Raw genomic sequence first — 135,493 nt, forward strand, 5'->3', positions numbered from 1 at the left:
AAAGAGGCATATACACAATCAAAGACACTACATCACATGAATATAACATCATGGTATGGTTCAATAAATGTTGTTTTTAAAATACTTGGTATTGACTATACAAATGCCATAAATGCTCCATTTTGTGAATCCTTATACAAATTTAAGAAATATATACAAACCAAGCTATCAATATTGTTTATTAGCTGTTGGAAAAAACAAATAGATAAATTTTCAGACAGTAAACTGAAAACCTACCTTTTATATAAAACAAATTTTGGTTTTGAAAAATATCTAACATTGATCAAGAATTTTGAACTTAGAAGAAGTTTTACTAAATTACGTGTATCTTCTCATAGATTACAAATAGAATTAGGTAGATATCAGGGTATTCCCCGAATTAACAGAATATGTAATAAATGTTCTTCCAATACTGTCGAAGATGAGGCTCATTTTCTATTTGATTGTAACAAATTTGAGGATGATAGAAATTGTATGTTAGCTAGTATTGCACAATATAATTCTTATTTCAATCATATGAACAGTCAAAGCAAAATTATCTGGTTATTTAGTGTAGAAAATGTTGAGTTACTTAAAATAATATGTAATTTTATCTACAAACATCTTCCTTAGTGAAGATTAGTTATAGGAGATCTATGTGTGTATATACATTTGATTGGACATAGAAAATTATATTCATCTGAATATCACAAACATACTAGCCAATTAAAAAAAAAAAAATTGTTAAGATATATTATTTATTCAAATGTTCTCTTATATCCTTGAGGCATCGTCCCCTGGTATCAACTGCATTCAAGTTACCTATGATGCTTCCTTGTTTGCTTTTGATACAGGTAGGAAAGAGACATTTACACACATTTTACATGCCTATGGCCCATAAGGTATCGCCCCCTGGTGTCAGCTGCCTTTAGGAAACCATAATGCTTTCCTATTTGCTGCTGACACAGGATGAGTCATGGACATGTTTAATTTCTACTTTCTTTTTGGCTAATTATTATATATTTAATTGATCCAACTTTTTGTGTACTATACATATGTGGATATCTATTTTTCTTTTTTTCTTTTTGGGCTACTTGTTTGTTATCTATATCAACCACACTTGCAATAAAATGCATTAGTATTAAAAAAAACATACTATAGATTCTTTATCTACGTATTCTTTAAGAACTTAAATAGTTCTTGTTTAACTTTTTTTTTTTTTTTTATCTCATTGTTTGTATTGTTTTATGAAAAAAATTATTGATGTTGTAATGTTTATGCCCTTTGGGGCCCATAATTGGAAAAATAAAATATCTTATCTTATCTTATCTTATCTAAGTGGTGTGGGTTTTAATTATGGCTTTGGGAATTGTACAACATCTTTTTATTTTAGCAATTATATTATAAGTGCTACTCCCTCTCTTTCTATTTACATGAAAGAGAACCCTGACCACCATATTTTTAAAAGCTTTTTAACTTCTTCACATGGCTCAGAAAATATTGATGCAAATGAAAATGTGTCTTTAGTTTAATTTTTCAACATATACCCTTTTTAAAATCCTACAGCTTCTCCAATGCTGTACCCAAATTTTCCATATTCTATAATTTCACATAAGATGCATGATTGATTCATGATTGGTGTTTCACTTGGTGTCATCCAAATTTTCACTAGGTTCAACTTCTGTTATACTATCAGAATTGAGTGTAACCAAATGAAACATCAATCATGCATCTTGTGTGAAATTATAGAATATGGAAAATTTGGGTACAGCATTGGAGAGCTGTAGGATTTTAAAAAGGGTATTTGTCCAGTGATTATCAGAATAACCATAAATGGCATGCATGTTTCAGTTACATGTCCTGTCTCCACTGATCTGGATATTTTTTATATTTTATAAGTTAGTTTTATCATGAGGTCATTGAATAAAAAAAATATGTTGTGCATCAATGTTTTTTTTATTACTTGTAAAGTATATATATTGCTTTTCAGAAATAAAAAACCTAAAAAAAATCAAATTGATAGTAAAGTGTCACTGGCTGCACTATTTTCAAAAATTAAATAAAAAAACCTAAATCATTAAAAATTGCGCCCTCAAATGCCCTAGATTAAAACAAAACTAGCAATTTCGTTCAGAAAAATTCAACATCCATAATATAACTTATTGTACAAGTTATATATATGGAAAAAAAAACTACTATAACTTATTATACAAGTTACGGAAAAAAATCAACCAAGGCAGAACTGCCTCAACGGCCGAAACGTCTTGTTTACACAAATTACAATTTTCTAGGTCCATACCACAAGTTATCATATACTAAGATCTCCAAGTCATCTACTGGATTGGTCATGGACAGATTTACTTTCATATTTCATTTACTGTTATCTGTTATTGTCCCTTTTCAATTCCTTGTTATCTGTTTTTCACCAAATCAATTCACTGTTTTGCTGTTATGGGGACCCCCCTTGCCCCCCCCCCCCCCTCATTCTACATGGCATATAATGCATCAGAACTTTTAAAAGTGTTTTCGGAAAACGTGCTGTAATCGTTATTTTGTAGTAACAATTAAACAACGTTTTACATTGCAGATTTTCACTAAAAGATTTATATAACTTTTTAATTTATACTGAACTCTTCTTTTGTAATCTAATCCTGGTATTGTAATTATATAGGGGCAAACTTCCTAACCGAAGCCAGGCGGCTCCATCTTGGGCTGTGGGTAACTAAAGTAAAGTTACCTACGGCCCTTTCAACCACAGTGATATGGTCCTTTAGTGCCTTTAGTCCCTGTGTTAGTGCTATAATACTATTCTAATCCGACTCAGTTGAATTTCCCTGCCTCTTTTGAGAATCAAAAAACGTGTAGGGCTTGTAGGACACGTAAGTTACATTTGGTAAAGATCGGTAAATGGTTCGAATTATTATACTTCTTCGATCTTCTTGTATACCGTGTATACAGAAATAGAGCTGGAAACCAAACTTTTAGGACTGAATATGCACGTATATATATTAATGATCATTATTAAAATTATTGTGATCAATTAGCATGGATTATGACTTTGCAGGTTCATATCAATCATTTATATTCAACGTTTTTTTATATCGTTGAATGTAAATGGTATGAACCTGCAGAGTCTTTAAAATATTATAGGACTAGGATTACGACGACAACTTCCAATGATTAGTTTTTCTTACAATTTAAGAATCCTTACTGTCATGACTGTAAGGTTGATGTACCGTTTATTGTCTCAAAATTTACAAAACGACACGTCACTGACTTTCATACAGCCCTATTTTTGTTGAATTAATATTTTATAATGCACAGGCCGACAGAAGGGGGCAATTCGGGGGCGTAGCTATAGGTTTTCAGTCGACTGTAAGCACCAATCGAACCAGTCTACACCAATCGGCAGGGGTTCTGGGGTCGGCCACTCAATGCCCCCATCAGGTCCAGGGCAGAGCTCTGGTAGGGGGTTCACGGGGGGAGGCATTGCCCCCCCAACGGAAAACGGTTTTCAGCGTTTTAGCTTCAAAATTTTATGTACTAAAATATTTAATTTACTGGTTATTCAATCATGAAAATTATAATAAACATAATGAAAAGTTCGAAGAATTATGAATAATTTACCGTAACATGAATCTAACATCTGACTGGTGAATTCAATAACGCAGTACAATCGAAAATAAAAAAAATAAATATTTCACAATATGCATTGCCCAGCATAGATCAGCGTACAGGCAGCGTATCCCTTTAAATAGCAGTACACCCTGTTTGGTATTTTCATATTATTCCTGATTTTTAAACATCCAGTGTCAAATATTTATGCTAATTCAGGACACAAAAAATCAAATTTACAATCATGAAATGCAACAGGAAGCTAGGTCCTACATGTAATAGGTGCAGAACAGAACAGATCAGTAAAGAGTTTTGACAACTTCACTGGCGTTCATCTATTTCAATAAAAAATTATTTGTGAAAAAATTATGTGTAGGCACGTGCTTTAAAAAGTGCCTAACGGCAAACAATTTATGCCCTTTTCTTCACCAAGAACGCTCAAATTTCTACATATATATATAGACATTGAATCTTATGTACAGTAGTTGTCGTTTGTTTATGTAATATATACGTGTTTCTCGGTTTTTTTTTTATAGATTAGACCGTTGGTTTCCCCGTTTGAATGGTTTTACACTAGTAATTTTGGGCCGGGCCCTGTATAGCTTGTTGTTCGGTGTGAGCCAAGGCTCCGTGTTGAAGGCCGTACATTGACCTATAATGTTTTACCTATTTTTAAATTGTTATTTGGATGGAGAGTTGACAGTCTCATTGGCACTCACACCACATCTTCCTATATCTATTGACATCTTACAAGTTTATTTTGAGACTTAACCATTTATTCATTTTATTATTGACACTTTACACGTCTTTTGATATAGGGGAGCATGTTTAGATATTACGAAAACGTTCACAGCACAGTCACTATATCAACAGATGAACCATTCACTGAAAAAGTAAAATCTCCAGAAAGTCATCTATTAAAAATGAACAAATGAAATATAAATGATACAAGCATCCATTTCTAAACAAAATGAATAGAAAGCATGGGCTATTAATGTCAAATTGTTCTAAATATTTGAAGAAACAGAACACTAATACATTTGTTATTCATTTTTTAAGAATGTAATATTGGTACTAATCATTACAAAATCGTTTCAGTGGAGGTCGGTTCGACATTTGAACCTATTTGCAAACCATTTCCCGATTTCATTGTTTTAAAAATCACGCTTAAAAAAAGACAAATTAACTTTTATTCTTATTCGGATCCATATTAAAAAGAAGTAATGTATAAAGACCTCAGAGAAATCAACAAAATAAAAATAAAATAAAATTCCGCGAAAGTCTTTTAATGTTTTAATGTTTTTGATGCATTTAAGACATTTCAAAACATGACATCATACAAATGAAAACGCTACAGTTGAACGTTTTCTGATACGTGAACCATCGAAATTCGTATAATATGGGTTTGAGAAATTAAAGAATTAAACAGATTTTTTTCTAGCGGTTATTCACGAAACAATCAATGTAAGCTACAGATTTTATGAATGGTTGTGCTTTTTTGAACCGGCAGTGGCTATTTGACCGACACCGGCTAAATAGCAAATTTGCTATTTGACCGGCACCGGCAAAATAGCAAATTTGCTATTTAGCCGGCACTAAAACTGTTCATTGATGTGATTAGAAGAGAATAAAAAAGCTTAATAATAATTTAAAATAATTTAATCACAATATCAAGCATAAACAATACAGTACAATCAAAAATAAAATATTGAAGATGATCATAAATGAATAATTCATAACTGTATAATATTAATTAAAAGCATGAAAACACATTTGTATATACATTACTAAATATATTTTTTTCTAAAATATTTATTAAAAAGATGCACATCTGTGTAAAATCTATGGTTTAAATATCCTGCTTTGCTTTAAAAATAGTATTATGTAAATCTACGTACATCACAGCATAAAAAAAGAAAGTTGTTTGCTACGAATTTCAAAACGACACATGATTTCACATTTGCAATTGTTACAAAAAACAATTCTTTGCCTCCGGAAGTTGTTTTAGTCTAGCACAAGATAAATGTGAGCGTATATAAAGAGAAGAAAAAGACCCCTATCTACATTATACAACACATGCACACATGATGCAGATTCAAAGGAAGCCAGTGTAATGTGTAGTTCCTGTTTGGAGTGGCAACATTTATCTTGTGCTAGACTAAAACAACTTCCGTAGGCTAAGAATTGGTTTTGTAACAATTGCAAATGTGAAATCACGTGTCTTTTTGAAATTCGTAGCAAACAAATTTTAATATTGTCTTTTTTATGATGTGATGTACCTGAGACTACTATAAGTGTTATAGTAGTCTCAGGATTTACATTGTTTTACATAAAACTATTTTTATAGCGTGTCAGGATATTTAAACCATAGATTTTACACAGATTTTGACATCTTTTTACTAAATATTTCAGAAAAAATATATTTAGTAAATTATACAAATGTGTTTTCATGCTTTGAATTAATATTATAAAGTTATAAATTATTTATTTATGAACATCTTCAATATCTTATTTTTGATTGTATTGTATGTTTGATGTTTGATATTGAGATAAAATGATTTTAAATTATTGTTAAGCTTTTTTTATTCTCTACTAATCACATCAATGAACAGTTTTATTCAGTGCCGGCTAAATAGCAAATTTGCTATTTTGCCGGTGCCGGTCAAATAGCAAATTTGCTATTTAGCCGGTTCCGGTCAAATAGTCACTGCCAAAAAAGAACAATCACACACACAGCATTCTTACCATCGCTTCAGATTTTTGATGATCGTATTTTTCCTATTAGAATCGAAATAATTCTTGGAAGCCTGGGCCATGTGTAAATTTCCAACAGTATGGTTTTCATGAATTCTTTCTTAATTAGGCAATAATAGCCTACCTCCTTTAAAGTTAAAGGTTGCTCCCTAAGTATTATTTGGATATTAGGCTTTTATTACCGTGCCACATAACGGGTCATTCGGTGGCAAAGGATTGTACTAAGAGAAGGAGCCCTGAGTTTAGGAGCATTTTACAGAATATAAGTATTTACATTACATTGCTTATCAATTCACGACTTGTTGTACATACACTGGTTATTATGGTGGAAGATACTGTTTATTCATATTTACTGAGGATTTGTTGTGTGTTTTAATAATATACAGATACTGTTATCGGTCTCATCCGAGTGCTCCTAAACAGGAGGGAATTATGAAAGAAGAAGAAGTACCAATTAAATAATGCCTGAGCTTATGACACGTTTCCCTCCCTCCTCCATATGATACCTGGCGCGTTTTCAAAAGTAGGTCTCTCAGAATAACTCTCTGTTATGTTTATATATATATATATATTTATATATATATATGACAAGGGCCATGATTGGTATAATAAAATAATGTCTATACCTACAACTTGAGGATACTCTTATTTTGACAGTTTAAAAAAAAAGTGTCCAGAGCAGTGTCCTGTCCGGCAATCTGGCATAAATGCAACAGAAGATTTTAAAGGTTCATGTGGACCCTTTGGCTAAGAGGACGACCATTTAATAATTTTTTTTCGCGGGGGGGGGGGGGGGGGGGGGGCAGGAGCATTTTGCAGTGGCATATCTAGAAATTTTCATAAGTGGGGGCCCACTGACTGTCACTGACCTAAGAGGGGGTCCCGCTCCAGTTACACTTCAGTGATTCCCTATATAAGCAACCAAATTTATTCCAAAAAGAGGGGGTCTGTGCCCCCTGCCCCCCTAAATCCGCCTGTTTTGAAATAATAACCCAGCCTTGATAATCACAAAAATAATATGAAGTAAATGGTTTGTTCTGTGGTAGATTAAAATAAATGACCTGACTTGCAGTGTATTGAAAATAAATAACTCAGCAGGCATAATCGAAAGTATGAGGTGGCACCAGATTCTTCATAAATTCTTCTTTTTTCCCCAAAAAATCAGGAAACACTTCCCAACTTTTTTTCAATAATAAAAGTATAAATTTATTATTCAAATATACTTAATATGTCTGAAAAATGATTTCATTTAGCTTGAGCTGGGACTACTATAACAGACTTGAGGTATATTGTCCGTAACTACATTGAGGTAAATGCCTCATGTAGGAAATTTCAAAACCGAGCTCTTGTCTCAATATCAAATTGTGTTCAGGGTGAGTACCTTGACGTTAAGCACGTTATTGCGTCAATGCCGTGAAATGGGACAGAGCAATTTGATAAATAGCTCTTCTATGAAAACTAACTAGTTCAGCTTTATGAAATTTATATCCATAGATTAGGCAGGTATTACTGTTTCCAAAAATATCAAAAATATTCTTTAACTTTTCATAATAGTTTCAAATAATGATACAAATATTACAAAAACGTTAAAAATATGCGTGTCAGACGTAACAAATTATTTGCAAAATAATTTTTGCGGGAATTTTTGTGGTCTAATAAAAAGTTTAAAATCAGCGAAAATTCGCATGAATGATAAACGTCTAATATAATTTATGACGCCATTGCTGTTTTTTGTGTTGATCGAACGGTAAAAATTTATTTTAAAAAAAATGAATAATCCTCGCCATGGTCAGGTTTCTGAAAATGGTAAGTTATCAAAATTTATCGCTTTTTAAAATATCAGATGATATAAAATTTTGTTTTTATAAATTATTCCTACAAATGTGCTTAGATAGACCATTTCAAATCCGGAATTTTACAGCACTCGCACCACAAATAAAAACGCATTGGCCTCGTGGAAAATGTCATGCAAGATTGTCCAATGTCGAATTTCGCCGCTTTTTACAAAAACACTGTCAGTTTCAAAGTCATTTTATTAAATATTCAATTTGTAGCATATAAAACAGTGCTTTTTCGTAATTGTGCTTTCACCCCACAATACGATAACATACTTTTTGATAAGCTGTTAAGTCGAAATGACTTTGTTTTTTAACAAATCAAATGTCTTGCAAGTTTGTCCACTGAGCAATTTTCTTACGTTTTGAACCTTTTCGATTTGGGACGCTATACATATATGTGTTTTCAAACTATTTCTAACAGTTTGTCCTTTGTTTTGGTGTTAAACACCACATCATGTATAAGGGACATTTGTTGTATTTTATTGAACTGTCATCAAAAGTAGGAGAAGCCGGACATCAGACGACCTTAAGTTAAAATAGTTGCAATAACTGTCGATTAGGATCAGAGTCGAACAAATCTCGCCACGAGCATATCTTAAAATCACCATGCTTTTTATCACTTTATATGAACTCATTTAGGCCAATCATCCTCCTAGGCCATTTGAAAGCAGTTTGTATTATCATATGACATATGAACGATATTTCATTGTTTTTAAATAACAAGTACGGTTTGATTTTATGTTTTAAGATCAGAGGACAAAACAAAATAACCAAATTACAAATTTCGAAAATAGATAGAATCATAGAAACCACGATAAGAACTGCAATATATAAAAGTAGTTATAATCAAATAGAAAATGAATAATTATCTAAAATGAAATAACAACATATGGTAATTTGTCAATAAATAGGTAAAATATTAATTACAGAACAAAAGAATTTCATACCCGAGACAGAGAGAATTAAATATTGTAAAGAGATAAAGAAACTAAAAAGAAATCAGCAAAAAAATAAAAGTTACAATAAATATAAAGAAAAATACAACACAAGCCGAATCAGAAGTCTGAAAAGTTCATTTGCTTGTGTATCTACCAGTAACAAATATTTCATACATATTCAAGACTTTGAAGTATCCATATCGATCAAAAATGATTACAACAAAACGAACAAAGTATACTCGATTACCGACGTAAAACGTCAACTTTTGACGTTACCAATTGGGACGCAATATCATGCGTAACTTCCTTGCAAGAAGCAAGTTCTGTTTTCCCTGAGACTTACATTTGTAGCCCTGATTTTTTGGGAACAATATTTCTTATTTATTTGTCTTTTGTTCATTGATTGCCCTTCAATTTTGTTAGTGTTGCATTCCTTTTGTAATCTAGTAATTTTGTTCTGAACTTGATCATGAGTTTAAAAAAAAAACAGCAGCCACAGACTTAACTATGTGAATTTCATTTTTGCTTCATCATGCACATTGTTCTTTTGATGTTGTCTCTAGAAACTTGAGTCTTACACTGAATTTATATATTTTGCTTTGAGAACAACATATTGTCAAAAAATTATTAAAACAAAACTTGCATTTTCAGATTAAGAAAGGGTCTTCGGAACACCCAGTGGCTCCAAAACCTTTAAAAAATAAATAATTGACAAACGGTTCAAGTTGAGTTTCCCTTGATATGGTCCACTCAGGTATACAATTTAAATTTTGAACTATTGTCCATGTTAATCAATACAGCTCACTTCAATTGGTTCATTTTTTTCATTCCTCCAGAAGGTGCCAAAATAACCTAAGTTGTGAAACAGGTTTGAGAACTTCCTCACAGGTAATAATTGAAGTGAGCTGTATTGATTGACATGGACAATAGATGGACAATAATAAGTGATTTAAATTGTATACCTGAGTGGACCTTATCAAGGAAAACTCAACTGTTTGTCAATTTTATCATCTTCTGCAGGGATTAAAAAAATATGCACAGCAAAATCCAGTTAAGTTATGAATTTCTAAATCACACAATGCATTTGAATTCTATTTATCTAGGGCATGCTATGCCTTAAAACTTTTCCAGATTCAAGGATTTGTCTGTACTTAGAGCAAATTTTGGGGTGAAAATACGGCCATTTAAGGTTCATGTGGACCCTATGGCTAAAATGGCCGTATTTTCACCTCAAATTTTTCTCTGAGTACCGGCAAACCTGTGCACATGGAAAAGTTTTAAGGCATAGCATGCCCTAGATAAATAGAATTCAAATGCATTGTATGATTTAGAAAATTCGTAACTTAACTGGATTTTGCCGTACACTTTTTTTCGTCTCTGCAGAAGATGATAAAATTAACAAACAGTTGAGTTTACCTTGATATGGTCCACTCAGGTACACAGTTTAAATAACCAATTATTGTCAGGTATCTATTGTCCATCTAATGTCCATGTCAATTAAAAATGCTCACTTTAATTTTTACCTGTGGGGAAGTTCTCAAACCAGTTTCCCAACTTAGTTTATTTTGGCACCTTCTGTAGGAATGAAAAAAAGTGCACAGCAAAATCCTGGTAAGTTTTTATTTTTCTAAAACATAAAACATACTTAAAATTCATTTATCTAGGGCATGCTATGCCTGAATTTTTTTTACAGATGTGCTGATTTGTCTGTACTCAGAGTAAATTTTGAGGTGATGATACTGCCATTTTAGCCATAGGGTCCACATGAACCTTAAGCCTAAGGGTCCACATGAACTTAAGTTTTAATCATTAATTTTAGCATTTTATCCCAAATATACAAAGAAAAAGTCCCATAAAATCTAACTTGAGGAAAACTATAAAAACATGATTTTGAAATTCCTATGGAGATTTGCTTTGAAAAGGGAGATAACTCTGCAAAAAAAAGAAATATCAAGATTTTTTTTTTCACAGATGATTTCTTTATGATTTGTTCCATCTCTATATTAAAAATAAGTTCCACACTTTACCTGGTGAAACAAGTACCAGGTTGGTGGTTAGGAAACTTCCTTACCTGGTGAAATAAGTTCTGGGTTTGTGAGATTTGTTCCTCACTTGGTGAAATAAGTTCCTTGTCTGTGAAATATGTTCCACTGGTAAAACAACTTATCTTATATACTGAGCATTCCTCATCAGTGAGTTTAAAGTTATCATTTATGTGAATTATAAAAATAAGTTTCATATGAATTATCATGATAATAAAATAAGTAAAAAGTGTGAATAATCAATTTCGAATCCTGTGAAGTAAAGCAAATGATTAATTATCATGATTATATACTAGTACTCTGTAAAAATATCAAAACGACAATTTTGATCCAGAAAAGAGTAGAATAAGAAAAATCATTCAGAAAAAAACAAAGTAAAAAGATAAATATATGCGCTTATTTGAAAAGGACAAAGTGACTGATCAATTATATCAAAAGACATAATGTATTACTAGAACACAGGGTCATGACAGTTAACAGAAACCAATGAAGAATACCGCATTAAACATTAGTACAAATTATGGTACATTACCATCTCTCTAATTTTTTATCTTCATCCATTAGTTACAGATTTGCCTTGACTTCAAATGTATTCCATGCAAGCACTCTCAGTACAGCATTTAGCTTGCATAATGATCTAAGCGTAACACGAAAATGTTTTGCTGTGCAATATGATGCAAGGTACGTACTTAAAATAGGTTTGAACGTAACTAATTCATTGATTTCTATGAAATATGTACATGTACATGTTTGTTGAAAACAAATATCAGAGGAACTTATTTAACTTTTTTTAAAACTCTTAATATTAATTGGAACAATATTCATGGAGCTATGAATTTTGTGCTGGAACTTATTTCACAATTGATCATAAAATTAGTTCTGGAACAAATATTACAGTGCTGGAACATATTTTCTGTGAAATAAATTTTGATAGAACATATTTTCGATGAAATTTGTTGTTGCAGAACAAATGTCATGCTGGAACAATTTTTTGTTACACATGTCTAAGTAAAGAATCTCATATTGAATAACTCTAATTATGCATATATTCTTCTTTTTGTTGTTCAAAGTTTCTATAAGGTGGTACCTAACACTACAGGGAGATAACTCTGTAAAGTCAGCTAAATGGTTTGATTACATAGTGTTGTAAAAAGAATATTAAGCTTCTCAATGATCAAAATTGGCGTTTGTCAAACTGCTATATAACCAGTGTATTTTTTCTAACAAAACGATTGGTTCAAAATTTTCCAAATTTTTATATTTTTGTTAAAGGGTCATAGTTAATACTTTGACCAAATTTTATGATAATTAAATGAGCCAAATTAATTTTAGTGAAAGTGTTGGGTACCACCTTAAACAAGGTAGATGCTGAACAAATATAATTTACAGATATATACAATACCAAATATTCACATATAGTTTTCAAATGGTTACATAGCCTTAAATTTTCAATTTCTGTAATGAAAAATGAGCAAAAAATTTAAATAAAACCCACATAACTGTAGTTTTGTACATTTCATGAGCTGAATATCATATAATACAGTTGTATACGAACTTATAACCCCATCAAAGTATCATATTTTACATGAAATTCAAGAAAATCAACCAAAAACTGACAAAATTAAAAACCAATTGTTCAAAGAACAATTGAAGGTCTTTCAACCAATAAGGATCTATTTAGATATGAAAATATTAAAATTCAGATGAAAATGTCAGTTCCTATGGTTTAATGATGTATAAATATGAATTTTAAGCAAAGGTCAAAATCTAGAACGTCTAATTGACCTATGACCTTGACCTCAATTTCAAGGTCATAGACTAAACATCTCAAATAAAAAGACACTAGTTCCTTAATATGTATGGTTCATGAGTAAAATCACTTTACGCATAATTCTTAATATAAGAGGGGCGAAAACTCCCTTTTATTGTTTACGTACCCTTGGAACCAAAATCTATAAGTTACGACATGTCGCAACTAACAATTTAGTAAAAAAAAAAATTGTCGATATCTTATAAGGTTAATGAAAAAAGGTGAAAATAAGCCAAAATCAAAAATTTAGAATTTGACCTTGACCTTTGACCTTGACCTAATTTTCATTTTTTTGGATCAAGGATCTTAAATCAAAAGACCCTAGGTCTCTATCACTTATAGTTTACCAGTTAGAAATGCATATCACTTAATTTAAATGAAAAAGGGGAATAACTCTCATATGGAGTCTCCATAAAGCTTCGGTACAAATGAATATCCCAATCCTTATTATGTAACGAGCAATTTGGTAAAATAAATTTGTCGTAATCTTTTACGGTTGCGGAGGAGTAGTGGCCACAAGAAAAACACTGTTTGGGGAGATAACTCGTTCAACGTAAAGTATTTTGTTACGCAGTTGTAAATTTTTAAAGCATATAAACTATACGACATCATATTCCAAATATGTAAGCGACATCTTTTGAAACATCATTACTACGCAAGAAAAAAATTTAGGCGGAAGAAAAAAAATAAAAAAAATAATAATAATTAAAAACCAATTGTTCAGAGAACAATTGTAGGTCTTTCCACTATTAAAGATCTATTTTGATATTGAAATATGAAAAATCAGTTTAAAATGTTAGTTCCTATGGCTTTATGATGTATTTATATGAATTTAAAGTAAAGGTCAAAATCTAGAACGTCATCTTAACCTATGACCTTGACCTCAATTTCAAGTTCAAAAACCAAGGACCTTAAATCAAAAGCCCCTAGGTCTTTAATATGTTTGGTTTATTAGTAATATCACTTTACGCATATTTCTAAATGTCAGATGGGCAAAAACTCCCATTTATTGTCTGCGCACCCTTTCAACCAAAATATACAAGTAAGGACATGTTGCAACTAACAATTTATGAAAAATTATTTGTCGATATGTCATAAGGTATTTGAAAATAAATGAAAATAAGCAAAAATAAAAAAAAATAAAAAAAAAGAATATGACCTTGACCTTTGACCTTGACCTCATTTTTATTTTTTTGGACCAAGGACCTCGAATCTAAAGACCCTATGTCTTTATCACTTATGGTTTACCATTTAGAAATGCATATCACTTAATTAAATGGAAAAGGGGGAATAACTCTCATATGGAGTCTCCGTAAAGCTTCGGTCCAAATGAATATCCTAATCCTGAAGTTGTAACGAGCAATTTGGTAAACTAAATTTGTCGTTATCTTTAACGGTTGCGAAGGAGTAGTGGCCACAAGAAAAACAGTTTTTGGGGAGATAACTCTTACAACGTAAAGTATTTTGTTACGCAGTTGTAAATTTTAAAGCGTATAAACTATACGATACCATATTCCAAATATCTAAGCGACATCTTTTGAAACATCAATACTATGCAAGAAAAAAAATTAGGCGGAAGAAAAAAAAAAAAAATAATAATAATAATTAAAAACCAATTGTTCAAAGAACAATTGAAGGTCTTTCCACAAGTAAAGATCTATTTTAAAATCAAAATATTAAAAATCAATCTAAAATGTCAGTTACTATGACTTTATAATGTATAAATATGAATTTAAAGCAAAGGTCAAAATCTAGAACGTCCTATTAACCTTTGACCTTGACCTCAATTTCAAGGTCATCCACCAAGGACCTCAAATAAAATGACCCTAGGTCTGTTATATGTATGGTTAATGAGTTATATCACTTTAGGCATGATTTTAAATATAAGATGGGCAAAAACTCTCATTTATTGTTTACGCACCCTTCCAACCAAAATTTATAAGTTACCACATGTCGCAACTCACAATTTAGTAAACATAATTTGTCAATATCTTTCACGGTTGTTGAAAATAAGAGAAAATAAGCCAAAATAAAAATTTAGAATATGACCTTGACCTTTGACCTTGACCTTATTTTCATTTTTTTGAACCAAGGAACTTTAATCCAAAGACCCTAGGGCTATATCACTGATAGTTTACCAATTAGAAACGCATATCACTTATATCAAATGCATAAGGGGAAATAACTCTCATATGGAGTCTCCGGATAACTTCAGTCCAAATGAATATCCTAATCCTGAAGAAGTAACGAGCAATTTGGTAAAATAAATTTGTCGTAATCTTTTACGGTTGCGAAGGAGTAGTGGCCACAAGAAAAACAGTGTTTAGGGAGATAACTCTTACAACGTAAAGCATTTTGTTACGCAGTTGTGAATTTTTAAAGCGTATAAACTATACGACATCATATTCCAAATATCTGAGCGACATCTTTTGAAACATCAATACTACGCAAGAAAAAAATTTAGGCGGAAGAAAAAAAAAAAAAAAAATAATAATCAGAACAAATTCAATAGGTCTTTCCACGGAAAGGTGGAAAGACCTAATAATAATAATCAGAACAAATTCAATAGGTCTTTCCACGGAAAGGTGGAAAGACCTAATTAAAAACCAATTGTTCAAAGAACAATTGAAGGTCTTTCAACCAATAAGGATCTATTTTGATATGAAAATATTAAGATTCAGTTGAAAATGTCAGTTGCTATGGCTTTATGATATAAAAATATGAATTTCGAGCAAAGGTCAAAATCTAGAACGTCCAATTAACCTATGACCTTGACCTCAATTTCAAGGTCATAAACCAAGGATCCCAAATCAAAAGACCCTAGGTCTGTATTATGTATGGTTCATGAGTAATATCACTTTATGCATCATTCTAGATATATGAGGGGCAAAAACTCTCATTTATTGTCTACGCACCCTTCCAATCAAAATTCATAAGTTACGACATGTCGCAACTAACAATTTAGTAAAAAAAATTGTCGAAATCTTATAAAGTTAATGAAAATAAGTGAAAATAAGCCAAAATCAAAATTTAGAATTTGACCTTGACCTTTGACCTTGACCTAATTTTCATTGTTTTTTACTAAGGACCTCAAATCTAAAGACCCTTGGTCTCTATCACTTATGGTTTACCATTTAGAAATGCATATCACTTAATTTAAATGAAAAAGGGGAATAACTCTTATATGGAGTCTCCGTAAAGCTTCGGTCCAAATGAATATCCTAATCCTTAAGATGTAACGAGCAATTTGGTAAAATAAATTTGTAGTAATCTTTTACGGTTGCGAAGGAGTAGTGGCCACAAGAAAAACAGTGTTTGGGGAGATAACTCTTACAACGTAAAGTATTTTGTTATGCAGTTGTAAATTTTTAAAGCGTATAAACTATACAACATCATATTTCAAATATGTAAGCGACATCTTTTGAAATATCATTACTACGCAAGAAAAAAATTTAGGCGGAAGAAAAAAAAAAAAAAAAAATAATAATCAGAACAAATACAATAGGTCTTTCACCTGAAAGGTTGAAAGACCTAATAATAATAATAATAATTAAAAACCAATTGTTCAGAGAACAATTGTAGGTCTTTCCACTAGTAAAGATCTATTTTGATATTGAAATACGAAAAATCAGTTTAAAATGTTAGTTCCTATGGTTTTTGGATGTATTTATATGAATTTAAAGCAAAGGTCAAAATCTAGAACGTCATATTAACCTATGACCTTGACCTCAATTTCAAGTTCACAAACCAAGGACCTTAAATCAAAAGACCCTAGGTCTTTAATATGTTTGGTTTATTAGTAATATCACTTTATGCGTAATTCTAAATGTAAGATGGGCAAAAACTCCCATTTATTGTCTGCGCACCCTTTCAACCAAAATATACAAGTAAGGACATGTCGCGACTAACAATTTCTGAAAAATTATTTGTCGATATGTCATAAGCTATTTGAAAATAAATGAAAAGAAGCCAAAATCAAAATTTAGAATATGACCTTGACCTTTGACCTTGACCTCATTTTATTTTTTTGGACCAAGGACCTCAAATCTAAAGACCCTATGTCTTTATCACTTATGGTTTACCATTTAGAAATGCATATCACTTAATTAAATGGAAAAGGGGGAATAACTCTCATATGGAGACTCCTTAAAGCTTTGGTCCAAATGAATATCCTGATCCTGAAGATGTAACGAGCAATTTGGTAAAATAAATTTGTCGTAATCTTTAATGGTTGCGAAGGAGTAGTGGCCACAAGAAAAACAGTGTTTGGGGATATAACTCTTACAACGCAAAGTATTTTGTTACGCAGTTGTAAATTTTTAAAGCGTATAAACTATACGATATCATATTCCAAATATCTAAGCGACATCTTTTGAAACATCAATACTACGCAAGAAAAAAATTAGGCGGAAGAAAAAAAAATAAAAAATAAATAATTAAAAACCAATTGTTCAAAGAACAATTGAAGGTCTTTCCACAAGTAAAGATCTATTTTAAAATCAAAATATTAAAAATCAATCTAAAATGTCAGTTCCTATGACTTTATAATGTATAAAAATGAATTTAAAGCAAAGGTCAAAATCTAGAACGTCATATTAACCTTTGACCTTGACCTCAATTTCAAGGTCACCAACCAAGGACTTCATACAAAAAGACCCTAGGTCTGTAATATGTATGGTTAATGAGTTATCTCACTATAGGCATGATTTTAAATATAAGATTGGCGAAAACTCTCATTTATTGTTTACGCACCCTTCCAACCAAAATTTATAAGTTACAACATGTCGCAACTCACAATTTAGTAAAAAGAAAATGTCAATATATTTCACGGTTGTTGAAAATAGAGAAAATAAGCCAAAATCAAAATTTAGAATATGACCTTGACCTTTGACCTTGACCTTATTTTCATTTTTTTGGACCAAGGAACTTAAATCCAAAGACCCTAGGCCTATATCACTGATGGTTTACCAGTTAGAAACGCATATCACTTTTATCAAATGCATAAGGGGAAATAACTCTCATATGGAGTCTCCGGATAGCTTCAGTCCAAATGAATATCCTAATCCTGAAGAAGTAACGAGGAATTTGGTAAAATAAATTTGTCTTAATCTTTTATGGTTGCGAAGGAGTAGTGGCCACAAGAATAACAGTGTTTGGGGAGATAACTCTTACAACGTAAAGTATTTTGTTACGCAGTTGTAAATTTTGAAAGCGTATAAACTATACGACATCATATTCCAAATATCTAAGCGACATCTTTTGAAACATCAATACTACGCAAGAAAAAAATTTAGGCGGAAGAAAAAAAAAAAAAAAAAAAAAAATAATCAGAACAAATTCAATAGGTCTTTCCACGGAAAAGTGGAAAGACCTAATTAAAAACCAATTGTTCAAAGAACAATTGAAGGTCTTTCAACCAATAAGGATCTATTTTGATATGAAAATATTAAGATTCAGTTGAAAATGTCAGTTGCTATGGCTTTATGATATAAAAATATGAATTTCGAGCAAAGGTCAAAATCTAGAACGTCCAATTAACCTATGACCTTGACCTCAATTTCAAGGTCATAAACCAAGGATCCCAAATCAAAAGACCCTAGGTCTGTATTATGTATGGTTCATGAGTAATATCACTTTATGCATCATTCTAGATTTATGAGGGGCAAAAACTCTCATTTATTGTCTGCGCACCCTTCCAATCAAAATTCATAAGTTACGACATGTCGCAACTAACAATTTAGTAAAAAAAATTGTCGAAATCTTATAAAGTTAATGAAAATAAGTGAAAATAAGCCAAAATCAAAATTTAGAATTTGACCTTGACCTTTGACCTTGACCTAATTTTCATTGTTTTTTACTAAGGACCTCAAATCTAAAGACCCTTGGTCTCTATCACTTATGGTTTACCATTTAGAAATGCATATCACTTAATTTAAATGAAAAAGGGGAATAACTCTCATATGGAGTCTCCGTAAAGCTTCGGTCCAAATGAATATCCTAATCCTTAAGATGTAACGAGCAATTTGGTAAAATAAATTTGTAGTAATCTTTTACTGTTGCGAAGGAGTAGTGGCCACAAGAAAAACAGTGTTTGGGGAGATAACTCTTACAACGTAAAGTATTTTGTTATGCAGTTGTAAATTTTTAAAGCGTATAAACTATACAACATCATATTTCAAATATGTAAGCGACATCTTTTGAAACATCATTACTACGCAAGAAAAAAATTTAGGCGGAAGAAAAAAAAAAAAAAAAAAAATAATAATCAGAACAAATACAATAGGTCTTTCACCTGAAAGGTTGAAAGACCTAATAATAATCAGAACAAATTCAATAGGTCTTTCCACGGAAAGGTGGAAAGACCTAATAATCAGAACAAATACAATAGGTCTTTCACCTGAAAGGTTGAAAGACCTAATAAAGACTAAGTTTTATAGAGTTATCTTCCTTTCCAATGTTAATTTCCTTAAGAAATTGAAAATTCTTCTTTTTGTTGTTTAAAATCGCAGGGTTGTATTAAGAGAGTTTACCTCAAAATAGATTTTATGGGACTCTTTTCTGTGTATATTTGGGGCATAATACTATAGATAAGAACTAAAACACTTTCTGTTGCAATTAGTTTGAGGTTCAAACTTAGTTTGACTGGACTATTATTTATTGTACTGCATATAGGCATATAAAAATGAACAAAAACAGACCCATTATCATTTATCCACTACTGAGGCCTACCGGTATATACAGTTTAGGCCTTGGGGAGATGGTGTATTCAAATTAACATGGCCAAGTAAAAATGCATATACATCTTATTTCTATATATCAAATAGTTATTAAAGCGTTTTTATTTATAGCTTACACTGTAGAGTGGGTTTTGCTCATTGTTAAAGGCTATACTCTGGTTTGGTGGAGAGTTGTTTGTGGCGGATCCAGAAATTTTCATAAGTAAGGGCCCATTTGATTGACTGCCTAGTAGGGGACCCTCTCCAGTCATGCGTCAGTGATTTCCTATATAATCAACCAAATTTTCCCCTGAAAAGGTGGGGGGCTTGAAGAACCCTCTTAATACAACCTGATTGTCTAATTGGCAATTATATTACTTTTGTCCTTTGAAAAATTCTCTGTAGATTGAAACTTCATATTCCTTCATTGATCTTTTATCAACATATACATGATATATATACAAATATTTTTTAATATTTTTACTTTTAGGGATGCCTAAAAAAAACCACCTGCAGGAGTCTCTTGATAAAGCTATTGGTGCAGTGAATTCTAATAAATTAAAAATTTCAAAAGTAGCTACAGAATATGGGGTTTCATGGACAAGTATATCCCACCATGTCAAGGGAAAATATGACCACCATTTGAATGGGTCATTAAAAAAGGTCACAGATCTGAGGTAGAGACATCCTTATTATAAGGAGTTTTTGCCCTTTATAGTCAATTTTCACCAGCCCAGTAGTCAACACTTCGGTGTTGACATGAATATCAATAATGTGGTCATTTTTATAAATTTCCTGTATACAAAACTTTGAATTTTTCGAAAAACTAAGGACTTTCTTATCCCAGGCATAGATTTCCTTAGACGTATTTGGCACAATTTTTTTTGGAATTTTGGATCCTCACTGCTCTTCAACTTTGTACTTGTTTGGCTATATAAATATTTTGATATGAGCATCACTGATGAGTCTTATGAAGACGAAACGCGCGTCTGGCGTACTAAATTATAATCCTGGTACCTTCGATAACTATTTGACAACTTTCTTAAAGGAGTAGGTCTGGTAAGGACCGATTTTGGCCTCAAATTTCAGGTTCATTTAAAGAAATATTTAAGACACTTTTAAGCACTTAAGTGTCTATTTCAATTGATTCAGTTTATGTGTATGATTTTAGCTGATTATGTCATTTAATATGCTCCGATTCTTAAATATGAAAAAATGTATCGAATATGCAAAAAATCGTCACTTTTCAGATGGTTTTTGTCAAAAATGAAAGTGGCTGCATCCGTGTTCATCCTCAACCTTTATATATGTTATGAATTATCATTAAATACAACTTACTTTTCAATATAATGAATGAACATGAATACGGCCACTTTCTTTCAAGACGGAAACCGTCTAAAATTTAACTAAAATGCTAAAATTGTGAAGATTTCAGCAATTAACATGACTAAATGATGTTAGTAACTGATATATGTGCATTGTATTATCAAAAACAGCCGATATTTGTGTAGCAGAAGCATATAGTTAAAAGATTACATTTCACAATTTTGTAAAATTGCTATATTTTGGGGCCAAAAAGGGGTCTGACTGAACCTACTGTATTATAATAAACCAATAAAACTCGATACTTTGGGTTGTGTTACTTTTATGCTCAAAATCTATATTGAAGGCGCCCATATAAAGGTACAAAGTAACGTCATAAAACAAGACGTAAATTTTTACAGGAAACATAACGTTAACGTTTGCATTATATTCTCAGCACCTACTCCTTTTGTTAATTTTTGTAAATTTTTACAAAATGTTTTCCTCTGTAACTACTGAGCCAAGTTCATTTTAGATAGAGATAATTGTAAGCAGCAAGAATGTTCAGTAAAGTAAGTTCTACAAACACATCACCATCAACAAAACACAATTTTGTCATGAATTCATCTGTGTCCTTTGTTAAATATGCACATAGACCAAGCTCAGCCACACAGCCTCTAGTTAAAAGTTGTATACAGACAATGTCAAATCCACCAGAAAATAAGTTTATCTCAGTTGGCAAAAATAAATGAATTCCACAATGTAGGTAATCATAAGGCCTTCAACAATGAGCAAAACACATGCTTTATATTCAAATATAAAAGGGCAAAATTTGACAAAGTTTTAAATAGTTTTAAGTTTCAAACTAAAAAAAACCCAGTCTAATTTTTAACAAAACATTAAGAAAAGAAACATGACAGTTTTATGCCCCAGACTAGTAAAATTTTATTGGACTGGAAACTATTTGTTTACTTTTTTGTTTAGACACATTAGAAAATTGTTGGAATATTAGTCTGTTAACTAGTTGATGGAAAAGATTTTGGTGCAGACTGGTGTTGCTAGATCTGAAAGACTAGTAAGGGCCATTGGAGCCCTGGCTCATACTTAAAGAACATACCTATTCTTGTTTAATGTATTTTTATGTTAAGGCTCTGGAGGAAGCATTGTTGCACATGGCAGCCTTATAGGTGTCTCAATTGCAATCATACCACATCTTCTTATATCTAATAATTCATCAGAATCTTGGCTTATAGATGAATATCTTAATAAAAATGATTGAATAAGAAAAACATTATATTATAGGGCATGTGCCACCAGAACTGGTAGGTCAGACAAGATAAGGGGAACCCTGCTTTCTGTTAATAAAATTGTACCTTTCTCCAAAACAGTTCTGTTGTATGCACAAGATTTTTCTCTTTTTATAATGCAACAAATGTTAAAATAGAAAAGGGATATATTTTTTTTTTTTAATTTCATGTTGAAAACTGTTTTATATTTTATATTTGTAAACTTTAATATTCAGATAAAACTTAACTCGATGGGTCCTAATTTTAATGAGACAATACATTGTTCATTATTATATGATCCACCAACCAACAAAGCTACCATGGCTTAAAATGGTGAACATGTCATGCAATAAAGAATGTCAATAGATGGTTTGACTTCACTGACTAGATTATTTTATATAAAAAGTTGTTGATTTAGAATTTAGAATTTGTTTCATTATTTAGGCTTCAACTTTCTCATTAGGTAGAGATGGAAAATGCTATAAAAATCAAGATAATTTTAATTAAATTAGATTTAGCTACAGCTCATGAGTTCTGTCCTAATTGGCAATTAAAGAACTTGAAATAAAGATAAAAAATTCAATTCTTTTTCTATCTATTGCATAACAAGAAATCAAGAACTGAAAGTTTAGATTTTTTTTTACCCTCAACAAGCAAATACATTTAAAACCAAATTGATTAAGTTTACAACTAATTATTTGATATTATTCATTATTTCTAACATATAGTGGCAAAGTCTCATTTATTAGTACTGATAGAATTTTATTAGATGGCAAGATGGATTATCTTATTTTCCTAATTTTATTTGTAGAATTCTACAACTAATGATAAGCCACAACAATCAATAATTTTTTTCACGCTCATGGATTCACTGTGCTGTATTAAGGAAGCTGAGCTAAGATGTATCCGAGTAATTAGCAGGAGAAAAGAACTACACAAGGTACAAACTATTTATAATGTATTGATGTTGTTAATTTCAAAAGATGTAATGTCAACATAGCTCTTTATGGAATGAATTTCTATAATTGTTGTGGAATAACTGATTATTTTTACAAGATAATATTTACGTTGTTATTGATTGTGTAAAGGTGTGATGCTTTGTCTGTTGTATTGGGAAACTAGCTATTTATGTAGGTAAATGTTAAAATGGGGACAGGGTTATAATTATTCTCCTAGATTGAATCACTTATTTAGAGATAATAATTAAAATGTTAATATTGTCTCTTGTGTAATAAAAATGAAGAAGTCATTAAAATTTTAGAAAGATGTTATCAAAAACAGTTAATGTATAATTTATAAGATATATTATGTTATTTTTCTTCTTTTAAACCAAAGTGATTCCGAATATGTTTTTAAGTGTACACCATTTATGATAAAATACCAATTGTTTAAAGACTTCTAACTTCTGAGGGAACTTGCAGGCAGTTTTCACTATTCTATGATAAACTTGTCTATCCACCTCCTAAAGTTCATCCAAAAAATAAATTTTATTTGAAATTATTTTAAGGCATTGCCTCTTTTTAATTTTTTGAGCTTATGATTGCTTAGTTGAAAGAATGTAGAAACCAGGAATTATTGAATCTTGAATAATTTTGAAATCTTGAAAATTGATCAAAAATGTATGATGAAGATTAACCCAATTAAGAATGCATGGCTAGGGGGTAAGTTACAATATGAAGCTCATACTGATATATTATAGTGTAAGTACTTACAAAAATTTTACATCTAAGATTAATCGTAAGAATACTGAAATATTCATAGCTTGAGACATATCTTACCATAGTCGAAAATTGTTTTTGTGAAACTGACTCATAAACCTTAGCAATGAGTGCATAGCTCACCCTCCTTTAAGTTGAGTTAGTTTTCATCAAACATGCCTTCACACATGTTTCTCTGTTCTCGTTTTTATATAGATGAGACTGTTGGTTTTCCTGTTTGAATGGTTTTACACAAGTAATTTTTTTGGGCCCTTTCTAGCTTGCTGTTCGGTGTGAGCCAAGGCTCCATGTGGAAGGCTGTACCTTGACCCATAAAGGTTTACTTTTATAAATTGTTACTTGGATGGAGAGTTTCTCATTGGCACTCATACCACATCTTCCTATATCTACTTATCAATTTTCCAGAGTTTTGAATTATTCCAGTTTCAATTAATTCTTTTTCTGCAACAGAATTTTCATGCAGCTGTGAAAAGTAAATTTTGTATCAACAGAAAATGTTTATTTGATAATAGAAAATTAGGATGATGACTTGTGTTTCAATTAAAATACTTTCAGGACTTATTTGATTTGTGTGAAAAATAGGCCCACTCAACTCCTACTTGATATCATGTTTTGACAAGATTATTATAGTATATACATTATTAACTTTTAAGTTATAAGCAAGTGCTGTGTTTTAGTAAAGAAATAATCTTACCATACAAATCAAGTATTTCTTTTTTGTCCCTTATTTGATTCTGTATGAAAAATTAAGAATTATCAGTTAAAGAAAGTATAATAATAAATGTTACCTTTTATTTTTAATTTGACTGATACATGTACAAGATTCAGGTTTTAAATAGTTGGATTGAAAGACTATAAAAAAGAAGATGTGGTATGATTGCCAATGAGACAACTATCCACAAAAGATCAAAATGACACAAACATTAACAACTATAGGTAACCGTACGGCCTTCAACAATGAGCAAAGCCCATACCGCATAGTCAGCTATAAAGGGCCCCAATAAGACAATGTAAAACATTGAATTCAAACGAGAAAACTGTGTTGGTTATAAAACGACAGGCTTTTCTTTCTTTGTTATTGTATTACATTAATCTTGACATCAATCGCTTTAAGAATTGAATTTGCCTCATAGTTTGATTTTTTTTATAGCAACTTTCAATACCCATATAAAACACTCCAACTCTAAGCTGAATATCCTGTATTATAAAGGGTAGATATACAAAAATGTTATTACTAGAAGACATTGTCACATTGTTGATTTACATAGATTTTTTTCTTTCATAATGTCGCTGATTCTGTTCATTTCTCAGTTTTACATAAAGAACAAAATTGATTGAAATTCTACGGGGAAATTGTGAGACATTTATGAGAACTTAGAAGAAAAGACATGATCTATATTATCTATAAGCCGATGATAGATTAGAATTTATACCTTTGCAGATGAATGGAGTATGTTTGTTTTAATAACATTTTCCCAGAGGATTGTGTATGATGTTTTGTTTTTTCAATGATATTTCAGCCTTCAGTTCTTGGTGTTTTTATTTATCATGGCAAGACTATTATCTCTATTCTTTTCAACATAGAAGCTTAACCATATTGACAGTGGTTTTAATTTGTTGCATTTATGTATTGGCAAACATTTCATCAGGTCTCCTGTTCATCTGCTATAATAATAGACCCGATTTCTTTTGTAAAAATCCTCTATCATTTGGTCTTCTGGTGGAGAGTTGTCTCATTGGCAATTATACCACAACTTCTTCTATATTTGAGTCATTGTTCTAAGCATGTACATAATTGATTAAGTCTTATAATGTCTTGCCTTTATGTCAAAAATGTTTATCTCAAATTATATGAATTCCTATGGGTACTAGCTGCTCATCTACTTTTTGAGATATTTCTTATGCCCCACCTACGATAGTAGAGGGGCATTATGTTTTCTGGTCTGTGAGTCCGTTCGTTGGTTGTACCGTCCATCCATTCGTCAGTCTTTCCCGCTTCTGGTTTGGTTCAAGTAGTTTTTGATGAAGTTGAAGTGCAATCAACTTGAAACTTAGTACACTTGTTGCTTATGATATAATCTTTCTAATTTTAAAGCCAAATTAGACTTTTGACTAAAATTGAACTGAACATAGAAAATGAAAGAGGAAGTTTCAGGTTAAAGTTTTTGGTCAAGGTAGTTTTTGATGAAGTCCAATCAACTTGAAACTTAGTACACATGTTCCCTATGGTAAATCCATAATACCAAATTAGATTTTATATCTAATTTCACAGTCCATTGAACATGGAAAAAAGTGTGAGTTGGGCATCCTTGTATTTTGAACACATTCTTGTTTAAAATATTTTTTTATAATTTTCATCAAGACAGAGGATCCTCGAAATGGCACACAATAAGAGTTACACATCAAAATGATAGACAAGGAAAAATAACTGATTGAAACAAAGAGAAATATAGATTCTTACATTGATACCAGTGGATTATCGGATTTATCCAATCGAGATAGTTAAATTATCAATTTTAAAGTCCGAGCCGCCTCAGCGAGGACTTTAAAATTTATAATTTAACTATCGAGATTGGATAAATCCGAAAATCCACGAGTAACTATGTAAGAATCTGTTTCTCTAATGATTAAAAAGATATTTTCTTTTTTTGTTAACTGAAAATCCCCTTCGAGTGCCTTTCACATTGCACGAAGTTGTCAATTTCATTAACACCTGTTATCAAATTTTGATTCATCCAGTTAGCTAAAAAGGTCATGACCCTTAAAATCATCCAATGATCTTTTGAGATCACCAGCAACCACACGTTGATTAATTTTTTTTATACAATGGGTTCGGAAAGGGATAAATTTCCATAGAATTAGAGGAACATAAATATCTGAATGGCATACTTATATCAGATGAGAAATTCAGGCCCTCAGTAGCCTCTAGTCTCTTGCAAAAAAACTGTACATACAATAAACATGGTCAATAAAATGCCAATATATATAAAAACTGTTTTATTTTCTATTTAGAATACATAAAAAAAATGAATTCAGTTGCTATGTGATATCTGTTACTTTTTTTTTCTGTAATATTCTGATAAAAAATATTTACTGTATGCTCTCAATACATAACTTAATAAATGTTTAAATCATAGTTTTCAATAGGAATTTCAATTTCTCAAAATCTAACTGGAAAGACAGCATCATTTGTTTGTTGTATAATTTGATTTAATACATTTCATTATCAAGTGAAATTCAATCTACTGGTGTGTGCCATACTTGCAGATATGACAAATTCTGTGTGTCTATGGGAACAGTTCAAGATACTTAATTTTATGAAATTTGATACAAATTCCTTTCCTGGAAATGAGTATTCATATTCTTTTTTAATAATTTAAAAAAAGTTCTACTCCATTTTCATGGTCCCACACCGAAGTTGTTGGTGCCATATAGTTTTACCCTTGTCCGTCATTCCGTCATTCTGCAACAAACCATTATACAGAGTTTATTTATAAATGCCTTCAGATATTGCGCTGATTTTTGGTATGTGAGTTAACCATAATGAGTTACAGATCAAGTTAAAGTTTTGTCCGCTCCGCTAATGTTGCCAAAATTACAGGCTTTGGACTTTAATAAATTGTTGAAAATCACAGTTATACAGACTTTTTTCTATGCTGCCTTCAGATTTTGAGCTGATTTTTGATATGTGAGACTTCCATCATGTGTTATTGAAATTGCAGATTTTTTTAACTTTTTGGGGCGGGGCCATTTGTGTCGCTTTGACACATCTAGTTATAAACTTGTAACTTAGAAAACATTATTATCATCGAAAAAATTAGTAGAAAACCTGGGATATACAATGTAGAGTATTCATTCATGACATAAAATCAATATATACACAACAAAATGCACACAAAAGCAAAGGAACAGGGTTATTATTGCTTTTCTTCATCTAAAAGTTGCAATAAGGCATTCAACACTGAGCAAAAAGATCTTTAGCACTTGTAAACTTTCTAAGACCTCTTTACAGCCTGAGAGACAAACTCTGTTAAAATATGTTCATATTTAAAGAAAATAGTAGGGGAAATACTAGAAATATCAAACAAGTCCCCGAAATCATAAAGTACACCCCTTATGAATATAAGAAGGTATGGTATGATTGCCAATGAGACAGCTCTCCACCAGAGACCAAATGACATAGAAGATAGAAGCTGAAGGTCATTGCACCGTTTCAACAATGAGCGAAGCTCAATCTATATAGTAAGCTAGGCCCTAAAATACATATTTAAAAAAAATCAAAAGAGAAAACTAACAGCCTGATTTATGTACAAAACAATAAACGATAAACTAATATTATATACAGTAACAAACGACAACCAATGAATTGATGGCCCCTCACCTGGGGCAGGCATATATAGCATGTTGTGTGGTTTCCATTTTAATCCAAATTCATTAAAAAAGAGAAGTGTCAATATCTTCTGAAATGCTTTTTTTTTTTATGTATATATATTTCACATTTTTCTATATGACTTTGAAGAAAAACTTGAATCCAGATAACAAAGACAGATGTATTCATTTCAAATAGCACTGTGTCACATTTGATGACCTGCTTGTGGGAATAAGGAGGACTCAAATATATTAAAAGTGATAATCATTTTACATTAACATGAATGACATCAACATGACGTCAAAAGGGTGAAATTCGTAGACCCAAATTGGATGTATTATCAGTTTATTATATTTGTATCATTTCCATTTTCACATAGCTAATGATACCAGTGATAATTAGAGCTTAAATAGGACATTGTTCTGGGTTATCATGAAAACCTGTATAGGTCAAATTACCTGCCTCGTGTTCAAAATCTGTTTAAAGGGTATATATTTTAGTTTAGAAATAAAGATTTTATTTTAATCTTAAAGTTTTTGTTTATAGAACTGTGAAATTTGAAGTACTACACCTTTTGAATATAGTTTTTTTTCTACCAAAAGTTGTTAGTTTTCTCCAGGGACTACAGCTTCTGCCACAAAACAAAACCCCCAAAAACTGAACACAATGAAATAGCTCAATAGTGTTGAAAGTGGAATTAAACACCAATCAGTCAATAAAATAGCTGTTAGCTTTTAATAATATACTGGAGAAACTTCACCACTATCCACATTTTTTGAGAATAAATAATGTTTTTTATTGCCTTTGAAGAGAGATAACATACCTACTAGCCACATATTTTAAGTGGGAAACAAGCCAAAACATTTTTCAAGAGTTTCAGAGATAAAATAAGTACATATGTATACATTGTATTTTGATTTAAGGTAAAAGTTTTTTACAGGTAGTTCTAAGTTCCATCTTCAATGATGATTGCATCCTAATTCGGGTACCCATTATAGGTCCATAGTATATACGTTGTGGTTAGACATTCTCTGATGTCTAAATAAGATTTATATCAATTGTTAACAAGAAACACTATTTTTTTTTATAATATCCAAATTTTGTAAAGAGCAAGCTATATAGTGACATTGTCTGTTACACTTTTATCTCTGTGCAACTTAAGTTCAATTGATGAACTCTGAAATTTTCCTATAAAGATTCTTGAAACGAATATCAACTTTTTAACTAAAAAGGCTTACATTGTCTAAAATGAGATTCAGTATCAGCTATATATATCAGCTGAAGCCGCCTCCGAGTGTGGATTTATTTTGCTGTAGTGAAGACCCATTGTTGGCCTCCAGCTGCCTTTTGGTCCAGTGGGTGTCTCTTTGACACATTCCTCATTTCCATTCTAAATTTGATAATCTGTAAAACAACCTTCTCCTCGGAAATTATGCCCCTTTAAAACTTAAATTAACGAATAAAACTCCTATAATATTACTTTTAGGATTTTTCTGACATTTTTATCTAAGGTTTAATATCAGTATAAATGTGCTTGTATTGTAAGCTAAAAATGGACCCTGGATGACAAAATGTACAAATAATGTGTCCTAAACCTTACTCTATCACACACATGTGTTAAACTTTTCAATGTTGACATACGGAATTGAATCATACTGCACTGTTGTTTGAACCAATAACAAAAACCCGCAACAGCTCAATTTATAAAGTTATTTGTAATAGACTACATTTTAACTGTGGATGAACTGTGCAAATTATACCAAATTATAATGAACTGAATAATTTGTCAGGATATAAATTCAATTTTACGTAAATTATGGCTGTTATCTTTAAGTTGCACAGCAACGTGTCTGATGCAATTATCAGGTTGATCCTGTTAGAAAATTTTAAGTCAACAAGTCATACAGAAATCCTGTAACCTTGTTGTTGATTGAAAAATAATTTAGCAAATAAATAACTGAATGCAGTGTAATGGTTTTATCTTTTTCTCCATGTGAACTATTGCCATCACTTAGAGTCTGTCTTTGACTTTTGTCATCATACCGGTAAATTTTTTTTCTCAAAAATCTTCTTGTGAAGCCTTATCTGATATGACTAATGCATCTTATTGTTGTGTCATGTGTACTTTTGTTTGTCTTTATTCATTTTTAGCCATGGTGTTGTCAGTTTATTTTTGATTTATAAGTTTGACTGTCCCTCTGGTATCTTATCTTTCGTCCCTCTTTTGACCAATTTTGACTATTAAAAACTATTATCTAGTATAGAGATTTTTTATTTTTTTCTGATGTCAGTCTTTCAACATGTCTTCCACAATGAAAAATAGAAGGTAGGGCAAAAAAGTCTAGCATAATGAAATCAAAAATACATTGTGAAAGTCTGATAGGGTAAAAAAGATCAAATGTTCAAAGTTGTTCACATTCCTAGCTATTCTACAAAAATTATGGAACGACTCCTTATTTGATTAATCTCCCTTAAAATGATTTTTATTAATTACCGATCTGTATTTTTATACATATACTATCTTGAAAATCATATGTAAGCAGCAGAAATTGTTAAATCCAAAACACAATTGGCAATGCAAATTCTACAAAATTGCCAATATGAATGAAACCATTTTAATATTGAATTCCTCTGTAAGATGTAATATTTTGAATGATTTTAGAAATTTTGTCTTTTTAATATATACCTCGACTTATTATACCTATGTTTTGAAGATGGTGTCATATAGTTCACACTACAGTACTCATTTCCATCTGTCTTCCTAATTATGCTTTGGGTTTCATTAAAAAGGGTAAATATACTTTGCCTTTACTTTATACAGGGGCAAATGAATCCTTATTGAGCTTTGCTCTCTTTACTTGTTTATTTAGTATTGGCAGCGACCTGTTATAGATGGCACATTTGAACTCCTCAATGTTCTTGCAAAGACCTATGGTTCCCCAAAATAATGGTATCATTTAATAGTATTCTATTGAAATTTATTCAAAAGGAACCAATTTACACAATTGTGAAATAAACAAAAATTATACTTTGCCATTACTTTGTACAGGGGCAAATGAATCCTTATTGAGCTTTTCTCTCTTTACTTGTTTATTTAGTATTGGCAGCGACCTGTTATAGATGGCACATTTGAACTCCTCAATGTTCTTCCCAAGACCTATGGTACCACAAAATAATAGTATCATTTAATAGCATTCTATATTGAAATTTATTCAGATGGCACCATAGGTCCTGAGGAGAAGAGCTTAATTTACCCAGTTGTGAAATAAACAAAAAATATTTTATCACTTGCAAGCCAGAAAATTGGTTATCAGTTACATGTGAATGTTTCTTGGGAATTTGTAATTTATAAACAAAAAAAGTTAAAGTTGATTTGAACCAATCAAAGATATTAACGCACAATTAAACTGTCAATTTCTCTGTTACATACCAGTCCTCTAGCAGATTATAATTTCTTTTTAGGATAGTATAAAAATTTGAATTTAGTAGAAATATTAAATTGTTATAATAATGATCTATGGGAATTACATGTTATTATTAATTTCTTTCCTCATTAAATCTCTTGTACATCAGATGAAATTTAATGTTTCTGCATTTTACCGGAAACAATTCTTAATCATTGTGTGCTAAAAAAATTGATAGCTGACTTTAACAAAACAAAAATGATGAACCACATAATGGAAAAAATAGAGCTTATAATTGGTGTCCTGATCTTGCATAAATCTTTTGACTAAGCACATGGCCATTTTAGCCGCTTCAGCAGGACATAATCTGCTAGAAGATAAAATAATTGTTTAATATAGATCCTTTTGTCAACTATATGTAGTTTATAGTAATGTTAAGCTTACTATGAGCTTAAGGGAACAAAATGAAGAATAAATTTACTGGTAAGTGAATAAGAAAGTTGTAATTTACGTAGAGAAATCGTCTCAGACATCATAATTATATTAAGACATTGATACAGTCCAACTTCAAAAGGTCTTTCAAAGAACTGTTTGAACAAGTAGACAATTTTTCTTTTCACTAAAAAAAGATAAATAATTCACAGTATCCTAACATAGATTGGCATTTAAGGTAGCACAATACAAAGATTTTTTTACTTCCAATCACTAACCTTTGAAATGCTGTAACTTTCTTATGAATGCATAGAAAATAATAACAGAGGTATATATAGAAAGATAAAAGATTAATCTTTTAAATGAATGCAATATTTTTATTATGCAATCATTATGTAATTAATTATTACGTAATTAGTGGCAAAATCTAGGTAAGTTCACTTGAATGAATTTAGCTCTATCATCTCTTTTTCTATACAGAAAATTTTAACGATAATCAACACATCATGGGCTTCAAAAGGGTGTCTCAGATTGTCTCTATGGTATTCCATTCTCTCATAAATCTCTAATTAGTGTAAACATCCTAACCACATAAAAGAAGATAATGTTTAATTAGGTGTAAAATTTGTTCTATACATTCTATCTGAAATCTGAGACACCCTTTTGTAGATAATGGCCATAGGAACAACATGCTATAAAATCAACCCTCTAGGGATACCTATGCAGAAGCTAATTTCATTTGAAAGTGGAAATTTGGTGAAAAATATTTTAGACACAGTTCACATTATAATTGGTTACATAATTGTTTTCATAATACTAACATTGCATTAATTTGAAAGAATAATCTGTTAGCTATCCAAAACTACCTCTTTTATAAATTTTCAAGCATTATTAAGAAAGTTACAGCATTTTAAAACTTGGGAGTTGGAGTTATAAAATCTTTGTATTGTGCTACCTTAATCAAATAGTTTCTATAGTTACAAGTTGACAAAAAGTCATGGTATGTGTCACAGGTGTTTAGATATTGTTCACACTTTGGAAGTGAAACAGTGTCTCACTCTTTTTGACATTTTGATCAGGTAGGGTTTTTTGTCACTTAATTATCTTGATACTAAATTATTAATTAGTAGTATTACAGCAGTCTAGTTAAACAGTAAAGGTAATATCAATTGTTATGGTTATCTCTGTTTTGAATGTATGATAAAGGACAATTATAGCTTTTTAATTAAATTTTTGAGTTGAAAAAAAAAGAAGAAAAGATGTTAGCAATGCTTAAGTATAGCAGTTAGTATACTTTTATTTTGTAAATGCTATGAAGTTGACGGAAATCTGATTCTTTAATTGTGTTTATCTCATCTATTTCACTGTAATTTTTCTGTGAAAGGTTTCCTTTTATGTTTTTTATTTTAAATTCTTTTAGATGTGTTTTAATTGTTAATCTACAGATTAAGATTAATCATTTAAAAAGGGAGGGTTGAGATATGTAAAACCTAGTTTAACCATGCCATATATTTTTATTCAAGAACCTCCTCAGCAGTTTTTCTATTCCTTTCTTAATGTTTTTAATTATTTAGAGAATTGTGGGTTAAATGCAGATCTTTTAATTGTTTCTGTTGAATTTATTTACAATTTTTGTAGTCTCAGTACAATAAAGAGTTTGGTAAAGTGTTTATGGGTAGATTTTTTTTTGGTTACTTATGCCTGTCAGTTGATCTTTCAATGATGATTTCCCCACATCTCCTTTTTTAGCTCACCTGGCCCGAAGGGCCAAGTGAGCTTTTCCCATCACTTTGCGTCCGGCGTCCGTCGTCGTCCGTCGTCTGTCATCCGTCGTCCGTCGTCCGTCGTCGTTGTTAACTTTTACAAAAATCTTCTCCTCTGAAACTACTGGGCCAAATTGAACCAAACTTGGCCACAATCATCATTGGGGTATCTAGTTTAAAAAATGTGTGGCGTGACCCGGTCAACCAACCAAGATGGCCGCCACGGCTAAAAATAGAACATAGGGGTAAAATGCAGTTTTTGGCTTATAACTCAAAAACCAAAGCATTAAGAGGAAATCTGACATGGGGTAAAATTGTTGATCAGGTCAAGATCTATCTGCCCTGAAATTTTCAGATAAATCAGTCAACCCGTTGTTGGGTTGCTGCCCCTGAATTGGTAATTTTGTGGAAAATTTGCTGTTTTTGGTTATTATCTTGAATATTATTATAGATAGAGATAAACTGTTAACAGCAATAATGTTCAGCAAAGTAGGATTTACAAATAAGTCAACATGACCGAAATGGTCAGTTGACCCCTTTAGGAGTTATTGCCCTTTATAGTCAATTTTTAACCATTTTTCGTAAATCTTAGTTATCTTTTACAAAAATCTTCTCCTCTGAAACTACTAAGCCAAATTGAACCAAACTTGGCCACAATCATCATTGGGGTATCTAGTTTAAAAAATGTGTGGCGTGACCCGGTCAACCAACAAAGATGGCCGCCACGGCTAAAATTAGAACATAGGGGTAAAATGCAGTTTTTGGCTTATAACTCAAAAACCAAAGCATTTAGAGGAAATCTGACAAGGGGTAAAAATGTTTATCAGTTCAAGATCTATCTGCCCTGAAATTTTCAGATGAATCAATCAACCCGTTGTTGGGTTGCTGCCCCTGAATTGATAATTTTGTGGAAATTTTGCTGTTTTTGGTTATTATCTTGAATATTATTATAGATAGAGATAAACTGTAAACAGCAATAATGTTAAGCAAAGTAGGATTTACAAATAAGTCAACATGACCGACATGGTCAGTTGACCCCTTTAGGAGTTATTGCCCTTTATAGTCAATTTTTAACCATTTTTCGTAAATCTTAGTTATCTTTTACAAAAATCTTCTCCTCTGAAACTACTAGGCCAAATTAATCCAAACTTGACAACAATCATCTTTGGGGTATCTTGTTTTAAAAATGTGTCCGGTGACCCGACCATCAAATGAAGATGGCCGCCACAGCTAAAATAGAACATAGGGGTAAAAGGCAGTTTTTGGCTTATACATCAAAAACCAAAGCATTTAGAGCAAATCTGACAGGTGGTAAAACTGTTTATCAGATCAAGATCTATCTGCCCTTTAATTTTCAGATAAATCTGACAACCCATTGTTGGGTTGCTGCCCCTGAATTGGTAATTTTAGGGAAATTTTGCTGTTTTTGGTTATTATCTTGAATATTATTATAGATACAGATAAACTGTAAACAGCAATTATGTTCAGCAAAGTAAGATTTACAAATAAGTCAACATGACCGAAATGGTCAATTGACCCCCTAAGGAGTTATTGTCCTTTAAAGTCAATTTTTAACAATTTTCATAAAATTTGTAAATTTTTATTAACATTTTCCACTGAAACTACTGGGCCAAGTTCATTATAGATAGAGATAAATGTAAGCAGCAAGACTGTTTAGTAAAGTAAGATTTACAAACACATCACCATCACCAAAACACAATTTTGTCATGAATCCATCTGCTTCCTTTGTTTGATATTCACATAGACCAAGGTGAGCGACACAGGCTCTTTGGAGCCTCTAGTTTATCCTTTCTATTTGTTGGACAATTAACATGCAGTTCTCTATAAATACACTTCACTATTTCTGACTAAGTTCTCTATTGTCATGAAAAGATATCTTAAGGCTTTCTTCCCACACCTCATAAATTTCTTACATTCTAAATTTGAAAGGTTTAATGATGTCTGCATGATTTTCATATTACCAGTATATATTTTGCCATTTTTGCCTTTATAATGTTTTGGTTTATAGCAATTACTTGTTTATACAAATTAGTGAAGATCTTTTAATTATTCGCTGTAGTTGCAAATTGATTATATTTACATAATTTAAATCAAAGTCAATTGAGCTTGATTTTATTGAGAAGTGAAACTGACTAAAACCATCCTATAAATCATTCAGGAATGACAATCTGAAGTCTGTAGGATAAAAATGGTTGTCGCAAATCTCTAAAATTTTGAAGGCTTGCTTAAAATATCTAAATATTTTTATGCCCCACCTAGTGGCATTATGTTTTTCGGTCGGTGCATCTGTTCGTTCGTCCCTCTATTTGTCTGTCTGTCCCTCTTCAAGTTACAGTTTTTGATGAAGTTGAAGTCCAATAAATTTGAAACTTAGTACACATGTTCCCTATGATCTGATCTTCCTAATTGAAATGTCAAATCCAAGTTTTTACCCCAATTTATATTTCCACTGAACAAAGAAAATGATAGTGTAAATGGGGCATCTGTGTACTATGAACACATCCTTGTTTAATTTCATTTAATGAGTTATTTTGGAACTGATATGCTATCACTACTATAGAATACCCTTGTTTTGTCCCCCCACTAAAACCAATTATTGGAATGAGACCAGTTTATATCAACCTTAATTAAAATAACACCTTTTTGTTAAAACTTTGCTAAATGGTAAACAAAAGAAGAATTTTTATATGCATCAATATTATACTCTTGTTTACATCGCTGTATTATGATTGATTATGGGGTAGGATTTAAGAAAAAATAATAATCACTATCTATTGATTACAAAAATATGAAAGAACCAGGCACAATAAACTGTTTATCCGCCTTTATGATGTGCCATATATAAATCTATGTTAGTTTAGTATGTCTATAATGATGATGTGGATACTTTTTATATGTGATCGTTAAGTAGTCCACTCTTTTGATCTTAAAGGTTTAATGGCATTACTTGATGATTCTATTGATTTTAAGAGAAAGGTAGGTTTCACATTGTCAAATTTCATTAATTGTTGTTTTTTCTAAAGATAATTTAACCTGCTTTTAGCAGTGAGTATGACATTTTAAAACAATTTGAAATGAATTTAAAGTTTCTGCATTTTTTTTTCTTTACTCCCTAAAATTAGAATTTTACTGAAGATAAGTTGCAGATACTTTATATTACAAAATTCTGTCTGTCATAGTCTTTGACCTCATGTTTTTGGTTAAGCAACTGCTTGAGAAAAAAAAAGTTTTTTTGTAATATGATAATAAAATTGAGAATGAAAATGGGGAATGTGTCAAAGAGACAACAACCCGACCAAATAAAAAAAACAACAGCAGAAGGTCACCAACAGGTCTTCAATGTAGCGAGAAATTCCCGCACCCGGAGGCGTCCTTCAGCTGGCCCCTAAACAAATATATACTAGTTCAGTGATAATGAACGCCATACTAATTTCCAAATTGTACACAAGAAACTAAAATTAAATTAATACAAGACTAACAAAGGCCAGAGGCTACTGACTTGGGACAGGCGCAAAAATGTGGCGGGGTTAAACATGTTTGTGAGATCTCAACCCTCCGCCTGTACCTCTAACCAATGTAGAAAAGTAAATGCATAACAATAATACGCACATTAAAATTCAGTTCAAGAGAATAAACTCACTTATTAGTAATAGGATATCTATATTTTATGTATGGATCCTTTAAAGGCTGAAATTTCTATCAGACTGGATTCACCTGACCTTGACCTCATTTTATTGATCCATTATCAAGGTTAAGTTTTGAAGTCAAGTCTGTATCCCAGATACTACAAGTAATAGGTCAACCATATTTAGTGTGATGAAAAATTGTATGGTGTACCGGTACATGTCTAATGGGCAAGTTTTATACATACCGGTACCTTTTATAACTAATTATATGGTATGGGTCTTGCTCTATGTTGAAATCTGTACAGTGGCCTATAGTTGCTAACATCATTTGGACTTTGATAGTTTTCTCATACAACATTTCTTTATTTATGTAAAGAAGTAAAAAAAAATATACATGCCATTAAAAGAACTATTTGATCACATAAAGTTAATTGTGAAATTTTGTAAAGGGAGCAATTCAAACTTTTTTTCTCTTATAAAGTAAACATAGCTATAGCCTAATGGATTTTAAGAGACCATAAAAATGGCTTAACACTTTTAGGAGCAGGAACAGAACCAAAGAACAATAGTATAATAATATTTTTCTCAACTTTATTTTGTACTTCAGAATTTTTTTTTATCAACATTATTTTGCGTTTCAGAAATTATCTTTACAGAAAGTGTTGTTTTATTTACTTTAGGATACCTGGAGGGTTGAATAAGCCATCAGTAAATACTGTTTAAGTGTAAGATTGGAAATCAATGGTGTGTAAGTGGAATCATTTTAAAGTATTCAATAAGATATTGAACATTTTAAGTTTATCAGCAAAAAGTTTGCTAGCTCCTGTCTTCTAAATGCACGATTTAAAAGTATTCATTGATTTAAAGGTGTGGCATGTCTAGCATGTTCTTATTCAAATGAACAAAGACCTGAACATCATTATACTTTAAGAACATTTAAAACATCTAATGTCTACCTCTTTTACTAATGTCTTTCAAGGTCACAATTTTTTTGAACAAGGTAGTTTTTATTTGTCCATCACAAAATTTTGACAGGATGTATTATGGTATACAAATGTCCGGTGTCTGTCTGTCCGTCTCTCTGTTGTCTGTCCATCTGTTCGTCCCACTTCAAGTTAAAGTTTTTGGTCAAGGTAGTTTTTGATGAAGCTGAGGTCCAATCAACTTTAAACTTAGTACACATGTTCCTTACGATATGATCGTTCCAATTTTTCAGCCAAATTAGACTTTTGACCCCAATTTCACGGTCCACTGAACATACAATGAAAGTGCCAGTTTCAGGTTAAAGTTTTTGGTCAAGGTAGTTTTTGATGAAGCTATAGTCCAATCAACTTGAAACTAAGTAAAAATGTTCCTTACCAAATTAGACTTTTGACCCCAATTTAACGGTCCATTGAACATAGAAAATGAAAGTGAGAGTTTCTAGTTAAAGTTTTTGGTCCAGGTAGTTTTTGATGCAGCTCAAGTCAAATCAACTTGAATCTTAGTACACATGTTCCCTATGGTATGAACTTTCTTATTTTAATGCCAAATTATATTTTTGTACATTTTCACGGTCCATTGAACAGGGAAAATGTTAATGCAAGTGGGGCATCCGTGTACTTTTGGACACATTCTTGTAATAGATACATCTTTACTGGAATTATAGTTCTAAATAAATCATCAAAGTAATATTGCTTTAGACTTGATTGACAGTAGCTTACTTTAGTACATAAACCAATGGAAAATACAGCCTCAATCTTCATGCAGCCTCTAGTTTATAATTTAATCCCTATTGCTATTGACTTGCACGATTGACCACTTAAGCCACTGTAGTCATTCTTGACCATACCATTCAATCTGACAGACTTTGCTATTAAGAGAATTTTAGATATATAATGGTAACCTAGCATGACAAATTGAAAATGAACACAATTAATTTAGAATGTCTAGAATAGCCATACAATTTCAATACAAAGCTCAGTAGCTTTTCATTTGTAGAGTTTTAATGAAACTAACAGTTAAACTTAACAAATTGATTTCTCAAAATAAAAGTGAAAATTTTTATTGTTAAATATTATGCTTGGATTTAAGTGTATAGATCAATTATTTCATACTAAATTTCTGGAACAGAGATAGACAATTGCCATACTATTGAATTAAAAATTGAGAGGGACATTTGATTAAATAATTATCTGTGGTAAGTTGATCTGTTATTGAAACCTTTCATGGAATTTTCTCCAGAAAATGTGAACCCATATATTGCTTTAATTTAATACAAGATGAGTTAAATATGTCAATGTTGGCATCTAGAAATTTCCTTGGTTAGGTCATAATGTACATTTTCTTAGCTTATAATGTTTGAATTAATATAAAATGTGACCAGTATGTTAGATGTTATACTTATGAAGCTTATTATTAAAGATGTATGAAAATTATTAATTTCTGTACAAGATGTTATATACACACTTGTGCATTTTAAATTTAATACATTTATTATAGTGTCTGCATGTACTAGCTGAAATCCTTGTGTTAAGCTTTCAGTTTAGAAACTATAAAAGAAGCTTCTGTGTTTTATAATTTATAGAATATTGAGAGTTAATTTAAGTGAAATTTAGCCCTGGCATCCTTAAACAAATTGCAGCAGAATCAAATTTGGATTCATTTGGAAGCTATTCGTGTCCTTTTTCAAATATCAAAAGTCCAAAGAAATTAGAGTTGCCAAAGACACATTTTATGCTATTTTATTGAAAAATTGCCAAAGACTGTATAATGAAATTATAAATAAAATCTTCAAATGATTTGATTTCAAAAAGTTATAACCTCTTAAATCATGCAATATCAGCGAATTAAACCAAATTAAGCCATTTTTGGGATAAAAATTTGTGATTTTGTCATAAGTTTAATTAATACGTACTGTGGATTCATTCATTTCGTGGGTACCAATTTTCAAGGATTAAGGTAAACTTACATGTTTAAAGATATATAATTTCATGTTTTTTCCAAAGTTTTCATTCAAGCCTATTGAAAATGTGTTAATCGTTGTTTCATGGTTCGTCTGTACTCAGGAAGTTGAGGAAAATTGGTATACAGTGAATAATAATAAAACCACAGTAATCCAAGAAATAAAAAAAAAAAAATCTGTGATAGTCGCAATGGTGATGCAGCCTATGATTATAGAAATTTAAAGACTTTCTTTGTCATGCTGCTGTAGTTGTTATTTTAAGGGATATAAAAATGTTTCAGTCAATAATACAAAAATAAAAAATAGGGACATGTGGTATGATTGCCATTGAGTCAACTATCTTATCAAAGACAAAGATAAGCTATAAATTTTAATAGCAGTTGAGACTGTATTTAAAAAATTTGGTTGACATAAGTCGTAACAGAAATTCATCAAGTTAAACATTTAAAGCTGATACATATTTGATATTCTGATAGAAATAAACAGAAAAAAGCCCAGTTATTTCAGAGAATTCTTCATTTTGGATTTGTAATAGTCCCACCTTGAAAAGAAATGGTCTCTCAAAACATGTTCAACTGTGCCAAGAACAGTCCTTGTCTGTTGTGATTTTTATCTGCTTTGGTTCTTTGTCATAATGTTTCATAAGAGCATCAGGTTCATTCTTGTACTTTTGCTGGATTAGATGGGATCAACATCCAAAATGACATATTAAAATCATACAGACTCTTTTCAAAGCTAAACTAATGTAAAGAGACAACGATGACATTAACATAATTGTTTCACAAGGTTTAATTGTAGTATTCCAGAAAGCTGTTTATCTACAAGTGAAAACCAAAAATGAAAGTAAAAGACAATGACCAGCTTTGAAATTGGAGGGCAATTACATGTAATGAGTTCACTAATTTAATGACTGATAATGGTCATATGAAGATATAATTACTAAATATGTGATAATATATGTACATTTAATGATTTTAGATGATTGTCCAGCTTTTTTGTATATAATTAAGTCTTGGTATAATAAAAAAAAAAGAGATTTTTATTGTTCAAAAGATTTGGTATGAGTTATTTTAGGAAGTTAAATAGTACAGTATGAAACTATGGAGATATGTTCTGTATTAAATGGATTAATTAGTCTTAATAACATTAACAGGAATAGCCAATATATAATGTATTATGTTCCTCCAATGTGGATCAGTATTCAATTAAATTGATTTATACTGAAAACATAATGGATCACACTGTGGACCTTTCTGAGATGAAAAAGCAATATTAACATGACTCTATCAAAACATATTGACCAATTTATATTGACAAATGAAGATGTAATCCGATTGGCCAGATTATACAAAGGACAGTAGTGACCATTACTTGTTGGTCATTTGAGATTACATGGACTAATCAAGCTTTCTATTGATTTACTTCCTTATTGTGAATTGTCCAGTAGATTGATATAGTCGGACATCAAATAGCCTTATATAAGTCAAATAGGATTACTGAGATAGAGGGTTTGAAAGTTTTCATGATTTAATTATGTTTTACAATTGAGGCTGTTGCAATGTTGGATTTGATCTATCTTGGTCATTGTGAGATGATGGCAACCTGTCAATTAAGTTTTTAACAAGACTTACAAAGATTTTAGTACATTTTTGAACTTCCCAAGTTTTAACCTTTAAAAACATGTTGAAAGAAAACCATGCTGTTTAACATTTGAACAAAAATTCAAAGGGTAAAAAAATACAGTACAGTAAATCAGATTTAAATGTATACTGCTGAAACTCTTGATTCTGTTTTATGTTTGTATGTTGCTGAAACTCTTGATTCAGTTTATGCTTGTATGTCTTATAATGTACAAAAATGTATGTTGATGTATGTTGCTGAAACTCTTGTTTCTGTTTTATTTAAGTGGTGATTACAGACAGCTTTACTCTTCTTAATCTAGCTTTACTTCTCTTTGGTAACATAAATCAACAGAAGTAAGAAAGTTGCCTTTGTATTCTGTGGGGACAGTTAATAGATCATTTATTACACTCTCTTCCTCACAAAGTAGACTCCAAGTCCCTCACCAATTTCTTGATCTTAAGATTCTCACACTGTCTTTGAAATTGTTTCGTTTAATAACTATATTTATTTCCTCAAAGTGCAAAAACATGTTTGCATCCAAAAAAACTTCTGACTTGTCACGGAAGTATTGGATTGGTGTTAATTTTAGGTTACCAATTACAATTATGTTGTCAGTTTGTCTGAATATTTCATTTGAAAGTGAAACAATCCATTGAAAATTGCCAATCTTGGGCTATTGTGAAAATCATTGTCTAACAGTTTGTGTCTCGCAAGCACCAGTAAGCAAATAACAATTTATCATAGTTTTATAAAAATTAAATCAACATTTTAACTGGTTTCCTTGTTACTTAATAGAATGGGTCTTTTATACCTACAATTGATATTGCATCTTGATGATCAAATATATTTAGTCTGGGTTTACAATAAAATTTAGAATGTCAAGAGTTGAAATTAGATATTTTATAAACTGTTTTTTATTTTGTAGAACTTAGAAGTAATGCAGAATGGTATCAGAATGGATTGCATGCCTTGATAAAAGGTAGATCTTTAAATGTTATAATGTCGTTTCAGCAACTATGATTAAATGTTTTCCACTGATGGAAATAAAGATTGTTTGAAATTGTGTGTAAAATAGATTTACATTGCTAGATATGGCAATCTGATTGAAAAACATATCCTGTATCTAACTTTGCTTACAATGATCAGACAAGACTTTGTTTTACTTTTAAAGACCTTTGGGGATCCTATGATTTTGTTGGAATGATACGCATCTTGAAATATTTGGAGGCATACATTTTTTATTGGCTTATGTAATAATGACTAAAAGAGAGTAAATTCATTGTTAGATCATTGTTAATACTGTACACACTGTATTTAAATAAAATTGCAGATAGTTATGGAAGTTTGCACTATATGAATTTGTTTTGTGTATTTACCTGATATAAGATATACCTGAATAGCAATGACATATTTGATTTTTTTTTTTTTAAAAGCTGAAGTTTCATATATTTGCACAGGTAATTGCATGCTCCTATTTTTGTCTCCAAATGATCTGAAGAAAACAAATTAATTGATTTGGTTTCATGTTTTATAAATGTGGTATACAGGTAGTTTTATATCCCAAAGGAGCTGTTCACAAGTCAAAAGAGATGCTGACATTTAACTGAATTTTTATTGAATAAAAAAAAAGAAGCTTGAGTAAAATGTGTGTGATTTGAATCCCTTAACTGTATAAAAAGTAGCAGTATGAATAAGAGATCGAGGTCAGCTATAACAAATATTGACAATTTTACTTCATAAATATTCTTGTGTAGAAATTCCAATAGGGAACGCATTTAACATCAATGGAGTAATTAAATGTTTTTAAGACATTCAGGCCACTGGTCTTCTTCAGTTTTATTATTATCGTTCTAATCTTGGTAGACAAGTCACTTTCTATATAAATTCATAGATATTGGTAAGAAATACAAGATCAAAAATTTTGACAAGAATTATTATACATATTATTTATTTACAGACCATTAGATAGAACTGGTGAAGATGTAGACATTATTTTCTCCAAGCTGAAAAGTATTCCAGCATTTGAAAAATTCCAGTCATCCCTGCTTCAAGAAATATGTTGCTATGGTTACTACGAGGACCTTGACAAAGGAGTTACATGTGGGTTATTACTTATAAGCACCTGTTTATGTGCTACACTTAGCGGCATAAGGTTTATTTTGTCTATGTGTCAGTTTGTCAGTCTAACCCGTTTCCGGGATAAGTTTTTGGTGAAGGTAGTTTTTGATGAAGTCCAATCAACTTGAAACTTTGTATACATGTTCTTTATGATATGATCATTCTATTTTAATGTCAAGTTATAGTTTTGTTCCCGATTGCACAATCCACTGAACATAGAAAATGATAGTGCCACTTCAATTTGTTGTACATCTTGGATTTAGAAAAAAATTATAAATAAGATTAAGTTAAGCCTCTCAATTAGCAAATTGGTAATCTATATGTTCCAATTTGAAACATTTTATTTAAACGGTATATAAACAATCTTGAACATCAATTTTAAAATTGATTAATCCATCTGTTTGGTTTGCAACAATATTACCTTAAAAATTTTGAATTTAAATAATTTTAGATCACCATCAATAACTTTCTGCATTTATTATGTCAGACCTTTATTTACTCACACTAGAAAATTCCCTCAGATCTTTCATTTTTAATAGTTTATTGCTTGATACAATTTAAATGACAGCTCCTTTTGTCTCCATTCTCCATGCCTTCTCTTAAGCCACTGATCTGAAAGAACCAAACTTGCTTGAATCTTTCTAAAGCTATTAACATGACTATTAATTCTTGAATGTAATGAAGATTGAGAGATCAAAATGTTTTGTTCCCTTTAAAAGATGTGAAATACATACATGAAAGTTACCTTATGAAAAAAGCTATTAATTTTATTTACTATGGATTCATTAATATTCGTTGGATACCAATTTTCGTGGATTTCATAGGTACAAGAGAACCACGAATTTAAATATTCAACGAATTACAAATATTATGAAGGAATGTATGCAGACTTTGTCAAAACCATGAAATAATATATCCACGAATATACAGGTTTTCCTCAAACCAAGTAAATTGATACCCACAAAAAAATAAATGAATCCACAGTATGGACTAAATTGAAGCTGAAGTCTTTAGAACAATTGAGAAATGAGACCACATGGAATGTTTTGGAGATAAGAGTTCATAAACTCATGGCTCAAAGTCATGCCCTTTATTCATTAGCATTTTTTCTTTGTCCGTTCATGTATAAGGTATATGGACCAGCTGAAGTTCAGTAGATATAAGATAGTGATACAAGTATTGTATTTCTTCCATTTATGTTTTGGTCTTCAGCCTTTCAATATATATCATTTATGCAAATTTTTTGTCTGAATGAAAAAAAAAAAGCTCACAATAATGTTCCACAATAAGAAAACATGTCTGGTTTAAAGATTTAATTGGAAGTTTAAATGAGAAGACGGTTTAAAATTAATCTTTTGTTTCCATTTAATCCAATATTATTATCTATTTATCTTAGATTTCTGAGTTTACTGTTGTCACTTTGTAATGATAATAACAAATGAATGCATCAAGTTCAAATTTTATTGCTGTCTGAAGTTGATGAATCAGTAAATCATAATAAAATACAATGACATCTAAAACATCCTTTAGGAAATCAATGGAAATCAAATATATCTGGTGGCGTAATTTCAGCCAAGCTATATATACCCACTGGAAAATATAAGATAAAAAAGATATTAAATTGTGAGCCTGACGTCACATGTACAACATCAAAATTTGAATACATCAATTGTAGTCCAAATATATGTTTTGTGTTATTCTATTGGGAACAATTATAGCAAGTCCAGATATAGTGTTATGTTTTTTGTTGGTGTGAAAAGGTTTCTTAGATGGCAATTTTAACAATTACCTTAGATAAAGAGCATTTTTTCACTGGGAATAATAACACTTTTTTCTGAAAGTATTGAATATTGTATTTGATTACCTGTAATTGATATGTGTTCCTTATAAAAATAAGAACATGGGGAATGATTTCCAACAAAAATTATCTATAAAAAGACCCTGACAAAATTGCTAGTGTTGATAATAAATCTGATTTTACAAGAACATAAATGAATGTTTGAAAATAATGAGATAGTTCTATTTAATTTCAGTGTTTAGACAAGGAGATATAGGAACAAACTGGTACATGGTGTTGTCTGGAAGTGTTGAAGTTCTCTTTTCCTCTTCTGGTCATCCAAGGGTAGGTAATCTGTTACATCTCGTTTGCCATGGGAGATAACTCCCTAACCACAACATATTGATCAACAATATTCAGAAGAAGGAACACATGTATAACATGCAATATGTATAAAACATGATAAGTACTGTTTTGATTTAATTTTCATTCTTGCTATACAAAAGTTGATACATTAAATCTGAAGGTTTAATAAAGCATTTATTTAAGTTCATAAGAATTTGCAGAAATTAAATCATCATTCAGATGTGACGCAAGCAATATCTTAGTTTCCATCTAATTCAAAATGAAATCAGAATTAAAACTAATACATTTTTATGGCAGCCCCATTTATGGGCATTATGTTTTCTGGTCTGTGCGTCCTTCTGTTGTTCGTCTGTTCAGTTGGTTCGTTTGTTTCTGTCCCGCTTCTGGTTAAAGTTTTAGGTCTAGGCATTTTTTATGAAGTTGAAGTCCAACCAACTTGAAACTTCATACAAATGTTCCCTATGATATAATCTTTCTGATTTTAATTCCAAATTAGAAAATTCCCCCCATTTTTACAGTCAACTGAACATTGAAAATGATATTGGGATTTGGCATCTGTGTACTAGGGACACATTCTTGTTACATGATGTGTTTGTTTTTGAAATAAGGAAAAGTGAAAAAAAGTTGCAAAAACGCTTTGTTTCAAAGGCTCTTTATGTTCAATTTTATAACTGTTTAGCTCAGCAAAAACATGGATTTAATGATTATTACAGCGTCCATGATTTTATTATAGTTAAAATATTTTGAGATAACCCTTTTAATATATCATTATTGTCATCATTTATTAAATGCAAATAGATCAAAGGAGTGAAATCCATTGAAAAATTCAATTAAAAAAACATGAACTATTCTTGACAGGACAAATTTGGAAATGATATATAATTATAATTTCCATTATAGAAATTTATTTGAATGGAAATTTACCCTATTTCTATTTACGTGTATCAACTCTTTCTTTTTTTAAAGTTCATTCCACAAATAGTTCTTTTATAGCACGTTAATAGTCTGGTAAATATAGTTAAATAGTGATAAATTTTAGTGATGAGCAGAAATAGAAATATCTATTAGATGCTTAGAATGTATTTAGGTATATTGATCCAGTAAGCATATCAATAACAATGGACAAACTTTTGAAGTGCTCACTGAAATAAGTTAGTGTTGATATACTGTTGAGAAGAATCCACTAAAATCCCTTTTCAATCTCTACATGTATATCCAGTCATAATTTATTGCAATATTTGTCTAAGATTTATATATTTATTCTATTAAAAATCATAAATACCAGTGCTGAAAATATATTAGATTTATTAATGCTTTCAAATTCTGTCTGTGTAAAACTGCTGTTTTATTTAAAATCAATGAGATTATCTATAGAGATATGATATTAAACTGTCAGTGTTTGTTGTTTAAATGCTTGAGAAAAAAAATTGATGGCAAGTAAATCATTTCCTATGAGAAAATCACACAAGGTGTTACATCTTCATTGCTTTTATTTTATGCCTTGACCATAACGAAGGAACCATTTAGTTTACCTTTGTACATCCATCTGTGGCTCCCAAATTTGTTCTTGCCTCAACCAAATTGAAACTTAAACATAGTACTTATTACCAAAACACTCAAAACAGGTACGAATTTAGGAAGTGTCACCTTTACTGTTCTTGAGTTATGTCCCTTTATGACATTATATGCAACATAGAAGGGGCATTATGTGTGTCCCATGGACACATTATTTATTTGGTATTGCTCATCATTTGATTAATTAGCAAACAGTCTATCTGAGATTGTAATAGGGAAAAATAATTATGATCCTTCTGTAACTGTAAGATGACCACTACATAGTTCCATGTTGTTCTTGTCAGAATAAGTCATTGTAAATCATATCCCCTCCATTGGAACTAATATGGAACATAAACATCCTATATAATTCTTAATAAAGAAAAAAGAGTTATGTACTATCATCAAGGCCATTGTTATAAAAAATGAATATTTGTAACCAATATTGAAAAATATCAATTGTACAAATTCCAGCATGGTTATTGGTATCAATAATAGATAGTTGTTGGGTTCTATTCAAGCAGTAATAGAACATAATGAGAAAAAAAGCAGGTTTAATTATTTACCAATTCAATGTCCATTTTCAATATTTTATCCTACAATCAGCCAACTATTATACAAATAACAGGTACCGGTACACAAAATTGTTTGCTAACTTATATTTTTGCATTTAAAAAAAATATCCTATTATCCACCTCCATGTTAAGCATGCAGTAATATGGATATTTCTTTCTGGGTAATAGTTCATTTTGGGGTCCTCTGCAAGGTCCAGGTATCAACTATGCTTATGATTTTTTAAAGAAGTACAACAATTATTTGGTTTCAAGTGCTCAAGTACCGACTGTTAATTGCAGGATAAAAACAATATACATGTACATTGTTGGAAATATAAAATGTATTTATACATGCTACAAAACAGGAGAAAAGCTTGGTGAGCTTCCTTTTCATCCTTTTTCTAAAGCTTATACAAATGAATTTTATATTTTCTGACGATGTACATATACATATATCATGCAAAGAAAATTCCTTAGGTGAGCAATGCCTTCTCCTTGAAGCCTCTAGTTTAATCAAGGTTTTGTGAAAACCAGAAAATATGCACAAAAACCTAATCTAAAACAAAAAGAAATAGTAATGAAAATATTTATGTTTTTGAACAGGATGAGGTAACATTATGCACTTTTGGTGTAGGTATATCATTTGGAGAGTCTATTCTGACAAACCAACCAAGACAGGCAACAGTTGTCACTAAAGAATTTACAGAACTTGTTAGAATTGAGCAGAAGGATTTTAGGATACTCTGGGAGGTAATTGAAATCCATAAACCAGATTTGAGTACAACATATATATATATGTAAATGCATTCCTTGAAATGTATTAAATGATTAATAAATTCATTGAATAGATAATAGATATTGTTCAATATTTTTTACATTCATTGAATGTTAGATAAATTTATAATATATGTAATAAATGTTGTTGCATAATTTATAAATTTGACATTGAATGTTTAATGAAGAAAAAGGGATTCATTGCAGTTGCACCAACTTTTAATAATGCAGCATTTCATTTGTGTCAAAAAGCAAAAAGCAATCACCTGTCCATAAATCAATCATACAAAACTGAGGGTGACTCAAGGTATAAATTTGTAAAATGTTCTCTTTTCCTCGGTGACGAAATGGACATAATTCATTCAAAGACAAATTAAGGAGGAAATATGTCTGTATTTGTTAGGCATCACATTTACAATATCTTATGTATTGAAAAACATAGAAAAGTGGTATGGATGTACCTTAAAAAGTTTCAAGGCCAGAATTATAACAGATATTGACAGCAAAACAATTATAAAAACGTTGAATGATAGCCAGTTTCTATTTAGATTAGCAAAAAATACAATCACAGCATTTAAAAAAACTAATTAGTGTTTTATGTTTACTTTTTGGTTTATTGATGAATATGATTTAGTATCGCTATGTTATATTATGTTATCAAAACTATGTTGTAACTTTTTAATTAAAAGCCTATTTACATTATAGATCTATTATTTATATTATGTACCTGTACTATTGTCTCAAATTATTATTTTGGCTCAAATTGATATAGCATTTGTAACAAAAATGAAAGATTGTTTTGGCGGAAATGAAATGCTAATTGGGGCAAAAGTAAGGACTGATTTTTAGATATTAACATTTGATTCTATGATATCACAGTAAAGTGTAAGAGTTTTTGGAAGGCCTTATTAATTTTATGATATAATTTTGATTATGGTTAATGTATTTTTTCAGAGAAATAAAACATTATTAGAAGGTGTGATCACACCACTAAGTTCACTTACAAGGACAAGTAAGTATAGTCATTAAACTATAAAAATGTATTTGAAATCAGTACAATCTTAGCCATCATGTATTAGTTTTTGTTTTTCTGCAACAAAATTGTGGAAGCCACCTTACATAGAACTTCTAATTAAATAGTACTAATTTTCAACGAATGAAAAAAATAAGAGAATGGAGAACATTTATTTTATGAAAGTATTTGCTCTAAGCTGTCTCCACACTATTATTTCAAATTTCAATCATACAGTACAATCCATTTATAGTCAGTGGCTTTGTTAATTATGTTTATAATACAAAACGAGGAAGGTCAAGTGGATTTATATAGTTTGAAATTGTAAAGGAAAAGATCAACTAGTATCATAGTATACAAGACTACCATGTTTAATGGCTGTTAGATTTAAATTTAGGACCAGAACTTATCTTTGAGAAAAAGCTGTTAGATGTATTTCATTATATCCAAAAAGCTTTTTATACCCCTTGCTTTCAAAAAAGGGGGGTATACTGTTTTACCTCAGTCTGTCCGTCCGTCCGTCAGTCAGTCCGTCCCATGAAACTTTCGTCACATTTTTCTCAGGAACTACAATACAAGGATTTCTGAAATTTGGTTTCAGGGTTTATCTAAGTCAGCTATACCGTGTGATGCGTTTTCAGATTGATCACTTGACAACTTTCTGTTTACCGAACACTTGTATGATTTTACACATGATAGCCAAGTTGAAAATTTTCGTCACATTTTTCTCAGGAACTACAATACAAGGATTTCTGAAATTTGGTTTCAGGATTTATATAAGTCAGCTAAACCGTGTGATGCGTTTTCAGATTGATCACTTGACAACTTCCTGTTTACCGAACACTTGCATATTTTTACACTATTAATATTATCCACTTGCGGCGGGGGTATCATCAGTGAGCAGTAGCTTGCAGTTTCACTTGTTTTTTCATTTTGTACATAGTTTAAGCAATATTTAATGCTATAAAGATCAACTTGTCTTTATCAAAATCTAACCTTTACAACCCCTTTGTGAATGATCATTGCCAGGCAAACGGAATTGGTGCAAACAACAAGAACATGTTTAAAAAAATGTCATTTATTACATAAAAAATTAATATATATACGTTAAAATATAGATATTTTACAAAAATTAACTTTACATGGGAGAATTAGCCTAAATGTCGACTTACCAATTGCCCAACCAAACATATTTTTAATGCAAACTATGAAATATTACACCAATTAGCCCAAACATGCATCTCCCTTCACAAGCTAGAACAGTATTGTCATTTTTTGTTGGATTATTGCCAGGTATGTTTCAACATCTTATGTTTTACAGATCCTCACAAACATCAGTATGAATTGTCACCACAGATACCAAGGTCAAGGAAAGGTAGTAGTTCAAACTTGGAGGATAAACACAGCAGTCCAGCCTCACCCATCACTACTGTGAGTAGTAGTTTCTGGGATATTTTGTTGTTGACCATAACTGTTAGCAGATGTTATATTGATTTTAGGATACTTTGAAATGATGATTTTGCTGTTCTTGTTTTTACTGAGGATAGGAGTGGCAGAATTATTTTATTACAGCTTTGTTTAAAGAGTAAAGCAGATATGCAGTATTTATAACATTATTAGGTAAAGATTGCATGAAATGCAATCAAAACCTAATATGGGACTGACTTTAAAATATCTTAACCTTCCAAGGCTTATCACTACCTTTTTGATACAAAATATAGTGCGTTGATAATAATATTCTATACATCCTATCCATGAACATTTTCATACATTTATCGATGTAATATATGCTCAGATATAACTTTTGCAAGGTGCATGAATCTAATATTTGTTCTAAAAATATAAATGATGTAATTGTTAAAGTCATCTTTAAAAATTGGAGTAATCTACCTTTGTCTAGAATTGTTGTTTAAAAATCAACTGCAACCAATGCAGTATTTAATTTTACTCCCCACTGATAAATTGAAGCAATCTTTACCATTCAGTTGTTTCAAACACTTCATTGTTGTACTATTTGTATAAGACTTGTCTCATCTACATTTATCCTCTTGCATTGACTGGAGTGACTTACACATTCTTTCATAGGAACCTCTTGACAAAATGGGCACATACTTGGTAAGAATGTCTTTCGATAGGTCTCATGAATCTTATGATTTCAGGGAATGCTGAATTTGACAATTCATTGACATTTGATATTTTATATGATTACGGAATGAAGATCAGAAAACAAAGTTGATTGCCTTAAAATAGAGTTTGATACGATGAACAATAAAAAGATCCAGCTTTAATTTGAAATATATTACTTAACAAACTGGAATTAGATAATAGAATTGAGAATGGAAATGGGGAATGTGTCAAAGAGACAACAACCCTACCATAGAAAAAATAACAGCAGAAGGTCACCAACAGATCTTCAATGTAGCGAGAAATTCTCACACCCGGCCACGTCCTTCAGCTGGCCCCTAAACAAATATAAATGCATAAATAATTCTATGATGGTACATTATAATGTATTAGTTGCTGATTTGATTTCTAGACTTGCAGATGCAGCAGAAAAATAAATTCTAATATTAGAAACACATCTGAATTTTATTTTTGTTTGGTTAAAATAGTTTATTTAGCCCTCAATTCTCTCAAATTTTGCACAGCTAGATACACAGACAATTAAATTATGTCAGCTGGTCTTGTCTTGTTTTGATTGTAAACATAATATAATGAAGAACCAAGGAAATTGAATTGGAAGGGGAAAAAATATAAAAATCAAATTAAAAACTATTTTCTTAAAATCATTATTTTATGTTTAGTTTCAAATCGAATAATAGAAGCAAATTATTAAAATGTGACTGGATGATCTTGGGTAGACAATAATTTATATTTGAGCTAAAAAAAAATCCACAACTTTAAAGATGAATAGGAGTTGCTTCCCTTAAAAATTAAAATCTTTGCCAACATCTTGTAACCACTTTGCTTCATTTTTTCATTTCAAATTTCCTCAAAACTTATTTGGAAGCTTTTTCTTACCAATATTTCAGTTGAGTGAAAAAAGTATATTAGTTGAATAATTGAGCAAAGTATTAAAAGAAAATATTTCTTGGAGTTAACATTGTAGCCCTGTAAAATGTTTTAAGAACACTGATGTTCATATTTCTGGATGTATGTTTATGAAATCAAAGCTTTTCTACAGAGTTTAATAAAATGATGTGGAGAAATAAATCTTAGCTATTTGAAAAATAAATGTTGAATTCATATGGCGCTTTTTCAGGGTTTTTTTGTTCCCAGCACACAATGCAAAACAACAACTGTTTACAGTACAATGTATAAATACATCCCTGGGATGTAAATTATAAGGAAAATTAAGTGCTCCAAGCCTACATTTATTGTAGGATTATTATGAAAATTGTATTGAATTTTTATAATATCAGCAATGTCAGGGACCAGTTTGAAAATCTTCAGTGTCCATTAATTTTAATAGGACTTTACATGTCCATGGAAAATATATTTTTTTTAGAAAATTGCTTTCTTAGTGATGTCAAGACAAGTGTATAATTCTGGCCAAATATTTATGAAATTTTATATCGTAGAATCAAATCAACAATGTCTCTGATGAATTGAAAATCAGTGTGGATAGTTCATAGTGTGTCTGTTAAGTAGCACAAGGTAGCAGAACTAAGAAGACATTTTTCATCAATAACGACTTTCTTTAGTCGCTTGCCATTTAACAGGGCCATTAAAAGTATTGTTCATGTGCAAAATTACATTAAATTTCAAAAAAGGATTTCCTTTACTTCCAGTTTTGACATCGGTACAAGGAAGCAGTCGTAACGACATGAAGAAAATAATTTTTAACTTTCTTTTTTCTTTTGAAGTAAATGCATTTCACGTTTTAGGACTTAACTAATGTTCTGATGAAATATTGGTGACTATTTTATGTAATAAAGCTGAAAAAAAGATGTTATTTGTAAGATATTTGATTCTATGGGATATTTAATAAAAAAAATCTTTATAAAGTAAGAGAGTGCTGGTAGAAACTTGTAAATGGGATGCTAAGAGCTACTGTTAGTGATGAATTGTTCAAAAATCTAAAATTGTTTTTTTCTGGAAAGTGATTGCTACATTTATTTGATCAAAACTTTTGTTTCAAACACCCTTGTAGGGATTAAACTATTGCATTATTATTTTAGAACTAGTTCTCAATTTTTCATTTTATTTTATAGATGCCATCACAGAAACTTTCCAGAGCAGCCAACATTTTACGTGCGATGATACTCTCAAGAGCTCCTCACATGATACGTGACAGGAAATACCATTTACGAACATATCGCAGATGCATGGTGGGTACAGAAATGGTTGATTGGTTGTTACAGCAAAGTACTCTGGTGTATTCTCGTAACCAAGCAGTTGGGATATGGCAAGCCCTACTTGAAGAAGGATTAGTTGTACATGGTGAGTTAGAGTTGTGTCCCTTTTATTAGCTCACCTGGCCCAAAGGGCCAAGTGAGCTTTTCTCATCACTTGGCGTCCGGCGTCCGGCGTCGTCGTCCGTCGTCATCGTCCTGCGTCCGGCGTTAACTTTTACAAAAATCTTCTCCTCTGAAACTACTAGGCCAAATTTAACCAAACTTGGCCACAATCATCATTGGGGTATCTAGTTTAAAAATTGTGTCCGGTGACCCCGCCAACTAACCAAGATGGCCGCCATGGCTATAAATAGAACATAGGGGTAAAATGCAGTTTTTGGCTTATAACTCAAAAACCAAAGCATTTAGGGCAAATCTGACATGGGGGTAATATTGTTAATCAGGTTAAGATCTATCTGCTCTGAAATTTTCAGATGAATCTGACATTCCGTTGTTTGGTTGCTGCCCCTGAATTGGTAATTTTAAGGAAATTTTGTTGTTTTTGGTTATTATCTTGAATATTATTTTAGATAGAGATAAACTGTAAAAAGCAATAATGTTCAGCAAAGTAAGATCTACAAATAAGTCAACATGACCAAAATGATCAGTTGACCACTTTAGGAGTTATTGCCCTTTATAGTCAATTTTTAACCATTTTTCGTAAATCTTAGTAATCTTTTAGAAAAATCTTCTCCTCTGAAACTGCTTGGCCAAATTATTTGAAACTTGGCCACAATCATCATTGGGGTATCTAGTTTAAAAATTGTGTCCGGTGACCCCGCCAACTAACCAAGATGACCGCCATGGCTATAAATAGAACACAGGGGTAAAATGCAGTTTTTGGCTTATAACTCAAAAACCAAAGCATTTAGAGCAAATCTGACATTGGGTAAAATTGTTAATCAGGTGAAGATCTATCTGCCCTGAAATTTTCAGATGAATTGGACAACCTATTTTTGGGTTGCAGCCCCTGAATTGGTAATTTTAAGGAAATTTTGCTGTTTTTGGTTATTATATTGAATATTATTATAGATATAGGTAAACTGTAAACAGCAATAATGTTCAGCAAGGTCAGATTTACAAATAAGTCAACATGACCAAAATGGTCAGTTGACCTCTTTAGGAGTTATTGCCCTTTAAAGTCAATTTTTAACCATTTTTCGTAAATTTTATATATCTTTTACTAAAATCTTCTTCTCTGAAACTGCTGTGCCAAATTGATCCAAACTTGACCACAATCATCTTTGGGGTTTTTTGTTTAAAAAATGTGTCCGGTGACCTGGCCATCAAACCAAGATGGCCGCCACGGCTAAAAATAGAACATAGGGGTAAAATGCAGTTTTTGGCTTATAACTCAAAAACCAAATAATTGAGAGAAAATCTGACATGAAGTAAAATTGTTAATCAGGTCAAGATCTATCTGCCCTGAAATTTTCAGATGAATTGGACAACCTGTTTTTGAGTTGCGGCCCCTGAATTGGTAATTTTAAGGACATTTTGCTGTTTTTGGTTATTATATTGAATATTATTATAGATATAGGTAAACTATAAACAGCAATAATTTTCAGCAAAGTAAGATCTACAAATATGTCAACATGAAAGAAATGGTCAATGACCCCTGTAGGAGTTATTGACTTTTGTAGTCAATTTTCAATCTGCTTCCTTTGTTTAATATTCACATAGACCAAGGTGAGCGACACAGGCTCTTTAGAGCCTCTAGTTAAAATGATCTGAATACATATGCAAGCATTATTTTTAAAAGAATTTCTACCCTACATATATAATTAAAAGTTCAGTGTGTTAAAATACAAGAATTTGACCTATGTGTACTATCTAACTTTAATAATTTATTTATATTAATAAAATTAATAAAAGCATGTTACACAGACATTTGAGATTTGAAGCTTTGTTAGTGGCCTAATTATGATGATGTATTGATGTGATTAAATGACATCCTTTTATCTTGCACCATTGTTGTTGTTAACTTATAATCAATAGTAAGACATAGATAAAACAAATAGATTGATTTACCCATTTTTGTGCCTAAATTTTGTAGTGAAAATAACGAAAAAGCATTTAAAGAGTTAAAACATTAACCACATAATTCAGTTTTGCACAATCGTGTAATAAATATTCGACTCTGACCTTTTTTTGTCAGATAAAGTATTAAAATGCAGCTCTTTCTATTTTTAAATACAAATATTTATTTGTTGTTCTAAATAAGTAGAAACAATAATACTTCTTTGTAAACAGTGAAACAGATTGAGCTTCTAAATCTTAAACTTTATCAGATTATATTCTAAAAGATGAGATAATATGCTCAAAAATAATTTAAACGAACTTTCTTTTCAAAACTGCATTATTTCTGAATAAACGTGCAATTAATTTTGATATGGTTTACATTATGACATATAAATAATATACAGTCACTTATGTTATTAACCGGATGTTTTGTAACTTCTCAAGATTAATACAAACATGTTTTACATGAAATATTACAAAGTAACATATGTTTTATTTCAATTACTTCATTTTCCAATTTGTTATATATATCCTGGATATGGTTATTATTTTAATCTCTTTTTTTCTGTAAATACAAATGACAACTTAATTAAAAATGGGAGATATTTTTAATAAATACTTATTCAGAATACAGGATGTTTGGTAAAAGAACAGCAACTCAATTTCCCTATACATCTACAAAAAGATTACATTGTATTCCTTGTGAGATGCACTTCTGTCAATATAGACAATATTTCTCATAGGAACTCCTCTTACACCTTAGACTAAAGCTTCGTAATAAAATGATATTCTGGAATAGAAAGTTCACATGCACCCTAATATTTATTAAATAAATGGCCATGCAAAGAGGAGTTGCACAAACGACATTTTTTTGTTTAAAAGATGAAGTGTCTAAATTAGTTATTTTTCATGACGATGAATCATAAGTTTGTGTAAAGTTTAAACCTTAAGACCTCTCAAAATTTGTGAATATTCATAAAGGAGTTGATAGATTCCATACATTTTATTTCAATGTTACTAATTATTGATTGATTGGTATTTAACACAACTTTCAGTACTATTGCGCTATTTGTGGCAGTCAGTTTTAGTGGCACTGTAAGCTTGAGTGCCCAGAGGTAGGAAAAATTACAATCTAAGTCAATTGAGATTAAAGTCAATTGCACCTGAAAATTACCAGTTTCAAACTGACAACATCAGTGTTGACAGGCTAGTGAGACAGAAGTTATACATTGTACTACTTATACTGATCAGCCATCCAGGCCTGTATCTAATGAAAAATTATGTAGTTTCAAAATGATTTTAATAAATCTGTTACATATCAAAGTTCAATATTGACTTGTTACAAATATTAAACCCATACAAAATGTCACATTAGACATTTACTAGTTCTTAATTCTGGATAAGGGATATAGGTAATTACCACATTCAATTATATCTTGTACCCCACTGTATGTACCACACTGAAAGGAGTGTGATACGAAAAACTGCCTTAATTTAATTGGCTTATCCAGCATCATGATAGGATATTATAACATTCCCATTTACAAGTCATAAGGTCTTTGATAGTATTCGAAAGTCAAGACGATGTACATTTAGTCCATGCCAATGTACATACCGGTATGTGATTTCTTAAATAAAATTCAAAACACTCATACTTTTTATCTGGAAATCTTTTTGTCAAATCTCATTGCATTTGAAGTGTATAAAAAGTTTAACAATGCACTTTTTTCTTCCAAAAATATATTTTTGTGAATAAAACAGAAAAAATAATTATAAGAACTTAAATGAAGATTCATGTAGGCTATGGTTATCATATTTGAAGTTTGATTACTAAAATTGCTGCAATTAGTTCTAATTTTGATTATTTCATGTCTTAATTTATACAGAATGTTTAATAAGTGATAAAAAGTCTATATAACTCATGTGATCATTATTTTTATGAAGAACCTTTATGACTGCTCCTAATAATTGTAAATATTTTATGAGCCATATATTAATAAGTAACATTTGATCTTTAAAAATTCTCATAATAAAAGTGAAATTTTCTTCTGTGGGACCGTCTTGTATTTTTATTCAGTATACTAGACCTTAAATTAAAAGAAAATACATGCGTTTAGAATATTGAATGTGATTTCTGGTCAGATTATATATAGACTATAGTAGTTACCAGCTTGCTCAATATGACTCCTTCTTGTCTTCAAATTTAGCTTTTGAATTATTAAAGGACAAGGTACGATAAGGCCTGTTTTTGGCCCCCCTATTTTCTCATTGATATGGGGGGGGGGGGGGGGGGGGGTAAAAGGGCACCAAAAACACCAAAAGAAGGAAAAATCAAGATTTTTGGTCATTGTTTCTTAAAATTTTATAGGGTGCGCCTACATGACCCAGAGATTAAATTACAGCAATTTAAACAGAAAAAATATTGCTTATGACATTGAAATAAAAAAAATTCTTGGACATGTTGGCGCAGGCATTTAAAAACTAAAAAATCGTTGTACGAAACACCAGCATAGCGAATAAAAATTACAATATCTTAATAAAATAACAGAAATTTTAACCCCCTCACCTCACCCAGTTGCTAAAATTAGTGGTTTTGAACACACTTCAAGCATTAGGGAATACTTTAGCATAATAAGTAGCTTTCCAAAACAGAATTTGAAAAATGAGAAAATAGGGAGGCCAAAAACGGGCCTTATCGTACCTTGTCTTTTGATAGTATTACAGGCATGTAGATATGTTATAAAAACATCTCTTCAATGAATTCTGATAGAGATATTCTTACCGCATAACAAATGAAGAGTACCCGAGTATACATTTCCAGACAATGAAAGGTTAAACTCCTGCTCCAAAGGAGAGAATATAAATGTTCATGTCTGTCTGTCTGTCAGTCACATGAAATTTCATTGCCTTTTTCTCAGTAACAATATAAGAGATTTACTCGAAATTTGGAAGCAAACTTCAAGTTACCTTGCTTTGTTGTATGAAGTATTTTTAAATTCATTGGCTCTTGGAACTTCTGTTTAACCAAATTCTTATATATTCTTACTCTTATTGGCCACGTTTGAAGCTTTTGTTGTATTATTTTTGAGGAACTACAAAATCACCCCAAATATTGTAAATGGAATTAAGTGGCAAAATATATTGAAAATGTAAGTCACAAACAATCAGCTGTATTAAGTAACATCTTTCTAAAGCGATTATAGTTTTATAGAAATGTACTAAGCAGTCTAATAAATAACATTAGTACAATGGTTGACTGATCAACTGTGGCAAATAAACTGTAATAGTATCTCCTTCTTCACAGGAGATAAACACATTGTAAAGAAATTCTTTCATACATCTCATATGTGCCCTGCCCTACTACCGTGTTTAAAAAATAATAACAAATAAATGAGATGAAATGTCAGTACTGTTTTCTTTTCAGAATTGTGACATACTTATGAAAATCACCAAATGAAAAGAAAATCTCTCTCATCCTATTGAGAAAGTTGATAAAAGTATCTCACTTGAATATATTAAGTCCGAATCTATAAAAATTTACGTTGACATAAATTTTTCAATTTATTTTATGTAAATTATATGGTGAACTGTTTGTATTGATACATTTATTTGGATTTTAATCTTTTATCTTCATTTTAAATCTGGAGGCATTATTATTTTTCAAAACATTGTGAGGTAAGTAAAAAAATAGGCATAGTATCTTATTCACACATAGATACAGAAAAACAAGCCACTCCTGCTCACAATTAGTTATAGAAAAATAATAGTCTTAAATCTCCAAAACAGGGTACAAATAAGTTAAAGTTGGCATACAGGTGAGGGACAATGAGGATGAGGCTACTTTTCTATTATTTTTTTAAAACACCTGTGCCACTGAGTGATAAAAAAATGGTTTAAAATTTAAGAAAGTTGTCACTTAAATGAGTGGCATAACTTTACATATCCAAACTACTAAAGTTAAGATAAAATTGAGAAAGGAAATGGGGAATGTGTCAAAATGACAACAACCCGACCATAGAGCAGACAACAGCCAAAGGCCACCAATGGGTCTTCAACGTAGCGAGAAACTCCCGCACCCGTAAGCGTACTTCCTAAATTTGCTGCTGAAACAATCCTTTTTACCGTTATTGATCTGTGTCTTAAAAGGCTTTTGTGCATGCTTCGTCGTTGTACTGCCTGATAAACACATGAACAACAAAAATAAAAACATTGTGAAGTTGATCGGGTAAACACTTGCCCAATTGTACCTTATATTGTGGGCATCTTCTATTTTTGTCTGATTCTTAACACCAGCTACAGCACTTATATATTATATATCACTTAAAAGATCATGACCCAATTTTACATAACTTCCTTGAAAATACTTCCAAAAGATTATTTAACCTAGATATCATGGTTTAGTGATGACTGAAAAAAAAAATGCATTCAAGAAGTTCTACATAAAATGCAGGAAAAAACGATTTTTATAGCCTTTCTTATCAAATCATTTTGTTGCTATAGCACAATGTATTCTTATTTTCATATCAATTAAAAATCACCATGATTAAAATATTTACTTTGTTCAAAATATTTTTCCAGGGAGAGATTTTTTTTTTAGGGGGGGGGGATATAAGAAATGTGAAGGAAAATAAACTTCTTGATGACATTCAGTAAAATTTCTTATAGATGCAGTGAAAACTTGATATAATACAAATGGATTTGCTTTATACAGATAAACACATGAACAAATTCAGTATGAATTTCTACTTAAAAGGACATCATATGCCTTGTCATGGACTAACCCAAATGGTGTATAATGTAAAAAAGAGAATGTCAGGGACAAGTTTTTACAAGTGAATAACACAGTTAAAAAGTTTTATTTCTAAAAAACTACAGCATTGATGGTAGATTTCTTTAATTTTTTCAGTATGTCATGAGCACCAATTCAAGGATAAATATTTATTTTACCGTTTCCGCCAAGACGACCAGGGAGTTGGTACTGTACCATCTCATAACGACAAGAAAGAAGCTGAAGAAGAATTGCAGGATATCTTGTTGACATTGGCTCAGATTGGACCTGACGCTATGATGCGAATGATTTTACGAAAACTGTAAGTACATTTAATGTTAAAAAACAAGAAAAAAGACACGCTTTCAAGATGTCATATCATGAGTTTCATAACTTTTCAGGACCTTGTTGATCTAGATAATCTAAAGTGATCAAAAGCAATTCACTTAGGTTGTGAGTTTAAAATCCTGCTCATTGAAGTTCCATTGGACTCTTGACTAGGATAAGCAGGTTTTTTACTGTAGATGGTACATGTTTATATGCAGGTCAACCACCTTCCACAGCCATTTAAAACTCAGCATCATGATTAGCAAAATGTGGCCCTAAACCCCAACAATCAATCAATACGTCAATGTTGATCTTATACAAATGAAGTCTGCAGGATCTATCATTCAGATTGATTAACTTTCATTTCATTTTATTTTATTTTAAATGCATCACAAAAGTTACCTCTATTGTGTTAATATACATATCTTTCAAGCTCTGTAAGACTTTGAAGCAGAAATTAAGTTCAAATTTTATGATATAATAAAATTGCATGTCTTAAGAACATAATAGTGGGTAATATTAAAACCATTTATATGCTATTGAGATGAAAAGGAAGAAAGTAATTCTGAAATGAAAAAAAACAGAAGTTTTTATTTCCTTTTTGAACTTACTTGCAAACAAAAAACAAAATGTGATCTATTTTGTATTTGGATATTTATTTCATACACCTGGTCTAAGGTTGAGAATTAATTTCCATATATATCGGTTTTAAGTTTGCAGCAAGTATTTAAAGTACATTTCTTAATGAGGAATTAGTTTAAAATGTCATGTTCTTCTATTTGTCAATTTTCGTGGGGACAATTTTCACCAGAAGAAGATAAACTTTCTTTTTTATGTAACATCTATCACATTTTACGGAAAACAAGTCTGTGTTATGCATGTTAATGAACTATTTTCTGTAACATTCCCATGAATTGTGAAAGGTATACTGTCTTTCAAATTAAATTATCTTATTTGCTTAAGGATTAATGTTCTACAAATAAGTTCTGAATTGGAACCAAAGAAAAACATACATAATATATTTGGTTTAACTGTCTGACATTTTCAGTTGTTTTCAACAAATAGTGGTATCAGTCATATATAGAAAAAATGAGGTAATTAAATAATCAAGGTCAGTCCAGTAGCCTTGATGTTTTTGAGGAGGTTCATTGGTGGTCCAGTAATGACTTAGTCAAACTACAATCAGAATCTATACTTCAAAAGTCTTTAAAAGATTTTTGTTGAGTCTGCGACTTTTGATGCAGAAAGCTCAACATAGGGATAGTGATCCTGCGGCGGAGGCATTAGCTTATCTCTTGAAAGCTTTATATTTTAGAAGGTGGAAGACCTGGATGCTTCATACTTTGTATATAGATGTCTCATGTTACGAAGTTTTTGTAAGTTACATGTCCAATGTCCTTGACCTCATTTTCATAGTTCAGTGACTACTTGAAAAAAAATAAGATTTTTGGTTATGTTAAATTCTCTCTTTTATAAATAATAGGATAACTATATTTGGTATGTGCATACCTTGTAAGGTCCTCATGTCCGTCAGACAGGTTTCACATGACCTTGACCTCATTTCATGGATCAGTGAACAAGGTTAAGTTTTGGTGGTCAAGTCCATATCTCAAATACTATAAGAAATAGGTCTACTATTTTCAGTGTATTGAAGGACCGTAAGGTGTACATGGCCAACTGGCAGGTGTCATCTGACCGTGACCTCATTTTCATGGTTCAGTGGTTATAGTTGATTCATTGTGTTTTGGTCTGTTTTTCTTATACCGTATGCAATAGGTTTACTATATTTGGTGTATGGAGTGATTGTAAGGTGTACATGTCTGACTGGTAGTTGTCACCTGACCTCATTTTCATGGTTCAGTGATAAAAAAAAAGTTAAGTTTTTAGTTTTGGTCTTTTTTTCTAATTCTATATGCAATAGGTCAACTATATTTTGTGTATGGAAATATTTTATGATCTTTATGTCAGTCGTGCAGCTTTTATTTGACATTGACCTCATTTTCACGGTTCAGTGCTCAGTGTTAAGTTTTTGTATTTGGTCTGGGTTTTTTTAAACTATAAGCAATAGGTCAACTTTATTTATTGTATGGAAGAATTGTTAGCTGTACATGTCTACCTGACTTGGTTCATCTGACCTTAACCTCATTTTCATGGTTCATTGGTCAATGTTTAGTTTTCTTAGTTAATGTTGAGTTGATGTGACAGCTGTAGTAAAACTTTATATTTATGACTATCAACATAATATCAATGATTAGTAAATAAGGTGAGACATTTCAGTGTGTATACTCTTGATTTTTTTTTGGGAGGTTTTTTCTTACCTAAACCCACCCCCAACCCCACTGCCTATGGTGGGATCTCTGTGTCATGTATTACTAACTGCTTAAAAAATTTTGATTCAATTTGAAGCCATAATTGTACATGTGTCATTGTAGTTTTGAACAAACTTTTTGACTCACTGGTAAAAGTAAATGGGTCTTAAAGATGAAAAATAAAAAAATTAAAGCATATTTCTAAGGATGGTATTGTAAATGTGTCCTTATGATAAGAAATGATAAAATTAGAGCAAAGTTTTAGAAAAAAATAAAGTTTTAGCAAATATTTAGAACTTATAGTGTTGTTTTGAAGGGGCATTTAAGATGTTGTAGCAGAAGTCTCCTCATGATAAGTACATATAATGGAAATGAAGTTTGGTTAAATTTTAAGATCTTGTTGTAAAAAAGAGAATATGCTATATCTATGTCCATATTTGCAATGAGTTAAATTCACAAATATGTTGAAGTCACAACCACTATCCAGCTTTTATTGTATACATTATATAGTAAGTCGGAGTCCTAGAGAATACTTTACAGAAGTGAAGTATCAAAATCCAGTGAGAATGAGGATTTTAAAGATGAATAAGATATATCAAATGGAAAATATGCCTATTATTAGAAATGAGTTAAAAGCCAAGCAGATATTTGTGATGCTTTATTTTATGTAACTTTGGTCATAAAGCAAGTTTTGAATAATTAAAGTATAAGCAATATAATTTGTATGTAAGTGAAACATGATTGTTAAACAGATGTGCTCCTTGAAGTATTTGAAGACTTGGCACAATGCAGAACTACTTATTATAAACAATAATTGAAAGTTATTGGTAAATTACAGATGTATACTTAGCTTTGGTGTTATGATATATCATTAATGTCACATTTTATAAATAAACAAATCAAAAAAGTGGTTTGTATATAGTATTTGATTAGTTTTATTCTCTACTTTTCTATTCTGATTTTTATACTTCAAGGAAGCTGTCTTGTTTCTTAAATTACTAGAATGATAGTTTACTATAGAAAACTTTATTATATAATGAAATTCTTACTAATCGAAATATCAATCCTTTTTGTGACTAACACTAAGGTTTGCTCTTTCCAGCCATGTTGGCTTCCTCCACTTATAACAACTAAATGTGGTGCTTAAAAGTGGTGTTAAAACACCAAAAATCAAATTAAAATCAAATCAAGCCATGTTAATCAACAAGGCATTAGTTCATCATTAAATCAGTTCAAAGGAAGTTGTGAGCGGTAGGTCTGTATTAGGTCTGCAATTGTATTAGCATTGGAACATTTCCATGGAGATTATTTGGTCATGGTATACCAGTTTTGAAACTTTTGCATAATTTACATCTTTATGTTTGTGTATAGGCTGATGATAAACCAATGGTATTTGGTATACATTTTTTCTGAGTATTGGTATTATCATTTCCACAGGTTATTTGGCCCTGCACCACTGAGTCATGGGTCATTGAAGTTTTTTAAAGTTTACATATTAAAGTGTTACCTTTTTAATTTCAACATTTGTATTGTACTTTCGAAATTATATAACATGCGTCTAGCATACCAAATTTTGAGCCTCAGGTATCTATGATTAGTTTATGTACATAAAGGTGAGGCATATCCCAGTGTCAACAGTTGATTTCCTTAACTTTTGTGAAACATATAATATGAATAAAACTACTTTTTGTCCAACTGTCTATCAGGACATGCAAACATTTTCTTGTTTTATTATAAATTAGGATTCACTCCTTAGACTTTGTTGACATAGATAATTTATTGACACACACCACTACTTCTCTCTTACAAGTAAAGGTACAAGATTTAATAAATAGCACAAAGACAATCATGTCACTCTTTAAAGGCTTTGAGAATGTTTTGTTTTCTCTAATTTGTTGTGATAAAAACATTTTTTTCAGAATCTGGGTCACTATGACCTAAATTTCATGCTCTTATGCCTTTAGATTTACTATTTCTAAGATTTTATGTTACTTAATGTTCTTGATAAATTATATTGCAGCTCTACATTCCTCTTAAGTTTTAAGTTCACCATTTTCATAAACCTATGGTTCTGTGTCACTTTTAGTATGACTTTGACAGTTTGAAAGAGGATCTCAACTTCCACCTCATTATAGAGAGGTTTATACAGAAAATCTGTCCTTTATATTCATCATCACAATTTTCTTTTTGTGACTTATTTTGATTTAACAATCCAAATTTTTAGCCTGCCTAGTTACAGTTTCATTTATGATTTGTTTTGTTCTGGAATTGTTGTTGGTTTTTTTTGGGGGGGTCTGTGTTTTCCAAAATCGACTAACAAATGATATATAATATTTTTTCTTCCTCCTGCTCAATATTATGTGAAAGATGTGTTTTTGTAGAACTTTTTAAATGATATCATTATGATATGAACTTACCAATAATTTATGTTACCCTTGTCATGACATCGGTAACATCTGATTCATATAAAGTTTACATGAATATACACGTATATATGTTTTATTTTCTAAAAAGTATATATTGATTGTGGAAGGTATATTTATTTTGTTGGTTTTAACTCAGATATAATCTTTTATTCAACTTAGAATTACAAAGGAAATATGTCATGCATTGCATTTAAATTATAGCGAAATATTGTTATTTGTTATGATAACATTTATTTATTTACATATATATATAGTTCAAGATTTTTCAAGATCTTTCAAACATCAATAATCAGCCCAGTCTCTCTCCCTCTCTTGTCGCTGAATTAAATAATGCACTTCAATTCATTTCTTTCAGTAAACAAAGGAATTGAGTTTAGAGGTGGTGTAAGATTAACTATTTTGCAGTGCCAACTTATTTTTTACATGTTTTATAGAATTTTTTTTTTTTTTTCATTTAGAGGCCCCTTCACCCACAATCTAAATCCTACCCGTATTTAATCCCGCCACATTCTGTATGTGTCAGTAGTTGTGTCATATATTGCTGTATTTCATATTTGGCCAAACCATGTCTGTGCATTTACTCATGCATGAACCATTCAAATTTTAATATGTTGTTACTGAAGACCAAATTGAGGTAAATTTTCATTTCACTGGTTCTTGAAACATTGAAAAATTGTGTGTCCAGTTGTGTCTGTGCTGTAACTAATATGAACAGTTTAACCAAAGCTTTTTAAATGTAAAATATACTGTTCCTGATGACTAAATGGAGGTCAAGTTTGATATTGACCATTTTCACTTTCTTTGTTCAGGAGTCGTGGTCCTTGTGATACAGAAAAATTCCAGGAAACAAATGATTAAATAATCTGGTTTGCTGTTGCTCTGGCAGCCTCTTGTTATCTAGTTATTTGTGGAATTTGAAATGAACCTGATTGAAATGTAACCCTTAGCTATGAGGGGTATAATCTGCATTATTTTGATGACAAACAGTAGCCAATCAAATAATATTCAATGTATTAATATTAAGAAAATGTGAACTGAATCTATAGTTTCAAAAATATAAAAAGTAACTATTATGCCTAAAAATGATGTGCTTTGTCCCCAGTTATTGGTCAAAGTTGAGCAGTAGATAATAAATCCTTTAATGTAAAAAAATAGATTTAATTTAAACTATTATTTTTTTTATTGACCAATTAGCCAGAGGGGGAATTGCACACCCAACTTCAATAATTGATATTGACCTTTATATAGCATTAAGTGAGAGACAGATAATCTCTCTATAAATCAGTGAACTGGTATGAAGGAATTTATAGCATGTCATGATTTAGCCCTATATAAATAAATGATATTTTTAAAAAGCTCTCATAATAACAATAAAGCCAATTTACTTGATAGTTTGATATTAGATTTATACCCTTATATATTCTGTCATTTAATTTATGTTGAAGCAATATTGAGATTGTAACTAAAATTTTCTTTGTGATTTGTTAGGACAATAATTCGTCCATAAAACTGGGAATAAATACTTGTGTGTCTATAATTATGACATGACAAGCCCTGTGAAGATGCATCTACCTGTTGCACACCTGTCATAAGGAACTTAATTTGTCAATGGAGCTATACCTGTCATTATGATGTTCATTTCTTTGATAATCATGTATGTTTCACAGAAATCTACCTATACTGTTTAATGATGCATGAGACATGATCGGACAAAATACTTCAATATTAGTATGATGAGAGAATGAAGTTCTTATAACATTACAACACTTACACAAATTCTTTGTTTTGCAATTTGATACTCATTTAAGTTAATTGGATGTTATCGATAGGAGACAGAGAAAAAAACGTGACTATTAGGATCTGTTTGTTTGGATATAATGCAGCATCTCGTAGCATCAACAATTAGTTGTGGATTAAGGGCTCTGACAGTGCACAATCAGGAAGATGATTTTCTTAAAATTCTTTTATGGAAACGGTAGGTTTTATAATCTTTAATTATATAATTGTATTTATACCATGGTATTATACATCTCTCATTTGAATTTGAAATATATAGGAATTAATTTTGAACAGACAAGTTAATTTCAAACTATACTTGTAATGATTTATTTTCCTTGAAAAATAATTTTTGGGGACTAACTAAGCTCACAAATGGACACATTCAGACATTATTGTACACTGAAATATGAGTTATTTAAATAGGTCAGGGTATATAACTTATTGACAGTTAGATAAAAATCTTGTTTTTTAACTTAAATTTCATCTGCTTAAAAAAAATCTTGATAGTTTAAACAGGTTGATGTATTACAGTTTCCTTTAGTAGTTTATTTTCCTAATTATATCAATAATATCGATAAAATTTGCAACCTATAAGTTAACTATTTAATAGGTATAATTTCCCAAGAAGGACTCATTGATTCCTAAGATACTACTTAATTACATGAGTAAATCATTTAAAATAGTTGAAGATCTTTATATAGTCAACTACCCTTGTATTTTGTTTTGTTTTTTTCTCTGAATGTATGGGCATGTTTATGTATGCCAGTGCTTCATTTGCCATATGTTAAAAAGAAATGTTCAATTTTGATTAATTGAATATTTTTTTTTGTATGCTGAATATAAAATCATTTTAATGAAAAAAATTGGATCAAAGTTTTGTTCAGTTTTGAACTTTAATCTTGACATCAATATTTTGTTACCCCATAATAACTTATCATTGTCCATTTCTTATTGACAGTTATCAATCAAATTAGCATTGAAATTTCTCACATTAAAGTGACAACTGTTTAAACATTTTTCGCCCCAGGTCCAAGAACCAGTGTTGTTTGAAGTACATTTGTACATAATCATATGTAATAATAACCATTTAAAAGTAATATTGCATGACTTTAACTTCAAGTACATACATTATAAAAATATGATTGAAGAAAACATTTAGCCATGACTGATTCAAGGCCAGGTCTGCCAGACCATTAACTTATAAATTCACCTTAATTATGGCTTTAAAACCAAAGTTAAAGTGATTTTATTATTAAATTTTTATTATGGGCTTAGAATGATGTAATTAGAGTCCAGTATCGTGTCAGCATTTTTTTTTATCAATATTAGTTGGACAATAATTCAATTTTGTTAAAAAAGAATAAGGAAAAACTAACAAAATATGGGTTCCAGTCATATCACTTTTGAACAAACCATGTTTTGACAGATATAAGTTTACAAGGATTTAAATAATACATGTATTCTGGACACATACATTTCATTTAAAAGAAAAATGAAAACAGACTACTAGATAGATTAACTGACAGACATATAAATATATGAGAGAACATCCTTAAATACATGAACAGCCAGACTTGTACATTAATGAACAGATAGACAAATAACTGGATATGAATGCCTATATAAATGAACAAACAGATTGACAAATAGATAGATGAACAGACACACTTATTATTATAGATAGATGAATGACTCATATATAAATGAATAGACAGACTAATAGATAGATGAACAGACAGACAGACTAATAGATAGATGAACAGACATGCAGACAAATAGATAGATGAACAGACAGACAGACAAATAGATAGATGAAGAGAAGGACAGACTAATAGATAGATGAACAGACAGACAGACTAATAGATAGATGAAGAGATAGACAGACAAATAGATAGATGAACAGACAGACAGACTAATAGATAGATGAACAGACAGACAGACAAATAGATAGATGAACAGACATACAGACAAATAGATAGATGAACAGACATACAGACAAATAGATAGATGAAGAGACAGACAGACTAATAGATAGATGAAGAGACAGACATACAAATAGATAGATGAAAAGACAGACATACAAATAGATAGATGAAGAGACAGACAGACAAATAGATAGATGAAGAGACAGACAGACTAATAGATAGATGAACAGACAGACAGACTAATAGATAGATGAACAGACAGACAGACTAATAGATAGATGAACAGACAGACAGACAGACAAATAGATAGATGAAGAGACAGACAGACTAATAGATAGATGAACAGACAGACAGACTAATAGATAGATGAACAGACAGACAGACTAATAGATAGATGAACAGACACACTTATTATTATAGATAGATGAATGACTCATATATAAATGAATAGACAGACTTATAGATAGATGAACAGACAGACTAATAGATAGATGAACAGACAGACAGACTAATAGATAGATGAACAGACAGACAGACAAATAGATAGATGAACAGACAGACAAATAGATAGATGAACAGACAGACAGACTAATAGATAGATGAACAGACAGACAGACTAATAGATAGATGAAGAGACAGACAGACAAATAGATAGATGAACAGACAGACAGGCTAATAGATAGATGAACAGACAGACAGACAAATAGATAGATGTACAGACAGACAGACTAATAGATAGATGAACAGACAGACAGACTAATAGATAGATGAACAGACAGACAGACAAATAGATAGATGAACAGACAGACAGACTAATAGATAGATGAACAGACAGACATACAAATAGATAAATGAACAGACAGACAGACTAATAGAAAGATGAACAAACAGACAGACTAATAGATAGATGAACAGACAGACAGACTAATAGATAGATGAATGCCTTATATATAAATGAACATACTAACAAATAGAAAGCCGAACAGACAGACAGACAGACAGACAAATAGATAGATGAACAGACAAAATGAGGAAATCTCTCCAACTCCCAAACCAGGTGAAACTGAGTTTTGTGACAGGGTATATAAATATATATAGTTCAACATAAAAAAAGAAAAAGATGAACATATAAATGTAGGTGATTTAATAGGCAGTGAGCGAAACCTAACTTTATAGAATGAAAGTATAGGACAACTGTCCATTTCACCATTGCAGTACAATTTTTGTTAGTTTTAAGAATGTGACACTAAGGCCTTCTGGCTTATCTTTTTGTCTTGTGATTTACAACTTTTACTCAATAAGTTGTCATGATAAAAGATGATAACTTCTGACATGACACTTTAGATTATAGTTACATTACTTATGGGATTATTATATGAATTAAATTCTGCTATTTTTGTTAATGGCCTGGCTTCATAAAAATAGTCAACATGATGTGTACATCTTCTATAATAAACATAGACTCAAATCTTTATCCAAGGAATCCATGAAAGATACCGTATAGCGGGTTATTTTTCGCGGGTGTAAAATTTCGCGATTTTCATTGAATAAGGTATACGAAAAATTTTGGCGGTTATTATTTTGGCGGATTCAACATTTTTAACATCACCTTTGCATGTACACTTTTAAATTGGCGGAATTTATTTTGGCGATTTTGTTCTATCCGCGAAAATAAGCGAAAATTTACACCCCGCGAAAATAACCCGCTATACGGTATTATCTGGTTAACAAAGGAATGCACAACATATGAACAAGAAAATAAATGTGAAAGTTCTTCTTTTTTTTTTTGCTTCCCTCCCTGTAGTCGTACCTCAATTCCGAAATGCCAAGTTGATCAAGTATCTTCTAAATGTTACAATGATTATCATGAAATAAAAAAATAAAAGAACCCATGTGCTGAACAGGACACAACTTCAAAACTTTCTAATGAATTAACCATTGCAATATATTAAATACTCTTATTTCTAAAAAGATAATTTGCTTGAAGGTAAATTCAGATTTAAAAACCAATTTATTAACAAATATATTTTTATATAAGATCAAATTACCTTTTAAAATGAAATGGAATACCCAAAAATATGAAACTGTCTCTTTATGAAAAAAGGTGCTTATAGTATGTATTAGATACACAATGAGGATGTTAGGCAAATGCCTGTACCAGGTCAAGAATGTGACAGTTGTTTTCCATTTTTTAATGTGTTTGAGCTTTTGATCTTGCCATTTGATTAAAGGCTTTCTGATTTGAATTTTCCTTGGGGTTTCATATTTTTTGTTATTTTCCTTTTTACACCAAGATATTATTGTCAATGCAGATTGATAGTTTTCCGTTGTTGAGGAGGAGGTCTTTCAGGGATTTAGCCTTATGTTATTGAAAAGCATGATAAATGCTGGGTATCTGATTTCATTACATGACATTGGTGTAAATTAATTTATATAGAAGTGTTATCTTCAATGGGCAGAAGTTTTAGATTTTTTGAAAATATTTTTCTTTACATATACAGTCAGCCCAATATGATATCAGTTGGAGTTCAATGGAAATTAATATATCTCATATTTCTTTTTTTCATTCTTACAAATAACATATTTAAGAGAGTATTATTGTAATTGTCAAGTTTCTGTTAGAAAGGTTTTATCAATGAAGGGAATAGTAAATTGATTGCTTAATATGTCTTATGTAACTTGAACACAATGGGTCTTAAATCTATTCTCAGTCATTCAAGTACCCTGGTATGCTAGAAGTGGTGATTCCAACAAAGAAACCCCATGTAATAACTTTATACTTATGAATGTTTAAGATTTGACTAAAATTAGAATTCTTGGTTTGTAAAATAAAATGCAAAGGAATTTTAAAAGCATAAAAGCATATCAAATTTGGTAAATAAACATTCGTAAACAATAATGATTTATCTTATCGCAGATAGCGAGATGAACTATTGACTATTTTTATTAATGCTTATTGTCACCGATGGTGAAATGGATTACTGTTGTTTACTAAACAATGATATTATTGGTAAATCACTAAGTAATAGATTTGTTATCTGGTCCATCAAGATTTAATGCAATAGCATTGACCTTGGAGTTAGTCTTCTGCTCTTGGTAGAAAGAGGAAAATTATCTGTCTGTTAATTCTACACAAGTGATGAACAGCTTTCTTATTGAATAAACTCACTATTAAATATGGATCAAGAGCATTTTGACTGTCTCCCTTTGTATTAATTGGGTTACAAATTTCAAAAGTACTTTTCTACATTGCCTCTTCTTGCATTATCACTTCCTTCAACTTCTGATCAACTTAAAGATTGAATTGTGGACAATATGAGAATTTTTCACAGCTATCACTATTAACATGGTTGAAATGATTACAACACTTTATAAATTTCATGCCTCTGAAGCTCTTCTCTGGATTAACCTTCATCAGAAACTCTCTAAGGCAAATTTTTGAACCCAAGGATGCATATATAAGAAGCAAAACTGTAAATATTTAACTGATGATGAGGGTTTTTTTTAACGACCTAACCTTAACTACCCATTAGGGTCTTGAATGGTTGATTTTATTGTTGATTTTTAGTACACTGACTGTTAGTTATATGCTATATATTGCTACCAATTACATGTGAATTATTTCCAGAAAATAGAAGTGACATTTTAATATCCATTTTCAGTCCTTCCTTTGGGAATCTAAATAATTCAATTGTCATAATTATTAAGCAAGCAAAATCAATCAATCAACCAATCAATCAATCAATTGTCTTATTCTGCTCAATCAGATATTAAGGTGGGTTTACAAATACATACTCATATAAGTTTGATTTTGGTTGACAAATAATTGATCATATTATCTGCTTTTCCCTTAAGAAAAATCCTGAAAATTAGAGCCTTTTTTCTACCCTTGCAGATATTGAACTGACATTTGCAGTGTAATGGTATTATAAGAAGTTAAAGATCTTATATTAGATTAACATTCTTTTAATTGTATTCTTATGATCATTGTCGTAAGGAAGTAATATATAGTCACAGTGATGTTTTTAGCATGTAACAAAAACTCACACCTCACATCACGATCATAACATATTTTACTACAGTTTGCTTTTAAATTTTGTTTGTTATACCTGTATTTGTATCTTATTTGATGTGGTTTCACCAAATATCTACATTTGGTACAAGTGATCTTAGTCTTTAAAAGTACTTTGTTAGGTGGGATGATCAAGATCTCATTAACATATTGTGTACTTCAGACATCTGTCTTTTTGAAGTTCATATATGCTGTTCATTTGGATACTACCTCCTTGATATTTACCACTTCTTAGTACAAATACATGCCCCTATTATATAATTAAATTTATTTAAAAAGAAATTAAATGGGATATCTGTTTTATGACACTTTTTTACAGATATTTTAGATTAAACATATTGCAGCCTAAAGGGATTTGAAATCAAAAATATTACATAATGTTATATAATTTTATTATGGGTAGTTTAGTATTAGTTATTCAAGGGATGTGATTTTCTATTATTTTCGCTGGTTACATAGTTTTTATGCGAGCTGACTGTAATCCATGGAGAACTGTATGAATGCTAACATCAGAGATTTGTTCACCAAATTTAATAAATGTAATGCATTTTAACTTTGTACTAATTATGATTAGTGAAAATTCCATCTCAGTACTTTGTTATATATCCCATGTTGGGGACAATTTTTCATGCTTCTGAGAATTAAAAAAGAAAAATGTGTGGTGACTGAACAAGTTTATAAACACTTGAGTTGGCACAGCTTATGCTAATAATTATTGGAATATTTGAAAATATTTGACTTGCCGTTATTTCTAATTTACAAAAATAAGGAGAATTTATCCTGATTTGTAAATAGATAGGTCCACAAAAGAAATTTTAATAGAAATTATACATTTATATGTTTTAGGCTGATTTAGGGGGAGGGGAGGTGCTCTGGAGCTACATATATATTTAATGCATAACATTTTCACAAGTCTCCTTCCTAGTGTTGCCTTGTTGGTGCATCCCTTTTTTTCAAAATCCTAGATCCATAAAGCATGTTGCTGTTACAGACTATAATAGTGACCAAAGACTCATACTGTATGGCTATATTAAAGGCCTATACCTATATATTTAATTATTGTTTCATTTCTATATTTCATCTTGGTTTCCTAAGAATATCCAAATAATATTAAATAGAGCATGGCATATCCTTGGTGTGAAATTATAATGAATTAATCTTAAAAACAATTTCCAATTATGCTTTGTTTTCATTAGAATAATACAATAAAGGAAATGCCTTGTAGGGAGTTTAAAAATTCATGTAGATTTACAAAAATAACTCGTCAAAGTTCTTGCTATTTACTTTTCCTATTTCACTTCGATGAAAATGGCAGTTGTGTTTTTTTCCCATAAAGTTTCAGTAGTATTCATTATCATATATACACCAGTCAACATTTTTTGGTGTTGTAACATTGCTATACTTATTGGCTATGTACATGTACTACAGTGCTTTTTAAAGGCAACCATTTTTCTTGATTATCACACTTCATGTAAAGTATTTACCCCATATGCATGTTTCTTGACATATAAAGAACATTTACAATTGTGAAGGAAACATTTATGAGTGTCAAGGGCATATTTAAATAAATTAAGAAAGGATGATATAAAGTTCAGTCTACAAAGAGTGTGAAAATTTCTTGTATCTCCTTAGAAACCAATAATTGTTTTGATTCTTGGGAAGTTGCATGTTATTTGAACATCAGTTAAATAAACTATGCTTCAGAATCAATAACATCTGGTGAGATTTATGTCAATTCTATAGAACTCTTGAAATCTACACCTGTCCTTTGTTTGTATGTCCTCGTACATTTTTTTATCAATTTTTTTCTTCTAGGAATTGAAAAATTTTAGGTAATTAGACTGAAATTTGTCTTATAGTAAACTATTTCAATTAAACAGGCAGTAACATTTTCTGCTTAATTTAACTGAAAATTAACAGTAGCAATAATAAAAAATTGTCAAGTTAAATAGCTTGTGAAATTCTGAAATAATTCTTCTAAAATAAAGATTTTGTCTAGAATAAACTTAAGTAGATGTACTATGTCCAGTATAAATCAGAAACAGTTAGAAATCAACTCCCCTATGTCTCTTAAATTAATATAACCACTGATTACTATGGATGGGATGATAATAGATTTGGCCTTCAATGGATGGCTGTATATATATAGCTTAATGATAAATCTACCCATAAGCTATTTACATCACATAAACACTATCTTATGTTGCTTACCAGTATGACCCTCAACCATTAACATAAATAGGTCTTCAAAAGTAGTTGAATACTTTCAAACTTTATTTTGAAAGAGCAAAAGTACCAGGATAGATGAACCCTTTAATCAGAATTGAATCCAATTGACAACTACAATGCATGATGTATTGACTAAATTTCATGATCACATTTAAAAATTCATATTTAGCCTGTCTGTTCAAATATGTTGTATTCTTCTTTGCCTCTGAGTCCATCTGTTACCCCATGCACATTATGTTCAGATAAATTCATAATGATATCTTTGAATATCTTGAAGGATATAAATGATATTTAACATTATTTTATTCAATACTTAGTAGGTTACTATGTCACAAGTAAGGTTGGGATATCTGTCTGCAAGGCCAAGATAATATTAACAATACCTTTCATATGCAGTTACACCTTGTGTTTGCTAAATGATAATTTTTTAATGTATTGAAAGAGATAAATGAGACATGATTTCTTATTTGATGGTATGAAACGGACAATGAACCACTTTTCTATGACACCACTCTGGTGTATAACATGAATGTAAGGTTTCGATATCATAATTGTTTTATCCTTAATTGGGTTAATTATCATACAATTGGATGGTACAGTATCTGAAAATAAAACAGTTCAAGGGAATGACATACCAACCTTAGACCTACTTCTTACTATATGATAGACTTAACTTAGTTGACATAATGATTCTTTGTTGTTTTGCCAATGTTTAAATTTTCAACTGAGTTAAGTTGAAGGTCCAAAGATTTTCAATTTATTTATCATTGCATGACTTTTCTCTGGTCTCATGGTAGAAAGTTAGCTTGGACAGTGGGGATTTTTGGGTTTGGTTTCTGTTTGGATCAGACCAAGACCAAAGACTTGTAAGAGCAAAGATTTATTAACTCAAAATCACAATAATGCATTTAGGGTGACCCTTACAATGTTTTTATTAAAAAACACTTATAATACAGTCTCATTTTGTCTGCTTTGGAACCAGGATTCAATATTTTGACCTCATATTAAATCATGTCATCCTGAATTGGCAGTCCTCCTTCCATAAGTATACCCATCTCTCAAGTTTACCACAATCTGTCTGTAACACAATTCTGTGGCATTTTATTAGAAACTTCTGACAAGAGTAAGCTTTTTGAAATATAGCACATTCTACCAAGCTTTGTCTGGTAATACAACACTGTCTGAGATGTTTTCAATGCCTTTAATGTTGCTGAACTCTGATATCTGTTAAAATGTCATGCATGTATATAACGATTTGGTAACATTTCTATCAGTAAGTACAAGTCATAGCTTCTGGTTATAAACCAAGAATCAACTGGTCTTGTCATACAGTATGATAGGTTTTCAGTTTTCCTTTGATTTTTTACTTCCTGTTTGCCAAAAACATTTACCTACAGAGACTGGTATAAATTATAATTAGTGAACATAATCTCAATATACATGTTGCTCAATATATTTTGCTCATATAAGACTTGATTTTTATTACTTATTTAATTTTTGCTAATATAGCGTGTTATCTTATTTATCTGGTGGTGTAGTTTGTTCAAAATTGTTATAAATGGCCTGTTTATCAAAAATGTAATAGATTTTTGTTATGATAACATGTAACATGAAGTTATACAAGATTTTTTAAAGAATCTTAAATTGACTTTTTATCTTGCTTAATGTGTCATATAGTTAGTTGACTTATGTCAGAAGATTTATCCTTTATTCATGTTTTTCAGTGTATAATTAAGTTACATACTCTCACTTTTATTGCTGCACTTTATCTCGAAGAAACGCAACGCTTTCAACGAATTTAACAAAAGCTTACATCTGTCTGCAAGTCATAGGACATCCATATAGCAAAGGTTTGAATGTGATTTAATGCTATATGCTGATCACGCTATATCTATTCATTGAAAGTCACATATGTGGGGTAATAGCAGCAAATTACAGACTATATAACAGGCATATTAGATCTTTCTAATCTTCAGCCATTAATCGACCTTCATTTCTTGATTAAGTCAATGTGTAGAAAATTGTACCAACTATAAGTTTATTAGAATGATAAAGTAGATTTTTTAAACAAATTTAATAACTGTATGTTGAAGGCCACGTATGTAGGGTAAAAGAATTTTTCAGACTACAATAGGCACATATTTGATCTTTATAATCTTAAAGTCAACCTTCATATCATGTAATTAATTCTTATTTCAGTCAATGTTCAGCAAATCGTACACACTACAAGTTCATTTGGATGATAAAGTAGATCCCAATTTTCGTAATTTCTTTTCCCAGTGATACCATTGAAGGCCATACTCATAAATTTTCATACTCTTTTTCTTGACATCTTAATTTGACTTCCTCTTGATTTTTCTCTGCAATTTGTGAGAATTTAATCATAATTGATCTCTTGACCTATTGGGTTTTTACTCTGGATAAATGTTCGTCTCTTTAGAGATTCAATTGAACTATTCTAAAGAAGAAAGATTTATTAATGAAAATAGTCTTTTATTAATTCATAGTAATGTTGATATATACTGGAGATGAATTTTAAGTAAGAAAATGTGTACATACAATTTATGTACAACAAAACTTACTAAGCTCAAGGTCACCTCTAGAAAGAGAAAACTTGTCTTGTCAGGTTGCCCTTTTCTTGTTTCACTGTAGTAATTACTTAGTATTATGGAACTCAAAGGTCATCTCTCTTACATAAGATCAGTTTTCATTGGTCCCAAGGGTTACACCTCTATATACAGTTTTTGTTTCATTGTATTAATTACTAAGTATTATGGACCTTCAAGGTCATCTCTCTTATATAAGATCAGTTTTCACTGGTCCCAAGAGTAACCTCAATCTATATATAGGTTTGACTGTAGCTTCAATTGAATTTATCAAGACATATACATTATGACTGAACTACAGTTTTGTATAACAGAAAAACATTGTCACCAATAAATCGTGTTATGATTGTACAGAGGGGAATATAGCACTACAGTGATATAATACCTAATAAGTCCCTATCAAATATTTATCTTTAGTACTGCATTCATTACCAGTCTGATAACATAGTAATGGGTGTTTATTTACTTCAGATAACTAATATCATTACAAACGTGTTCCATAGATTGGCCTATTTGGGCATTTAAGTGTTCTGTCAAGGATTGTGAGATTTCAGATCAATTCCTCCAATACATCTTGGAAAGAGTTTTCTTCATTGTACATTATTTATAGTCAACAGTGGGTTTAAGAAGGAGTTAAGATTAGCAATCACAAATTGTCTACTGCAGACTGTCTTCAGCATTAATTTTGTAATTGTCTCTAAGATCTGTCCTGTAACTATGGGTGTCTGAAGTAGTTGCCATCAGGCAAGAAGGAGTATTCTCTTGAAAATGAAGTGATGAACTTAAATCAAGTTAATTGAAGATTGACCTTCTTGTGATGAAAGATGGCATTTGGTAAATGTCATCATTGTCATTACAAAGGCAATAATCCCCCAAATAAGATAAAGTTTATGAAACAGCATCATGTAGGTTTAAGGGGAGAGAAACAAGCTTAAATTAAAAAAAAATAAACATCAGGAATTGTATATTTTCAAATCTGCTGTCAGTTTGAAAATTGCATCATCATCAATGCTTTACCTACCATGTCAAGTACTCCACTATATGTTCATCTGTATGTTCATTTTCTTATTCATTTCTTCATAAATCTCATCTTCATTTCTTTTTTGTCTTTCCTTGTACATCACCATGTTTTTTCCTCTTTTACTTGGATGGTAGATCCTAATTTATGTCTTGTCAAATTAGTCCTTTTCAGTTTTCCAGCATGTTGTGTAACCCTAGTTAACTTCTTTAGGATTCAATATACCAGTACTATCATTATTAATCTTTCTGTTTTCAGTCCCCATGATAGAACCTGTGAAGATTTGGAGATTATCTATGAAGAACTACTGCACATTAAAGCACTATCCCATTTATCTACGATGGTCAAGAAAGAACTAGCCAGTGTTCTTATCTTTGAATCTCATGAAAAAGCTGGCACTGTGTGTAAGTTTTAACAGTAAGAAAATGTTTTAACACAACATCCAAAGGATGTTTATATATGCATCTACAGGTCACTGTTTGACCTTTAGCAATGTTCAAAATACATACTGTACATTCAGATATAAAAGACCCCTACATAAAAATATTAAATGATTCAAAAAGGACAATCAAGGGTTTGATTATTTTAAAAAATAAAGATATAACAAATATGAATGACAGCAACCATAAGCACCGAATACCAGGCCTCTGAACTGGGACAGGCATATACAACTGTTTTTGATTTTGTTTGCTCAATTCTAGATTTCAAATAAAGGATTGAACTCAAGTCATAAATGTTACTCTGAACAATGGAACAGATAAAAGGCTTCACATTGTAAACCACACAAGATTATTATTCAAACTCAATTCCTTTGATCACTTACTCCGATTTGTAATGTGTCTTATGTTACTGTTTATGTTTTCTTTTGTAAATCAGTTCTACATTTTAGTAATATAGAAATTTGTAACCATAAACTTTTGTTAAAATGTTATGTGATGATCATAAAAGTAATATTCTATACAATGCTAATGAGAATTCTCTTTCAAAATATCCTTTTTGAATATTTCTAAATGGCAAATGCCATTATATAAAAATGAAATGAATTTAACACTTATTATTAATTTTTCTGGAGTTATTAAAACCTATATGTCTTCTTTTAAGCATATTTTTCAATTAAATTTATATATTCACATGTTTAAGTCAAAATATGATGTCTTAGTTAAGATTATATTTATTACATATACTTTAATTTATATTGAATATTTATTACCAGCTTATTTAATGCTTATTCAAGGATTCCTTGTGCCAAGTGGTTTTATCAAAAAAGTGTGATATACATGTTTGAAATTAGTTTTAAAATTAAATTTAAAGATTGGAAAAGTTACAATATAATGGTGATATTGGAAAATGATTATTTGTTTTCTTCCTTTGATACAGTAGGGAATACTTTGTGACACAAAATTAAATTGGACCTCAGTATACATATAATTATCTTTGAAATTAGTTCGTTCTGTGTGATATATTTTAAATAATTGGTAAATTCTATATATGTAACTTATTTATTTAACATTTTAAAAAGAATAAATGTGTGATCAGGTTTTCTTTCATAATGGATGGAAGTTATGTGGAAAAAAAATAGAATAACAGAGATTTATAGGTCATATGCCATCCAAATTATTTGGGGGTCAGCTTGATATAGGTTCTCTTAATGCATTTTTGGGATGATATTTAACGTTTGATATTAAAACCTTTTCTTGTCATTTAAGTCAATTTATATTGGAGTTGAAAACACACCTGCTGCATGCAGGTTCAAACTCACAACTTCATAATTGACCTGCTATAGTTAATGTAGATGAACTACATAGACTTCTGTTCCACAGAGGACCCCTCTCACATGAAACTATCTTTACAATTATTAATAGAAGTATTGTTCTAATAGTACACAATTTATATTTGGTATATTAATAAAGGATAGTTCTTTCAATGGACTATTGATATTTGGTATACAGTAAGAATAAAAGGATAGTTAGTACCATGGACTATTGATATTTGGTATACAATATGAATTAAAGGATTTGGTATAAAATAGGAAGAAAAGGAAAGTAACAGTGGGCTATTTATATTTCGTATGCAATTTTGGATAAAATAATAATTCTTACAATATTCTATTAAAAAGGAGAGAATATATGTATTAATCTTTAATTTAAACAGCTGGGTTTTGTCAGATTTTCAGAAAAATTAACTAGAATTATTTTTACTTTTTCCAGTATTTAATCAAGGAGATGAGGGAAAGTCGTGGTATATTATACTGAAAGGATCAGTTAATGTTGTTATATATGGAAAGGTGAGGAACACATGTAAATCTACAAATATAGTTTAACAACAATGGCAATGTCATTGTAGTGATACAAGTGTGGAGTAGTCCTTGGGACACATGGGGAAAAGACAATGTGGTATGTATGGAATAATCAAATAGTACAACATATGATAATAAGTCAAAGTTACAATTTGGGATATGGGGAATAGTCAATGTCACATGTAGAGAATAGTCAATGTCACATATGGGGAATAGTCAATACAACATATGGGGAAATAGTCCATGTCACATATGGGGAATAGTCAATGTCACATATGGGGAATAGTCAATGTCACATAAGGGGAATAGTCAATGTCACATAAGGGGAATAGTCAATGTCACATATGGGGAATCGTCAATGTCACATAAGGGGAATAGTCAATGTCACATATGGGGAATAGTCAATGTCACATATGGGGAATAGTCAATGTCACATATGGGGAATAGTCAATGCAACATGTGGGGAATAGTCAATGCCATGTATAGAGTGTACGTATTGGGAATAGTCAATGTCACAAATGGGGAATAGTCAACGCCATTTATGGAGTGTACATATTGGGAAGAGTCAATGTCACATATGGGGAAGAGTAACTGTCACATATGGGGAATAATCAATGTCACATATGGGGAATAGTCAACGCCATTTATGGAGTGTACATATTGGGAAGAGTCAATGTCACATATGGGGAAGAGTCACTGTCACATATGGGGAATAGTCAATGTCACATATGGGGAATAATCAATGTCACATATGGGGAATAGTCAATGCCATTTATGGAGTGTACATATTGGGAAGAGTCAATGTCACATAGGGGAATAGTCAATGTCACATATGGGGAATAGTCAATGTCACATATGGGGAATAGTCAATGTCACATATGGGGAATAATCAATGTCACATATGGGGAATAGTCAATGCCATGTATAGAGTGTACGTATTGGGAAGAGTCAATGTCACATAGGGGAAAAGTCACTGTCACATATGGGGAATAGTCAATGTCACAAATGGGGAATAGTCAACGCCATTTATGGAGTGTACATATTGGGAAGAGTCAATGTCACATATGGGGAATAGTCAACGCCATTTATGGAGTGTACATATTGGGAAGAGTCAATGTCACATATGGGGAAGAGTCACTGTCACATATGGGGAATAGTCAATGTCACATATGGGGAATAATCAATGTCACATATGGGGAATAGTCAATGCCATTTATGGAGTGTACATATTGGGAAGAGTCAATGTCACACATGGGGAAGAGTCAATGTCACATATGGGGAATAGTCTATACAACATTTGGGGAATAGTCAATGTCACATGGGGAATAGTCAAAGTCACATATGGGGAATAGTCAATGTCACATAAGGGGAATAGTCAATGTCACATAAGGGGAATAGTCAATGTCACATGGGGAATAGTCAATGTCACATATGGGGAATAGTCAATGTCACATATGGGGAATAGTCAATGAATGTCACATATGGGGAATAGTCAATGTCACATATGGGGAATAGTCAATGTCACATATGGGGAATAAACAATACAACATATGGGGAATAATCAATACAACATATGGGGAATAGTCAATGTCACATAAGATGGCATGCATGGAATAGTCAAATAGTACAACATATGATAATAAGTCAAAGTTACAATTTGGGATATGGGGAATAGTCAATGTCAAATGTAGGGAATAGTCAATATCACATATGGGGAATAGTCAATACAACATATGTGGAATAGTCACTGTCACATATGGGGAATAGTCAATGTCACATATGGGGAATAATCAATGTCACATATGGGGAATAGTCAATGCCATTTATGGAGTGTACATATTGGGAAGAGTCAATGTCACATAGGGGAATAGTCAATGTCACATATGGGGAATAGTCAATGTCACATATGGGGAATAGTCAATGTCACATATGGGGAATAATCAATGTCACATATGGGGAATAGTCAATGCCATGTATAGAGTGTACGTATTGGGAAGAGTCAATGTCACATAGGGGAAAAGTCACTGTCACATATGGGGAATAGTCAATGTCACAAATGGGGAATAGTCAACGCCATTTATGGAGTGTACATATTGGGAAGAGTCAATGTCACATATGGGGAATAGTCAACGCCATTTATGGAGTGTACATATTGGGAAGAGTCAATGTCACATATGGGGAAGAGTCACTGTCACATATGGGGAATAGTCAATGTCACATATGGGGAATAATCAATGTCACATATGGGGAATAGTCAATGCCATTTATGGAGTGTACATATTGGGAAGAGTCAATGTCACACATGGGGAAGAGTCAATGTCACATATGGGGAATAGTCTATACAACATTTGGGGAATAGTCAATGTCACATGGGGAATAGTCAAAGTCACATATGGGGAATAGTCAATGTCACATAAGGGGAATAGTCAATGTCACATAAGGGGAATAGTCAATGTCACATGGGGAATAGTCAATGTCACATATGGGGAATAGTCAATGTCACATATGGGGAATAGTCAATGAATGTCACATATGGGGAATAGTCAATGTCACATATGGGGAATAGTCAATGTCACATATGGGGAATAAACAATACAACATATGGGGAATAATCAATACAACATATGGGGAATAGTCAATGTCACATAAGATGGCATGCATGGAATAGTCAAATAGTACAACATATGATAATAAGTCAAAGTTACAATTTGGGATATGGGGAATAGTCAATGTCAAATGTAGGGAATAGTCAATATCACATATGGGGAATAGTCAATACAACATATGTGGAATAGTCAATGTCACATATGTGGAATAGTCAATGTCACATATGGGGAATAGTCAATGTCACATATGGGGAATAATCAATGCAACATATGGGGAATAGCCAATGTCACATAAGAGGAATAGTCAATGTCACATATGGGGAATAGTCAATGTCACATATGGGGAATAGTCAATGTCACATATGGGGAATAATCAATGCAACATATGGGGAATAGCCAATGTCACATAAGATGGCATGCATGGAATAGTCAAATAGTACAACATATGATAATAAGTCAAAGTTACAATTTGGGATATGGGGAATAGTCAATGTCACATGTAGGGAATAGTCAATATCACATATGGGAAATAGTCAATACAACATATGGGGAATAGTCAATGTCACATATGGGGAACAGTCAATGTCACATATGGGGAATAATCAATGCAACATATGGGGAATAGCCAATGTCACATAAGATGGCATGCATGGAATAGTCAAATAGTACAACATATGATAATAAGTCAAAGTTACAATTTGGGATATGGGGAATAGTCAATGTCACATGTAGGGAATAGTCAATATCACATATGGGGAATAGTCAATACAACATATGGGGAATAGTCAATGTCACATATGGGGAATAGTCAATGTCACATATGGGGAATAATCAATGCAACATATGGGGAATAGCCAATGTCACATATGGGGAATAGTCAATGTCACATATGGGGAATAGTCAATGTCACATATGGGGAATAGTCAATGTCACATAAGGGGAATAGTCAATGTCACATATGGGGAATAGTCAATGTCACATATGGGGAATAATCAATGCAACATATGGGGAATAGTCAATGTCACATAAGGGGAATAGTCAATGTCACATAAGGGGAATAGTCAATGTCACATATGGGGAATAGTCAATGTCACATAAGGGGAATAGTCAATGTCACATATGGGGAATAGTCAATGTCACATATGGGGAATAATCAATGCAACATATGGGGAATAGTCAATGTCACATAAGGGGAATAGTCAATGTCACATAAGGGGAATAGTCAATGTCACATATGGGGAATAGTCAATATCACATATGGGGAATAGTCAATACAACATATGTGGAATAGTCAATGCAACATATGGGGAATAGCCAATGTCACATATGGAGTGTACATATTGAGAAGAGTCAATGCAACACATGGGGAAGGTCAATGCGACATGTGTGAACAAATCATTGTAACACAGTTGTGGAATAGTCAACGTGGCGTGTGGGACATGTTGGGAAAAATCAATGTGTTTTACTAGATATATTTGATAATATGTGTTTGCCATTTATATGTTTATTATGTTTGGTAGATATCCTGTACTTTTATCTTTATTATGATCATAAAAACATACTTATCTGTATTAATTTTTATAATGGGTCTGTTAGACTCAGTTAAATATATAGTCATCTTAAGTCAATATTTGGTATGTCATTTAGATAAAAGATCTTTAGATATACAGTAATGTCTTTTTATAAAGGATTTTGGGGGAGGGGGATTAAAATATATATGTTTTGCTATATTAAAGTTAATAGGATGCTTGATCACTGACATTTTCCCTAAGCTATGTCATCTTTTATTCATGGTTGATAATGATCAAGACAATCTATGACTGGAATTGTGGAGTATCAAGGGAGATTTGACAGCTTATTATGATTGCATTAAAAAAAAAACTATAAAGAAATTGATATTAAAATCAGGATTTCACTGGTGCCCCTAGCCACACAGTCAGACCAATCCAGACAAAAACAACTCATTAAAATAAAAACTGGGTTGAATTAACTTTGTTTAATGGTATATATAACAGCCTTTTTTTGTTGAAGGTCTATGTTTACCTTTTCAGTTCTTTGACTCTAAAAATAAAATTCTGAGGTTTGAAATAAAACTTTATATATTGTCAAATCTGCTGTCTCCTTGAATTGTCTTTAATTAACCAATGAAAACTAAAACATGCAGAGAATTCGGACTAAATGTGTCAGTCAAGATTTAATTTACAATAGATATGAATGCAGTCTCATATGATATAAGTCATGTTTCTTCATACATTCTAAAAAACGTCTATTTTACTTTCAGGGTGTGGTTTGTACATTACATGAAGGAGATGATTTTGGTAAATTAGCATTACTGAATGATGCACCAAGGTATTTTATAAATTGTATTGATAAAACATAGGTTATTCATGCCTTTTTGCTTCTTTTGTTAACAAAGGTTGATTATACTCTTGGCATGCCAGCTTCCAGCCTGACCCAGCCTCCACATATACAAAATTTACCAACATGAAATAGACAATAATGCTGAAAGTGGTATACAACACCATTCAGTCAATTTTCTCATTAAGGGCTATCACAAGGTGCTTTTAAACCTTTTCAATATTCAGTTAATCATGAATAGCTAGCTTTTTTTGTTAGTTTACAGTGTCTGCTAGCTTTTATATTGCTATTGTTAGTTTTCAAATGTACCTTTCTTGGCGAGACACTGGTAAATACAGGTTTGTACCAGTTAATACCATTTACTGTACTTTGTATTCATTAAATCTGGACAATATTGAAGTCAGTTCCATCATTGATTTATATTTAAATGAACCAATTCTTAACTACATTTGGGTCAATTAGTCTGTTTGTTATGATGAATGGGCTAAGTAATTGGACTCACTTTAAGGATACTATTAATTGCTCTGTTGTCCGTTTAAGTACACCTTTTATTTTAATCTTTTAGTATTGCCCTAAATACATTGAATGATGATTGCTTTACTAGGCATCAGCCGGAAAATAGTGCATAACGTGTCGATTGCACTAAATGCAGTCTAGATTTATATATATGAAATAAGAATTAATTTAAAAACTACTTAACCTCTTGCCTAAGAATTTATAAGAACAAAAAGGTTTTTTATTTTGTATGCCAGAATTTTTATTCTATTTTGGTATAGTCAATGAAAGTAGTCTGAAAAACAAAAATGATCCTTGCATTGTTTTTACAGTTACATTTTTAAGGAAAACTAAGAAAGTAACAAGTATTTTTTATAGTGAAAGCACATACACAAGACAATAAAATTAATTTACACTCAAAAACTTTTACATTTGGATTAATCAATAATAATAACCTAATATAATAGAATGCTTTGAAATGTTAGATTCTAATTTAGTTGACCTTTGTCCCCTAACGATATTGATGATTATTTTGTTACATACAAGGATGATCGCAAATTATTGCTGTTAATAATTAATTTGATATCTATAAGAATATATATACCCAAATGTATTATGAATAGATTTAAAAACTAGATGAAGAAAATTATATTTTCAAGACAAGCTAGTAATTTACACAAATAATCCTGCCCAACTGATATATCTGTTTACTTTTACTATTAATATTTTCGCTATAAAGACATTAGCAAAAAGATACACATAAAATGATCAAACATCTTTGTTAAAGGTGAAAAAGCCATCTTTAGCACCAAACCAGTGCTAAGAGCTGTCTTAGAATTTCAAAATCATTTACTTCTGTGCATGTTTAAAAGACTTTGTCCACTGAAACGTTTTAATCCCATCACAGTTTGAATTCACCCCTACAAACTGATCAACTGGTAAACAATTATAAAGCTCATGCAAAACAATTTTTCTGTGATATGTGGGAATCTATATTGCATTATTTTTTTATCATCATAATAATGATATTGATATTTATTAATAATGTTTCAAAAAGACCATCTTTTATTTATTAAAGACATGCTGCGTTGTTTAATATGAATTTGTCATTTTGAAAAGTAGCAATCAATATTTTTAGATTTAAAGTTTTGAAATATTTGTTTTTCAATGATATCATCTCAACCTGTTAACCTTGTAAAGAGATAAACAATTTCTCAATTCTATTTTTACACTGACTGCATATATGTTTCTAGGGTTTGTATTTCATTTATAATTTTGAAATTAGAATTATCATAAAAATTTTAAAAAGGCAAAAATAGCCATGTCATGTGAATTTTACAAGTAGTTTCAGTTGACCTTATAAGAGTTATTTCTTGTCCTGGCAATTTAAAGGGCAATATGCACAAATGCACATACACATAAATCTACCAAACTCAACTGGTTACACTAATACATGTAGATAAAGATAGTTTAAAAAAAAAAATCTGAACAATTTTCATTTGTTTGAACCTACATCACTACCATCTAGTAAAGATCTTTTTGGAAGACTGGCTGGTACCACTTGTTTGAAATTGTTTGCCAAATAATTAATTCAACAAGTTTGCCTTTTTAACATAGTGCCCAAGGGAAATAACTCCAACTCAGATAAGGTCAAAAGCAATCTATCTATATACAACTTTATGAAAATACTATTTTATTTTAAGGTGACCTTGAAACTATTATAACAACTGCAATATTTATTTTTTTTATCTACAGAGCAGCTACCATAGTCCTGAGAGAAGACAACTGTCATTTCTTACGTGTAGATAAAGATGACTTCAACAGAATATTAAGGGTACGTAATACTATCAGAAAGATATAATGAATAAAACCATAAGATATGAGCAGGAACAAAAAAATAGTCATTTTCTTTTCATAACAAATTAAAATGACAACAATAAACCAACTGTAATAGATGAGCAAAATTTGCCTTCTTGATTTCCTCTATACAAATAAGATGAAACTTGGAACTGTTGACACAGTACAATGTATAACCTTTCAACACCCTAAGGACAGCTTCACAAGCACCCCACATGAAGTTGGTTATAATAATGATTCAAAGAAACACTAGTAATATATCCCAAAACTTATGCTGCTGCTATTTCTATCTTGAAATGTGACCAAATATTAAAGCTAAAAAATGCAAAACAGTAATATTAAATAGTATAAATTATTAGTTATTTTTATTCCATCTGATGTGCTTTTCTGATTTTCAAAAGCAACTTGAATTATTTGCTTTGAATATAAGTTTGAAACGATATCTGGTTGACATTAATTCCAAAAGGATTGGTTTATTGTAGATTGTGTAAATTTGAGAGAACTGCTCTAAGAAGTATATTTTTATCATTGATAATTTTTTAGGATGTAGAAGCCAATACTGTAAGATTAAAAGAACATGGACAGGATGTATTGGTATTGGAGAAAATACCCACAAACACACCTAATCCTGATGGAACAATTCAGTCACACTTTAAGTAAGTCAGTCAAGTACTTTCTAACTTATCTAACTTATAAATGGCTTAAACTAAATGATATAGATTCGAGATGTATGGTATAAAATGTAAGATATATTATCGTGAATACCAATTTTCTCGTATGATGAAAACATGCCTTTTTGTGGTAATGTGATTTCGGGGTTTTGCTATATTCTGCATACAACCTGATAGTAAATTTATAAATTGTAGAAATTTTAAATTAGTGGTTTGCCTGTCTCCACAGACATTTGTATCTTACTAGTAATTAAAACGAATCCAAAGTATGTATTCATAAATACGTTAAACCAGAGATATCCTAATAATAAATAATTGAAAGTCATATGTCAAAATATAATTCCAATGATAAAAATGAACAGGCTTATTGTATAATAATCTCTTTATAAGATTAATTTCTATATTTTTTATAGGTACTCTGTCATGGCTGGTACAGCAGAGAAGATGTTAGAATATTTACTGGAGACCAGACTCGCAGAAAATAAAAATGAAGACCCATCAGGTAAGTGTAATGAGGGATAAGATTTTTTGAAAAGTTTATGAAATATTTGTAACAGTTTTTGCTGAAGACAATCTTATAACAAAATTATTTCTAATGACAAAGTAATGCTGATGAACTATAGCTTTCCTTAAAAGTTTATTGTGCTTATTTATAACGCGAAGAAGTAAACACCAGATTTTTGGAACAGACTTTGAGATATAGTACATGTATAGATCAAATACTATGGAAAATATGAATTACTGTTGTTTGTTTTATAGAATGACATTTGAATAAGGAGTTTACCACAAACTTTTTCTTTTTTTCAGATTTTTTCCTGGAAGATTTTCTCAGGACTCATGTGATATTTATGCCAACAAACAAATTGTGTGCAGCATTGCTGTCACAGTATCCTTTCCAAGAACAATTTCTATTTCCATTAAGTATTGTAGTTGGATAATTATTGCTTCCCATGTAAGCAATATATTCAAACATTTTATATAAAACAGGTCTTATATTGTGATGTTGTGTCAGGAGATTCTTGCACTCTTTTATTATTTTTTTTAAGCATGATGAAATAAGATTTTGCCAACTATTCCTCAACTCCTCTGATTGATTTCATGGATTTAAGCAATCCTTATAACATAGCGCCACTGTTCAATTTCCATTACGTTCGTATTCATCCAAAAGTTTCTTTGTGGTTACCCTAACATGAGCTGTTTCATATCATTTCAAATAAGGGATCTATTAGTTTGTTTAATTAACTAATTTTTATACACTGTTAGTTAAAGTATTATGCATTGTAAATTGTTGTAGTGAGAATGATGTATTTATCTGCCCATTGCTTTGTTGCAAATACATAGATAAAGGAAGATGTTTTTATGCTAAATGTAAGTATATGAATCTTCTGATCTCTACCAGACATTATTACCTTAACCAGTAACAGTTACCATGCCAAATCCTATGTAAATTGTGATGAAGAGAGTGCCTCATATGCCCTAACACAAAGACGATCAGTCATACAGTTTGTACATGAGTGGTTTTCAATAGGACCATCTGTGTTCAAAGGAGAGAAGACCATCAAAGCTTTCTTAGAGGTAAATACTGGTCAAGTAGCATTCTATTTTTAGAGACTGTACATAAAATGTAAACATAGTTATAGTGTGTTTGGAACTTATGAAGTGCTATAAACAGTAATAAGGCTGGAGTAGAAACTATGAGAAAAACTCAAAATTTCAATAAATAATTGAAATGAATAAGTAAAACAGCACTTATTTTAACACTGTTCTCTGTTTTAAAAAAGCTACTAAAATAACTTTGAGTGTAATCAAAGCACAGTATAAAGAAATTGAAAACCTTTATGTTTAAAGAAGAGAGAAACAAATTGTTTTAGGCACTGATGCCATAATCTATAGATAAAGGGCAAAATATATGCACATTTAATAAAGCCATGAACATTCTATTAATTCATTGGGTCTAGAGTAAACTGATAAATTAGATGACTTGCACTAAATAATTTTGTATAGTTGTATGTATAATATGTTTTTTCCAGGAATTACAGAGTGCAGTAGAGAAGGATATATTGGTTCTCCAGTCAATGTCACAAGAATTACATCTCATCAAATCTATTCTGCAGTATATTGCTGACAAGTAAGTCACAGGATAAAACCAACTAATCTATTCTGCAGTATATTGCTGACAAGTAAGTCACAGGATAAAACCAACTAATCTATTCTGCAGTATATTGCTGACAAGAAAGTCACAGGATAAAACCAACTAATCTATTCTGCAGTATATTGCTGACAAGTAAGTCACAGGATAAAACCAACTAATCTATTCTGCAGTATATTGCTGACAAGTAAGTCACAGGATAAAACCAACTAATCTATTCAACAGTATATTGCTGACAAGTAAGTCACAGGATAAAACCAACTAATCTATTCTACAGTATATTGCTGACAAGTAAGTCACAGGATAAACCAACTAATCTATTCTACAGTATATTGCTGACAAGTAAGTCACAGGATAAAACCAACTAATGAAAATTTGATCAGTTGGAACTTTATAATTATGATATTTCCTGTCTGCATAGAATTTTGTGTCAAAACTAAAAATTGTAAACATGTAAAAGTTATCTGACGTTTAGGCAAATTTGTGTAACATGCTTTAAAATCTAAATTAAGTGTGACACTTTGTAAAGGATAGTTGTTACTTTTCAATTGAATGAACCAGGAAACATTAAATATTGTTTAAAGTCTTTAATCTTTCTTTTTTAGAAAATCTCCAATAGAAGATAGGCCTATTATAAAAAGAAAATTCTCACCATCAAGTGTCTTAGTTACAAAGAAAAGTTCATCTGTGGACCAATCAACTTTACCCAATCTGAGGCAGCCAATCAAACCAGACGATGAAAGTAAGTTTACATGTCAATAAATGGTTTGTTGTTTGTTGTCTCTTTCTATTTATTTATTTGTGGTTAGTTAATTGATAAACTATTGGCTTTAATGTTAATTGCCACTTTCATTCTATTCATTTATTACCAATAAATCTGCATTTTACTCAATCAGCTAAAACATATACCATATGGTGTTGTCAAAACTTTCATTTTGAAAAAAGATGGTTTCGATTTTGTCTGTACATCACATAAAAATGGTTGGTTTCTTATGCCCCTTATCTTAAGGGGCATTATTTTTTTTTTTTTTTTTTTTTTTCTGTGTGTTCGTTCATCCGTCCATCTGTCTGTTTGTTCACCTGTCCAGCTTCATTTTAAAGCTTTTGGTTACGGTAGATTTAGATGAAATCCAATCAACTTGAAAACTTAGTACACATGTTCCCTATGATATAATCTTTATAATTTTATTATTTAATTAGAGTTTTGACCCTAATTTCATGGTCCACGGAACATAGAAAATGAAAGTGTGAATTGGGCATCTGTGTACTATGGACACATTCTTGTTCATTAAAAAATAAAGACTTTGGTATAACAGTACTGTCTGATCAATATCATTCGACATGTTTATGCCTCTGTAACCCTTTTAATTACTATTACAATATGGTATATATATGGTCTCATTAGTTATGGTATTAAATTATAATGAAAGCATTAATATTTTACTCTAGACCTTATTGGAAAACCATAAAGTTAATCCAAATATAGCCATTGTATAAAGAAAATTGAAAATAAATATTTCTCTCATGTTGGAAGTTTCAATAATCGTCCTATTTTAAGTTTTATGGCACTGCAAGAAAAATTGCTTGGTTATACAAACGTAAAGGTTGTTGCACTTCCAAAAGCAACTTATTCGATTGTGTTGTTTTGAAGTTGACAAGACAATTTTTTGTATTTTTTCCTCAGATATTTTCAAAGTATATTGTGCCGACCACACCTACAGTACATTACGTGATACAATGGACTGTTCTGTACTGCAGATTGTTGAGCAGGCCAGAGACAAACTTTGTCTTGGTGAAGACCTTGTATTATGTGAGGTCAAATCATCAGGAGGTAAGTTAACACATAACAAGAGACATTTCCAAAAGCTTCAGGCAATTTTCAGATTTGAGGGTGGTAACAATCTTCAGCAGAGATGAATTTATCCATTACATCTAAAAGAAAACTAGTATGTGACGAAAATCAAATGCTTTAGAAATAACATAATAATAAATCGTTCTAGAGATTATTATTGTCATTTTAAATTTGAACAATAATGAGCATGCTTTATAATAAAAATAGGAGTATTCACATTTTCTTAGAAAAAAAGTCATGTTAATATATTAAATACTGACAAGAATAACATAACAAGTATTGCCTTTAATATCAATACATGTATTTGCAAAAAGTCTATGCCATTATTCCCATTGACTTCTGCACTTTATGTGCTAATTTGGAGAAATAGTTTCTGACCCTTTTTAATTGTTCTTTTTATTTACAGAAAGAGTTGTTTTTAAGAAACAGGATATTTGTGTGACCACAAGACTCACTATAAATGGATATTTATTCATATCACCTAGAGAACACCTTGATGCTTTGGTGAGTATTTAAGCTTACTAAGTATCCTATTTTCATTCTTGAATAATAAATCAAAATGATTTTGACTTTATATATAAAAAATGAAGATGTGGTATGAATGCTAATGCAACAACTCTTCACAAAAGACCAAATGATACCGAAATTAAGAACTTAAGGTCATCATACAGCCTTTAACAATTTATATCCATTACAGAAAATTAATGAAATTGCTAATCATAATCATGTATTTTCAGTTTTATCTCTAAAATACTGATTTAAGTTTAAACATCTGTTTCATATAAAAACATATATAATTTACAACAGGGAATTTTTATCAGGAGAAGTGAAATGAATAATTGATGTTAGTGCAAGTATAAAAAAAATGAGTAGATAGTGTTAATACATCTATCTGCAAATCTAAATTTAGTACTGTCTCAAAGGTAAAAGGTATAAAATGACATGCTTTTCCTTGTAGACCCCATTACCAGAACAAGAAGGACCAACACATGGTACAGCAAACACAATAGAACTGATGAGTACTAAAGAAATCGCATATCACATGACTTTGTACGACTGGGAATTATTCTCTTGTTTACAAGAGGTGAGTGGTCCTATAACCTGTCACATGACCCCATATCACATGACTTTGTATGACTGGGTATTATTCTCTTGTCTTTAAGAGGTAAGTGGTTCTATTACCTGTCACATGACCCCATATCACATGACTTTATATGACTGGGAATTATTCTCTTGTCTTCAAGAGGTAAGTGGTTCTATTACCTGTCACATGACCCCATATCACATGACTTTGTACGACTGGGAATTATTCTCTTGTCTACAAGAGGTAAGTGTTCCTATAACCTGTCACATGACCCCATATCACATGACTTTGTATGACTGGGAATTATTCTCTTGTCTACAAGAGGTAAGTGATCCTATTACCTGTCTGATGACCCCATATCACATGACTTTGTATGACTGGGAATTATTCTCTTGTCTACAAGAGGTTAGTGTTCATAATAACTTGCCACATGACTACATTACCCTATACTACATGACTACATTACTCTATACCACATGACTACATTACTCTATACTACATGACTACATTACCCTATACTACATGACTACATTACCCTATACTACATGACTACATTACCCTATACCACATGACTACATTACTCTATACTACATGACTACATTACCCTATACTACATGATTACATTACCCTATACCACATGATTACATTACCCTATACTACATGACTACATTACCCTATACCACATGACTACATTACTCTATACTACATGACTACATTACCCTATACTACATGACTACATTACCCTATACTACATGATTACATTACCCTATACTACATGACTACATTACTCTATACCATATGACTACATTACTCTATACCACATGACTACATTACTCTATACCACATGACTACATTACCCTATACTACATGACTACATTACCCTATACTACCACATGACTACATTACCCTATACCACATGACTACATTACCCTATACCACATGACTACATTACTCTATACCACATGACTACATTACTCTATACCACATGACTACATTACCCTATACTACATGACTACATTACTCTATACTACATGACTACATTACTCTATACCACATGACTACATTACCCTATACTACATGACTACATTACTCTATACCACATGACTACATTACCCTATACCACATGACTACATTACCCTATACTACATGACTACATTACTCTATACCACATGACTACATTACCCTATACTACATGACTACATTACTCTATACCACATGACTACATTACCCTATACTACATGACTACATTACCCTATACTACATGACTACATTACTCTATACCACATGACTACATTACCCTATACTACATGACTACATTACTCTATACCACATGACTACATTACTCTATACTACATGACTACATTACCCTATACTACATGACTACATTACCCTATACTACATGACTACATTACTCTATACCACATGATTACATTACTCTATACTACATGATTACATTACCCTATACTACATGACTACATTACCCTATACTACATGACTACATTACTCTATACCACATGACTACATTACTCTATACTACATGACTACATTACCCTATACTACATGACTACATTACTCTATACCACATGATTACATTACCCTATACTACATGACTACATTACCCTATACTACATGACTACATTACTCTATACCACATGACTACATTACTCTATACCACATGACTACATTACCCTATATTACATGACTACATTACCCTATACCACATGACTACATTACCCTATACCACATGACTACATTACCCTATACTACATGACTACATTACTCTATACCACATGATTACATTACTCTATACCACATGATTACATTACCCTATACTACATGACTACATTACCCTATACCACATGACTACATTACTCTATACCACATGACTACATTACTCTATACCACATGATTACATTACTCTATACCACATGACTACATTACTCTATACCACTAGATTACATTACTCTATACCACATGACTACATTACCCTATACTACATGACTACATTACCCTATACTACATGACTACATTACCCTATACTACATGACTACATTACCCTATACTACATGACTACATTACTCTATACCACATGACTACATTACCCTATACTACATGACTACATTACCCTATACTACATGACTACATTACTCTATACCATATGACTACATTACCCTATACTACATGACTACATTACCCTATACTACATGACTACATTACTCTATACCACATGATTACATTACTCTATACCACATGACTACATTACTCTATACCACATGATTACATTACTCTATACCACATGACTACATTACCCTATACTACATGACTACATTACCCTATACCACATGACTACATTACCCTATACTACATGACTACATTACTCTATACCACATGATTACATTACTCTATACCACATGATTACATTACCCTATACTACATGACTACATTACCCTATACCACATGACTACATTACTCTATACCACATGACTACATTACTCTATACCACATGATTACATTACTCTATACCACATGACTACATTACTCTATACCACATGATTACATTACTCTATACCACATGACTACATTACCCTATACTACATGACTACATTACCCTATACTACATGACTACATTACCCTATACTACATGACTACATTACTCTATACCACATGACTACATTACCCTATACTACATGACTACATTACCCTATACCACATGACTACATTACCCTATACTACATGACTACATTACTCTATACCACATGATTACATTACTCTATACCACATGACTACATTACCCTATACTACATGACTACATTACCCTATACTACATGACTACATTACCCTATACTACATGACTACATTACTCTATACCACATGACTACATTACTCTATACTACATGACTACATTACTCTATACCACATGACTACATTACTCTATACTACATGACTACATTACCCTATACTACATGACTACATTACTCTATACCACATGACTACATTACTCTATACTACATGACTACATTACCCTATACCACATGACTACATTACCCTATACTACATGACTACATTACCCTATACTACATGACTACATTACTCTATACCACATGACTACATTACCCTATACTACATGACTACATTACTCTATACCACATGATTACATTACTCTATACCACATGACTACATTACTCTATACCACATGACTACATTACCCTATACCACATGATTACATTACCCTATACCACATGATTACATTACTCTATACCACATGACTACATTACCCTATACTACATGACTACATTACTCTATACCACATGATTACATTACTCTATACCACATGACTACATTACCCTATACTACATGACTACATTACTCTATACCACATGATTACATTACTCTATACCACATGACTACATTACCCTATACCACATGACTACATTACCCTATACCACATGACTACATTACTCTATACCACATGACTACATTACCCTATACCACATGACTACATTACTCTATACCACATGACTACATTACTCTATACCACATGACTACATTACCCTATACCACATGACTACATTACCCTATACCACATGACTACATTACTCTATACCACATGGCTACATTACTCTATACCACATGACTACATTACTCTATACCACATGACTACATTACCCTATACCACATGACTACATTACTCTATACCACATGACTACATTACCCTATACCACATGACTACATTACTCTATACCACATGGCTACATTACTCTATACCACATGACTACATTACTCTATACCACATGACTACATTACTCTATACCACATGATTTAGTCTCTTTACTGGATTTGGAATTGCATACAACAACATTAATAAGATGACTTTATAAGGCAGGGATCTTTAATTTCATTCTGTAATGGAGGAAGTAAAGTTAGTTGTCATATAAAATATCAATGAAACAGCAATCCATCAATGCAAGTTTGTGTAATATAGACATCTATGAGGGGGGAATAGGACCTTTATCGGGACTCTGGGATCAGGTTTTTTTAAGCTAGGGATTTGAGGATTAACCCTTTTGGGAACCGGGAATTCTTTTTTTCGAATTTCGGGACCTCGGGATTTTGTATTTTTAAGCCCAGGATTTCGGGATTTCCTGTTTTTAAGCCAGCGATTTCGGGATCAGGACCCCTCCTATCCCCCCTCATCTATAGTAGTCGAAATAAAGTTCACTGGAACATAAGCTCCAATAAGTAACAGTATCTCTAAATTGTTGTTAGTTTAGACCATGTATAATTGGGAATGGTCACTTTCCATCTTTCAATATGACTGAAACCAATTTTAAACAACAATTTTTAGATTTGTAAGAAATTTGTAAATGAGAATTGTTAATTGGTTTCCTAACATACCAGTATCCCAATATTATCAAATGTAGATATCCTTGGGAAAAAATTGAAATAAACTTTATCCTTAAATTCCTTAATAGTATTTAAAAACAAGCACATATATCCCATATCTTAGTGATAACATGACATAATATACCATGTCAATAATTTGCTTAAAAGGGGCACAAATATAGAAGTCCTTTTAAGGTACTTTAGTACCAATTGTTAAATATTTCAAAGACATTATCAAGAAGTTAAAGATATAGGAAAGATCAATCACTACAAAGCATGACATAAGAATTAATGTAGGTGTCTTTAGCTTGTAGCAATATGGCTTTACAAAACCAATAATTCTTTTATGTGAAGTATAATTTCATATATTGTGTTAAAATTGTAACTTTAAAGGGTATTTTGGATAGAATAAATGCTTCCTCAAATTACGTTCACTGTAAGCTGAAGAAGTCAGTTGAAACCACAACATGTCATCGTGTGCTTTCATCAATTGACTATTTGGTTACAAATGATAAAATTAAAAGTGTCCTTATATGAGGAATTGATATAGTTTTGAAATATTATCATCCTTTTTGAAAATATTCTTTGATGTGTTCCAATGTCAATTAAAGAAAAGCTATTTTAATTTGACATTTACTGGTTACTCCAATTTAAATTGATAAAAGGGAGTACTTAATGACTTGGTTATGTATTTGAAACTAATACTGTGAAAGTACTTTTATTCGTGGGGTACCAATTTTCGTGGTTTTCGTGGATGACTTTATCCACGACTTTAAGTGTCCAACGAATAAAACAACCATTGTCCAAATCTAGACGTGGAAAGATCCATATCGGTAGGCTTGACTACTGATATGATCTAGAGAATAATTATATAGAATAACGCCACATCTGAGAATACTTTGATATCAGTCACAGAACTACAACGGCATGCAGGATTATATCCGTTTAATCTTTAATAACCTAAACTGTACAACTTTTGATCTTTTAATTCTCATAAAAAATATTTTTCATCGATGAAAGTCAGATTTCCGGTATTGATATGCTAGTATAATAAAGTGTTTATTTTATATCCTCATAGCTCTTGACGGTATATATAGGAAATAATAGTTTCTTGCTGGCCTTGGTTTTGATTAAAATTATTTGACAAATAAAGATACGATTATAGCATTTGTTTATGATACTGTTTTCTTTGGGTGACATTTTTTTTGGCCTAATTAACACCTTTGATGGTCTTTAATCTGTTGATCACTTTATCATAGGTTTATTAGTGTTATCACTACGATTTACACGGGTCAATGTTTACTTTGCAATTTCCTTCAATCCAGACTATTTGTAACCTTCGTTTCTAAAGGTTTTTGGTTTTTTTTAGAAAACTAAAATCCACGAATTTAAAAACCCACGAACATGTTAATATTGCTCTAACCACGAAAATTGATACCCACGAATTAAAGTACTTTCACAGTATAATGCTTTTTTTATGTAAACAGAATGTACAAATAATGGCAATTTAAAAGATTTAATTTTTGTTACCAGTTACTTTGATAGTTTGATATTGGTTTATATTAATAATATTGTCTTTTGTTGATTCATTTATTTTTGTGGGTATCAATATTCGTGGAATGAGGAAAACTTGCATTTTCATCGATATTTAATTTTGTGGTTTTGCCAATCTCTGCATACAAAGCCTTTAGCACATTTATATGTAATTGGTTTAACATTTGAATTTGTGGTTCATCTGTACCCACGAAACAAACAAAAATTGGTTTCAAATGAATAATAATGAATTCTTAGAATTTCATTATTTTTTTTAGACATAACCTGATATTAAAATTTATGCACTTCTTTTCTTTTAGTATGAACTGATTTACAAAGTATTTGGAGCTCATCAGTTTAAAAAGATCACAGCAAACTTGGAGTTATTCTTAAGAAGATTCAATGAAGTACAGTATTGGATCGTCACAGAAATGTTACTTACATTGAATGTCAGTAAAAGAGTACAACTCCTTAGGAAATTCATCAAATTAGCAGCTCAGTAAGTTCTTAGGACACAATACAATTTGCTATGTTTATGTTGACTAAAATGAAGATGAGAAGGTGTTTTTTTGGTATAAATATAAAATATAAATACCATAATTTTATCAATTTGAAGTAAATCTCTGGGAACATATTTTCATTGTTGAAGATGATCATAGAAAGGTTTTTGATTCTGCAAGTGATATATTATGTGTAAGAAAAATTAAAGATGATGTCATGTTATCAAATTTTATGCAAAAGTTGAGATGTTTTATGGTAGAAAGATGACAGAGAAAAATAGATTTATTTTAGAATGTGAGAAGTTGGCCAAATTTAGTGTATAAATGGTCATCTAAGACAAGAGAAATGTTGAGGTTTGGATTGAACACCAAAATATTCATATATTTTAAAAAATTAAAAGCAAATGAAATAGTATGACAGGCTTTATTCACAAAAGAGACAACCAATTATATTTTTTTTTTTTGAAAAGTCTTACTTTTACTCACCTTGTTCAAGTGTATTATGAAAGCAACTGCATTTGTTCTAGTCATGTTAATTTTATATTTCAGTTGTAAGCAGTATCAGAATTTGAATTCCTTCTTTGCTATAGTGATGGGTTTGAGTAATATTGCTGTCAGCCGTCTTTCACAAACTTGGGAGGTAAGTAACAATTGTTTAAATTTAAATGCAAATAATTGAGTACACAAAATAACACCTAAAATATCCTAAGGGACTTTGGTTTGCAATTATTTAAAATTTAAGCTGTAAACCAGTGTCAATATGTCATTAGCATGATGCTTTCTCTTATAGATCTGACTGCTTCTGTATCCATCTATCTAGATTATCCTGTTCTAAAAACTTATTGTGATGGGAGAAAACTCCCCTTGTGATCTAGATTATCCTGTTCTAAAAACTTATTGTGATGGGAGATAACTCCACTTGTGATCTAGATTATCCTGTTCTAAAAACTTATTGTGATGGGAGAAAACTCCCCTTGTGATCTAGATTATCCTGTTCAAAAAACTTATTGTGATGGGAGATAACTCCCCTTGTGATCTAGATTATCCTGTTGTAAAAACTTATTGTGATGGGAGATAACTCCCCTTGTGATCTAGATTATCCTGTTAAAAAAACTTATTGTGATGGGAGATAACTCCCCTTGTGATCTAGATTATCCTGTTGTAAAAACTTATTGTGATGGGAGAAAACTCCCCTTGTGATCTAGATTATCCTGTTCTAAAAACTTATTGTGATGGGAGAAAACTCCCCTTGTGATCTAGATTATCCTGTTCTAAAAACTTATTGTGATGGGAGATAACTCCTCTTGTGATCTAGATTATCCTGTTCTAAAAACTTATTGTGATGGGAGATAACTCCCCTTGTGATATAGATTATCCTGTTCTAAAAACTTATTGTGATGGCAGACAACTCCCCTTGTGGTTTATATAGATACCAATAATGAAAAAGATATATAATTTGATTTTATTGAAATGCTTAATATTTACAGAAACTACCAAGCAAGTTCAAGAAAATGTTTGCAGATTTTGAAACTTTGATGGATCCCTCAAGAAATCATCGAGTGTACAGACTAACTGTTGCCAAACTCTCTGCTCCAATCATTCCATTTATGCCTTTATTAATGAAAGGTAAGGAAATTTAAAAGATTTTGTTCTTTCATATTATGAGAGAGAGAAAAGAAATTTTATTTAAAACCTAGTTAAACCAGGGAATTTTTTTTAATTCTCATCTTTTTTACCACCAAATTCTTACAGCTGGTTACTCATTTATTAACAACATTTCAGTTCAGATTGAACCTATGCCAGGGTCATTTAAAAACAAAATTTTAGTTGAAATCAACACTTTAAAGAGCTTATGACATGTACCTTGAGTCCTATCTAATTTTTTTTTATATTTTAAACATCTGTGTGAAGTTATTTTTGTGGATACCAATTTTCGTGGTTTGAGGAAATCTTACATATTCGTGGATATTTAATTTTGTGGTTTTGGCAAAGTCTACACTCATTCCTTTACAAAATTTGTATTTCGTTGAACATTTGAATTCTTGGTTCTCCTGTACCCTGGAAATCCACGAAAATTGGTATCCAACGAATATTAATGAATCCACAGTATGTATACTTATACTGTGGACTTTAATATATCTTTTGATGAAAAACTGTCATATTATTTATTTTGTTTTACTCATTTCAGATTTAACCTTCACGCATGAAGGAAATAAAACATATTTTGATGGTTTAGTGAACTTTGAAAAAATGGTATGTATACTCTAATATTATTTTGCTTGTAAATTTTTGTTGCTGTTTCAGGACTTTATTTTTTTAAAGTTGTCAGTACAACCTTATTTCTTTAAGTTTTCGATTTTTATCAATTCAAAGATATTGAATGAATAGATTAAAGAAGATGTGGTATAAGTGCCAATGAGACAACTCTCCTTCAAAGCCACAAATTATAAAAGTAAACCATTATAGGTTGAAGTCTTTTTGTAGTAAAATACCTTCAATATTGCTGTATTACTTTGATTAAATGCCAATAATTCTTTGTTTTATTTTCATAATATCTAACATAAAATTTCAAAACATCAATAAGATAAGATGTATGTTTACAAAGAAATCTTATCACTTTTGTTTTATTTTTTAGCATATGATTGCTCAAACAATGAGAACAGTGAATTTTTGTAGGAGTCATCCATTAGGTAAGTTTAATAATGAAAAACATTGTCCAAGATCTAACACAACTAATCAAATCTTGTCTTTTTTTCACTTATAAGATCTTGTAATATAAAATAAGGAGATGTGGTATGATTGCCAATGAGACAACCATCAACCAAAATTCAAATAAAGTTGATTAAATTTTAAGCAATTATAAGGCAACAGACAAGCCTTATACAAAGAAAAACCCCATACTGTATAAACAGCTATAAAAGGTCATGACATGAAAAATAGGAAACTATTCAATCTAAAAAACAGAATAATTTATAACAAAATAATTTACAAAAAGACAAATATGACAGACATGAACCAATGACAACCACTGACCTACAGGCTGTAAGTCTGTCAAACAAGATCACAATTTGAACACTTTGTAACTACTTTTGGGTATATCATGTTTAGACTAAGTATGATTCCAGCAAAACAAAGATAAAAGAAAACTTGACATATTATTACAAGACTGGATACACACTTGTTTTTCAATTCCAAAATTCAAATGACTGCTTTGTAAAATTAATTATGGTTCAGATGAAATTTTCGAGAATTTTAAAACAAAAGATATGTTTTCAGTAAATTATGAATTATCTCCCCTTAAATTCCAAATAACTGCATTAGATTTCTCATTTTTATGTGTACTTTTTACTTTTTTCAGAAATTGAAGCACCTTCTACTGCAAAATCATCATCAGAAGTTGAAGAATATATCAGGTATATTTTTTTTAAAGTAATTTCATTTCTCTAAGAAAAAAATCTTTTTAATTAGCAAATCAAGGTTCTTCGCTACTATGTTTAGAACTTTGATATTTTAGAGAAATTGTATGCAGCAAAATTTAGCAGCAAGAAAAGAAAATCGAGGGATAAAGAATCTATTTAACTGATTTTTAGTTTATTGTCCTTCATTAATAAGATTTTTTTTTTAAACATTTTCACAAATCAACCTGGATAAAACTTGGTACTAATCTTACATAGTGTTAGATGGCTGCTAGTGATGCTCATGACTTAAATGAGGCTAGGTGAGAGATTCTGGCTTCTTGATGCCTCTTAGTAAATCTTTTGCAAGGTTTTCAACTTTAAGTATTTTATTGCACAAACAATTAATAGGTATTTGAAATACTGCTAACCATAATTTTCATTATTAAGAAAGCAATAAAAGTGATGACGTCTCTTCTTCATTTGTATTGATTGTACTGAAGAGGCCATTTAAATATAGTGTCTTATATTTGTACAGTTATGGCGTAGTTATTCATAAGATAACTTATCTTATGTGATCTTTTTATCTTGTTATGTGTCATTAAAAAAGAAAAATAATTGTTTTATTTCAGGAACTTGAAAGTGATAGACAATCAGAGACTTTTAACAAAACATTCATACAAGTTGGAGCCAAGACGGACATGACGAAACTTGATTATGATCGAACTAATGGTGAACTAATGGTGCCAAACAATTTTCTACGTTACATGCAATACTGCAGGTGTATTTGATTATCATCTAGCATTTGTCTTAGACAATCCTGGTGATTTTTATTGGTCAGAATACCGTCAGCACTACAGAGGCCTGTTTTAAGATGCATGCAGAGTTATGTTCTTTTGAATAGGTGATGGATCGAGTGTTGGATGGATGAATTGTTATTTTATGTGATACTTTAAACTCATGAAAATATCGACATGTGGGGATGATATGTATCTGAAGATCATTGCTGCAATTATATCTGAATATTGTTCTGAAGATTTAAACTTGTAAGGAAATTATTAATAGAAAATGTACTATTGCATCAATGGAAAAATAGATTCAGCAATTTATTTTGATAAAGATATAATTGACTCTAACTTCTTTAGGTGAACAAAAGATTATGATTAATAATACCAATAAAAAGTACTTTAAAAAATATTGATAACACTTTAGTTTCTTTCATGTAGCCATCAAAATGTTTTTAGATAGGAAGGTGATAAACTTTTAAATTTAAACAAAGAAACTTGTTTTAAAATCTGTTTTCAATCAAAAAAAAAATTAGAAAATCAAAAATTGTGTGACTAGGAAGGATGCAACAATTATCATTCTGTTTTTATTTATTTTTTTCATTTTTAATACCATTGTAATTGATTGAAAACAATAAATTTTCATAAAATCGATTTTTTTTGATGTTGCTTGATTTTAGCAGACATTTATGTCCACATGGAATTTTCATGTATTTCTGTATTTCTGTCATTTCTTATTCTTATTAGGCAGAATAATCTAATTGCATACTGGTAATTGCTTTGTCAAAAAGGAAGTTGCTCCTTATAATTCTGGAATCAACCAAAATTGAATGAGTTGTGAGTTATGTAAATCTATTGACCTAGGCTACTGTAACATATGAAGTTTTTGTGATTTACTGGAATTAATGTTAATATCAGAAATCAACTTGTAAAGAAAGATAATTCATTTTTTAAATCTTAAGAACTGGTTATAATTTATACAGAAGTACTCTCCCTTTTTCTTGATGTTTGTAATACATATAGTATTATAAGATACACATATTTATATAACAAAGACATATAAAATATGATACAAATCTTTTTTTCCCCAAGAAATATTGTAATCTTCTTCAGAATTGCACAATCATTGATACAACTTATTTTAATCGAACATTTACAGTGCCTTATGTATTAATTATGTTATCAACATTATTTATTTAATCCATAAGAATTATTTAAAAAAAAACTTATTTAATGATGCATGTGAAAAGGTATTTTAAGGTTGCTTATTTACACTTTTGAATCAAACATCATAACCAACTGTGTGTCTGACTGATATCATTACTAATGAAAAATATTTGAATGATAAAACAATTGCAATATCTACACTAAAGTACAAATATATCAGTGGAAAAGTTTTACTTTTTTTGCCATTTCAGAAGCCTGATAGATATGCTCTTGTTTACAAGCATACATGTATTTGATATGCAAAATCAGAAAGGATAAGACATAAGTAAGTCCAACTTAGATCATCCTCTCCTAAGATGAAAAATAGAATTCCATAAAATACAAATATTAAATTTGTCATTAAATAATTCTATTCAGACATATATTATTCTAAAAGATATATTACCAAACAATAAAAAAATAGGAGTAAAGGAAGAGAAAAAGAATGTGTATCTGCCATAATCTGTGTATGTGTGTATGGACCATTACATTTAGATTATACAATTATTCTTTTTAATATAGTCAAAACATTGTTAAACATTTCATCATTTTGTTCATTTGTCAGATTTATACTACCATTTTTAATTATCCCCAGATCTCTTGTAGCTCTTGTCATACCAATCCTCTTAATAGTTTCAATAATTATACTCTATTGTTTCTTCAACAAATTAGGGCCTGAATGGCTGTGCAGTCTATGAAGTTAAACTACTGTAAGATAAGCCTGTAAACACTGAGGTTGTGAGTTAAAATCCTGTAGGGCTGGTCCACTCCACTCCAGTGTTAATGGACTAGGACTAGGACTGTAAACACTGAGGTTGTGAGAAATTGCATATGAATTCTTAGACAAACCAGTTTCATATTTATAATAACAAGGGGGTGAAGCTAGATTGTTATTTGGTTTAAGGATTTTTGTGTACTCTAGTGCAATATTATAACACAGTGGATCAATATGATAAGGTCTGCTAAATTAATCAAGCAACCTCTCCACAAGAATCTGTTTATTTTCTTTATCAGGGATAGTGGTTTGTGTATTATTTTTATGATGGTTTGCTTTATGATAAAAGAAGACATTACAATTGGTCATGAGGATAATTGCTTGATAAATGGGAGATAGTGATAGAAAAAAAATATGCAATATTAAGAATTATTTATTTTGTTTTGCCAGAGTTTTGAGACTTGATTTTAAAGTATTAGTCAGAATTACACTTAGTAGATAAGTTTCAGTAAAGTTTTCCAAATTAGAAATATTTTTCAAAAGTATTGCTGTACAACATGTTTTCTGTATATCCTAGTTTTATTATTGCATCTCTTCATTAGTGATTTACAACAAATGAGAAATTTTATTTTAGTTTTGTTTTAATATGTGTTATACTAACATCAACAAAAAAGTATTATGACCATATCTGATGTTCTATATCTTGTTTGTTGATATTTAATGTTTTAGAGATTAGTATATTTTATGTTAATTTTATTGGAGGATTACACAAAATCCTAAAGTAGCAGCCAACAGTTGGTCAGTTACTGACTAGCTGAATGAATATTGATGGCAATGTAGATATACTAGTTTCAATAGTTCCAGTCGTTTATAGGTTTCAAAGTTAAGATGTTACTTTGAGTAAGTTGATGTTAACATTTCACATTACATACACCTTCATGAAGATTATTTGTTTTATTGAACACCTTGTCAGTTTGTTTTTTTTGTTTTTTGAACTATTTTAATGAGTGGTTTGGGATGGGCAATAGCATGGGTGATAGGGTTAGAAAACATTTTAACAAAGGAATTCAAAATTCTATTCATGATTTGGATCTGTAAAAAAATACATTATTATGTTAGTTAGGTACTTTTCTGTATGCCAGATTATTTAAGTATAGTTGCATAAAAAAATATTGCATGATAATGTACAATGAAAATGCCTACAGCTATTTAATATCAGTTGGAGTTTGAACACCCTTCTTTATTTTAAGAATCAATGCTTTTGATTTGGGACATATTGTTGGAGCCTCCCTTTTATCCCTGGATCTGACACTTTTTATTCATACAAATTATCAAAATCAGTGTGTTATCTTGTGTAACAAATGTATACCTTGTTGCTTGATCCTTAGCTTGTGTTGAACTTGAAAAATGGAAAGAATTTATACTTACCAGTATATATAACTTTAAATTATCATGATTATTATTAGTTTATTCTTTTTATGGGTTCTTAAAAAGCTTATTTTATATTGAAGATGAAATTTGACTTGTTTTCTTGTACATCATACTTTTGTTCATAATACCATTTATTGTTAAAAAGGTTGTTAATTGTATAAATGATCCTTGTTACATATCTCTATTTATTTGTAATAAAACACAATTGTTGATCAAAATAAAAGTAATTCATGTACTGATGTTTTTTGTTTGGTTGTGTATGTACATATACATGTATTATAGGTTATAACATTCTGTTTTGGTACCCATAGTTTAATAATATGAAGGGTATATGGATATTGTTGAAAGCCGTGCTAATTATTTATAACCAGCCTAGATAATATCATGGTCACCATCTAATCTTTACTGCAGGAGGTTGTGGGTCTGATCACTATCTTGTCAACACAAAGAATTGAAAATTGGTATTTGCCACCTTTCTCTTTATAACCCATAATTTAGGAATAAAACCACAAAGTCATTTTAAAATTTGAAGTTTTCAGAATGTACAAAAGAAAAGTTTTTTTTATTACATATCAGGATACCTTATGTTTTTTAACAAAGATAAAACTGTAAATGTTCAAAGATTTGTTGAAGTTTGTCACTGATTACATTGGAATGAAAGGAAATAAAGTTCAGTAAACATTGCTTATCTCTCCTCTCCGTCTAAAAAAACATTAGACTGAGTGTTAAAAGATGTAACATGTATTGTAATATGTTATATGTAGAAGAAACGCGCGTCTGGCGTACTAAATCATGATCCTGGTACCTTTGAAAACTATTTACACCACTGAGTCGATGCCACTGCTGGTGGACGTTTCGTCCCTGAGGGTATCACCAGCCCAGTAATCAACACCGAAGTGTTGACATGAACATCAATAATGTGGTCATTTGTATAAATTTCTGGTTTACAAAACTTTGAATTTTTGAAAAACTAAGGATTTTCTTATCCCAGGCATAGATTACCTTAGCCTTATTTGGCACAACTTTTAGGAATTTTGGATCCTTAATGTTCTTCAACTTTGTACTTGTTTGGCTTTATAAATATTTTGATATGAGCGTCACTGATGAGTCTTATGTAGACGAAACGCGCGTCTGGCATACTAAATCATAATCCTGGTACCTTTGATAAATAATTATAGCACTTCATTAATTTCCTCACAAAGAGATGGTTCTTGTATCTTACTGAATGGGGTGTGGTAAGAAAATGTGATACAAAATATGTATTAATTTGGTTGATTCTTTCTGCATCATGTTACACAATTGTAACATTTCCATTGGCTATTCAATAGGTAAATAAATTTCAAAATTTACATTTCCTGCTTGGCAAGTGAGATTTGTGATTTCATCAATAATATCAGAACACTCACATGTTTCCTCTAAACAGATTTTTTTTGTAAAATTGGGTTGTATTCTGAAGTATGCTTTAATATGTCTGGTGTAAATAGTAGTCTGGGTCCCTGACACAATCAGGGGAGTATCCATGGTCTGAGGAAAGGGGGTAAAATACTGCTGAGCATAGATCAGCATACCCCCTTCTTGAAGCTGCCTCTATTAGTTGAGGTGAAGCTTGGGGTTATTGAAAATATTTCACTATGACTAAGATAAATTTTATCAAAAGAGAAATAAATTTAAGAAAATATGAGAATTGGATATCACTTGGTAACATCTCTCATCATTTGATTTCAATCATTATGATAAATCTGCCATAGGCCCTACAAAACCACTATAGATACAGAAAATCTGACTGAGCAGAATTGACCAGTACTTTTATAACAACCTACTGTCCATTTACATCCAAACTGTAATACAACTTCTATAGTTTTGCCTTTACATGACAATTATACCACTTTTTTGTGAGTTTTAATTCTATTATAATAAATACAGATAAAGTCAGTTAGTCTTTGTAAGCTAAGCCTTTGTTAGTCGGTTGTTATTTGGTTCTTTTTGTCGAGCCTTCGACTTAAGTCGAAAAAGGGAAACTAAGCAATTCTACATTCCGTCGGCGGCGTCCACAAATATTCACTCTGTGGTTAAAGTTTTTGAAATTTTAATAACTGTCTTAAACTAAACTGGATTTCTACCAAACTTGGACGGAAGCTTGTTTATGATCATCAGATAGTATTCAGAAGTAAATTTTGTAAAAATAAAATTCCACTTTTTCCATATTTTGCTTATAAATGGACTTAGTTTTTTTCTGTGGGGAAACATAACATTCACTCTGTGGTTAAAGTTTTAGAATTTTAATATCTTTCATAAACTATCCTGGGTTTGTACCAAACTTGGAAAGAAGCTTGTTTATGATCATAAGATAGTATCCAGAAGTAAATTTTGTAAAAAAATAAATCCATTTTTTCCATATTTTTCTTTTAAATGGACTTTGTTTTTCTGCAGGGAACATTACATTCACTCTGTGATCAAAGTTTTAAATTTTTTAATAACTTTCTTAAACTACCCTGGGTTTGTACCAAACTTGGACAGAAGCTTATTTATGATCATAAGATAGTATTCCTAAGTAAATTTTGTAAAAAAAATAACTCCATTTTTTCTGTAATTTACTTTTAAATGGACTTAGATTTTCTTCCAGTTAACATAACATACAGTCTGCAGTTAAAGTTTTCAACACATTATTAGATAACTATCATAGATTTTTACCAAAATTGGACAGAAGCTTCTTACAATCATAAGATAGTATCAAGAGGAATATTTTTATTGATTTTTTCCTCATTTTTGTTGAGCCTGCGATTTACAGCAAAAGTAGGCAAGACACTGGGTTCTGCGGAACCCTTTCAATTTTTTTTAAAGTTTCTGAGCTGAGTGTGGCCTTCGTTTCACGGAACTAGTATGTAATATTGTTTGCAGGCCAGCTGGAGCCCAAATCTAAGAGCATGATTTTCTCACTGTTGAAGACCAATTGGTGGCCTTGGACTGATTCTTGCTCTTTGGTTAATGAGTTAGCGGCGTTAGCTTACTTTTTAAAAGCTTTATATTTTCATGCTTCACTGGTCAACAATGAGTTGTGTATCTGTTCTGTTTTACACCCCAATGATTACAGTGGCCACAATAACCATTGGGGTGTCTAGTCTAAAAAAAACTTAGTTGACCTATTGCTTATGGTAATTGAACAACAGACCAAACACACAACTCACTGTTGACCATTGAAGAATGAAAAATAGGTAATTGTCAAATGATACCTGCCAGACATATATGTATTCCTTACAATCATTCTATACACCACATGAACCTGACCTTCTGGTTTTAGTATTTGAAAAACAGACCAAAACATAAAAACTTAAATTTGACAATTGAACTATGTAAATGAAGTCAAGATCAGATGAAATCTGCAAGACTGACATGTACAACTTGCAGTCAATCTAGATAGCCTACCTATGTCTCACATAATGTGACTATCATTATAGGCAAGGTGAAATAGAAAAAAAATATCAGCAAGACAGGATCTAAATATTTACGATAGCTTAAATCATCACCTTACTCCTTGTAAGAGTTAGTGCACTTAAATGATGATTTTTACCATATTTTTGCCAATTGTCTCAACAAGAGTGCACACTCTTAAATATCTCGCTTACTTTTGGCTAACCACAAAACCATGTTCAATACACCAATTTTTTTTTTTTTATTTGTCATAAACCAAGTCAGGAAAATGGCAGCTGTTATCCGTGTTATATTTTGTTTCTGTGTGTATTGCATTGTTGTTTCGATTTTTTGTTGCACTTCAGTGTTTCTGTTGTTTCGTTGTTTTCCTCTTCTATTTGATGTGTTTATATCAGTTTATGTTTGTAATCCGGAATTTGTTTGCTCTCAATCGATGTATGACTTTCGAACAGCGCCATACTACTGTTGCCTCTATTTCTTTACTAACCATTGGTTTTATGTTGATAGTCCTAAATATAAAGTTTTACTACAAGTATCACATAAACTTAACATGATCCAAGAAAATGAGGTCAAGGTCAGATAAACCAAATGAGAAGTACAAGTACACTTTACCATTCAATAAACCAATTATAGTTGACGTTTTGCTTACAGTTTCAAAGAAATAGACTAAACCAAGAAAACCAAACATTGACCAATGATTTGGCAGTGAACCATGAAAAAAAAGGGAAATGTCAGATGATACCTGTCAGACAGACATATAAACCTTACAATCATTCCATACAACAAATATAGTTGACCTATTGCTTATCGTTTAAGAAAACAAGTAACACACAAAATCTTAATACTAAGCAATGAACCGTGAAAATGAGGTCAAGGTACAAAAAAACACCTGTGAGACTGTCATGTACATCAAGAAACATTTTCATACACCAAATATAGTATACCTAAATTGCATAAAGTATAAGAAAACAGATCAAAACACACAAATTTAGCCATAACCACTGAACCATCAAAATGAGGTCTAGGTCAGATGACATCTGCCTGTTGGACATGTACACCTTACAATCCTCCATGCAACAACTTTAGTATACCTATTGCTTATCGTATCTTAGACATGGACTTGACCACCCAAACTTAACCTTGTTCGCTGATCCATGAAGTGTGGTCGAGGTTAAGTGAAAACTGTCTGACGAGCATGATGACCTTGCAAGGTACGCACACATATTGTTATCCTACTACTCACATATATATATTTATATATACAACTCGTCTAAACATCAACCCAACAATGTTAGATCTGTAAATTTGCTTTCACAAATTTTTGGTTCTTCCCTCGCCGGGATTCGAACCCATGCTACTGTGATATCGTGACACCAAATCGCCTGCACTGCAGCCGTCCAGCTAGACCACACGACCACCTGGGCTCTACTTAAATAAAGCTTTCGGTGGCCGTGTGTTACCTTTCTTCGTCAGTTTTGATCTAGCGGCGTACTACAGTACATGATATATAAGTCAGGGAGATGTAATTGTTACAGATCAGCTCCATTATCGATAGTAAAGGATCCTACAAATTAATGTAAGATACAGTCACAGAAAATAATTATATTTATAAGTACGTCTGAGTCAGTGACAACTCTACAACAGATGTATCCATCGGATCGCCATCAATGATGGTGATGCATGGCTGTGTATATAATGTATATACAACTCGTCTAAACATTAACCCAACAATGTTAGATCTGTAAATTTGCTTTGGCAAATTTTTGGTTCTTCCCTCGCCGGGATTCGAACCCGCTGAATGCTACTGTGATATCGTGACACCAAATCGCCTGCACTGCAGCCGTCCCACTAGACCACACGACCACCTGGGCTCTACTAAAATAAAGCTTTCGGTGGCTGTGTATTACCTTTCTTCGTTAGTTTTGATCTAGCGGCGTACTACAGTACATGATATATAAGGCAAGGAGATGTTATTGTTACAGATCAGCTCAATTATCTATAGTAAAGGATCCTACAAATTAATGTAAGATACAGTCAAAGAAAATAATTATGTATATAAATTATATCTCTGCCGATAAGAAGTAAGATTGATATTCTAGGCACTTTATATATATATATTATAGATATAAATATATGTTCCTGGGTCACGTTCGGTTAAATTTGTCCAAGTAGAATTAGAGCAGGATGACGGCAGAAGTCGAATTCAACAGGGTCAAATCCATTCAACTATTACAACACATAACAATAAAACTAAAACTATATAGTAAAAGGAGACAAAGAACTCTTGTATTATTACTTTTTTGCCTTTCCAGTATTTATTAACCTATCTATTAATTTCATAATTATATTATTAACCATTGAATCTACATTTGTCATCGCCCATATACATTTTGATTGGTAATTTAGAAATCTAAATTTATGAAATTTACTAGAAGATAATTCTAAAATGAAACTGGTCCTTTTAGTTTCAGTGATGAGCATTGAAGAATAAAATGAATTTCATCCTCAACGCCGTTGTTACATTGGGGTATACACGCGTTAAAAAAAATTAAGATGGGGAATGATTGCCAATGATGCAATTCTTCACAAGAGACCAAGTCATCATACGACCTTCAATAATGAGCAAAGCCTATACCGCATGGTAACCTTATAATAAAAGGTCCTGAAATGCCAAATGTTGAATAATTCAAATGGAAAACTAATGGCATAATTTATGTATAAAATAATGGGGGAAAAAATATGCAACACAGCAACATACGAAAACAAATGAATTTCAGGTTTCTGACTTGGGACAGACACAGGACTCAGTGACGGGAGTAAACATGTTAGTGGGGTCACAACTTCCCTAACCTATGACAGTGCTGCACAGTACACAAAAGAATAAACTATAAACATTAGTTGAAAAATGATTAAAAGGTAAAATAACAAAAATACTGAACTTTGAGGCAAATTCAAAAAGGAAAATCCTTGTTCAAATTGTTAAATCAAAAGCTCAAACAGACCAAACGAATGGATAACAACTGTCATATTCCTAACTTGGAACAGGCATTTTCTTATGTATAAAATGGTGGATTAACCCTGGTTTTAAACCTAGCTTAACCCTGAATTGTATGACAGCATTCACTATAAAATCAAACAAATATACACATGGAAAAAAGTATTGCAACACCAAATTAAAATTGAAATTTAAAAAACACCCTTTATTTTATTTTTATATAATTTGGTAAAAAAGAACTAGTTAAACATTATGTAAGTATCACCTGAGTTTAATCAATAAATATCGACTCGATAATTTTTTATCCGCACATGCAGCTACTGTACCCGTAAACAGCAAAACAGATGTTTTTATCGTCATTGTTTTCAACACTTTTAATAACCAAGTTTTTAAATTTATGTGATTGACACCTTGTAATGGGTCCTTGAAAACTCTTAACTGCAGCAAGATTGCAAATTATCAGCATGAGAGAAGCAGGGATGTCGCGGTGATAATTGCACGTAGTTGGTCATTACAATTCCACTATCAGTCGTTTTGAGATAAAAAATCAGGCAATAAACGATGTTAAAGACCTTCCGAGATAATGAAGACCCCCTATACCACTAGCTAGGGAAAATCAAGAATAGTGAAGGTTGGTCAGTAAAAATCCCATTGCATACAAGACAAAGAGAGTGGTGGACATACATGAGCCTTTTAATAAGAACTGTTCAAGATCGACTCATCGCTACTGGTTATCGTGCGATAAGACCATTTCGGAGACCTTTGCTTACGAAAAGACACACAGTTTTCTGAATCCAATGTAGTGCAGAGCTCGCCAGAGTTGGAAGTAAGCATCGTGGAGGAAGATTCATTGTTCAAATGGAATTCGGTTCATCTTCCATTGCCCGATCGTAGCCCGGATGTGAACCATAACGAGCATATATGGGACACTATTGGGCGGAAAATGCGCGAAAGGACACCGCAGTTCAAACACATCATGAAATAAACAATGACCTTCATCAGAATGGTTGCTGCTACTTTAGCAACAAATTAGTCGATTTATGGCAGGAATCAGAAGACGTTTAGATGCAGTTATCCGTGAAATGGAGGCTGCGCACAAAGTACTAATTCTTTGGCGTATAACGATCAACCATGATGTGAACAGTCATATGAGGATTTTTAAATGCCTGACATTGAAATGTTCGACTACAGCCAAAGTTGTAAAATGCATTTTTTTGTACAAAAAACACTTCATTTTGTTTTTAAAATTATGATGATATAAATCATTTTTTTTTTCAAACATTTTTTGTTCGTTTGTATGCCAATGTTATCATGAACTATGTTTCAATAATATTCTACAAATATTTTATTATATTTCATCCAAGAAAAGAGGCTGATTTTTCAAGATTTAAAAAATCAAGGTGTTGCAATACTTTTTTCCATGTGTATATATAACCCAAAAAAAACCCGCACAAAATGGCATATAGACCATAAACTTATCGCTCCTTTAAATTAGCTTATTCTATAAGGTTAGCTATTCAACACTATAATAAGATCATTTAACATTGATTTTATTGGTATAAATATTGATTTTGTTATCAGTAAATTAAAAGAAAACTAAATATTACTTCATGTTATATACATATACACATTCATGGATCTACAGACTGTCGATACCTGTATCTTGGCATTGAACAATATCATGTTTTTCTCTGACTGTTTATGACTCTTTACACTAAATCCATAGTATGTTGGATATTAGTCCGAGATTACTCTGACGTCCGACGGCTGTTTAGCCAGACAAGCTGGGGCCGTGGGACCCCGGCCCCAGATTGTCTGGCTAAACAGCCGTCAGACGTCAGAGTAATCTCGGACTAGTTGGATATGTACGGATCGATAATTTAGTCTTAGATGCATGATTTTTTTATTAGTTGTTAGTGGCTTTGACCTTACTGTCAGTACATGTTGTACAGTTATACCCCTGTCCCATAATAATAATTTTGTCTAAGATGCATCTATGATGAGTTTATTTACAACGACTGGGTCGATGCCACTGCTGGTGGAGATTTATTTCCCCGAGGGTATCAAAAGTCTAGTAGTCAGCACGTTGTGCTGACATGAATTGTCATTGATATCGTAATATTTACACTGTTTACATTGAAAAACTAAGGCTTTTCTTCCTCAGGCATAAATTACCTTAGCTGTATTTGGCAAACTTTTTAGAAATTGGTCCTCATTGCTCTTCAACTTCGTACTTTATTTGGCCTTTAAACTTTTTTGGATTCGAGCGTCACTGATGAGTCTTTAGTAGACGAAACGCGCGTCTGGCGTATATACTTAATTTAGTCCTGTTATCTATGATGATATAAAAAAGAAGATATGGTATGATTGCAAATGAAACAACTATCCACAAAAGACCAAAATGACACAAACATTAACAACTATAGGTCACCGTACGGCCTTCAACAATGAGCAAAGCCCATACCACACAGTCAGCTATAAAAGGTCCCGATAAGACAATGTAAAACAATTCAAACGAGAAAACTAACGGCCTCATTTAAGTAAAAAAAAATGAACGAAAAACAAATATGTAACACATAAACAAACGACAACCACTGAATTACAGGCTCCTGACTTGGGACAGGCACATACACAAATGTCCCCTAACCTGGGACAGTGGTTTAATAGTACAACATAAGAACGAACTATAAAAATCAGTTGAAAAAGGCTTAACTCATCAGATAGACAAAAATTAGTGGAAGTGGCAGGGTACTTATACATCCCGACACAAAAAGACACATGAAAAGATCTGAGAGTACTCGCAGTTTTCTGACAGCTAGTTCAAAGCCACTAACAACTAATAAAAAAATCATGCCTCTAAGATTAAACACTCATTCCGTACACATCCAACATACAATGGATTTAGTGTAAAGACGTCATAAACAGCCAGAGAAGAACATGACCGTGTGCAATGCCAAGTAACAGGTATCGACAGATTGTAGATCCATGAAATAGTATATGTATATAACATACTAGTAATATTTAGTTAGCTTGTAATCTACTGATAACAAAATCAATATTTATACCAATAAAAACAATATTCAGTGATCGTATTAGTGTTGAATAGGTAACCTTTTTATTCGTTATCTGTATCTTGACATTGAACAAGATCATGTTTTTCTCCGACTGTTTATGACTCTATACACTAAATCCATTGTATGTTGGATGTGTACGGATTGATAATTTAGTCTTGTGCATGCTTTTTTTTATTAGTTGTTAGTGGCTTTGAATTTACTGTCAGTACCTGTTGTACTGTTATACACCTGTCCCAGGTTTGGGGAGGGTTAGGATCCTGCTAACATGTTTAACGCCGCCACATTCAATATGTATGTTTGTATGAATGTCCCAAGTCAGGAGCCTGTAATTCAGTGGTTGTCGTTTGTTTAAGTGTTACATATTGGTTATTCGTTCATTTTTTTGTACATATATAAGGCCGTAAGTTTTCTCGTTTGAATTGCTTTACAATGTCATTTGTGGGCCTTTTAAAGCTGACTATGCGGCATGGGTTTTGCTCATTGTTGAAGGCTATATACGGTGAACTATAGTTGTTAATTTCTGTCATTTTAAGAAGAGTTGTCTCATTGGCGATCATACTAAACTTTCTTGTTTAAATGTAAGAAAAAATTAAAGACAATAATACACAAATATACCATAGTAAAGTAACACAATATATTTTAAAGAGGAAAAAAAAGCAAGGCACTATAGACAAAGCACATTAGCAAGCCCAATATTATATTGGGATGTATAAGTACAGAGCCACGTCATATATGTATAAAAAAACCTCCAAAGTATAAACAATGCACACAAGCAAGATTGAAAGACAAAAATACGAGAATTATAATAGAACAATTACAAAATGACGAGATGTACAAGTATCGAGCCACGTCAAATGGATAGCGATAAAAACAACTAAACAGTAATATTTAAACAGACACATAATAGAATAATATAACACGTATTTAAGATGAAAAACAACAGCAGTACAAGAATCTATACGCAATGACCATCGTGTATTATTAGTGAAGTTGATACTGAATATTTATCTACAAGGTCTTAAAAATTTGTACCTTCCGATTGACTTTTAAAGAAAAATGTCAAGACGTTCTTTGACATAACCCTAGTTCATCTAATGGATACACATATAAATACATCTAACACAAATACAGAGTGAGCGTGGACGGGTACTTTTACATTACATTAACAAAAAGACAATAAGTGAGTATCTGAGAGTAATTGCAGCTACTGAAAGCTAGTTCAAATATATATAAAAAGGAAGATGTGGTATAAATGCAAATAAGAAAGCAAACGGCCTTATTGATGTACCAACAAAATGAATGAAAACCAATTTATAACACATAAAAAAACTACAACGACGGAATTACAGGCTCCTGACCGGCATTAGCATACAGAATGGGGTGGGGTTAACATGTTGGCGAAAACCCAATGCTTCCCTATCCCTGGACAGTGGTGTCCCATTACATCGTAAGAACGAACTATAAAAGTCAGTTGAAAAAGGCTGAACTCATCAGATTGATACAAATAAAAATACTACACAGAGTAAACGTGGCCGGGTACTTGTATATCCCAATAACAAAAAAGACACTACGTACAGATCTGAGAGTACTCGCAGTTATTCAAAAGCCAATTACAATTAACAAATAAAAAATCATTCATCTAAGAGTAATTTTTCAAAAAACTAAGGATTTTCTTACCCCAGGAGTAGATTACCTTAGCCGTATTTGGCACAACTTTTTGGAATTTTGGGTCCTTAATGCTCTTCAACTTTGTATTTGTTTGGCTTTTTAACTATTTTGATCTGAGCGTCACTGATGAGTCATATGTAGACGAAACGCGCGTCTGGCGTATAAAATTATAATCCTGGTACTTTTGATATCCAATTATCAATCAGTACGCATCCGACATTCCTATGTAGTAGCGTTAGATTTCATCATGCATTTCGTAACAATTTTCAAGAATTCAAAATTATTCCAGATTCAATTAACCCCCTGATTAAACGCATTTATTGCTTTACAACCATTTAAAAGTGAACATTATTCAAGGCCATTATTCTAAAACAGTCAATTAGATTCTTATTCATTTCCTTGCTCCCGAAAAAAATACTAAACTCCGCGATCAGAGGAAAATTAAAAACAGAAAGTCCTTAATCAAATAGCGAAATAAAAAGCTCAAACACATGAAACGAAATGACAACAACTCTCATTTTCCTGACGTCGCACAGGTATAATCTTAAGTAGAAAATGGTTGTATTTGCTACCTTAGGTTAACCTCTCACTTGTACTTATAGTCGCATACAAATTCATTGTATTGACAACATGTGTGAACAAAACAAAATGATATAATAGGTAACAATGTTAAAATAGGAGTACAACCGTCACTTAATCATGTATAAAACAAACAAATAGTATGCGAACAAACATTGGCATAAAAACACAATGACGGGATGTATAAGTACAGAGTCACGTCATGTTATAAAAAAAAAAAAACCACAAAACTGCAGAGACAAGGCATGTTAGCATAAATGAAAGACAAGACATTCAATACAAAATAATCATAGAACAATCACACAATGAGTGGATGTACAAGAACAAAGCCACGTCATACATGTATAAAATAAACAGGCATTATAGACCAAAGCACATGAGAAAAATGAAAGAAAGGAAAACAAAAAGGATTTTCCATAGCACAATAATGGGATGTATAACGGCGTTTTGCATTTGCGCCGATCTGCATATCATTTGCGCCGATTTTGTTACAGGTAAATACAGGTGAATAGATATAATCATTACAGCACATTTCAGTCAGTATGTAGCTAATGGTAATATCTTTGGTTAGCTTGCTTGTTAGCTGAACCGTGAGGTCATTGTTAGGCAAGGTAAACTTCCCTCCTTTTAAAGTAGCTTAGTCCTACAGAGAGATAGATTTTTTATCTGTTGGGCTAGTCTACTATTAAAGGAGGGAAGTTTACCTTACCTAACAATGACTTCACGGTTCAGCTAACAAGCAAGCTAACCAAAGATATTACCATTGGCAACATACTGACTGAAATGTGCTGTAAGAGGATGTAGTATTAGTGCTAATGAGATAACTCTTCATCCCAGTCTTTGAAGGCCTACTAGATACATCTCCAGACTTTTTCCTTGCCGTACCCGTAAGTTCCTAAGCCTCAGTCTTTCGGTCAACTATCACATGCTTATGTTCTTTCTGTGTTTTGACAATATTTCCCCATTAGAATCCGTTGTGACTCTGGCTTTACATGATTTAATGGTACATTGGTAAGATATTATATTATTTTTTAGGACACTGACCTTTCGATATGTATTGCCGTCAATGATTAAAGAATTGACTCCTCGAGTCGTTTAAGTGAACAATATGTCCATTTTGTAACAACAAAGTTCCAGAACAATATGAATAAAAATAAACTTAAAATGGTTAACTTTTATAAATTGTTACTTGGAAGGAGAATTGTGTCATTAGCACTCATACCACATCTTCCTAAATCTATTAAACATAAGTGAAAACGTTTATAACCAGATTTACCAATATACCTTCAATGTATAGTACATAAAAAAGTATTAAATTGTTTTACCTGTAAATCCAATTAGGAGAAATTATAAAATCGCATCAAATGAAAAAATGAAATCGGCGCAAATGAAAGAATGAAAATTTTCAAATTCGGCGCAAATGTCATACGCCTATGTATAAGTATAGAGCCTAGTCATATGTAAAAAGTAACACAAAAATGCATATATAGACAGAACATATTAGCAAACATACACAAAAGTTATATAGAACAAACAAAAAATGACGAGATGTACAAAGTCACGTCAGAAGTATACCACAACCAACAGAAAAAACGGTCAAAAAAAATATTCATAAAGATGAAAAAAGGAAATTATAACACGTTTTTTAGATGATAAACAACGTCAGTACCTATAATCTATATTTAAAACTATCGTGTATTATTTGTGAAGTTGACCAGGATTATCTATCAACAAGCTCCTGATACCTTCCGATGAACTTTGGAAAATTACCATGACGTTCTTTGACATATACTCCTGGTTCATCAACATTATGACAGCTGTGATCCATATGTTGGTGAGTTTGAGCATTTGATTTTGCCATTGACTGTGGACTTTCAGTTTTGAATTCTTATTGAGGTTTGGTATTTTTTGGTATATTACTTTTTTCTTATATTAAAATTCTTTGTTTTGGAAGCGAAGCCATGTTCACAGGCACTTGTTCTATCCATGGTATAGTTCACTTACCATCTATTATATATGGATAGCCGACCTCTCCGTGGATAGAAACCATGTGTTTCAATTAAAAAAACATGGACTGCAGGTGATTGACGTCACAATTAAAATTTTGAACAAAGCCGGAGATCAAAATAAACAATTGGGTTGGTGTTGCTCGTCAGGAAGTTAGATAAAATTATTCTTTAAAAGTAAGTTTTAATATATCTCTTCATTTTAATGATTTAAATTTTCTTTAACGCTTTTGGTTCATCTATTCACAATGGCTGCCTTTCGAGCGTGTCACGGTATCTCAGAGGAACCAGTACTGACGCAAACAAAAATTTAACCTGAAGCGGGACAAACCGACGCACAGACCAGAAAACATAATGCCCAGTAATGGAGCATAAAAACGGAATGGAGTGAAAGATTGATAACTTGTTAACAAATCTTTGTTTGGCTTGCTTGCTTTGTTTGTACTAATGTTTGATCAAGCATGGCAATTAAGATAGAAGGGGCTTCAGCTTGTTTTCATCATTTTGAAATCTGATTGGATGGTATGTTCAGTGTCTTTAGTTTAACATGTTTCTTCTGTAGAATCTTTTTGAATGAACACTTGTGCTGGTGCAAAATTGAAAAGATCAACCATGTGAGGATTATACGGATAATCCCTGTCTTTCAAAATGAACTTTGTAAAATTACTAGGTGAAAGTGCATAATAATTTTACAAGCCAGATCACATATTGTAACGATTTATTGGTTGTGAACAGTTTTGCCTCATACATTTGTGGCACTCATTATTGAAAATACTGTCAAAAGGTCCAAAGCATCCTAAAATCCATGAGTTGGAGAATATGGCTTGTATGTGCAGGTAAGACAAACAAAACTTTATTTTCTTTTCTAGACCATTCAATTAGTTCAAATGATATATGGGATTTCTGTTCATCAAAAGGAATTAATACTGGGACAGCAGATGTTCTGTGAGGTATGTTTTTCAAAAGATCATCCTCCATGTACTTTTGGAATTATTTTTTTTCGATTAGACCAGACGCTTTCTGAAACATCACTGTCTGCAACTGTTGATTTATTTTCAAGAGGTTCTTGATTCATCCTGTTACCAGGAAATACAAAGAACGATGGCACACTGCATTTCCACACCCTAAGACGGTGACCAAGTGTTTGTCCCCTGAGGTAATAGCTGGTGGTGTAGATCTATTAGAAGCAATAACATATGGAAACTTATCTTATGGTTAGTGCATATCCCTTTTTCATCAACGTTGTAAATTCTTTCTGGTTTAAAGTTCTGTTCATTGACCGCATGTGTAGCTTTTACATGCTGCATTTCAAGTCTTCTTGGTTTGATAATTGTTAAATCGTGCAACGAGCCATGAGGTTTTTATTCCACTTTGAAGACCATAGATGTTCACTGTTCCTTAATCCGTTATGGGTGGCATAATTTGTTGCAATATCTATTACTTCTGACCAGCTGAAAAAAATCCCAGTCTAGCCAGAAGCTTTAAGTGATTAATTAGATTGATCTCTTCCTCATCAAATAAAGGAGCTGGTCCTGACTAGACAGCTTCTGGATTTACATAGCCACTCAGTCTATGTCGTAGGTAGCTTCATATCCCAAATATCTTCATGCCGCTATCTTTATTGGAATGCATTGTTTTTTAACTTGCTGATTTACTGATGAGCCTTTTGTAGACGAAACGCGCGTCTGGTGTGTATATAAAGTTTAGTCCTGGTATCTATGATGAGTTAATTTAGATAACAACTGCCATTTTACTGAATTGGAACAGGACATTTTAAGATAAAATGGTGGGTTGAACCTGGTTTTGCGGCTAGCCAAACCTCGCGTTTTGATTGCAATGTTAAATATGACACTAAAATATTTATTACATGACACGACTACTTTAGAGATAATACTTTTATTCAAATTTAGGATATAATTGTGCAAAACTAATGAAAGTTCTATATATACTAATATATTTGAAAATAAAAAGCAATAGACAACTTTCACATTCAATGCATTTCCGTCAAAAACCTTGGTTTTAGTGAAGGTCACTCGTGCGTTTAGCTGCGTCGTGACTTCAGTTTCAATATTGAGCGAGTGGTTGAAAAACTATAAAGCTATATTGCACGAATTATTCGGCAAATACAATTCTCATAATTGACAATCTGCACCGCTGTCATTAGGGAATTGTGATTAAGAACTTCTGAACAAAGTTTATTTCTAGTTCATCCTGCACAATGACGACTACCAAGACGCTTGGTGAACGTTTATAGGGCAGTACATGCGAGCTCTTCTATTTGGTAAATGACGTCACAAAGGTTTTTGTAATGGAACGAGTTTTTTAACTCGAAAGTGGCCTATTTTATTTATCTTACATTTATGCACAATACTACATTTATCAAAGTTTACTTCATACATCGAATGAAAAAAATCGATGAACCATAGAAAATTATATATATCGACGATCATTTGTTCTACAATATTCCCGCTTAAATGTAAAAAAAAAGTCACATATTAAACTTGAAATTCACAAAATGAGGAAGCAGACGGCTACTTGTTTTCATTGACCAAAGTGCATATTATATAGGACTGATAATCACTAGGGGAAAAATAATAAAATGGCAGAAATAGCATTTCTTACAATAGACAACTTTCGAGTTCGATGCATTTCCGTCGAAAATTTTGGTTTTAGTGAACGTCACTCGTGCGTTTAGGCGCGTCATGACTTCTGTTTCAATGTTGACCGAGTGGTTGAAAAACTATCAAGTTATATTGCACGAATAATTCGGCAAATCAAACTCTCATAATTGACAATCTGCACTGCTGAATTTGTGATTATTTACCTACGGAACAAATATTATTTCTAGTTTACACTGCACAATGACGATCACTTATACGCTTGATGAACGTTTATAGTGCAGGGATACAGGCGGGCCCCTCTTTCTTGTATATGACGTCACAAAGGCGCTTGCAATTGATGAGTTTTCTCCGGTGACGGATGAACTCGAAAGTGGTCTATTACCTTTCTGGACGAAGTTTGGGACATCTTCGTTGTTATTAGACGACCTTCACCATCATTTTATATATAAAGACAACAGTAGTATACCGCTGTTCAAAACTCGTAAATCTATGGAAAAAAAAAAATCGGGGTAACAAACTAAAACTGAGGGAAACACATTAAATATAAGTGGAGAACAACGATACAGTTTTAATGGACTAAACATTATACAAAATCCGATGAGAATAACAAATATAACATCAAAACCAAATACATGAATTTGGAATAGAAAAGTACCGTAACACGACTTATAGTAATGTGAATTTACACTCAAATATAAGAGAAAACAAATGACACAACGGAAACACAAAGTTAAAATGTTAAACACACAGAAACGAACTCTTTTATAAACAACAAAACAAAAAACGTTGATGACGTCATGGCATTTGTTTAGAAATATTATAACCAAATCGGTGCGTCATATCTGGTCCGCGTCAAATCAAGTACAAACAAATACCCCATTCAAGTTATGTGTAAAAGTAAAAACACAAAAATACTAAACTCCGAGGAAAATTCAAAAAGGAAAATCAAAAATCAAAAGGCAAAATCAAAAGTCCAAACACATAAAACGAATGGATAACAACTGTCATATTCCTGACTTGGTACAGGCATTTTCTAATGTAGAAAATGGTGGATTGAACCTGTTTTTTTAGCTAGCTAAACCTCTCACTTTTATGACAGTCGCATCATATTCCATTACATTATCAACGATGAATGAACAAAACAAACATACTCAAATAGTAAAAATGTCTAAAATAGGGGTACAACAGTCAGTAATGTGTTATCATCTTAATATCACTGTAAAAACATCAAACGAACGAAGAAGCACAAAAAGGCATACATCAAATTTAACATACTAATTTTGTTTTTCTAATTCAACTTAATTTAAGTATGTAAAGTCTTCCCGTAAAGGATAGAAGGTTTTCAGTACTGGTGTAAAATTGCGCGCTTGAAATTCGCACAGGTAGACATAAAAATAATTTTGTCGTTCAAAGTATGACGGCTACATGCATGTAGAGTCACTTAAAGTAGATATAACAAAACAGATTTAACAGTAAAAGTAATAATAATAAATATAATAATTGTGTGGTTCAACGTATGACGGGATACATAAGTACAGTTTCACGTCAAATGTATATCATAAAACACAGACTTTTAAAACAGAAAATGTAGTATTATAGAATAAAATAGTTTTGTCATTCATAATATTCAAGATAATACGTAAAATCGTTCAAAGTATGATGTTTTACACAACCACAGAGGCACTCCAAAAGAATATATAAAAAAAACTGACTTAATAGTACAAGTTATATTAATAGATCAAACCTATGATTGCGTTGGATAAAAACCGCAATTTTTATACGTGTGCATGTCAAACAAATTTCGTTGTAGAAGGGTCTAAAAACAGCACAAACAACATTTTCCAAAAGACAAAAACAGTTAAAAAGTATATTTAAACAAAACGCATTTGACTAACAGGTCGAACAACTGATGTTCTTTAACCCTGCTGACTGCCATTGACGATGACGAAATTTGTTTGACATGCACACATATAAAAATTGCGGTTTTTATCCAACGCAATCATAGGTTTGAACGTAGTTTTCAATTTAGATATAATTTTATATATATATAAGTTTATCCTGCAATCGGGTGTCCTACTATACAGATGAAGTTCTACAGATATCGCTTTTAAGTTCCGCCCACTGCCGGAATGAGTATTGTTTGAACCTGTGTGACCTCAGAATGTGTATTCCAGTTGCATTCCAGTGATGATGACAATTGTCGATTTCAAAACTTGAATGTGTATGATTGTGTTACAAAATCAACCATGTCAATTTCAGCATGCATGTTAAGTAAATGTTAAGTCTGAAGTGTAGGACAACTCGTACACTTCTGTTTCAAATTTGACAATGTTTTTTTTTGTTTTTACTGTTGAAATTATTTGTTATGTTAAAATAGATAATTATTCACCTTGGGCGATGTATTATTGTTGAGCGTAATGTGTGATTTTGATATTACTACGCGGGCCCCAAGGGATTACAAATCGAAAATAAAAGCTAAATATGTAAGTTTTTGTGTCTTTCAAAACACAAACAATGTACAGAATTAATTGCGGATAAAGACAATAACTATTTAGTGTATTTAAATATCAGCTGTATTTGTACTCGGCTCGAAACAGGTGTAGTAGCTCGCCTTAAATATCAGCTGTATTTGTACTCGGCTCGAAACAGGTGTAGTAGCTTGCTAAAAGCTCGCATACACCTTGTTTCCTAGCATCGTACAAATACAGCTGATATTTAAAGACACTAATCAGTTATTGTCTATATATCTTTAAAGCAAAATTATTTCATCTGGCTAGGAATATAAAAGTAAAAAATAAGAATTTGTTTACATATATAATTTTTTAATCAAACAAAGGATCCTTAAATTATTCATGAACCCTGAAATTATATTAGGGAATTTGTAGAATAATTATTAAAAGGTTAAGTGATTATGTAAAATCACTGGAGATTTTCAGGGAATATATATAATTACTAATGATTTTAGTTATTCTACATATTCCCTGAAAAATCAGTGATTCTACATGATCCCTGATTATACAAATTCACTGTAACATATATAACAAGTCAAAAAGGGTACAACATCACCATTAAATAACTATAAAATTTACAAATATTTCGGATAATAAATATCCTTCTTCAATAATAGCACGATGTCAAATGAATCATATCAATATATTCAAACTGAGATACTTTTTCTAAATCTTGAATTTATACAATTTAAGCGAACACCACAGACGCTGATACAATTTTAAAATTTCCAAACACGCCGCAAAGATGACATAGATATGCCACGAATGAAAAAAAGTTATTTTCGTTGTGAACTGGCACAACTCTAGATTTTCAAAGGTTGTGACAGTTTAGATGTTATAACTGCATTGAGGGCAGTCCTCAAACAAACAAAAATCAAAATTAAAAACCAATTATTCAAAGAACCATTGATGGTCTTTCCACCAGTAAGAGTTTTTTATATGAAATTATTAAAATTTGGTTCAAATGTCAGTTGTAGCGTTAATAAACAGCTTGTTGAACGCTTATTCCAAAAATATATGGTTTCTATGGAAAAAATATAGATAAAGAAGATTATTGTTTACTTCCGGTTCAACTGATGTTATTTCCGGTATCGTTTGATAGTTTTATTGTCACTGATTCCAAAAATATATGGTTTTACATACTTTAACATTAATTTAGAACAAAAAATAGCTACTTCCGGTTAACAAAAGGTCACTTCCGGTTGGCTTTTACAAGTTCACATTGCTTGCAACCTATTGCAAAAAGTCCCATGTCTTTATCATGTATACATATGAGATAAAGGCAAAGGTCAAAATCTAGAACGTGAATTTTGTCTATGACCTTGAGCTCAATTTCAAGGTCAACAACCAAGGACCTAAAATCAAAAGACCCTAGTCCTCTACTTTATATTGTTAATGAGTTATATTACCATACAACTAATATGAGATATAAAAGGAGGGAAAAGTTGTGTCAAATGTTTATGTACCCTTTTAACTAAATTTTACGTGTTACGCCATGTCACATCACACATCTTGTGAAAATATTTTGTCGATATCTTATATGATTTCTGAAAATAAGAGATAACAAGCCAAAATCATAATTTTGAAAATGACCTTGACCTCATTTTAATTTTTTTGGACCAAGGACCTCAAATCAAAAGACCCTAGGCCTCTATCACTTATGGTTTTCCAGTAACAAATTTATTTCATTTATTTCAATACAAAAGGGGAAATAACTCTCATATGGAGTCTTCCTAAAGCTTCGGTGAAAATTAAACGTAACATCCTGAGGATATAACGAGCAATTTGGAAAAATAAATTTGTCGCTTTCTTTTATGGTTGCGGAGGAGATCTGATAACAAGAAAAACAGTGTTTGGGGAGATAACTCTTACAAAGAAAAGTGTTCAGTTAAACAGGGTCTGTTTCAAAAGCGTATAGACTGTATGATATCATATACAAAAAAACTAAGCGACATCTTTTGAAACATTTTTACACCCCAAGAAAAAAAATTAGGCGGAAGAAAAAAAAAATAAAAAAAATAATCAGAACAAATTCAATAGCACGGCTGTTAATCTACACACGCAGAACATTTGGTTCTGCAATGAAAATCGTGAGAGGATTTTCCGGTTGTGCTTGAGTGGAGCAATTGTCACCGCTTCAAAGGGTATAGACATTTCTAAATCGCAATTTTCTTATTCGACTGATCAAAATATTGAAAATCGGAGAATGCTATGCTGTGGTGAATACTTTAACGAAGAGATACATGTATCATTTACTGTTGTACGTGGAGTTGAACTCCTACAAAATCAGTTGCCGCACGAGAATTTGCCGAAAAAAGTGGCATTTAGATTTTGAAATGGTTCTATTAACAGACCTACAAGTTCAAATTTACTTTGAATTCGGTCAATGGGTATGAATGTCGTTTTGGGCGGCGTGTACGCTGTCCGGTGTTGATCGACATCTTAATAAATCTAAAAACCTCATATGTTTATTATGTCATGCGTGAGGGGATCGGTTCTGATTGAGGACATCGTAAATGCGTGAGGGGACGTGAAATCATAATATTATTTCCAAACTATGAGTCTTTATAAGTTGCCTAAATGTGGTCAGATTGTTCATAAAAAACACATTGGTGTGCATACAAAATTAATGAAATAGAATTTTGAAATACATTGTGGGAAGATATGTTTTACGAACAATAAAAGGAAAAAATATGTCAACGATTTGTTTCTAGCTACAAATAAAAGTTGAAAATGTCATATCAGCCCATCAGCCCAGTATATATTTTTTACGAAAAGAGTTAACTCCCCTTTTATTGCGTATTTTAAAAAAAATGGATTGCTAAAACAAAAATTTTGATATTTGTTTGAATATTTTGATTTATACAATACATCACAAAGTTTTCTGATTATGAATAAACAGTCCAACCAATAAATTGCAAATATGTCTCAAATAAGGCAACAGTAGTAAACCGCTGTTCGAAATTCATAAATTGATTGAGTAAAACAAATTCGGACTACAAACTAAAACTGAGGAAAAGACATCAAATATAAGAGGAAAACTACGACACAACAGAAACACAAGTTAACATTAAACTTTAACACACACACTTGGCACAGGACATTTTAAGAAAAATGGTGGGAGGAACCCGGTTTTGTGGCATGTCAAACCTCCCGCTTGTACGGCATTGGTAAATATATCATTTAAAGACAAAATTACATGACAGGACTGCAATTCAAATAAATGAGAGAACATATAGGAAAGAGAAACACGCCAATTAAAGCTAACAAAGGGTAACAGGTTAAAAAAAAACTTACACGTCAGACGCGTCTTTCGTCCACACAAGGCTTACCAGTGACGCTCAGATGAAAAAAGTTCGAAAGCCAAGACAAGTACATTGAGGAACAAAAGTTCCAACAAGTTTTGCCTAATACGGCTAGGGTTTCTGCCTGAAATAAGAACATCTTTGTTGTTTCAAATAATTCATAATTTTGCAACCAGTGAAGTTTGATAAAATGACTATATAATAGATATACATGATAAAATCGAAGTGGTGACTAACTACACAATAAAAACAGATGAATAAAACAACCAAAACCAGCACAGCCGAGTTAGCAATACCATCAACGCACAAAGTGACATGAATTTCTTAAACAATATTCCAAAAATAGGATAGACAAAATTCAGGATTAGATTTGCAATACTGATATAACAATGAAAATTACAACATTAATTAATATCAAATTGTGGTAGTAAACTATACCGATTATTTGCCCAAATCCACGAATTTGGAGACATATTTGAAATTTATTGGTTAGACTTTTATTCATATAAAGAAAACTTGGTGAGTTATTGTGATTTCAAAATTCTATCTCATAATTTTTATTAATGCACAAAAAGGAGTAGGTCCAGTAAGACTTCTTTTTGGCCCCAAAATATAGTAGTTTTACAAAATTGTTAAAATGTAAACTTATAGTTATTTATTGGAAATGCTTCTGCTACTTGAATATGGGCTGTTTTTGACAATACAATGCACATATATCGGGTAGTAGCACCATTAAGTCATGCTAAATTACTGAAATCTCCTCAATTTTAGTTAAATTTTTCCGTGTAAAACGAAAGTGGCCGCATTCGTCTTTATCCTTAATATTGAAATGTAAGTTGTATTTGATGATAATACATAACATATATAAAGGTTGTGGATGAACACGGATGCAGCCACTTTCATTTTTCACATTTTTCGGACTATTTGGTAGTTTTTTTATATTTGAGCTTAAATGGGATCGTTTCTTTTGACTAAATCAGTGAAAATCTTTCACATTAACTAATTGAATCAAATGAAATAGACACTTAAGTGTTTAAAAAGCGGTCAAAATCTTTCAAAAGATAAACCTGAAATTTGAGGCCAAAATCGTTCTCACCGGACCTACTCCTTTGTTTTTTCATAAACAATCTAAACATATTAAGGCAACTTTCAACGACTGATAGCTTATATATAAAGATATAATTCCAAGTCCCCTCACGCATTCACGATGTCCTCAATCAGAACCGATCCCCTCACGCATGACGAAATGAAAATATGAGGTTTTTAGATTTATTAAGATGTCGATCAATACCGGACAGCGTACACGCCGCCCAAAACGACATTCATACCCATCGACCGAATTCAAAGTAAATTTGAACTTGTAGGTCTGTTAATAGAACCATTTCAAAATCTAAATGTCACTTTTTTCGGCAAATTCTCGTGCGGCAACTGATTTTGTAGAAGTTCAACTCCACGTTCAACAGTAAATGATACATGTATCTCTTCGTTAAAGAATTCACCACAGCATAGCATTCTCCGATTTTCAATATTTTGATCAGTCGAATAAGAAAATTGCGATTTAGAAATGTCTATACCCTTTGAAGCGGTGACAATTGCTCCACTCAAGCACAACCGGAAAATCCTCTCACGGTTTTCATTGCAGAACCAAATGTTCTGCGTGTGTAGATAACCAGCCGTGATAGGTCTTTCCACAAGAAAAGTGGAAAGACCTAAATATCCTAACCGATCGAGGATGGTATAAATTTGACAACGGTAGGGCAATTACAACAGAAACTACATGTTTGAGCCTCCCAAACGAATAGCAGTCTAATAATGATTAAAAAAATAAGTTTTATATAATGAGGTAAAGTAATTGAACTTGGCTACGTACTTATACATCCATCACAAATCAATGGAGCCCTGTAATTTAAACTGTTATTTTAAAAAATAATTTCGAACTGTAAATCCAGTACTAAAGCCGGCGTTGTTGGAAACAGGTGATGACAGGAAAAAGAGGGACTCGTTCTATGTTTTTTCATTAATGCCCTCTTGGGAAACTGTCCGTAACTTTCTTATCCAGAATCTTTCCCGAGCGACTCTGTCGACCTTCGACCAAACCTCGTTGTGGTCTATGATTGTGATGGTAAGGTTTTTGAGATCAGCTTGTGTGTGTCCAGGTGATCCCAAATGACGACTTACGGGTAGGTCGGGCTTGCAAGTGTAGTCACTTCGATGACCATTCATGCGTTTGTTGAATGGCTGCTCTGTCTCGCCAACATACTGCATGCCACATCGACACTGAAGGAGGTATACAACATTCTGGGTTTTGCAAGTTACATTGCAATATATAGTGTACACAGACCCAGTCGAGTGGCAAGTGAATGTTTGAGTATTGAGTATTTGTTGACAAGTCAGACAACGTCTGTTACCACATGACTTGCACCATCCTGCATTTGAACGGCTTTTATTTGAGGAGACGTCAGCTCTAACAAATAAGTCTTTCAGACTTGCTGGTCCCCGACAAGCTATATACTAGTATATATTTCAATAAATTAAATTGTTAAAAAAAATATGTGTCCACATTAGAAGAAAATAAAAAAAAAAATAAGACAACTATGACAAATAAACAAATACGCTTTATACATGTATATTATTCTGCGTTTTACAACCACAAATGCCTCCAATAAACGTGTTTTATATGAAATAAGTAGCCAAGAAACACGAGTGATTTACACTTTTTGGCACTGTATAGTCAGTGGACAAAAGTGAAGTGAGTTCCCACTAAAACAAATATCCCATCTGATCATTAAAACTAAAATCAATATTATTTTTTTTTATTTTTTACCAAGTGACTTTTTGAGCGATTTTTATAAAAAAGATACCATAAGATAAAGAAATGCCTGAATTTTTTTTGTTTATTTTGTCTTAATTTTTGTGAAGGATGTTTTCAATTTTTGATGGGTTAAACGCAAACGCTAATTTTTGCGGTTCTAATTTGCATGGAATACATAGACCGAGATTACTCTGACGTCCGACGGCTGTTTAGCCAGACAAGCTGGGGCCGTGGGACGTTAGAGCTCGTTCCATATCAAAAAGTGGATATTTGCCCACCCAAAATAGATGCGCTGCTTCCTCGCTTCTGGAGCCGACCGAGGGCCTTGTAACTATATAAATGGGGCATCAAGCTCTTCAGTTTTCATTTATCTCTTCATTTATGTAAGTTTCACCTATCTGCCAAATCTTTATTTTTCTATATTTTAACATTTTTCACAGAGACCGAAGTTAACAAAGTTTAAAATTTTCCAAATAATTCTTATCTTACCTATCCCTAATAAATACGACGTATTGAAAGGTTATTTCACTTTTATCTGTAACGACGTAGAAAACGTCATATATATTTGGACTATATTTTTCCATTCTCTATGCTCAGTTTGATATGGGTAGGCATTATAGTTGTCAACATTTTACACCTAAGTAACTCTTGGTATAAAAATATTTATAATTCTAGCATGCTCGATATTATTTTATCGCTTTGATTACCCTCTCACGTCAAATGCTCTTTTATGAATGAGCTACACGACGTCGTTGAACGATGACGTGAGAACAGAGGCATGTTATGGGAAGATACGGGTATTGTAAAACCGATACTCATCAAATCAAGGAAACACAAAAGAACGATGATAAAATGTGTACAATCTAATGTTACTTTGTATTAATTTACACATAATTAAATGCATCTAAACCTATCCAAATACGTTAAAGCTGTTATCCTAATGCTAGCAAGTTACAGGTTTGGTT

The 135,493-nt window shown here is 31.4% G+C and overlaps 1 protein-coding gene across 7 annotated transcripts; it reads left to right on the forward strand.

Annotated features, from left to right (window-relative positions):
* Positions 1-6,839: 6,839 nt before the first annotated feature.
* On the forward strand, positions 6,840-109,764 carry LOC134712196 (rap guanine nucleotide exchange factor 4-like). Of its 7 annotated transcripts, XM_063573507.1 has the most exons (32): positions 10,412-10,735; positions 11,731-11,847; positions 23,092-23,220; positions 38,294-38,361; positions 43,106-43,159; positions 44,138-44,280; positions 46,332-46,420; positions 49,153-49,299; positions 50,278-50,335; positions 51,657-51,766; positions 54,550-54,778; positions 61,661-61,844; positions 80,472-80,617; positions 82,421-82,497; positions 87,397-87,464; positions 89,724-89,802; positions 90,369-90,481; positions 90,910-90,998; positions 91,304-91,382; positions 91,921-92,071; positions 92,527-92,624; positions 93,251-93,387; positions 94,330-94,476; positions 94,904-95,001; positions 95,456-95,581; positions 101,818-101,996; positions 102,547-102,637; positions 103,485-103,623; positions 104,186-104,250; positions 104,633-104,687; positions 105,356-105,410; positions 106,025-109,764. In XM_063573507.1, the coding sequence occupies exons 5-32, from the start codon at positions 43,125-43,127 to the stop codon at positions 106,095-106,097; spliced, it is 3,060 nt and encodes a 1,019-aa protein (XP_063429577.1). In that variant the 5' UTR covers positions 10,412-10,735; positions 11,731-11,847; positions 23,092-23,220; positions 38,294-38,361; positions 43,106-43,124; the 3' UTR covers positions 106,098-109,764. The 7 variants fall into 7 exon arrangements, with proteins under 7 accessions (XP_063429575.1, XP_063429577.1, XP_063429574.1 ...); XM_063573504.1 differs by lacking the exon at positions 38,294-38,361; XM_063573505.1 differs by lacking the exons at positions 10,412-10,735; positions 11,731-11,847; positions 38,294-38,361 and adding an exon at positions 6,840-6,871.
* The last annotated feature ends 25,729 nt before the right edge of the window (positions 109,765-135,493 follow it).

Source organism: Mytilus trossulus, chromosome 3 (assembly GCF_036588685.1).
Source record: "Mytilus trossulus isolate FHL-02 chromosome 3, PNRI_Mtr1.1.1.hap1, whole genome shotgun sequence".
Classification (NCBI taxonomy): domain Eukaryota; kingdom Metazoa; phylum Mollusca; class Bivalvia; order Mytilida; family Mytilidae; genus Mytilus; species Mytilus trossulus.

Excerpts from the sequence above, each read along its gene's own strand:
- LOC134712196 (XM_063573505.1), top strand. The coding sequence starts at position 43,125 with ATGGTATCAGAATGGATTGCATGCCTTGATAAAAG. Across the intron at positions 94,477-94,903 it reads TGAGGTCAAATCATCAGGAG|AAAGAGTTGTTTTTAAGAAA; the intron begins GTAAGTTAACAC and ends TTTTATTTACAG. Across the intron at positions 101,997-102,546 it reads TTCATCAAATTAGCAGCTCA|TTGTAAGCAGTATCAGAATT; the intron begins GTAAGTTCTTAG and ends TTTATATTTCAG.